This window comes from Triticum urartu, chromosome 7A (assembly GCF_056163025.1).
Source record: "Triticum urartu cultivar PI428250 chromosome 7A, HENAU_Tu73, whole genome shotgun sequence".
In the NCBI taxonomy this organism is placed as follows: Eukaryota; Viridiplantae; Streptophyta; class Magnoliopsida; order Poales; family Poaceae; genus Triticum; species Triticum urartu.
The window spans coordinates 308,755,125-308,899,303 of NC_141879.1; the positions used below are offsets into that span (position 1 = coordinate 308,755,125).

Consider the following 144,179-nt stretch of genomic DNA (forward strand, 5'->3'; position numbering starts at 1 on the left):
CAGAGGCTTGAACGTTTGAGGTCAGGTCGCTACAAGATGGTATCAGAGCCCACGCTTAATATAGGACACGACCACTAAGAAAACCATAGGTCACTCTTCTCTACTCATTTCTGACTCCTCTCCAATTTCCTCTCTTTAGCATGGCGGACACGAGGAACAAGTTTGCACAACCGGATGAAGACACCCCCTTTGGACGACACTTGAAGGAAGTCACTAGATACCTGAACATCGGAATACCAAGCTTCATCGGGACCTACAATGCCACTTTACCAGAAGAGGAGCGCTGGATGATTCAAGTTCAAGTTCCAAGAAGGACATTCACGCCGGTCACTGAGCCAATAGAGTTTTCCTTTGATGTACCCACCTGGAGTCTAGGTAAGAGCATGGAAGCCCACATTGCTATGGGACATATTGGAGAAGTCTACAAACAATATTTGAAGGACACTATATACCAGATATGTGGGCGCCGAGACGAGCAATGGAAGATGATCAACACCACGAGGGATAGATCCATTGCAGCATTCATCCAGGAGTTAAACGAACACATTCGTCGCCAGGAGAACCATATGTGCGCAAGCATGATAGATTTGAAGAAGGCAATGACAAGGATCACCGAGCTAGAAGAGGAACTCAAGGCTACACGCGAAGATTATGAGGAGGAAATCATCATACTGGTGGAGAAGAATGACGACCTGATAAAGAAGCTAGGAGTATTCATGGTAGACCCTGCGCCAGGAGGGGAAGACGACGATTCTACTTGCCCGGAGAACTACATCATCATCGACGACACCGACTCGGACCCCGACGATAGCGATGATAACTATGTTGATGAAGCTGGAGCGGATATTATGGAGTCTTCCACCGATCAATATTTCTAGTAGACCACCATATAGTCCGAGCACTATAACGATAGGTCTAGACCGTTTGTATTCCCTTGCTTGATAGATTGAGTGATATGACTGTGTTTGTCTCATGTGCATATGGGTAGTGTTTTCTCAGTAGACCTAATTTCTATTCTACTCTCTTCCCTGGATTTACCTTTCCACCGGAGCTCATTCAGTTGATCCAGCAACAGAATGCCTTGATGCAGATGTTAGTTCAGAACCAAGGCAACAACAACAACAACCCTCCTCCAGTTGACAACTTAGCCCATTTTCTGAGGTTACAGCCGCCGGTGTTTTCCAGTAGCACCGAGCCAATAGTTGCAGATGATTGGCTCCACAGGATTGGAAGGGAGTTGACCACTGTGGGATGCACAAATGCTAAGAAGGTGTGTTTTGCCGCACACCAATTGGATGGACCAGCAGCCTCATGGTGGGAGAATTACACAACCACTTTTCCTATAGCCAATGTTACATGGGACCAGTTTCAGCAGGCCTTTCGCACTGCCAATGTGTCAGTAGGAGCTATGGCCATGAAGAAGCGTGAGTTTCGCAACTTACGCCAAGGAGGACGCATCATTGGCTAGTATGTGGATGACTTTAGTAAGCTAGCACGTTATGCCCTAGATGACGTTGCTATGGATGCAGCTAAGAAGGAGAAGTTTCTGGAAGGACTGAATGATGAGCTGAGCATGTAGTTGATGGTGGCAACTTTCACTAACTACCAGGAGTTGGTAGATAGAGCTCTCATGATTGAAGGGAAGAAGCAGCAGATTGAGAATCGCAAGAGGAAGTATGGACAGGGGAAGTACAATTCTGGAGCTCAGCAGAAGCCCCGTCTCAACCCGAACTCGGGAGGACTTGTCCATAAGCATGGATGCCACACTCACCATGGAGCAAGTTCGCATAATCATAATGGCCCAAGGAATGGGAATGGGAACGGAGCAAGTAGCAATCAGAACCGCTCTAACCCAACCACACCCGCCAAGAAGGATCAAAGTCACGTTACTTGTTTCAAGTGCGGGAAGACTGGGCACTACACTAACGATTGTCGGGAATTGAAGAACGGCAATGGTAATGGAAGGGCTAGGAAGAAGCCCAACCCTTTCAATAGGGGACAAGTGAACCACGTGAACGTGGAGGAAGTTGAGGAGCAGCCTGATGAAGTTATCGGTAAGTTTTTGGTTAAGTCTTTTACTGCAATTGTTCTTTTTGATACTGGTGCATCGCATTCATACATATCAAGGGGATTAGTGGATAAGTATAAGTTGCCCACTAAGGTACTTAGGACACCCATGTTAGTAAGTTTACCAGGACCTGAGTATATGGCAAGTCAAGGATGTTCTCAGATGCCATTGACCATTGGGAGACATGTTTTCCCCTCAGACCTGATAATTTTGGAGTCACAAGGATTGGATGTTATACTAGGAATGGATTGGCTATCAAAGTATGGGGGAAACATCAATTGCGCAAGTAAGTCAATTTTACTCACCACCCCTGAGGGAAAAAGGATCAAGTATGTATCTAGGCATGTGCCTAGGAGGAGCCAGGTAAATTCTCTCACGGGAGTTGTTCAGGAGGAAGTGCCGGTAGTGCAGGATTACCCGGATGTATTTCCAGAGGAGCTACTAGGCATGCCGCCAGATTGAGACATCAAATTTTTTATAGAGCTGTTGCTAGGCACCGGGCGAATATCAAAGAGGCCATATCGGATGCCCGCAAATGATCTAGAAGAGATCAAGAAGCAGATTAAGGAGTTATTGGAGAAAGATTACATCCAACGGAGCTCATCCCCATGGGGAGCCCCAGTGCTGTTGGTGGAGAAGAAGGATAAGTCCCTAAGAATGGTGGTTGATTATAGGGCATTGAATGATGTGACAATCAAGAACAAGTACCCACTGCCGATGATCAATGATTTATTTGACCAATTGATAGGAGCTAAAGTGTTTTCAAAGATCGATCTGCGATCGGGATATCACCAATTGAAGATCCGGGAGAAGGATATACCTAAAAAAGCTTTCACCACAAGGTACGGCTGTATGAGTATACGGTTATGTCATTTGGATTGACGAATGCCCCTTCCTATTTCATGAGTATGATGAACAAGGTGTTCATGGAGTTCTTGGATAAGTTTGTTGTGGTTTTCATTGATGATATTTTCGTATACTCGAAGAACGAAGAGGAACACAAGGAGCATTTGCGTTTAGTTCTCGAGAAGCTCAAGGAACATTCGTTGTATGCCAAGTTCAGCAAATGGGAGTTTTGGTTGAAGGAAGTTGAATTTCTTGGACATGTTATATCAGGAGAAGGTATAGCAGTGGATCCCAGCAAGGTTCAGTCAGTCACGGAGTGGTTGGCACCCACCTCAGTCGGAGAGATCCGTTGTTTTCTTGGACTCGCATGATACTATCGGAGATTTATTGAGAATTTCTCTAAGATCGCAAAACCTATGACGACATTGTTGAAGAAGGACACTAAGTTCCATTGGACTGATGAATGTGAAGCAAGTTTCCAGGAGTTGAAGAAACGTTTGACTGCAGCCCCAGTGCTGATTCTGCCGGATATATGCAAGGATTTCCAAGTGTATTGCGACGCCTCTCACTTAGGACTTGGAGGAGTACTGATGCAAGACAGGAAAGTTATTTCGTATGCCTCATGACAACTTAAACCGCACAAATTGAATTATGCCACGCATGATTTGGAGTTAGCTACTGTGGTGCACGCGCTCAAGACCTGGAGACACTTTCTCATTGGAAATTGTTGTGATGTATACACTGATCACAAGAGTTTGAAGTACATCTTCACTCAGAAGGAGCTTAACCTCTGGTAGAGGAGATGGTTGGAGCTTATAAAGGATTATGACATGAAGCTGCATTATCACCCAGGAAAGGCCAATGTCGTAGCAGACGCTTTGAGCCGTAAGAGTTATGTTAACACCCTCGTAAGCGGAGGGATGCCAAAAGAGTTAGCCGGGGATCTCAGGGAGCTACGTTTGGAGATTGTTCCTAGAGGTTTTGTTGCAGCAATGGATATTCAGTCTACATTGTTGGGAAAGATTCGAGAAGCTCAGAAGGATGACAAGGAGATTGCCGAGATAAAGGAGAAGATGAGTGAAGGGAAAGCCAAAGGTTTTCGTGAGGATGAGCACGACACCTTGTGGTTTGAAGACCGTATATATGTGCCCAATAATGCAGAGATCAGGAAGTTGATACTACAGGAAGCTCATGAATCGCCATACTCGATACACCCCGGTAACACCGAGATGTATTTGGATGTGAAGGAGCGTTTCTGGTGGACTGGTATGAAGAAGGATATTGCCGAGTATGTAGTCGTATGTGATGTATGTCAGAGAGTAAAAGCAGAAAATCAGAAACCAGCAGGATTACTGCAGCCTATGCCGATACCCGAATGGAAGTGGGATAAGCTTGGGATGGGTTTTATCACCGGATTGCCTAGGACCCGATCAGGATATGATTCTATCTGGGTAGTAGTGTATCGCTTGACCAAAGTAGCCCACTTTATCCCAGTGAAAACCACCTATACAAGTGCGAAGTTGGCCAAGATATATATGAACAGGATCGTATGTCTACATGGAGTTTCGAGGACCATCGTATCGGATAGAGGAACACAGTTTACTTCAAAATTCTGGCACCAGCTGCACCAGACCTTGGGTACCAGGCTGGAGTTCAGTACAGCTTTTCACTCGCAGATAGATGGATAGATAAAGCGAGTCGATCAAATTTTGGAGGACATGTTGAGAGCTTGTGTGCAAGATTATGGATCTAGTTGGGATGACAACCTGCCCTATGTAGAGTTTTCATACAACAACAGCTACCAGGCCAGTTTGAAGATGGCACCTTCCGAAGCCCTGTATGGAAGAAGATGTCGAACACCGTTGCTGTGGGATGAAGTTGGAGATCGTCAGTTGTTTGGACCAGATTTGATTAAGGAGTCCGAAGAGAGGGTTAAGCTGATTCGAGCTAGACTGAAGGTAGCTCAGTCCCGACAGAAGAGTTATGCAGATTCAGAACGTAAGGAGGTGGTCTGTGAAATCGGAGACAGAGCGTATCTGCGAGTATCACCACTTCGAGGAGTTAAGCGTTTCGGAGTTAAAGGAAAGTTAGCCCCGAGATTTGTGGGACCATACCCTGTTTTGGAACGCATGGGAGGGGTTGCCTACAAGTTGGAGTTACCCGAAGAACTGTCAGGAGTACATGATGTGTTTCACGTTTCCTAGTTGAAGAAGTGCCACGCAGAGATGGCCGATATCCCTCTAAGGGATACAGTACCCCTGGAAGTGATTCATTTGGATAGTGATTTGACATATGAGGAGAAACCTTTCAAGATTCTAGAGTTTGCCAGCCGAGTCACACGCAGTAAGGTTATCAATTTCTGCAAAGTTCAGTGGAGCCACCATACCGAGGATGAAGCCACTTGGGAACGAGAGGATGATCTGTGCAAAGACCACCTGCACCTATTTTCTAGCCAACCCGAATCTCGAGGGCGAGATTCATCTTAAGGGGGGTAGGTTTGTAACATCCCAAATTTTCAATTTGGAATGTTATGCAATAGATCATCATTGCATATCATATTTTTATTGCATTTCGTTTCGCGATCCTCGAAATTCTAAGCAACTCAAGGACCCTTGGAGAGAGTTGGGGATTTCACGTTTTCATATTTGAATTATATCAAATAACGAAACGAGGATCATTTGTTTTATCATTTTCTCTCCGAAAATATTTCATATTAAAATATATGAGCGGAGATAATATGAATTCTCCAAAATAAATGAAATATTGGAGGAAAAATATTAAAATCAAATATTTGATTTTATTTGGATTTTATTACTATTTTATTTGAATTAGGAAACATGTGCATTTTTAAAAATTGCATTATAGGCCCAAATAAATGTTCACCTTGTCTGGCATATTTTTAGAGGATGGGGAAAATTTATTTCCAGATTTTTGGAGTCCGTTTAGTATTCTTTTTCTTTGTTTTTCTGTGCGTCGGAATTATTTATTATTTTTTTTTAAAAAGGGGAACCGACCTACGGGCCGTATCCGGCCCGGACTCCTCCCCAGGCCCCTCCTTATAAGCCGGGCCCCCCTTCCCCGCAGCCCACCGACGTCGCCGCCACCGCCCTCGCGCACCGCGCCGGAGGCGCCGCCGCTGCCCGCGCCGCCGCCACCGCCGCCGCTGCCGCCGCCCAGCGGATCTCGTCGCCGTCGACTGCCATTGACCTGTCATTTTCTTCAGTTAAAACCCCATTTTTTTTTATTTTCTGGTTTAATTCGTTAGATCGGTCTTTCTGTCGGTTTATTTATTTTGCGGACGTTCGTCCATTCGTTCGTCTAAACGAATGCCATTCACCTGTTAGTCACAGACAGCGAACGTTCATTCATTAGCCTGTTCGTTAGTTTTTCCTTTTCTCGGGTTTTTCGTGATTATTCTCGATCGCGATTTCTGATTCGATTTTCGTTTTAGTTTATCTTTCGCTCGTTTATCGAAATCAGGCGATTCAAACGCCTAGATCTTCGTCTCGAAACCTGTAACATCCCAAATTTTCAATTTGGAATGTTATACATAGATCATCATGCATATCATATTTTATTTGGCATTTTGGTTGATCTTAGAAATTCTACGCAACTCAATGACCCACGGAGAGAGTTGGGGATTTCGTTATTTTCATTTTTTGAGTTCTCTCAAATTTTGAGAATAGGATCATTTGATTTTACTTATTTTATCATCAATTATTTCTATTACAAAAATATGAGAGAGGGAATAAAATGACTTTCCCAGAATAAAGAAATATTGAGGATTTAATAAAAAAATCAAATAAGTTTTTATTTTGGAGTTTTTCGGTGTTTTATTTGAATTTAGGAAAAAGTGCCTTTTTCAAAATTGCATTTAGGGCCCAAGTAAATGTTCACCTTGTGCGGCTTGATTTTAGAAGCCCGTTAAAATTTATTACGGAATTTTTGGAGTCCGTTTAGTATTTCTTTTTATTTTTTTTCTTTCGAGCGGAATAATTAAAAAAAAACGAACCAACTTCGGGTCGTACCCGAGCGGGACACCGCCCGGGGGCAGCCTTTAAATAGCGCCGCCCCGAGCCTCCCCAGCCCATCAGCCCCGCCTCGATCCGCGCGCGCCGCCGGAGCCGCCGCCGCCGCCAACGATCCCGCCGCCCGAGGTTCGTCGCGCCTCGTTTTCTGTGCCGAAAAAAAGAGAGAAAAAAATCAGCGTTCGTCGTTTTTCTTTTTCTCAGATTAAATCCATGATTTTTCTGATCGCGATTCCTGATCCGATTTTTGTTTTAGTTTAACTTTTCGCTCGTTTACCGGAATTAGGCGATTCAAGCACCTAAAGTTTCGTCTCGAAACCCTCTATCCGTTTAACCAACTTAAACAAGTTTTTGTTACTGTAAAATTTGCCCTAGATCCAGATTAGTAGAACGAAGTTGTTTTCTTTCGCCATTTGACTTCCGTTGCTTCGTTCGATTTGATTCTTTTTGCCAACCGGAGTTCTTAAGTTGAACCTTCTGGTTAGATCTCTTATTTGACTGTGACCTGTGCATTAGATGAGTACTTACTGTATGCTTGTTTGTTTGTCTGCGATAGAATACCCGGAGTGCGCTGCCTGTTACTTCGAATCGTTAGGTTTCGCGGATCATCAGCAAGGCAAGTAACACTTTGATCATACCTTTCCTACTACCCAATTTTATTGCCTTAGATCAATCCTCACACATTGCATGATTAGGATCTAATTAAATTGTGGGATGGGAAGTAGATGAGGTAGTACCTATTACCTGTTTATTTTCAAACCTTTGGGAGTTACTTCTACGTTTGCTTATTATGCCATGCTATGCTAGTAGACGTGGATTGGGTGAGTGAAATCCATGACAGATGTGAGATTGTTAATTAATGGTCTATCTAAGGTGGCAACTTAAACACACATCTGGGTGGATTGAGGCACCTGGGTATTCCAGGACTTGCCTGTTTTCTTTTGGACCGCCACCCAGGCTCAAAGGGATCATGAGACTATTCATACTAGAAACTTCTGTGTGCAGCCACAAGCTATTATGGGCTCTAGCATAGTTGACTAAGTCGTGCGAACTCTTATAGTGGTAGACTAGCAGATGTAGGTGGTACGGTCTACCCGATCATAAGGTGCTAGCGCTTCTGAAAGACTATGTCTCGGTCATCCGTCTTCTCAAACACCCTATAGTGCGAGAAAACAAACGGAGGCGATCGAGTCTTGTGGGGAAAAGTGTGCAAACCTCTTCAAAGTGTAATAAACTAATCATTGTTAGCCGTGTCCCCGGTTATGGACATCTTGAGTATCTAGTACTTAGATTTTCATGTGAATCTCAACATGTTACTCTAAATTAATTTTGTTGGGTTATGTTTACTAATGATGCTTAATTGGGATTGAGAATGCTATCAACCATTCTCAATGTTTAACAACCACCATGATAGTAATTAAATTTTATTCCTTTGAATTAGGGAAAAATTGGCTTTACGCAAAACTGTAACCATAGAGCTTTCCACCAGCCAAATATGCATATAGTATAGCTGTTTCATTCCATTACTCTCTATGCGTTACCTTGCCAGCATATTCCATGTGCTGACCCGTCTTCGGGCTGCAACGTTAATGTTGCAGACTTTTCAGACAACGATTAAGGAGTTTTTAGGTCGTGGTTCTATACTCTGTGATGCCGTTGGAGTTGATGGACTCACTTATCTTCCAAGCCTTCCGCTGTTATCATTATTAGATGGCCTTAAGCCATATTTATTGTAATAAGTTCTCTTTTGAGACATTCGATGTAATAAGTGTGTGATTGCTACTCTGCTATAAATCCTCCGAGTACTGTGTGGTGTCAGCATTACTGATCCAGGGATGACACCGGAGCATAGAGATCAGACTGTTTGAGGTTTGCTCGCTACAGAGATGGTATCAGAGCACACGCTGACTGTAAGACACGACCACTAAGCTGAAGACCTAGATCACTATTCACTCTCTTCTCTTCTGACCTCTCATCTTTTCTACTCTTTAGGATGGCGGATGCAAGGAACAAGTTCATGCAACCGGATGAAGATACACCCTTTGGATGCCACATGAAGGAAGTCACTAGATACCTGAATATAGGAGTACCAAGCTTCACGGGAACCTACAACGCCACTTTACCTGAAGAAGAGCGCTGGATGATTCAAGTTCAAGTTCCAGGAAGGACGTTCATGCAAGTCACTGAGCCCATAGAATTTTCCTTTGATGCACCAACTTGGAGTCTAGGAAAGAGCATGGCAGCTCATATCGCCATGGGACGCATTGGAGAAGTCTACCGCAAGGATCTCAAGGATACTATCTACCAGATTTGTGGGCGCCGAGATGAACACTGGGAGATGATCAGCACCAGGAAGGATAGATCAATCGCAGCTTTTATCCAGGAGCTAAACCAGCACATTCGATGACAGGAGAACCAGATGTGCGCCGACATGATAGACCTGAAGAAGGCAAAGACTAGAATCAAGGAACTGGAGGAAGAACTCAAGGCTACACGTGAAGATTATGAAGAGGAAATTGAAGTATTGGTGGAGAAGAATGACGACCAGATCAAGAAGATTGGAATATTTATGGGAGACCCTACGCTAGTAGATGAAGCTGAAGAACCCAAGGAGATTAGCCCGGAAGACTACATCATCATCGACGGCACCGACTCGGAAGCATATAGTAGTGATGATGACTATATTGATGAAGCTGGGGCAGATATCATGGAGTCTGCAACCGAAGAATATTTCTAGTAGACCACCTCATCAGTAGTAGTAGTCCACCATGTAAATATAGTAGTCCGAGCACTTTTGCGATAGATAGATCGATTGTATGCCCCTGTTTGATTGATTGAAGTGAATTGTTTGTTTTGCCTCATGTGCATATGGGTAGTGTTTTCTCTTTAGACCCCCTCTATTCTTATATCTCATCTTTTCTAAACCCTTAGATGCCTCCGAGACGTGACCCCGGATTTGCCTTTCCACCGGAGCTCACCCAGTTGATCCAGCAGCAGAACACATTGATGCAGTTGCTAGTCCAGAATCAGAATCAGGGGAACAACAACAACAACAACAACAACCCACCACCACCACCACCACCTGTTGACCACTTAGCCCGTTTTCTTAGGCTGAATCCGCCGGTGTTTTCCAGTAGCACCGAGCCGATAGTAGCAGATGATTGGCTTCGCAAGATAGCTAGGGAGTTGACCACAGCAGGATGCACAGATGCGGAGAAGGTGAAGTTTGCCGCACATCAGTTAGAAGGACCTGCAGCATCATGGTGGGAGAATTTCACAGCCACTTTCCCAGTAGACACTGTCACATGGGACCAGTTTCAGCAGGCTTTTCGTACTGCACACATTTCAGCAGGAGCTATGGCCATGAAGAAGCGTGAGTTTCGCAACTTGCACCATGGAGGAAGGACAGTTGGCCAGTATGTGGAGGAATTTAGTAAGCTAGCACGTTATGCCCCAGATGACGTCGCTACGGATGCAGCTAAGCAGGAGAAGTTTCTGGAAGGACTGAATGATGAGTTGAGCATGCAGTTGATGGTAGCAACCTTCAACAACTACCAGGAGTTGGTAGATCGTGCTCTTATGATTGAAGGGAAGCAGCAGCAAATTGAGAATCGCAAGAGGAAGTATGGACAAGGAAAGTACAATTTGGGAGCTCAGCAGAAGCCATGTTTTACCCCTAGACCGGGAGGACATTTTCAGCATACCCATGGAGGAGGTAGCTCGCACAATCACAATGGCACCAAGAATGGTAATAGCAATGGAGGAAGCAACGGCCAGAACCGCACCAACCCATCAACCCCAGCCAAGAAGGACCTAAGCCAAGTCACTTGCTTTAAGTGTTCTAAGACAGGACATTATGCCAATGAATGTCCTAAATTACAAAATGGAAATAGCAATGGAAGTTCTGGGAAGAAGCCAAACCCTTTCAACAGGGTACAGGTGAACCACGTTAGCGTGGAGGAGGTTGAAGCTCAGCCCAATGCAGTAATAGGTAAGTTTTTGGTTAAGTCAGTTACTGCATTCATTATTTTTGATACTGGTGCATCGCATTCGTACATCTCAAGGGGATTTGTGGATAAGTATAACCTACCAACCCAAGCCCTTAGGTCACCCATGTTAGTAACCTCGCCCGGAGCAGAATATGTGGCTAGTCTATGGTGTGATCGGTTACCATTAAGGATTGGTAACTATGTTTTTCCCTCAGACCTAATAGTATTGGAATCGCAAGGATTGGATGTGATATTAGGCATGGATTGGTTATCAAAGTATGAAGGGAATATTGAGTGTGCTAGTAAGTCAATTTTGCTTACCACCTAGAAGGGAGAAGGATCAAGTATGTATCCCGGCATGTGCCAAAGAGGACTCAAGTAAATTGCCTAACAGGAGTTGTGCAGGAGGAAGTACCAGTGGTAAGGGATTTCCCTGATGTATTTCCATAGGAGTTGCGAGGCATGCCACCGGATAGAGATATTGAGTCTTTGATTGAGCTATTGCCAGGCACAGGTCCAATATCAAAGAGACCATATAGGATGCTAGCAAAGGATTTGGTGGAAATTAAGAAGCAGATTAAGGAGTTACTGGATAGGGCATATATTCGCCCCAGTTCTTCGCCTTGGGGATCGCTAGTACTTCTAGTGGAGAAGAAAGATGGATCATTAAGGATGGTTGTTGATTATCGAGGATTGAATGAAGTAACGATCAAGAACAAGTACCCACTACCGATGATTAATGATCTGTTTGATTGATTGCAAGGAGCTAAGGTATTTTCCAAGATCGATCTGTGATCGGGATACCACCAGTTGAAGATTCGAGAACAGGATATTCCGAAGACAGCTTTTACCACCAGGTATGGGCTGTATGAGTATACCGTTATGTCATTTGGTCTGACTAACGCACCTGCCTATTTTATGAACATGATGAACAAAGTGTTTATGGAGTTTTTGGATAAGTTCGTCGTAGTGTTCATTGATGATATCCTGGTTTATTCGAAGAATGAAGAGGAACATAAGGAGCATTTGCGTTTGGTACTTGGAAAGCTCAGAGAACATCAATTATATGCCAAGTTCAGCAAATGTGAGTTTTGGTTGAAGGAAGTAGGATTCCTCGGACATGTTATATCTGGAGAAGGTATAGCAGTAGATCCTGCTAAAGTTGAAACCGTGACCAAGTGGGAAGCCCCAACAACAGTTGGAGAGATCCGGAGTTTTCTTGGACTCGTAGGATACTACCGGAGATTTATTAAGAATTTCTCAAAGATTGCGAAGCCTATGACTGAGTTGTTGAAGAAAGATACCAAGTTCATATGGACAAAGGAGTGTGAGGCTAGTTTCCAGGAGTTGAAGAAACGTTTGGTTACCTCACCAGTGTTGATTTTGCCAGACCAGACCAAGGATTATGAGGTGTATTGCGACGCTTCACGTCGAGGACTTGGAGCAGTGCTTATGTAGGAAGGGAGAGTTGTTTCATATGCCTCAAGACAACTGAAGCCTCATGAGTTGAATTATGCTACTCATGATTTGGAGTTAGCAGCCGTAGTGCATGCTTTGAAAACATGGAGACATTTTCTCATTGGAAACCATTGTGAGGTGTACACGGATCATAAGAGTTTGAAGTACATTTTCACCCAGAAGGAGTTGAATCTCAGACAAAGGAGATGGTTGGAGCTCATCAAGGATTATGATATGAGATTGCATTACCACCCCGGAAAGGCTAATGTAGTAGCTGACGCATTAAGCCGTAAGAGCCATGTCAATGCGTTAATGACGGGAGGAATACCCAAGGAGTGAGCAGAAAATCTTCGTGAACTACGTTTGGAAATAGTTCCGAGAGGCTATGTAGCAGCATTGGAGATTCAGTCAACTTTGATGGATAGAATCAGGGAAGCTCAGAAAGCTGACAAAGAGATTGCCGCTATAAAGGAGAAACTGAGCAAAGGAAAAGCTAAAGGATTTCGTGAGGATGAGCACGACACCATATGGTTTGAAGACCGCGTTTACGTGCCCAATGACCCAGAGATCAGGAAGTTGATTTTGCAAGAGGCACACGACTCACCATATTCAATTCACCCAGGAAATACCAAGATGTATCTGGATTTGAGGGTTATTTTCTGGTGGACCGGAATGAAGAAGGATATTGCGGAGTATGTAGCAGTTTGTGATGTATGTCAGAGTGTAAAGGTAGATCATCAGAAGCCAGCAGGATTGTTACAACCATTGCCGATACCCGAATGGAAGTGGGATAAGCTAGGCATGGATTTTATCATGGGATTGCCCAGGACTCATTCAGGCTATGACTCGATTTGGGTCGTAGTTGATCGATTGATGAAAGTAGCTCATTTCATCCCAGTAAAGACCACTTACACCAGTGCTAAGTTGGCAAAGATATACATGACCAGGATCGTATGTTTGCATGGAGTTCCAAGGAGTATCGTATCTGATAGAGGAACCCACTTTACCTCAAAGTTCTGGAAGCAGTTGCACGAAACTTTGGGAACCAGGCTAGAATTCAGTACAACTTTTCATCCACAGACAGATGGACAGACCGAGAGAGTCAATCAGATTTTGGAGGATATGCTGAGAGCTTGTGCGCTAGATTACGGATCTAGTTGGGACGATAATTTGCCATATGCAGAGTTCTCTTACAACAACAGTTATCAAACCAGTTTAAAGATGGCCCCTTTCGAAGCCTTGTACGGAAGGAGGTGCAGGACACCGTTGTCATGGGACGAAGTTGGAGAGCGCCAGTTGTTTGGACCTGACTTGATTAAAGAGTCTGAACAGAAGGTGAAGTTGATTCACGATAGGCTTAAGGTAGCCCGGTCCAGACAGAAGAGTTATGCGGATTCTAAACGCAAGGAGACAGTTTACGAAGTCGGAGACAGAGCTTATCTTCGAGTATCTCCACTTCGGGGAACAAAGCGTTTTGGAGTTAAAGGGAAGTTAGCACCATGATTTGTAGGACCATATCGAGTTTTGGAGCGTATGGGAGAAGTGGCCTACAAGTTGGAATTGCCCGAAGGATTGTCAGGAGTACATGATGTGTTCCACGTTTCTCAGTGAAAGAAATGTCACGCGGAAATGGCTGACATACCGTTGAGAGACACAATGCCTTTGGAAACTTTTCAGTTGGATAACGATTTGACCTACGAGGAGAAACCAATTAAGATCCTCGAGTTTGCCAGCCGAGTTACTCGCAGCAAGGTTATTAAGTTTTGCAAAGTTCAGTGGAGCCACCACATGGAGGATGAAGCCACCTGGGAGCGAGAGGAAGATTTGCTCAAAGACCACCCTCACCTATTTTCTAGCCAACCCGAATCTCGAGGGCGAGATTCATCTTAAGGGGGGTAGGTTTGTAACATCCCAAATTTTCAATTTGGAATGTTATACATTAGATCATCATGCATATCATATTTTATTTGGCATTTTGGTTGATCCTAGAAATTCTATGCAACTCAATGACCCACGGAGAGAGTTGGGGATTTCGTTATTTTCATTTTTTGAGTTCTCTCAAATTTTGAGAATAGGATCATTTGATTTTATTTATTTTATCATCAATTATTTCTATTACAAAAATATGAGAGAGGGAATAAAATGACTTTCCCAAAATAAAGAAATATTGAGGATTTAATAAAAAATCAAATAAGTTTTTATTTCGGAGTTTTTCGGTGTTTTATTTGAATTTAGGAAAAAGTGTGTTTTTCAAAATTGCATTTAGGGCCCAAGTAAATGTTCACCTTGTGTGGCTTGATTTTAGAAGCCCGTGAAAATTTATTTCGGAATTTTTGGAGTCCGTTTAGTATTTCTTTTTATTTTTTTCTTCCGAGCGGAATAATTAAAAAAAACGAACCAACTTCGGGCCGTACCCGAGCAGGACACCGCCCGGTGCAGCCTTTAAATAGCGCCGCCCCGAGCCGCCCCAGCCCATCAGCCCTGCCTCGATCCGCGCGCGCCGCCGCAGCCGCCGCCGCCACCGACGATCCCGCCGCCCGAGGTCCGTCGCGCCTCGTTTTCCGTGCCGAAAAAAAAGAGAGAAAAAAAATCGGCGTTCGTCGTTTTTCTTTTTCTCGGATTAAATCCGCGATTTTTCTGATCGCGATTCCTGATCCGATTTTCGTTTTAGTTTAACTTTTCGCTCGTTTATCGGAATCAGGCGATTCAAGCGCCTAGGGTTTCGTCTCGAAACCCTCTATCCGTTTAACCAACTTAAACAAGTTTTTGTTACTGTAAAATTTTCCCTAGATCCAGATTAGTAGAACGAAGTTGTTTTCTTTCGCCGTTTGACTTTCGTTGCTTCGTTCGATTTGATGCTTTTTGCCAACCGGAGTTCTTAAGTTGAACCTTCTGGTTAGATCTCTTATTTGAGTTTTACCTGTGCATTAGATGAGTACTTATTGTATGCTTGTTTGTTTGTCTGCGATAGAATACCCGGAGTGCGCTGCCTGTTACTTCGAATCGTTAGGTTTCACGGATCATCAGCAAGGCAACTAACACTTTGATCATACCTTTCCTACTACCCAGTTGTATTGCCTTAGATCAATCCTCACACATTGCATGATTAGGATCTAATTAAATTGTGGGATGGGAAGTAGATGAGGTAGTACCTATTACCTGTTTATTTTCAAACCTTTGGGAGTTACTTCTACGTTTGCTTATTATGCCATGCTATGCTAGTAGACGTGGATTGGGTGAGTGAAATCCATGACAGATGTGAGATTGTTAATTAATGGTTTATCTAAGGTGGCAACTTAAACACACATCTGGGTGGATTGAGGCACCTGGGTATTCCAGGACTTGCCTGTTTTCTTTTGGACCGCCACGCAGGCTCAAAGGGATCATGAGAATATTCATACTAGAAACTTCCGTGTGCAGCCACAAGCTATTATGGGCTCTAGCATAGTTGACTAAGTCGTGCGAACTCTTACAGTGGTAGACTAGCAGATGTAGGGGATGTAGGTGGTATGGTCTACCCGATCGTAAGGTGCTAGCGCTTCTGAAAGACTATGTCTCGGTCATCCATCTTCTCAAACACCCTGTAGTGCGAGAAAACAAACGGAGGCGATCGAGTCTTGCGGGGAAAAGTGTGCAAACCTCTGCAGAGTGTAATAAACTAATCATGGTTAGCCGTGTCCCCGGTTATGGACATCTTGAGTATCTAGTACTTGGATTTTCATGTGAATCTCAACATGTTACTCTAAATTAATTTTGTTGGGTTATGTTTACTGATGATGCTTAATTGGGATTGAGAATGCTGTCAACCATTCTCAATGTTTAACAACCACCATGATAGTAATTAAATTTTATTCCTTTGAAGTAGGGAAAAATTGGCTTTACGCAAAACTATAACCATAGAGCTTTCCACCAGCCAAATATGCATACAGTATAGCTGTTTCATTCCATTACTCTCTATGCGTTACCTTGCCAGCATATTCCATGTGCTGACCCGTTTTCGGGCTACAACGTTAATGTTGCAGACTTTTCAGACGACGATTAAGGAGTTTTTAGGTCGTGGTTCTATACTCAATGATGCCGTTGGAGTTGATGGACTCACTTATCTTCCAAGCCTTCCGCTGTTATCATTATTAGATGGCCTTAAGCCATATTTATTGTAATAAGTTCTCTTTTGAGACACTCGATGTAATAAGTGTGTGATTGCTACTCTGCTATAAATCCTCCGAGTACTATGTGGTGTCAGCATTACTGATCCAGGGATGACACCGGAGCATAGAGATCAGACTGTTTGAGATCTGGTCGCTACAGAGATGGTATCAGAGCACACGCTGACTGTAGGACATGATCACTAAGCTAAAGACCTAGATCACCATTCACTCTCTTCTCTTCTGACCTCTCATCTTTTCTACTCTTTAGGATGGCGGATGCAAGGAACAAGTTCATGCAACCGGATGAAGATACACCCTTTGGACGCCACTTGAAGAAAGTCACTAGATACCTGCATATAGGAGTACCAAGCTTCACGGGAACCTACAACGCCACTTTACCTGAAGAAGAGCGCTGGATGATTCAAGTTCAAGTTCCAGGAAGGATGTTCATGCCAGTCACTGAGCCCATAGAATTTTCCTTTGATGCACCAACTTGGAGTCTAGGAAAGAGCATGGCAGCTCACATCGCCATGGGAAGCATTGGAGAAGTCTACCGCAAGGATCTCAAGGATACTATCTACCAGATTTGTGGGCGCCGAGATGAACACTGGGAGATGATCAGCGCCAGGAAGGATAGATCAATCGCAGCTTTTATCCAGGAGCTAAACCAGCACATTCGATGACAGGAGAACCAGATGGGCGCCGACATGATAGACCTGAAGAAGGCAAAGACTAGAATCAAGGAACTGGAGGAAGAACTCAAGGCTACACGTGAAGATTATGAAGAGGAAATTGAAGTATTGGTGGAGAAGAATGACGACCTGATCAAGAAGATTGGAATATTTATGGGAGACCCTACACCAGTAGATGAAGATGAAGAACCCAAGGAGATTAGCCCGGAAGACTACATCATCATCGACGGCACCGATTCGGAAGCAGATAGTAGTGATGATGACTATGTTGATGAAGCTGGAGCAGATATCATGGAGTCTGCAACCGAAGAATATTTCTAGTAGACCACCTCATCAGTAGTAGTAGTCCACCATGTAAATATAGTAGTCCGAGCACTTTTGCGATAGATAGATCGATTGTATGCCCTTGTTTGATTGATTGAAGTGAATTCTTTGTTTTGCCTCATGTGCATATGGGTAGTGTTTTCTCTTTAGACCCCCTCTATTCTTATATCTCATCTTTTCTAAACCCTTAGATGCCTCCGAGACGTGACCCCAGATTTGCCTTCCCACCGGAGCTCACCTAGTTGATCCAGCAGCAGAACACATTGATGCAGTTGCTAGTCCAGAATAACAATCAGGGGAACAAAAACAACAACCCACCACCACCACCACCTGTTGACCACTTAGCCCATTTTCTTAGGCTAAATCCGCCGGTGTTTTCCAGTAGCACCGAGCCGATAGTAGCAAATGATTGGCTTCGCAAGACAGCTAGGGAGTTGACCACAGCAGGATGCACAGATGCGGAGAAGGTGAAGTTTGCTGCACATCAGTTAGAAGGACCCGCAGCATCATGGTGGGAGAATTTCACAGCCACTTTCCCAGTAGACACTGTCACATGGGACCAGTTTCAGCAGGCTTTTCGTACTGCACACATTTCGGCAGGAGCTATGGCCATGAAGAAGCGTGAGTCTCGCAAGTTGCGCCAAGGAGGAAGGACAGTTGGCCAGTATGTGGAGGAATTTAGTAAGCTAGCACGTTATGCCCCAGATGACGTCGCTACGGATGCAGCTAAGTAGGAGAAGTTTCTGGAAGGACTGAATGATGAGTTGAGCATGCAGTTGATGGTAGCAACCTTCAACAACTACCAGGAGTTGGTAGATCATGCTCTTATGATTGAAGGGAAGCAGCAGCAAATCGAGAATTGCAAGAGGAAGTATGGACAAGGAAAGTACAATTCAGGAGCTCATCAGAAGCCACGTTTTACCCCTAGACCGGGAGGACATTTTCAGCATACCCATGGAGGAGGTAGCTCGCACAATCACAATGGCACCAAGAATGGTAATGGCAATGGAGGAAGCAACGGCCAGAACCGCACCAACCCATCAACCCCAGCCAAGAAGGACCTAAGCCAAGTCACTTGCTTTAAGTGTTCTAAGACAAGACATTATGCCAATGAATGTCCTGAATTAAAAAATGGAAATAGCAATGGAAGTTCTGGGAAGAAGCCGAACCCTTTCAACAGGGGATAGGTGAACCACGTTAGCGTGGAGGAGGTTGAAGCTCAGCCCGATGCAGTAATAGGTAAGTTTTTGGTTAAGTCAGTTACTGCACTCGTTCTTTTTGATACTGGTGCATCGCATTCATACATCTCAAGGGGATTTGTGGATAAGTATAACCTACCAACCCAAGCCCTTAGGTCACCCATGTTAGTAACCTCGCCCGGAGAAGAATATGTGGCTAGTCTATGGTGTGATCGGTTACCATTAAGGATTGGTAACTATGTTTTTCCCTCAGACCTAATAGTATTGGAATCGCAAGGATTGGATGTGATATTAGGCATGGATTGGTTATCAAAGTATGAAGGGAATATTGAGTGTGCTAGTAAGTCAATTTTGCTTACCACCCTAGAAGGGAGAAGGATCAAGTATGTATCTCGGCATGTGCCAAAGAGGACTCAAGTAAATTGCCTAACAGGAGTTGTGCAGGAGGAAGTACCAGTGGTAAAGGATTTCCCTGATGTATTTCCAGAGGAGTTGCCAGGCATGCCACCGGATAGAGATATTGAGTTTTTGATTGAGCTATTGCCAGGCACAGGTCCAATATCAAAGAGACCATATAGGATGCCAGCAAAGGATTTGGTGGAAATTAAGAAGCAGATTAAGGAGTTACTAGATAAGGGATATATTCGCCCCAGTTCTTCGCCTTGGGGATCGCCAGTACTTCTAGTGGAGAAGAAAAATGGATCATTAAGGATGGTTGTTGATTATCGAGGATTGAATGAAGTAACGATCAAGAACAAGTACCCACTACCGATGATCAATGATCTGTTTGATCGATTGCAAGGAGCTAAGGTATTTTCCAAGATCGATCTGCGATCGAGATACCACCAATTGAAGATTCGAGAACAGGATATACCGAAGACAGCTTTTACCACCAGGTATGGGCTGTATGAGTATACCGTTATGTCATTTGGTCTGACTAACGCACCTGCCTATTTTATGAACATGATGAACAAAGTGTTTATGGAGTTTTTGGATAAGTTCGTCGTAGTGTTCATTGATGATATCCTGGTTTATTCGAAGAATGAAGAGGAACATAAGGAGCATTTGCGTTTGGTACTTGGAAAGCTCAGAGAACATCAATTATATGCCAAGTTCAGCAAATGTGAGTTTTGGTTGAAGGAAGTAGGATTCCTCGGACATGTTATATCTAGAGAAGGTATAGCAGTAGATCCCGCTAAAGTTGAAACCGTGACCAAGTGGGAAGCCCCAACAACAGTTGGAGAGATCCGTAGTTTTCTTGGACTCGTAGGATACTACCGGATATTTATTGAGAATTTCTCAAAGATTGCGAAGCCTATGTCTGAGTTGTTGAAGAAAGATACCAAGTTCATATGGACAGAGGAGTGTGAGGCTAGTTTCCAGGAGTTGAAGAAACGTTTGGTTACCTCACCAGTGTTGATTTTGCCAGACCAGACCAAGGATTATGAGGTGTATTGCGACGCTTCACGTCGAGGACTTGGAGCAGTGCTTATGCAGGAAGGGAGAGTTGTTTCATATGCCTCAAGACAACTGAAGCCTCATGAGTTGAATTATGCTACGCATGATTTGGAGTTAGCAGCCGTAGTGCATGCTTTGAAAACATGGAGACATTTTCTCATTGGAAACCATTGTGAGGTGTACACGGATCATAAGAGTTTGAAGTACATTTTCACCCAGAAGGAGTTGAATCTCAGACAAAGGAGATGGTTGGAGCTCATCAAGGATTATGATATGAGATTGCATTACCACCCCGGAAAGGCTAATGTAGTAGCTGACGCATTAAGCCGTAAGAGCCATGTCAATGCGTTAATGACGGGAGGAATACCCAAGGAGTTAGCAGAAAATCTTCGTGAACTATGTTTGGAAATAGTTCCGAGAGGCTACGTAGCAGCATTGGAGATTCAGTCAACTTTGATGGATAGAATCAGGGAAGCTCAGAAAGCTGACAAAGAGATTGCCGCTATAAAGGAGAAACTGAGCAAAGGAAAAGCTAAAGGATTTCGTGAGGATGAGCACGACACCCTATGGTTTGAAGACCGCATTTACGTGCCCAATGACCCGGAGATCAGGAAGTTGATTTTGCAAGAGGCACACGACTCACTGTATTCAATTCACCCAGGAAATACCAAGATGTATCTGGATTTGAGGGATATTTTCTGGTGGACCGGAATGAAGAAGGATATTGCGGAGTATGTAGCATTTTGTGATGTATGTCAGAGAGTAAAGGCAGAGCATCAGAAGCCAGCTGGATTGTTACAACCATTGCCGATACCCGAATGGAAGTGGGATAAGCTAGGCATGGATTTTATCACGGGATTGCCCAGGACTCGTTCAGGCTATGACTCGATTTGGGTTGTAGTTGATCGATTAACGAAAGTAGCTCATTTCATCCCAGTAAAGACCACTTACACCAGTGCTAAGTTGGCAAAGATATACATGACCAGGATCGTATGTTTGCATGGAGTTCCAAGGAGTATCATATCAGATAGAGGAACCCAGTTTACCTCAAAGTTCTGGAAGCAGTTGCACGAAACTTTGGGAACCAGGCTATAATTTAGTACAGCTTTTCATCCACAGACAGATGGACAGACCGAGAGAGTCAATCAGATTTTGGAGGATATGCTGAGAGCTTGTGCGCTAGATTACGGATCTAGTTGGGACGATAATTTGCCATATGCAGAGTTCTCTTACAACAACAGTTACCAAACTAGTTTAAAGATGGCCCCTTTCGAAGCCTTGTACGGAAGGAGGTGCAGGACACCGTTGTCATGGGACGAAGTTGGAGACCGCCAGTTGTTTGGACCTGACTTGATTAAAGAGTCTGAACAGAAGGTGAAGTTGATTCGCGATAGGATCAAGGTAGCCCAGTCCAGACAGAAGAGTTATGCCGATTCTAAACACAAGGAGACAGTTTACAAAGTCGGAGACAGAGCTTATCTTCGAGTATCTCCACTTCGGGGAACAAAGAGTTTTGGAGTTAAAGGGAAGTTAGCACCATCTCCGTCGTATCTACTTTTCCAAACACTTTTACCCTTGTTTTGGACTCTAACTTGCATGATTTGAATGGAACTAACCCGGACTGATGCTGTTTTCAGCAGAATTACCATGGTGTTATTTATGTGCAGAAACAAACGTTCTCGGAATGACCTGAAACTTCACGGAGCAACTTTTCAGAAAATATGAAAAATACCTGCCAAAGATGAAGGCCAGGGGGCCACCACCTCTCCACGAGGGTGGGGGGCGCGCCTGCCCCTCTTGGGCGCGCGCCCCTACCTCATGGGCCCCCTGTTGCCTCTCCGACTCCAACTCCAACTCTATATATTGTGTTTCAGGGAGAAAACAAAGAGAAGAATTCATCATGTTTTACGATATGGAGCCGCCGCCAAGCCCTAAAACCTCTCAGAAGGGCTGATCTGGAGTCCGTTCGGGGCTCCCGAGAGGGGAATCCGTGGCCATCGTCATCATCAACCATCCCCCATCACCAATTTCATGATGCTCACCGCCGTGCGTGAATAATTCCATCGTAGGCTTGCTGGACGGTGATGGGTTGGATGGGATCTATCATGTAATCGAGTTAGTTTTGTTAGGGTTTGATCCCTAGTATCCACTATGTTCAGAGATTGATGTTGCTATGACTTTGCTATGCTTAATGCTTGTCACTAGGGCCCGAGTGCCATGATTTCAGATCTGAACCTATTATGTTTTCATCAATATATGAGTGTTCTTGATCCTATCTTGCAAGTCTATAGTCATCTATTATTTGTTATGATTCATTATCCCCGAAGTGACAATAATCGGGATACTTACCGGTGATGACCGTAGTTTGAGGAGTTCATGTATTCACTATGTGTTAATAGTTTGTTCCGGTTCTCTATTAAAAGGAGGCCTTAATATCCCTTAGTTTCCGTAAGGACCCCGCTACCACGGGAGGGTAGTACAAAATATGTCATGCAAGTTCTTTTCCATAAGCACGTATGACTATGTTCGGAATACATGCCTACATTACATCAATGAACTGGAGCTAGTTCTGTGTCACCCTAGGTTATGACTGTTACATGATGAACCACATCCGACATAATTCTCCATCACTGATCCATTGCCTACGAGCTTTCCATATATTGTTCTCTGCTTATTTACTTTTCCGTTTCTATTGCTTTCATCACTACTATTACCTTTTGCTACCGTTATCACTACTATCATATTACTTTGCTACTAAACACTTTGCTGCAGATATTAAGTTTCCAGGTGTGGTTGAATTGACAACTCAGCTACTAATACTTGAGAGTATTCTTTGGCTCCCCGTGTGTCGAATCAATAAATTTGGGTTGAATACTTTACCCTCAAAAACTATTGCGATCCCCTATACTTGTGGGTTATCAAGACTATTTTCTGGCGCCGTTACCGGGGGCATAGCTCTATTCTTTAAGTCTCTTGGGATATATATCTGCTTATCATTATGAAGAACTTGAGAGATCCAAAAACCAAGATCTATCCCTTAACTACAAGGGGAGGTAAGGAACTGCCATCTAGCTCTGCACTTGATTCACCTTCTGTTTTGAGTAAGCTTGCGACACCTCCACCTGCTTCTGCTATTTGTTCTGATATGTTGCATGTTATTGATGATGCCACTTCTTCTATGCATGATACTTATGATGAAACTACCTCTATGCCTGATACTACTGTGCCACTTAGTGATTTTCTTGATGAACAACTTGCTAGGGATAGAGAAATTGAAATGAACTTGTTATTCCTAAGGGTTATGTTTTTTTATCAAGAAGCTTCTTTAGCTATTTTAGCTTGCAAAAATAGAAATGAACTCAAAAGGTTATTAGCTAAGTGGAGTAAGCAATCTCTAAATGCTAGAATGAAACCTGACCCTGCTTTTGCTACTTCACCTATCTTTGTTACCGATAAGGATTATGAATGCTCTGTTGATCCGGATATAATTACTTTGGTTGAATCTAATCCTTTTCATGGTTATGAATCTGAAACTGTTGTGGCACATCTTACTAAATTGAATGATATAGCCACCATGTTCACTAAACATGAGAGAACTCATTACTTTTACATCCTCAAAATATTTCGTTCTCATTAAAGGGTGATGCTAAGATATGGTTTAATTCTCTTGATCCTGGTTGTGTGCGTAGTCCCCATGATATGATTTATTACTTCTCTGCTAAATATTTCCCTGCTCATAAGAAACAAGCTGCTTTAAGGGATATATAATTTTGTGCAAATTGAAGAAGAGAGTCTCCCACAAGCTTGGGGGAGTCTTCTCCAATTACTTAATGCTTTGCCTGATCACCCTCTTAAGAAAAATGAAATACTTGATATCTTCTATAATGGACTAACCGATGCCTCCAGAGATTACCTGGATAGTTCTGTTGGTTCTGTTTTCAGGGAAAGAACACCGGAAGAAGCTGAAATTCTATTGAATAATATGTTGACAAATGAAAATAATTGGACACCTCCGGAGCCAATCCCTAAACCAACTCCGAAGAAGAGGGGTATTCTATTTCTCAGTCCTGAAGATATGCAAGAGGCAAAGAAATCTATGAAAGAAAAGGGTATTAAAGATGAAGATGTTAAGAATTTACCTCCTATTGAAGAAATACATGGTCTTAATTTACTTCCTGTTGAAGAAACATATAATCCAAATCCTTCTCCTATTGAAGAAACTCATGGTCTTGATAACCCGACATAGGTAGTAAAGGTAAATTCTCTCTATAGATATGATAAAGCTGAAATCCCATTTACTAAGTTTGCTAGCCCATGCTTAGATGAGTTTGATAAAGTTATGGCTAAGCAAGAAGATTTTAATACTTATTTTTTTGGACAATTGAAATACAATTCAAATATGCTTGAACACTTGGGTGATTATATGGCTAATGTCAAAGGTGAACTTAAACTTATTAGTAAACATGCTTCGATGGTTACCACTCAAGTAAAACAAGTACTTAAAGCTCAAAATGATTTGCTCAATGAATTGAATAGTAAAGATATTGATAATGTTGTTAGAGTGGCTACTAGAACTGGTAGAATGACTCAGGAACCTTTGTATCCTCAAGGCCACCCTAAGAGAATTGAGCAAGATTCTCAGAGAAATAATATAGATGCACGTAGTCCTTCTAAAAAGAAGAAAAAGAAAAATGATAGGACTATGCATGCTTCTAGTGATCCTATTGTTGAAACACCTGAGAATCCAAATGATATTTCTAATTCTGATGCTGAAACACAATCTGGTAATGAACCTGAAACTAGTGGTAATGTTAATAATAATGTTCATGATAATGCTCAACCTAGTAATGATAATGATATAGAAATTGAACCTGCTGTTGATCTTGATAACCCACAATCAAAAAATCAACGTTGTGATAAAAAGGACTTTGTTGCTAGGAAACTTGGTAAAGAAAGAGAGCCTTGGGTTCAAAAACCCATGCCTTTTCCTCCCAAGCCATCCAATAAAAAGGATGATGAGGATTTTGAGCGCTTTGCTGAAATGATTAGACCTATCTTTTTGCGTATGCGATTAACTGATATGCTCAAAACCAATCCTTATGCTATGTACATGAAAGATATTATTACTAATAAGAGAAAGATACCGGAAGCTGAAATTTCCACCATGCTTGCTAATTATACTTTTAAGGGTGGAATACCAAAGAAACTTGGAGATCCCGGTGTACCAACTATACCATGCTCTATTAAAAGAAACTATGTTAAAACTGCTTTATGTGATCTTGGAGCCGGTGTTAGTGTTATGCCTCTCTCTCTTTATATCGTAGACTTGATTTGAATAAGTTGACACCTACTGAAATATCTTTGCAAATGGCTGATAAATCAACTGCTATACCTGTCGGTATTTGTGAGGATGTGCCTGTTGTAGTTGCAAATGTTACTATTTTAACAGACTTTGTTATTCTTGATATTCCCGAGGACGATAGTATGTCTATTATTCTTGGAAGACCCTTTTTGAATACTGCAGGGGCTGTTATTGATTGCACTAAAGGCAATTTCACTTTTCATGTTAATGGTAATGTGCATACGGTACACTTTCCGAGGAAACAACCTCAAGTTCATAGTATCAACTCTATTGGAAAAATTCCATCGATTATATTTGGAGGTTTTGAATTTCCTCTTCCTACTATCAAGAAGAAATATGATACTCTTATTATTGGGGATGTGCATATCCCCGTTGAGGTAACATAGTGTTATTCGAAATTTCTCCGCTTCCATGTTATTCGGAATGAGTTCGTTAACAAGACTTGATCAACCATGTTAGATGATTCCTTTTGATGAGCATGAGATGGATGAAACTAGAAGGCACAACCCTCTGTACCCCACTTGTACTTTCTGTTATTTATATAAAATAAAATAAAAATAAATATTTTTCTGTCTATTATCTGATTATCCATGCAATATAAAAATACCTCGAAAATAAAAGTTCTCCAAATACCCTAAAATTTAAATATGATTTTTTCTAGAATATTTGAGAATATTTGGCACTGAGAACACAACAGGGGGGGTCAACCACCTGCCCACGAGGGTGGAGGGCGCGCCCTACCCCCCTGGGGCGCACCCCCTGCTTCGTGGGCCCACGGTGGCCCTCCTCCACTTATTCTTTCACCCATACACTTCTTCTTCCTCCCACAAACACGAATAACCAGCTCAAACCCGAGTCCAAACTCGTTTTGCTGCCATTTTCGATCTCCTTGCTCAAAGCACCTCTCACAAAACTGCTTGGGGAGATTGTTCCTTGGTATGTGACTCCTCCATTGGTCCAATTAGTTTTTGTTCTAGTGCTTTATTCATTGCAAATTTTTGCTGCTTAGGTGACCCTATTCTTGAGCTTGCATGTCAAATTTATATGGTCAAAAGTAGTTTTGATGCATGATATAGGCCCTAGGCACTTGTAGGAGTAGTTGCTATCAATATTATTGAGTTTGGTTTACTTTTACTTTGAAGTTACTAAAAATTTCATAATTTTTCAGAAAATGATGAGGAGACTTTTGAGGGGCTCGTCGAGCCAAAGCTCGAAGGAAAAGGCACCAAAGCCTAAGTATAATCCGCCTCGCACCGCGGAGGTTCGGGCGTGTGAATGGCCTTCCGATGATTTCTTGAGAGCAGCCGGTATTTATGAAGATTTTCATGAATTGGCTAAGAATGCAGGCTTCACTGCTTTCCTCCATGACCAATGTGATCAGTATCTCTTACTCACAAATACCTTTGTGCAAAACTTTCATTTTCATTCTAGGAACTCGCCACCTACGGTGGAGTTTCATTTATATGATGAGCATAAGGAGATGTCACTTTATAATTTTTGTCAGATTTGTTTAGTACCTTTTGAGGGCAAGACAGAAGAACCACATCGCGATGATGTGGAGGGGTTTATTGATACTATCACTGTAGGGGAAACAAGGAAGGTTTCCGATGCACGAATCACTAGCATACATTTTCCTATTTTACGTTACTTTGCATTATTTGCTAATCGTAGTTTAATTGGTCGCGGAAACTGTGGAAACCTTAGTATGCCTGATATTATTATTTTGCTCTACGGTTTATACGGTGATAACTCTGTTAGTATGGGCGGTATTATTGCCAAACGGTTAAGTCTGAACCATAACAAGGGCCCCATCTTTGGAGGCATCTATGCTTCACGCCTAGCTGCACATTTTAACATACCTATTAGGCATTTTGAGAAGGAAGAAAAGGTGATGCCTCGTGTTTATCTAGATTATAAAAGTATGGTGGCACATGATTTTATTGTTAAGAATAGGGAAGGAGAGTTTAAATATCAATTGTTCTTTAATAAACATCATCCTGAGACTATTACCCTGCCTGCTCCTTCTTTGTTTGATTTATCTTCAGGCACGTACCTTGTTCCGTTGAAGGCTACTCACGCCTACCGGAATCCTGCACCAGCCGTGGAGCCAGAGCCGAAACCATAAGTTAATCCTTTACGACAGTCTAATTACCAGTGGGATCCGGAGATGATTGTCAGCCAGTGGCAATCGGAGTCTTCCTCTTCTTCTTCTCAGTACGACCCCAACTACTATTATGGATATCCGCCAGGCCAGCCGTGGCCATAGACCAACTTAGGCCAAAAGCCTAAGCTTGGGGGAGTACGTATTTCCCACCGGCATTACATTTATGTTCACACACTCATTGCTAGATGTCGGTGCTCATACTTTTTCATTGTATCATCCATGCTAGTTTATTTCCTTTTTATGCTTTCTTCTTGTGTGTTTAATAAACCTTAAGAAAAACCAAAAAATTAGTTGTAGCTTTTAATCAGTTTAATTTCCATGCTTGTAGTAGTAATTAAAAAGAAAAACCAAAAAGATTTCATGTTCTTCTTTTGCTTGTTGGGAGCTTTCCCGTGTAAATAGTTTTATTTCTTTTCTTTGGGGGTCGATAGGAGAAGACAATAATTAAATTGTTGAAATGGCTCTTACATGCATTATTGTTTATCTGACAAAAGAGCCCATATTACCTTGTCTTCTCCTATTTATTGAATGCCTGCAGATTCCAGCTTAGTCCAATGCACGTGCACTATTATTATTATTCACATCATTCGATCGTGCAAGTGAAAGGCAATTATGATGATATATGATGGACTGGCTGAGATGAGAAAAGCTGGTATGAACTCAACCTCTTTTGTTTTTGTAAATATGATTAGTTCATCGTTCCTGATTCAGCCTATTATGAATAAACATGTTTGCAATGACAATTAGAGATCATAGTTTCTTGTGCCATGCTTGATTAGCTATGAGTTATAATGGTTTACCTTGCGTGCCAACATTCTATTGAGATAGTTGTGATGTGGTATGATAGGGTGGTAGCCTCCTCTGAATGATTTAAGTGACTTGACTTGGCACATGTTCACGCATGTAGTTGAAACAAAATCAACATATCCTTCATGATATTTATGTTCATGGTGGATTATATCCTACTCATGCTTGCATTCGGTGTTGATTAATTTTAATGCATGTTCATGACTATTGTCGCTCTCTAGCTGGTTGCTTCCCAGTCTTTTGCTAGACTTCACCTGTACTAAGCGGGAATACTGCTTGTGCATCCAAACTCCATAAATCCCAAAGTTATTCCACATGAGTCCACTATACCTACCTATATACGGTATCTACTTGTCGTTCCAAGTAAATTTGTATCTGAAAAACTCTAAACCTTCAAATAAATATCATGTTTTGTATGCTCGAATAGCTCATGTATCAACTAGGGCTGTCTGTATCTTCCATGTTAGGCGGGTTATTCTCAAGAGGAGTGGACTCCGCTCCTTACTCACGAGATAAATGGCTGGTCACCGGGATGCCCAGTCCCATGCTTTATGCAAACTAAGTCAAAATAATTGCAAACAAAACTCCCCCTGGGACTCTTGTTAGTTGGAGGCACTCGTTGTTTCGAGCAAGCCATGGATTGATGCTTGTTGGCGGAAGGGGGAGTATAAACTTTACCATTCTGTTTGGGAACCGCCTATAATGTGTGTAGCATGGAAGATATCGCCATCTCTTGGTTGTTATGTTGACAATGAAAGTATACCGCTCAAAATATTATTCATCACTATTTCAAAACCGAGCTCTGGCACCTCTACAAATCCCTGCTTCCCTCTGCGAAGGGCCTATCTATTTACTTTTATGATGAGTCATCATCCTCTTATTAAAAAGCACCAGTTGGAGAGCACCACTGTCATTTGCATTCATTACTGTTAGTTTACATTGAGTATGACTTGACTGGATCTCTTTTACCATGAATTACAATATCTAGCCAGTCCTTGGTCTTTAAAGGTGCTTTGCATTTATGTTTTGCGGTCTTAGAAAGGGCTAGCGAGATACCACCTTGTTATATCATATTATGATTGTTTTGAGAAAGTGTTGTCATCCGAGATTTATTATTATTGCTCGCTAGTTGATTATGCTATTGATATGAGTGAAATTGAGACCTGAGCGTTATTGTGAATGTGGTTAGTTATAATCTTTGCTGAAAACTTGAATGCTGGCTTTACATATTTACAACAACAAGAGCAAACAGAGTTTGTAAAAGTTTTTCTTTATCACTTTCAGTTTGCCAACTGAATTGCTTGAGGACAAGCAAAGGTTTAAGCTTGGGGGAGTTGATACGTCTCCGTCGTATCTACTTTTCCAAACACTTTTACCCTTGTTTTGGACTCTAACTTGCATGATTTGAATGGAACTAACCCGGACTTACGCTGTTTTCAGCAGAATTACCATGGTGTTATTTATGTGCAGAAACAAACGTTCTCGGAATGACCTGAAACTTCACGGAGAAACTTTTTAGAAAATATGAAAAATACCTGGAAAAGATGAAGGCCAGGGGGCCCACCACCTCTCCACGAGGGTGGGGGGCGCGCCTGCCCCCCTTGGGCGTGCCCCTACCTCGTGGGCCCCTTGTTGCCTCTCTGACTCCAACTCCAACTCTATATATTGTGTTTTGGGAAGAAAAAAATCAGAGAGAAGAATTCATCACGTTTTACGATACGAAGCCGCCGCCAAGCCCTAAAACCTCTCGGGAGGGCTGATCTGGAGTCCGTTCGGGGCTCCAGAGAGGGGAATCCGTCGCCATCGTCATCATCAACCATCCTCCACCAATTTCATGATGCTCATCGCCGTGCATGAGTAATTCCATCATAGGCTTGCTGGACGGTGATGGGTTGGATGGGATCTATCATGTAATCGAGTTAGTTTTGTTAGGGTTTGATCCCTAGTATCCACTATGTTCTGAGATTGATGTTGCTATGACTTTGCTATGCTTAATGCTTGTCACTAGGGCCCGAGTGCCATGATTTCAGATCTTAACCTATTATGTTTTCATCAATATATGAGTGTTCTTGATCCTATCTTGCAAGTCTATAGTCACCTATTATGTGTTATGATCCGTTAACCCCGAAGTGAAAATAATCGGGATACTTACCGATGATGACCGTAGTTTGAGGAGTTCATGTATCCACTATGTGTTAATACTTTGTTCCGGTTCTCTATTAAAAGGAGGCCTTAATATCCCTTAGTTTCCGTAAGGACCCCGCTGCCACGGGAGGGTAGGACAAAAGATGTCATGCAAGTTCTTTTCCATAAGCACATATGACTATGTTCGGAATACATGCCTACATTACATCAATGAACTGGAGCTAGTTCTGTGTCACCCTAGTTTATGACTGTTACATGATGAACCACATCCCGCATAATTCTCCATCACTTATCCATTGCCTATGAGCTTTCCATATATTGTTCTCTGCTTATTTACTTTTTCGTTGCTATTGCTATCATCACTACAAAATACCAAAAACATTACTTTTACTACTGTTACCTTTTGCTACCATTATCACTACTATCATATTACTTTGCTACTAAACACTTTGCTGCAGATATTAAGTTTCCAGGTGTGGTTGAATTGACAACTCAATTGACAACTCAGCTGCTAATACTTGAGAGTATTCTTTGGCTCCCCTTGTGTTGAATCAATAAATTTGGGTTGAATACTTTACCCTCGAAAACTGTTGCGATCCCCTATACTTGTGGGTTATCAGTTCTCCTCGATGTTCTTGGAGATCTATTCGATGTAATAGTCTTTTGCGGTGTGTTTGTCGAGGTCCGATGAATTGTGGATTTATGATCAGCTTATCTATGCATATTATTTGAATCTGCTCTGATTTCTTTTATGCATGATTTGGTATCTTTGTAATTCTCTTCGAACTATCGGTTTGGTTTGGACAACTAGATTGGTTTTTCTTGCAATGGGAGAAGCGCATAGCTTTGGGTTCAATCTTGCGGTGTCCTTTCCTAGTGAAAGTAGGGGCAGCAAAGCACATAATGTATTGTTGCCATCGAGGATAAAAAGATGGGGTTTTCATCATATTGCTTGAGTTAATTCCTCTACATCATGTTATCTTACTTAATGCATTACTCCATTCTTTATGAACTTAATACTCTGGATGCATGCTGGATAGCGGTCGATGTGTGGAGTAATAGTAGTAGATGCAGAATCGTTTCGGTCTACTTGACACGGATGTGATGCCTATATTCATGATCATTTCCTTAGATATCATCATAACTTTGCGCTTTTCTATCAATTGCTTGGCAGTAATTTGTTCACCCACCGTATTATTTTCTATCTTGGGAGAAGCCTCTAGTGAAACCTATGGCCCCCGGGTCTATTTTCCATCATATTAGTTTCCGATTTACTATCTTGCAATATTTTACTTTCTGATCTCTAAACCAAAAATACCAAAAATATTTACTTTACTGTTTATCTATCTCTATCAGATCTCACTTTTGCAAGTAACCGTGAAGGGATTGATAACCCCTTTATCACGTTGGGTGAAAGTTGTTTGATTGTTTGTGTGGGTATTCGGTGACTTGTGCATTGTTTCCTATTGGATTGATATCTTGGTTCTCAAACCGAGGGAAATACTTATCTCTACTTTGCTGCATCACCCTTTCCTCTTCAAGGGAAAAACCAATGCAAGCTCAATAAGTAGGAGGAAGAATTTCTGGCGCCGTTGCCGGGGAGATCTACGCCAAGTAAAGCCATACCAAGTACCCATCATAAACTCTCATCTCTTGCATTATATTATTCACCATTCGCCTGTCGTTTTCCTCGCCCCCACTTCCGAAACGATCTTCAAAAACATTTGCCTTTTCTTTGCCCCTCTTTCGTTCGTCTTCTTCGCTTGATTTTTGTGTGCTCGTGTATTGGATTTCTTGCTTTGTCATGATGGCTCAACCAAAGAATGTTGATCCTCACTTTAGGAGGTTGAAAGAAATTAAAAATAATGTTAGGAGCTTCATGTCTTTACAATGTGAGCATAATAGTTTCTTTAGAAACGAACTTAAGGAGCAGAAAAGTTTTATGGAGTACAGGAATAAAGAGCTCGATGATATGTCTAAAGAATATTATGGTTTGAAATCTCAGTTTTCTCATCTTGAAAATTTAGTAGGCCGAATTTCTGATAAACAAGCTACCTTAGTGAATAAGATGGCCACTAAACTGGAGGCTTTAAATAATGATGAAGATCTTGAAGTGATTGATGTGACTCGTATTGAATCTTTGTTTTCCAATATAATTCTTGATAAATATGGGACTGGATATGAGTTAACTTTAGTTAAAAGGCATCCCAATGATTCGGAGTTTTTAGATCTTGAAGCAAAAATCGATAAAAGTGGGATTGGAGAGGTCAAAACTTTAGGTAGCAATGAACCCACTCTTTTGGATTTCAAGGAATTAATTATGATAATTTTTCTTTAATGGATTGTATTTCCTTGTTGCAATCCATGTTGAATTCTCATCATGCTTATAATCAAAACAAAGCTTTTACCAAACATATCATTGATGCTATAATGCAATCTTTTGAAGAAAAGCTTGAATTGGAAGTTTCTATACCTAGAAAACTTTATGATGAGTGGGAACCTACTATTAAGATTAAGATTAAAGATTATGAGTGCCATGCTTTGTGTGATTTGGGTGCTAGCGTTTCCACAATTCCAAAAACTTTATGTGATGTGTTAGGTTTCCGTGAATTTGTTGATTGTTCTTTAAATTTTCATCTTACGGATTCCACTATTAAGAAACCTATGGGAAGGATTAATGATGTTCTTATTGTTGCAATAGGAATTATGTGCCCGTAGATTTCATTGTTCTTGATATAGATTGCAATCCTACATGTCCTATTATTCTTGGTAGACCTTTCCTTAGAAACGATTGGTGCAATTATTGATATCAAAGAAGGAAACATTAGATTTGAATTTCTATTAAGGAAGGGCATGGAGCACTTTACAAGAAAGGAAATTAAATTGCCTTATGAATTTATTATAAGAGCTACTTATGGATTGCATACCAAAGATGCCAATACCTAGATCTATTCGTGTTTCATGCCTAGCTAAGGGAGATAAACAATAGCGCTTGTTGGGAGGCAACCGGATTTTATTTTTGTTCTTACTTTTTAGGTCCTATTTTGCATTAAATAATTTTCTAGCCTCTGGTTATATGTGGTTTTGTGTTTTAGTTAGTGTTCGTGCCAAGTAAGACCTTTGTGATAGCTTACGGTGATAGCTGATTTGATCTTGCTGAAAAACAGAAACTTTTGCGCCCAAGAAATTAATTTTTGTTTTCAGCAGAACCGCGATAAAATATTGATTCTTGTTGCAGAAGATTAATAAACAAACTTCTTAGGTTGTCCTAATTTTTCAAAATTGTTTGAGTTACATAAGTATTCGAGAGTTACAGATTGCTACAGACTGTTCTGTTTTTGACAGATTCTGTTTTTAATGTGTTGTTTTCTTAGTTTGATGAATCTATGGGTAGTATCGGGGGGTATGAACCATGGAAAAGTAGGAATATAGTATATATTACACCAATACAAATAAAGAATGAGTTCACAACAATACCAAAAGTGGTGATTTATTTTCTTATACTAACGGAGCTTATGCGATTTTTTGTTGAGTTTTGTGTTGTGATGTTTTCAAGTTTTGGGTAAGCATTTGATGGACTATGGAATAAGGAGTGGCAAGAGCCTAATATTGGGGATCCCCAAGGCACCCCAAGGTAATATTTAAGGACAACCAAGAGCCTAAGCTCGGGGATGCCCCGGAAGGCATCCCCTCTTTCGTCTTCATCTATCGGTAACTTTACTTGAGGCTATATTTTTATTCACCACATGATATGTGTTTTGCTTGGAGCGTCGTGCATGATTTTATTATTTTATTTTTAGTTTGCCACAATCATACTTGTTGTACACACCTTTTGAGAGAGACACGCATGAATCGTGATTTATTAGAATACTCTATGTGCTTCACTTATATCTTTTGAGCTAGGCAATTTTGCTCTAATGCTTCACTTATATCTTTTTAGAGCATGGTGGTGGTTTTATTTTATAGAAATTGATGAACTCTCATGCTTCACTTATATTATTTTGAGAGTCTTTAAACAGTATGGTAATTTTCTTTGGTTATAAATTTAGTCCTAATATGTTAGGCATCCAAGAGGGATATAATAAAAACTTTCATGTAAAGTGCATTGAATACTATGAGAAGTTTGATTCTTTATGATTGTTTTGAGATATAATTATGGTGATATTAGAGTCATGCTAGTGAGTAGTTGTGAATTTGAGAAATACTTGTATTAAGGTTTGTGAGTCCCGTAGCGTGCACGTATGGTGAACCGTTATGTAACGAACTTGGAGCATGAGATATTTTTTGATTGTCTTCCTTATGAGTGGCGGTCGGGGACGAGCGGTGGTCTTTTCCTACCAATCTATCACCCTAGGAGCATGCATGTAGTACTTTGTTTAGATGACAAATATATTTTTGCAATAAGTATGTGAGTTCTTTATGACTAATGTTGAGTCCATGGATTACACGCACTCTCACCCTTCCACCTTTGCTAGCCTCTCTAGTGCCGCGCAACTTTCGCCGGTACCATAAACCCACCATATACCTTCCTCAAAACAGCCACCATACCTACATATTATGGCATTTTCATAGCCATTCCGAGATATATTGCCATGCAACTTTCCACTGTCCCGTTTAGTATGACACACATCATCATTGTCATATTGCTTTGAATGATCATGTAGTTGACATCGTATTTGTGGCAAAGCCACGTTTCATCATTTTTATACATGTCCCTCTTGAATCATTGCACATCCCGGTACACTGCCAGAGGCATTCATATAGATTCATATTTTTGTTCTATTATCAAGTTGTAATTCTTGTGTTGTAAGTAAATAAAAGTGTGATGATCTTCATTATTAGAGCATTGTCCCATGTGAGGAAAAAAGAGAGAGAAAGGCCAAATAAAAAAGAGAATGAACAACAAAAAGAATGAGAGAAAAAGAGAGAAGGGTCAATGTTTCTATCCTTTTTCCACACTTGTGCTTCAAAGTAGCACCATGATCTTCATGATAGGGAGTGTCCTATGATATCACTTTCATATACTAGTGGGAATTTTTCATTATAGAACTTGGCTTGTGTATTCCAATGATGGGCTTCCTCAAATTTCCCTAGGTCTTCATGAGCAAGCAAGTTGGATGCACACCCATGCATGTCCCCAACAATAAGAATATCATATTTCTTTTTGACAGTAGGAAGAGGGAATTCAAAACCTCCAATAGTAATAGTTGAAATTTTTCCAATTGAATTGATACTATGAACTTGAGGTTGTTTATTCGGAAAGTATACCGTATACTCATTACCATTAACATGAAAAGTGACATTTCCTTTGTTGCAATCAATAACAGCCCCTGCAGTATTCAAAAAGGGTCTACCAAGGATGATCCATATATTGTCGTCCTCGGGAATATCAAGAATAACAAAGTCCGTTAAGATAGTAACGTTCGCAACCACAACAGGCACATCCTCACAGATACCGATGGGTATAGCAGTTGATTTATCAGTCATTTGCAAAGAAATTTCAGTAGGTGTCAACTTATTCAAATCAAGTCTACGATACAAAGAGAAAAGCATAACACTAACACCGGCTCCAAGATCACATAAAGCAGTTTTAACATAGTTTCTTTTAATGGAACATGGTATAGTTGGTACCCCCGGATCCCTAAGTTTCTTTGGTATTCCACCCTTAAAAGTATAATTAGCAAGCATGGTGGAAATTTCAGCTTCTGGTATCTTTATTTTTATTAGTAACAATATGTTTCATATACTCAGCATAAGGAGGCATTTTAAAAATATCAGTCAAACGCATACGCAAAAAGATAGGTCTAATCATTTCAGCAAAGCGCTCAAAATCCTCATCATCCTTTTTCTTGGATGGCTTAGGAGGAAAGGGCATGGGTTTCTGAACCCATGGTTTCTTTCTTTACCATGTTTCCTAGCAACAAAGTCTCTCTTATCATTATGTTGATTCTTTGATTGTGGGTTATCAAGATCAACAGCAGGTTCAATCTCTACATCATTTTCGTTACTAGGTTGAGCATCAACATGAACATCATCATTAACATTAGCACTAGGTTCATGTTCATTACCAGATTGTGTCTCAGCATCAGAAATAGAAATATCATTGGGATTCTCAGGTGTGTCTATAGCAGGTTCACTAGCATGCAAAGTCCTATCAGAATTATTTTTCTTTTTATTACAAGGACTAGGTATATCAGTATTAATTCTCTGAGAATCCAGCTCAACTCTCTTAGGATGGCCCTCAGGATACAAAGGTTCCTGGGTCATTTTACCACCTCTAGTCATAACCCTAACAACATTATCATTGTTCTTACTATTCAACTCATTAAGTAAATCATCTTGAGCCTTAAGTACTTGTTCTACTTGAGTTGTAACCTTGGAAGCATGTTTACTAATAAGCTTAAGATCATTAACGATACTATTCATATAATTACTCAGGTGATCAAGCATGTAAGCATTACGTTTCAATTATCTACTAACATAAGCTTTGAAGTTTTCTTGTTTAACAATAAAATTGTCAAACTCATCCAAGCATTGTCTAGCAGACTTATTATGAGGAATATCACCTTCATCAAATCTACAGAGAGAGTTTCCCTCTACACCTGTGTTGGGTTATCAAGACCATGTATTTCTTCAATAGGTGGTAGATTTTTAACATCTTCAGCTTTAATACCTTTTCTTTCATAGATTTCTTTACCTCTAGCATATCTTCAGGGCTCAGAAATAAAATACCCCTTTTCTTCGGAGTTGGCTTCGGAGTTGGTTCAGGAAGTGTCCAATCATTTTCATTACTCAATTTATTATTCAATAGCAATTCAGCTTGCTCAACATTTCTTTCCCTGAAAACACAACTAGCACAACTATCCAGGTGGTCTCTTGAAGCATCGGTTAGTCCATTATAAAAGATATCAAGTATTTCATTTTTCTTGAGACGATGATTAGACAAGGCATTAAGTAATTGGAGAAGCCTCCCCCAAGCTTGTGGGAGACTCTCTTCTTCAATTTGCACAAAGTTAAATATTTCCTTTAAAGCAGCTTGTTTCTTATGAGCCGGGAAATATTTTGCAGAGAAGTAATAAACCATATCCTGGGGACTATGCACACAACCAGGAACAAGAGAATTAAACCATATCTTAGCATCACCCTTTAATGAGAAAGTAAATAATTTAATAATATAGTAATAGCAAATTTTTTCCTCATGAGCAAATAGGGTGGCTATATCATTTAGTTTAGTAAGATGTGCCACAATAGTTTCAGATTCATAACCATGAAAAGGATCAGATTCAACAAAAGTAATTAACTTGGGATCGATAGAGAATTCATAATCCTTATTAGTAACAAACATAAGTGAAGTAGCAAAAGAGGGATCATATTTCATTCTAGCATTCAAGGATTTTTCTTTCAGCTTAGCTAACAATTTCTTAAGATCCTCCCTATCATTATAAGCAAAGAAGTCTCTAACAGTTTCTTCATCCATAACATAACCCTCAGGAACAACATGCAATTCATATCTAGGGTAGAATCATAATCATCATTTTCAATAATATCATCAGTTTCAGTAATTTCATTCTCCCTAACCCTAGCAAGTTGTTCATTAAGAAATTCACCTAGTGGCACAATATTATCAAGTAGAGAAGTAGTTTCATCATAAGCATCATGCATAGCAGAAGTGGCATCATCAATAACATGCGACATATCGAAACCAATAGCAGGTGTAGGTGTCGCAAGTTTACTCAAAACAGAAGGAGAATCAAGTGCAGAGCTAGATGGCAGTTCCTTACCTCCCCTCATAGTTGAGGGAAAAATCTTGGTTCTTTGATCTTTCAAATTCCTCATGATGATCAATAGATATAAATCCCAAGTAGCTTAGAGAATAGAGCTATGCTCCCCAGCAACGGCGCTAGAAAAAGGTCTTGATAACCCACAAGTATAGGCAATCACAACAGTTTTCGAGGGCAGGGTATTCAACCCAAATTTATTGATTCGACACAAGGGGAGACAAAGAATATTCTTGAGTATTAGCAGCTGAGTTGTCAATTCAACCACACCTGAAAGACTTAATATCTGTAGCAAAGTATTTAGTAGCAAAGCAGTATGGAAGTAACGGTAACGGTGGCAATAGTAACAATCGCAGTTTTGTAGCAAACATAACAGTGGCAACGAAAAAGTAAATTAGCAAAGATCAATATGAAATGAGCTCGTATGCAATGGATCAATGATGGATAATTATGTCGGATGACATTCATCATGCAAAGGTTATAACATAGGGTGACAGAGAACTAGCTCCAGTTCATCAATGTAATGTAGGCATGTATTTCGAATATAGTCATACGTGCTTATGGAAAAGAACTTGCATGACATATTTTGTCCTACCCTCCCGTGGCAGAGGGGTCCTATTGGAAACTAAGGGATATTAAGGCCTCCTTTTAATAGAGTACCGGACCAAAGCATAAGCACTTAGTGAATACATGAACTCCTCAAACTACGATCATCACCGGGAGTGGTCCCGACTATTGTCACTCCAGGTTTGCCGGATCATAACACGTAGTAGGTGACTATAACTTGCAATATCAGATCAAGAACACAAATATATTCATGAAAACATAATAGGTTCAGATCTGAAATCATGGCACTCGGGCCCTAGTGACAAGCATTAGGCATAGCAAAGTCATAGCAACATCAATCTTAGAACATAGTGGATACTAGGTATCAAACCCTAACAAAACTAACTCGATTACATGGTAAATCTCATCCAACCCATCACGGTCCAGCAAGCCTATGATGGAATTACTCATGAACGATGGTGAGCATCATGGAATTGGTGATGGAGGATGGTTGATGATGACGATGGCGATGGATTCCCCTCTCCGGAGCCCCGTACGGACTCCAGATCTGCCCTCCCGTGGAAGAACAAGGCTTGGCGGTGGCTCCGTATCGTAAAACGCGATGAATCCTTCTCTCTAATTTTTTTCTCCCCGAAAGAGAATATATGGAGTTGGAGTTGAGGTCGGTGGAGGTCCAGGGGGCCCACAAGGTCGGAGGGCGCGCCCCCACCCTTATGGCTAGGTTGTGGCCCCCCTGCTGCTGATTCTTTCGCCAATAGGTTTTATTAATACCAAAAATAATCTCCGTTGATTTTCAGGTCATTTCGAGAACTTTTTATTCTGCACAAAAATAACACCATGGCAATTATGCTAAAAACAACGTCAGTCTGGGTTAGTTCCATTCAAATCTTGCAAGTTAGAGTCCAAAACAAGGTCAAAAGAGTTTGGAAAAGTGGATACGTTGGAGACGTATCACGTGCCCAGGGGGTTGGGCGCGCCCTCCACCCTTGTGGTCTCCTCGTGCGTCTTTCGGACTACTTTTAATTTTCCTATTTTTAAATATTCCAAAATGGGAAAAAATTGCTATTGGAGACATTGTGGAGCCGTTTTACTCACCATACCACATACCTATTCCTTTTTGGAGTCTGAAACATTCTGGAAAGTATCTCTTATGTACTCCTCCAGTGTTATGGTCTTAATTATATTGGTGTCAACATTTATGGGAGTACCTGAGATATAATGTTTGATTCTTTGACCATTTACCACCTTCGGGTTAGTTCCTTCAGCATCGTTGATTTTGATGGCACCAGAACAATAAACCTCCTCGATAATGTAAGGAGCTTCCCATTTGGAGAGAAGCTTTCCTGCAAAAAATCTTAAACGAGAGTTGTATAGCAAAACATGATCGCCTACATTAAACTCACGCTTTTGTATCCTTTTGTCATGCCATCTTTTAACCTTTTCCTTAAACAACTTGGCATTCTCATAGGCTTGGATTCTCCATTCATCAAGTGAGCAAATGTCAAATAACCTTTTCTCACCGGCAAGTTTGAAATCATAGTTGAGCTCTTTAATAGCCCAATAAGCTTTATGTTCTAGTTTGAGAGGTAAGTGACATGTTTTTCCATAAACCATTTTATACGGAGACATACCCATAGGGTTCTTATAAGCAGTTCTATAAGCCCATAATGCATCATCAAGTTTCTTAGACCAATTCTTTCTAGATCTATTAACAGTCTTTTGCAAGATCAATTTAATTTCTCTATTACTCAATTCTACTTGACCACTAGACTGAGGATGATAAGGAGATGCAATTATATGATTAACATCATACTTACCAAGCAATTTACGGAAATCACCATGAATAAAAAATATCTAGGGACTCCAAACCTCGGAAAAATAACTTCTTTAAGCATCTTAATAGAAGTGTTATGATCAGCACTACTAGATGGAATAGCTTCTACCCACTTAGTAATGTAATCAACAACAACTAAAATATGTGTATACCCATTAGAGGAAGGAAAAGGTCCCATATAATTAAAGCCCCAAACATCAAGTGGTTCAATAACAAGTGAATAATTCATAGGCATTTCCTGACGTCTACTAATATTGCCAATTCTCTGGCATTCATCACAAGACAAGACAAACTTACGAGCATCCTTGAAGAGAGTAGGCCGATAAAAACCAGATTGCAATACCTAATGTGTAGTTCTATCTCCAGTGTGGTGTCCTCCGTAGGCCTCGGAGTGACACTTGTGTAGGATCTGTTCCTGTTCATGCTCAGGTACACAATGATACGTCTCCAACGTATCTATAATTTTTGATTGTTCCATGCTATTGTATTATCTGTTTTGGATGTTTTATATGCATTAATATGCTATTTTACATGATTTTTGGGAATAACCTATTAACCTAGAGCCCAGTGCCAGTGCCAGTTTCTGTTTTTCCTTGTTATTGAGTTTTGCAGGAAAGAAATATCAAACGGAGTCCAATTGACCTGAAACTTTATGACGATTGTTTTTGGACCAAAAGAAGCCCACAGAGTATTGGAGATGCACCAGCGGAGTCTCGGGGCCTCCACAAGGGTGGAGGGCGCCCCCACCCCCCTAGGGCGCGCCCTCCGACCATGCGGGCCCCTCGTGGGCTCCCCTGACTTATTCTCAACGCCAACACCTCTTATATATCCCCAAACCTCCAAAACAGAACCTAGCTAGATCGGGAGTTGCACCGCCGCAAGCCTCTGTAGCCACCAAAAACCAATCAAGACCCTATTCTGGCACCCTGCCGAAGGGGGAAATCATCACCGGTGGCCATCTTCATCATCCCGACGCTCTCCATGACGAGGAGGGAGTAGTTCACCCTCGGGGCTGAGGGTATGTACCAGTAGCTATGTGTTTGATCTCTCTCCCTCGTGTTCTTGATTTGGCACGATCTTGATGTACCGCGAGATTTGCTATTATAGTTGGATCTTATGATGTTTCTCCCCCTCTACCTTCTTGTAATGGATTGAGTATTCCCTTTGAAGTTATCTTATCGGATTGAGTCTTTAAGGATTTGAGAACACTTGATGTATGTCTTGCATGCGTTTATCTGTGGTGACAATGGGATATTCACGTGATTTACTTGATGTATGTTTTGGTGATCAACTTGCGGGTTCTGTGACCTTGTGAACTTATGCATAGGGGTTGGCACACATTTTCGTCTTGACTCTCCGATAGAAACTTTGGGGCACTCTTTGAAGTTTTTTGTGTTGGTTCGAATAGATGAATCTGAGATTGTGTGATGCATATCGTATAATCAAACCCGCGGATACTTGTGGTGACTTTGGAGTATCTAGGTGACATTAGGGTTTTAGTTGATGTGTATCTTAAGGTGTTATTTTAGTATGAACTCTAGGGATGTTTGTGACACTTATAGGAATAGCCCACTAGATCGATCAGAAAGAATAACTTTGAGGTGGTTTCGTACCCTACAGTAATCTCTTCGTTTGTTCTCCGCTATTAGTGACTTTGGAGGGACTCTTTGTTGCACGTTGAGGGGTTTTTATATGGTCTAATTATGTTATCATTGTTGAGAGAACTTGCACTAGTGAAATTATGAACCCTAGGCATTGTTTCCAAGCATTGCAATACCGTTTTGCTCACTTTTACCACTTGTTACCTTGCTGTTTTTATATTTGCAGATTACAAAAACCTATATCTACTATCCATATTGAACTTGTATCACCATCTCTTCGCCGAACTAGTGCACCTATACAATTTACCATTGTATTGGGTGTGTTGGGGACACAAAAGACTCTTTGTTATTTGGTTGCAAGGTTGTTTGAGAGAGACCATCTTCATCCTATGCCTCCCACGGATTGATAAACCTTAGGTCATCCACTTGAGGGAAATTTGTTGCTGTCCTACAAAACTTTGCACTTGGAGGCCCAACAACGTCTACAAGAAAAAGGTTGCGTAGTAGACATCAAGCTCTTTTCTGGCGCCGTTGCCGGGGAGGTTAGTGCTTGAAGGTATATCTTTAGATCTTGCAATTGAATCTTTTAGTTTCTTGTTTTACCACTAGTTTAGTTTATAAAATAAATCTACAAAAAATGGAATTGAGGTTGCCTCATATGCTTCATCTTTTTAACGTCTTTCGTGAAAATAAGGATTCTGATAATTGTGCTTGATTGCTATAGGAAGAATGCAATAAAATGTTTGACATACAATCTTTGAATGATGAGCTTGATTGCAATGTTGTTAGTATGAATTCTTTGAATATCCATAGTACTAATGATGATTGCACTAGTCATGATAAAAATGTTTCTTATAAGCATGTCAATTTTGTGGTGTGCATAGATTTTTTCCGTTACATACCAAATAGGGAAGATAGATTTTGCAAGAGGCATAAGCATTTAGAAACTAAATGTTTGCAAGAGAGGCTAGATGTTTGTGCTGAAAAATTTAATATTTTTAGCCATCCTTGTGAACTTTGCAATGAACATGGTCATTTAAATATCCAATGCAAATGGTTTCATGGTTGAATCGTGTCCAAAAATTGTGATGACTTGATTTCCCTTGCGCATCATAATGAACTTAGTTTGCTTCTGGGATATGAAGAAATGAAACGTATAACTAAGGGTATTCCAGAATATAACCCTGAGAAATTTCTTGATTTTGATCTAGAGGAAATTTATATGTATTGTGCGGTAAATTGCATTGATAATCCTTATATTGCCAATTACTTAAAGATAAGAAAACAAATAGAAGATGAATAGAATACTAATGAAGGGAAGAGGTTTCCCAATATCCTCCTATTTTTTCTTATGATGAATCAGGTAACGAGGAGGAGCTTTTTATTCAACCAATCTCATCAATAAGGAGCTCCAAAAGGGTGATTAAACCCACACATGATGTGAAGAAGAAAAAGAAAAGACGGAGAAGCAAAGGTAAAAAGGTAAAAAGGTATCACTCCCAGATGATTTTTCTCCTATTACTGTTATGCCTCATAAGAGTGAATCGAAAATAAATGTGGGTGATGATATACTTCATGATGATATTGATTCCTTACCTTATGATACTATGTCCGAAGAAATTATTGAGGATGATTTCGTTATGCCTATTATTCCTTGTGATGATTATGATTGGGAAAGTAATGATACTTGTTATAATCTTGAAAATCTTTTTGGCACCAACTTAGAACGTTGTGATGATAATAATTGCTATACTATTTGTGCTATCCATACTATTGATGATGAGAGTGATTATGCTTATGATATGCAAAGGCCCAAGCTTGGGGATGCTATGTTTGATGATAATGACATGTTTGAGAATTTATTTGCTGCCATTAATGTTTGTACCAAGCTTTTAGGATGCTATGTTTAATGGAGATGATATTTTTAGTCCCCCAAGTCTTGATGTGCAAATTTATTATGATGATAGCATGCCTCCTATTTATGATGATTGCAATATCTATGAAAGTGGGTTTGGAAGAGTGTCAACCTTATGAAATAGTGATCCCACTATTTTGGAGGGTGTTGAATCTTATTATAATGCTAAAAGTGGATTTGGAGAGGTCATGACTTTATTTAGTAATGATTCCACTATCTTGGAAGAGGTTTCAATTGACTATGATGAAAACAAAGTTTCTACTTATGATGATTATTGTGATGTCACTTATGTTATAAAAAGTAGTGATGATTATATTTATAAAGCTTGTCATAATTATGATTACCCTTTTTCTGAACATTATTCTTTTGTTATGGAAACAATTTATAGTATTCGAGTTTCTTATGATACTCCCACCATTCCAAATGAGAATAAATTTGCTTATGTGGGGAGTAATAAAATTTCTATGCTTGTGCATCATGAAAATAATGCTTTGTGTGATGGTTATATTGTTGAATTCATTCATGATGCTACTGAAAATTATTATGAGGGAGGATTATACGCTAGTAGGAATTGCAACAATATCACGTTCCATCTCTATATGTTGAAAATCTTGAAGTTTTTCTTGTTTTCCCTTCCTATGCTAGTTGATTATTGTTCCCATGAATCGTTTGCTCACAAAATCCCTATGAATAGGAAGAGGGTTAGACTTCAATGTGCTAGTCATGTTCTTCATGATGCTCCCATTATGTTTCAATTCCTATCTTTTATGTGAGCGTCATTGAAATCATCATGCCTAGCTATAAAGGCATTAAAGAAAAGTGTTTGTTGGGAGACAACCCAATATTTATACCTACTGTTTTTGTGTGTTAACATGATTATGTTATGATAGTAATCATGATTTATAACTTTCATTTCAATAAAGTGCCAAGTAAGAACTTTGGGATAGCTTACGGTGATAGTTGCTTTGATCCTGCCGAAAAACAGAAATGTTTGCGCCCAGGATATTAGTTTTCATTTTAATAGAAGAGCGATAAAATACGGATTCTTCTTGTTGAGGATTTATAAAAAAATTCTTAGGACTTCCTAATTTCTAAGGATTTTTGGAGTTACAGAAGTATGCGAAATCTCCAGATTTCTTTAGACTGTTCTGTTTTTGACAGATTCTGTTTTCTATGTGTTGTTTGCTTATTTTGATGAATCTAACCATAAATAAGTTGGAATACAGTAGATATTACACCAATATAAATAAAGAATGAGTCCACAACAGTACAAAAAGTGGCGATTTATTTTCTTATACTAACGGAGCTTATGAGATTTTCTGTTGAGTTTTGTGTTGTGAAGTTTTCAAGTTTTGGGTAAGGATTTGATGGCCTATGGAATAAGGAGTGGCAAGAGCCTAAGATTGGGGATGCCCAAGGCAACCCAAGGTAATATTCAAGAACAACCAAGATCCTAAGCTTGGGGATGCCCCGGATGGCATCCCCTCTTTTGTCTTCGTTCATCGGTAACTTTACTTGGAGCTATATTTTTATTCACCACATGATATGTGTTTTGCTTGGAGCGTCATTTTATTTAATTTTGTTTTGCTTGCTGTTTGAATAAAGTACTTAAGATCTAAAATTTTATTTATGAGAAGGAGTCTTCACATAGTTACATAATTATTTGACTACTCACTGATCTTCACTTATATCTTTCGGAGTAGTTTGTCATTTGCTCTAGTGCTTCACTTATATCTTTTTAGAGCACAACAGTAGTTTTATTTTGAAGAAATTTTTGAACTCTCATGCTTCACTTATATTTTTTTGAGAGTCTCTAAGCAGCATGATAATTTTCTTAGGTTATGAATTTAGTCCTAATATGATAGGCATCCAAGAGGGATATAATAAAAACTTTCATAAAAAGTGCATTGAATACTATGAGAAGTTTGATTCCTTATGATTGTTTTGATATATAAATATGGTGACATTAGAGTCATGATAGTGAGTAATTGTGGATTGTAGAAATACTTGTGTTACAGTTCATGATTCCCGTAGGATGCACGTATGGTGAACCATTATGTGATGAAGTCGAAGCATGATTTATTTATTGATTGTCTTCCTTATGAGTGGTGGTCGGGGACGAGCGATGGTCTTTTCCTACCAATCTATCCGCCTAGTAGCATGCACGTAGTACTTTGTTTTGATAACTAATATATTTTTGCAATAAGTATGTGAGTTCTTTATGACTAATGTTGAGTCCATGGATTATATGCACTCTCACCCTTCAACCATTGCTAGCCTCTCTAGTGCCACGCAACATTCGTCGGTACCATACAAGCACCATATACCTTCTTCAAAACAGCCACCATACCTACCTATTATGGCATTTCCATAGCCGTTCTGAGATATATTGCCATGCAACTTTCCACCGTTCCGTTTATTATGTCACACTTCATTATTGTCTTATTGCTTTGCATGATCATGTAGTTGACATTGTATTTGTGGCAAATCCACCGTTCAAAATTCTTTCATACATGTCACTCTTGATTCATTGCATATCCCGGTACACCACCGGAGGCATTCATATAGACTCAGATTTTGTTCTAAGTATCGAGTTGTAATTCTGGAGTTGTAAAGTACATAAAAGTGTGATGATCATCATGAGCATTGTCCCAACTAAGGAAAGGATGATGGAGACTACGATTCCCCCACAAGTCGGGATGAGACTCCAGATGAAAAATAAATAAATAAATAATAGGCCAAAAAAGAGAAGGCAAAAAAAATGAGTGTAACATCCCAAATTTTCAATTTGGAATGTTATACATAGATCATTCATGCATATCATATTTTACTGCATTTTGTTTCGCAATCCTCGAAATCCTAAGCAACTCAAGGACCCTCGGAGAGAGTTGGGGATTTCTCAGTTTTCATACTTGAGTTTTATCAAATATTGAAATGAGGATTTCTGGTTTTAATTATTTTTCTCTCCGAAAATATTTCATATTGAAATATACGAGAGGAGATAAAATGAATTCTCCAAAGCAAATGAAATACTGGAGGAAAAAATATTAAAATCAAATGTTTGATTTTATTCAGAGTTTATTGCTATTTTATTTGAATTAGAAAAATTGCACGTTTTTCAAAGTTGCATTTTAGGGCCAACAAAATGTTCATCTTGTTCTTAATATTTTATTTAGACGGTGAACATTTGTTTTGAAATTTTTAGATTTTTATTTTATTTTCTATGATTTATTTAAGTTCCGGCGATTTTTTTTAAAAGTCTCAGCGCCCGACTGGGCCGAAGCCCAGCCGAGCCGACCGCTAGCCCCGCGCCGCCGTCTCCTTCCAGGAGACCGGGAGGCCGACGCCGCCCGCGACGCCGAGTTCGGCCAGGACTCTGCCGCGCCCCCCTTGCCCCCTCCCCAAGCAACCACCCCCTCCTTTTATACCCCACCGCCGGAGCCCCCACCACCACCAACCCCGCCGCCTGCCTCGCCCCACCCCGCAGCACCGCACGCTGCCGTCGAGCCGCGCCGCGCCGCCGCCCTTTGCCACGCCGCCGCTCGTCGTTGCCGCCTGTTGCTGCCCCGCGCCGCCCACCTTCCCAGCCCCACCTCACCGGAGCCGCAGCCCCACCTTGTCGGACTTCTCCGGAGGTAAAGTCGTCGTTGCCGCCGCCGGTTTTTTTAGAAAAGACCGATCTGGTTTTTTAGAACAGATCAGTTTATTTTTTCGGTTTAGTTTAATTAGCGGACGTTCGTCCGTACGTTCGTTTTAACGAACGGTGTTCACCCGTTAGCCGCAGACAGCGAATGTTCGTTCGTTAGCCTGTTCGTCAGTTTTCTTTTTCTCGGATTATCCGCGATTATTTTCGATCGCGATTTTTGATCCGATTGTTGTTTTAGTTTATCTTGTCGCTCGTTTATCGGAATCAGGCAATTCAAGCGCCTAGATCTTCGTCTCGAAACCCTCTTCCTTTTTAATCCACTTGAACAAGATTTTTGTACTGTAAATTTGACTTAGGTCCAGATTAGTAATTGGATCTTGTTTATTTCGCAGTTTGAGTTTCGTTGCTCTGTTTGATTTGATTCTTTTTGCAAACCAGAGTTCTTGAGTTGAACTTTCTGGTTAGATCTTCTTATTTGAGTTTTACCCGTGCTTCTTTGCTTGATTGCTTATGTATGCTGTTGTTTGTTTGCGATAGAACACCCGGAGTGTGAAGCGTGCTACTACGAGTCTCTAGCTTTTGCGGATCATCAGCAAGGCAAGTAACACTTTGATCATACCCTTTTCATACCCAGTTTTTATGCATTAGCTCCAATCCTCAAACAATGCATGATTAGGATGTGATTAACATGTGGGTTGGGAAGTAGTTGATGAGGTAGAACCTATTGCCCTGTTATTATCAAACCCTTGGGAGTTACTTCTACGTATTGCTTATATTGCTATGCTATGCTCGTAGACATGGTTTGGGTGAGTGAATCCATGACAGATGTGAGATTATTAATTAATGGTTCAACTTAAGGTGGCAACTTAAATACACATCTGGGTGGATTGTTTGTTGGGTACCTAGGGAATCCAGTGTTGTCCGAGGATATCCCGGAGTACCCGTGTGATAATCCTATGGTCTGCCACCCAGGCTCAAAGGGAACTGAGATATTTCATGCTAGAAACTTCCGTGTGCAGCCACAAGCTATTATGGGCTCTAGCATAGTTGAGTAAGTTACGTGAAGCACCTGAAGAGGTGGATCAGCAGGTAGAGGGATGTAGGTTGGTATGGTCTGCCCGGAGTAAGGAGTTAATGTTTCTGAAAGACTGTGTGTCGGTCATTCATTTCTCAAACACCCTATAGTGCGAGAAATCCAATGGAGGAGATCGGGTCTTGTGGGGAAAAGTGCGCAAACCTCTGCAGTGTGTATAAACTAATCATGGTTAGCCGTGTCCCCGGTTATGGACAAATCTTGAGTATCTAGTACTTGGATTATCATATGTATCTCATCACTCTAAAATTAATATTGTTGGGTTGATAATTACTTTTAATTTGGATTGAGTTGGAGGAACCTTCTCAATGATGTTTCAACTACCATGATAGTGAAATAAAATCTATTCCTTTGTTGTAGGGAAAAAATGGCTTTTTGCAAAACTATAACCGTAGAGCTTTCCACCAGCCAAATATGCATGTAGTGATAGCATTTTTTTCTGTTCTTGCTCTACTGTGTTACTTTGCCAGCGTATTCCATGTCCTGACCAGTTTTCGGGCTGCAACATATTATGTTGCAGACTTTCCAGACGAGGAGTAAGGTTCATTAGGTCATTGTCGTGCAGCTCAGCTATTCCGTTGGAGTTGATGGACTCACTTTATCTTCCAAGCCTTCCGTTGTTATCATATTAGATGGCCTTAAGCCATATTTATTGTAATAAGTTGTCTTTTGAGACATTCGATGTAATAAGTGTGTGATTGCTACTCTTTTATAAATCCTCGAGTACTGTGTGTGTCAGCATTACCGATCCAGGGATGACACTGAAGCACAGAGACTTGACCGTTTGAGGTCAGGTCGCTACAAGATGGTATCAGAGCACACGCTGAGTGTAGCACACGACCACTAAGCAAAAGCCCTAGATCACTATTCTCTTCTCATTTCTGACTCCTCTCCATTTTCTACTCTTTAGGATGGCAGACGCAAGGAACAAGTTTGCACAACCAGATGAAGAAGCACCTTTTGGACGACACTTGAAGGAAGTCACTAGGTACCTGAACATCGGAATACTGAGCTTCACCGGGACTTACAACGCCACTTTACCAAAAGAGGAACGATGGATGATTCAAGTTCAAGTTCTAGGAAGGACATTCACACCAGTCACTAAGCCCATAGAGTTTTCCTTTGATGCAACAACCTGGAGTCTAGGAAAGAGTATGGCAGCTCACATCACCATGGGACACATTGGAGAAGTTTACCATAAGGAGCTTAAGGATACTATCTACCAGATTTGGGGGAGCCGAGACGAGCAATGGGAGATGATCAGCACCAGGAAGGATAGATCAATTGCAGCTTTCATCCAGGAGTTAAACGAACACATTCAAGCCAGGAGGACCAGATGTGCGCATGCATGATAGATCTGAAGAAGGCGATGACTAGGATCACGAAATTGGAGGAAGAACTCAAGGCTACACGCGAAGATTATGAGGAGGAAATCATCGTACTAGTGGAGAAGAATGACGATTTGGAAAGGAAGTTAGGAGTATTCATGGGAGGCTCCGCACCAGGAGGAGAAGACGAAGAACCCAAGGAGATTCGCCCGAAGGGCTACATCATCATCGACGACACCGACTCGGACCCCGACGATAGCGATGATGACTATGAAGATGAAGCTGGAGCAGACATCATGGAATCTTCGACCGATCAATATTTCTAGTAGACCACCACATCAGTAGTAGTATTCCACCATGTATATAGTATAGTCCGAGCACTTTCGTAACGATAGTTAGCTCGATTGTATGCCCTTGCTTGATTGATTGAGTGAAATGATTGTGTTTGTCTCATGTTCATATGGGTAGTGTTTTTCTCATTAGACCTCCTTCTATTCTATTCTCTTCCCTCTAAACCCTCAGATGCCTCCGAGACGTGACCCCGGATTTACTTTCCCACCGGGGCTCACTTAGTTGATCCAGTAGCAGAATACCCTGATGCAGTTGTTAGTTCAGAATCAAGGCAACAACAACAAAAACCCACCACCACCACCACCAGTTGACAATTTAGCCCGTTTCCTGAGGTTGCAGCCGCCGGTGTTTTCCAGTAGCACCGAGCCGATAGTGGCAAATGATTGGCTCCGCATGATTGGAAGGGAGTTAACCACTGCAGGATGTACAAATGCTAAGAAGGTGCGTTTTGCCGCACATCAGTTGAATGGACCAGCAGCCTCATGGTGGGAGAATTACATAGTCACCTATCCTATAGCCACTGTTACATGGGACCAGTTTCAACAAGCTTTCCATACAGCCCATGTCTCAACTGGAGCTATGAGTATGAAGAAGCGTGAGTTTCGCAACTTACGCCAGGGGAACCGTACTGTGGCTCAGTATGCGGATGAGTTTAGCAAGTTATCTCGCTATGCCCCTGACGATGTGACCACAGATGCCGCAAAGTAGGAGAAGTTTATGGAAGGTGTCGTGGGTTAGTCACGGCAGATGTCCTCATGAAAGGACTTAGTCGTGGAGCCATCGCAATGGGTTAGCTAAAAAGGGTTAAACCAGACAAGGGGACACGGGGAGTTTATACTAGTTCGGCCCCTTCGAAGAAGGTAAAAGCCTACGTCTAGTTGTGATTGGTATTGCTAGGGTTTCAAAAACCAGGGAGCAAATCCGCTTTGTCTGGCCCTCGAATTATTGTCTGTCCTCCCTAAACCGCTGCCAGGTCGTCCCTTTATATACATAGGTTAACGCCCGCCGGTTTACAGAGTCCCGAAGCCGGATCATAGATGTGTCCGGTTCGGTCTCTACACTTCCTATCTTACAATGCAAGTTACATAATTAGGTCGGTTTACATCTACAGGCCTTAACTCGCCTCTGGGCCTTGGGCCTTCATAAAGCGCCATCATTCTTACATCTTCATGGGCTTCTAATCTTCATAAAGCTAATCCGGCTACTCCTGGCCGGTTTATGTCCAGTAGTAATATCCCCAACATTAGGCCCCAGATTGGTTTGAACTTGTTCATGTCAATCTTCAATACTTAGCAAAAAAACTCCCCCTTTGCATCTTCACCTTGATTTTGAAAACCGCCGTGACGTCATACTCCCGGATCATGATAAACCGTCCTGACGTCATCTATCCGTTGAAGCTGAGGATTACCTTCATTAATGCATATCCAGTTATCGAGGCGACACCATTATTAACTATCCATTTTTGAGCTCCTCGATTCCCGCACTTGTCACTTTATCGCTTCGCCTTATAAATAGGGCCACGGGTCCTTATCATTTTCGCCCTTCGTCTCCCTCGCTTCTTCTTCCTCCTCACGACACCTCTGCCCCCGAGTGTCGCCGCCATCACCGAGTTTCTCCTCTACTTCGACAAAGGCCGCTGCATCAACCGGACTGTTACCAGAGAGCTGCGGCGTTCCTCCGTTGCTTCAACAGTCATTGTAAGTCCTTTTCTTTCCCCCCTTGTAGATCTGTCTAGGGTTTTCTTGTTCTTCGCAGTTCATTGAAGTTCATCGGAGTTCCGGTGCTGCTCTTTCCTGTTCCTCCTTAGTCTATGGATAGAAAATCTCAATGTTGATATATTCCGCGTAATGGTTTATTTTCCGCTACCACCACAAACTTTTTGCACGCGAAAAACTGATCTGAACTTTTACAACCTGCTTTGGGTCCTACCCTTTTTAGGTCAAAATATTTTTGCCTTTCTGTCTTCGGTAGATCCAAAATTCCCATGTGATCCTATGAAACTTGTTTTTCCTTACTTAGCCCTTTTCGCCTTAGATCTGTATCCTCTGTACCATGTAGGTGGTTTACCTTTGTAAAAACAATCTATCTCATACCACTAGTCCCCTAATAAACCGGCAAACCTTCTTTACGTTGATTGTAATAGTCCGGTTTAACAACACATGTATGCTCTTGATATGACCTTGTCATTCACTATTGTATTAGTCTCCGGTTTACGCAATTTCACATACCTGTATATCTTTATTCCACTGCATCTCGCGTACCACCGTGAATGATTTGTAAACCGGCATTTCTTTTCAAGCTTTTTGTTTCACAATGGCCAAACAGTTTGCCGCTTGCAATTGGGCTCGTTCCCGGGTCACTGAGGAACAGTTGAACGGAATGGTCAGCATCGACACCTTCCATAAGAAAACTGAAATTCGATGGCGAGTTCCAGGAACAGAAAATCCTCCAACCCCGAGGCAGGGTGAGGTTGTGGTTTTTGTCGACCACATAGGCCGTGGTTTCAAACCGCCAGGGTCAAAGTTTTACCGAGATGTGCTTGCCAGTTTCCAACTCCATCCTCAAGATATCGGACCCAACTCTGTATCCAATCTATGCAACTTCCAGGTCTTCTGTGAAGTGTACTTACAAGAAGAACCGACTGCTGAGCTGTTCCGGGACTTCTTTCATCTGAACCGGCGTACAGAATTTGTAAATGGTCCCAACACTGAACTTGGTGGTGTTTCTATTCAAAAGCAGAAGGAAGTTGAATTCCCTCATGCCAAACTGCATAGTCACCCTAAGGAATGGAACTAGACTTGGTTCTATTTCATAGATACCTCCCCTGAAGATGAAAACCCTCTTCCAGGTTATCTTGATCACCGGCTTTCCAACACTCATCCACTCCCACAATGTTTAAGCTCTGGGGACGGGCCAAATATGCCCCTCAACTCGCCAAGCTCCGGGCCTTTATGGCCAACGGTTTAACAGCCGTTGATTTTGTGCATTGCTAGATATCGTGGAGCGTCTTTTTCACTAAGCCGCTGCCCCGGTTTAATGTGTGAGTATACCGGTGAGGTTGTAGACCCCCAACGCCACATCAACATTCTGGTAACCGATGAAGAGGTCACTAAAAGTGTTAAGAAAATTTTGAATGAACCGGAATCAGTCTGTCGCCAAACCGGCTTGAGCCCCTTCTACACTCAGAATAAACCGCCTGCTGTAAGCACAATGCATCCTTTTTATCTTTGATATCTTTTGATTTGTTCAACTTGTGAACCTTCCTCTGTTTGTGTATGAACAGGGTGATGATCCCTTCTGGAAACGGAAATCTGCAGATAAAGCGGCAAAGCCATCCCATCCCAAAACCGAAGCTGTCAAGCGTACCTCAAAGCGGAAAACAGCTGACCGGATCAGCATCGAGCTTGATGAAGATGCAGATGATCCGGAAGTTGAGGTAGAACTTGACTCACTTGGCTCCCTTTTCATGCACCTCATTAACAATGATCTTTATCAGGAGGACATAGAAGGCAGCCAGGCTAATGGTGTAGAGGTAATTATCCTTTCCTCCGGTTCAGACTCTATGCCAACACAAAAAACCCGTCAAGCAGTCCGGAAAGTAAGCTTTTCTCATCCTCTTGCTTACTTGGACCCAACATTTATTTTGAAGACACAACAGCATGAAGCTCGCCGGACAACCTGGCACAGTGGCCAACAGGTCACTTCAGCCGGTTTACCTGACACCCCGGTTCGTAAGCGCCGGTCTGAGGTCTCTCCCACTTCTGACAATTCTTATCCCAAGGCAGGTTATTTTAGACAACCTCTTAATCCGTCCGATTCAAATTATCAGGTGACACCTCCCTCATCCTCTGGCGAGTCGACAGCAACCGAACTCCCTCCTCTAAAAACTGTGGCTGGGTAAGCTTTCAAATCCTTTCTTCCAATGCATTGCAAATCTTGAATAAGATGCTAAACCTCTTTGAATTTTGTTTGCAGAGCCAAAGCCAGACCCAGCAAGAAAGCTCGGGTCAACAATCCGTCAGAAGACCAGGCAGTTTTTGAAGAAGAGAAAATAGGTGAACCGGACCAAAGTCATGAACCGGATGGTCCTCATCCAGAGGCCACCTCTGGTGAACCGCCCCTTCAAGGCCGGAACACTGATGAACCACCAGAAGTTGATCCTACCGTGCCTGATACTGAACCGGCAGTTCCAAACCGGTCTAGTCCGGTGAGAGGTACCGAGACTCCGTCATCACCCGCAAAAACCACTGAAGGCCAAGGAGATGATGTTATCATTACTGGCATGGGCCACAGCTCTCCTGGCCATCCCGTAATCTTGGCCCAACATAGTGCCAAAGAAGAGCGTGCTGCTAGGGAAAAGGGCAAATGGAATACTGACTTATCAAGTTATGCCCATCCCAATGCTGAAGAACTTCACTCTGGTTTCTTAAACCATCCGCACTCAAACCGTCACTATGAAGCCGGTTTGGTAAACTTGATGAAGGAACGCTATGAGGTATTTTCATCTCCCTTTACTTCTTGATTCCAAAGTTGAAGTGCTAGCCCAAGTAGCCCCCAAGGGCCGTTTTATGATGTTAATCGTAAAACGGGTCTTTGTAACACTTTAAGTCTCTCCTACTGGCCCTCAAAATATCAGGTCCTTAGTGAAAACCAAGACCGATACTTTACCAATGTAATTATATAGCTTTCCTCAGCGTAGCCCCCAAAGGCCGGTTTAGCTTTGCAAGGTAATCCGGGTTTTAATCCATATGTCCATTTTGAACAGATGTACATTAGCCCCCAAGTGTCAAGGATAATGCTTGCATTGTTCTGGAGACTTATAAAAGATGTAGTGAATCAGAACAAATAGGCATTAGCCCCCAAGTATGAAGTGCATAACTTGTTATACGCTTTGTACTTAGAAAATATATATCATGTTGTTGACATATCTTCACTGTTGTAGGCCGAACTAAGCAATAGAGATGCCCGAGCCGCTGATTTGCAAGAGAACGTGAAACCCCAACAAGTAGAGTCTGCGAAAGCCAAGGAGGAACTGACCAAAGCCCTGATAGCAATGGAAAAGCTAAAAGAGTCTTTTAACAAATATTGTGCTGACTGGGAAACTGAGAAGGCCGGTTTAACCAAAAGAGATGAGGATGCCGAAGCAGCCCTGAAACCAGTTGTAGATGAACTAGCTAGTTTGAAACGGCAAATCAACGCCATGACTTCCGCTGTCTTTGGTAAGTATCTCCTTATGCAGTTTGTCCAATTCATGAAACCTTATCATTTACCAGAGTGCTGATTTTAAACCGTGATAGGCACTCGTATTGCTCATTTGGGCACATATATGTGGATGAAGCTTAAAGCGGCTTATACCTTGATTGAACAGCTGTACTCTGGGTCCCAGCGGGCTATTTGCACTGCAGCTTACAATAAACCGGTGCCATCACTGATAAAGGAAACTCTTGAGAAGCTGGCCATGTTACCAGCCCGGATTACCAAACTGAGATGCAAGAGCAGGAGCATTAACCGCAATAATCTGAGCCAAGGCATGGATTCAAGATCTTGAAGCAGAGGACATCATTAAAGGATATCCAGGTGTGAAGGAGGACGGTTCAAACTTCGACAATGATGACCTCTGAAGGCTGACCAAAGAAATGCGGCCAATAGCCAGCAAACTGGCAGAGGACACAGACTTGTCTCATTTCCAACCAGCTTATGACGCTGAAGGGAAGAGATAGCCTGTCGAAATCCATGAAGTCGAAGAACTTGTGCCTCCAATCCGTAAGCATACTTATGCTCCTGACATTAACCCCTCTAGCCTTATCCATGACGAATCCGTGTTTCAAGCTTTAACTGGAATCGATTGGTCGACGGTTGATTTCCAGCATCTGGGGAGGGATGAAGAAGAAGTGATCGCACCAACTGACCCTCAACCGTCAAACCGTCCAGACGAAGCGTCTTAAACCGGCAGATAGTTTACCAGTTATTGTGTGCCAATGCTTAAAAACAACTATTCAATTGGAGCCGTTTGGAAGCTTCATGTAATAGGATAGCAAAAACTCCTTTATCTATCATGCCATCGAGCATGTTTTGTGATGCTTTGATAATGTGAAAACTTGCTCCACCTTTTGGGATCTATTTATGCATAACCCATGATGAGTTGTGTTCCTAGATACAAGAACTTGAAAAGTGTCCTAGTGGTTTACCACTGGACGGGTCATGATGCCCAAGAATAGACAATATTTGGATGGATAACCAAAGTTTGTATATAAAAAATAACAGGTGCAACATACCTCATTGGCTGACCAACTGCTTGTATGGTAAAGGTGTAAACACCAATCCAGAGTAGTGATAACTCTGTCCTTAATTTGCCGGATTATGATAATAAACCGTACCGGGATATAATAAACACCGGGTTTTCCTTATAACACTGGCGACTTGTTAGTCAAAACCAGACCGGGGTAATGAACGCCAGTTTATAACTGATCATGTACTGAGAACTTGTAGTTGAAAGCCAAGCCGGGTCAAGGACACCGGTTTATCAGAAGACATTAGGAACCTCAATAAAGGCGAAAAACTTAGCAAATAGGACTCAAAAAAGAAATATGCGAGGCTTTTTACGAGCTGCCAGGCTCCAAATCGAGGCTTTTCATGGGCTGCCAGGCCTCTGAGTTAAACCATTTAACAAACCCTTTTAAGATGGGCCTCCAATTAACCAATCATCATTTTAACTTTGACAAGTTCAGGGTCTGCATAAGATTGACTTGTCAAACGTTCGGCGGGTCATACCAGGATTACCTGGACAGGAGTGGCTTACTTGATGAAGGCAGGTTAACCCGGGGTTTTAGGTGAATACACCAGGCTTCCAAGTCGTGGCTTGATAGCCAATTACAAGGGTCCTTTCAAACTCTTTGTTGCTTTGCACAAAGAGCCCCCAAGTAACTTTGTGAGCTGTGCTCAGTGGGTGCACATGTTTGATTTTGTGCTTTGTGCAACACTCTCTTTGGCCCCACATAATTTCCTTTGTGGCTTAACGCCCATCAAGAGGTGTAGCTATGGTGTGGTAACAACCAAGCCCTCTAGTGAAATCCCTTTGTGGTGTTTAAACCGATCAAGAGGTGTAGCTATGGTGTGAAAACAACCAAGCCCCCTAGTGATATCTCTTTGTATCCGTGCGGCTGCAAAGACCGGTTTAACAAAACTTTGCTTTGTTAGTAGAAACTCTTGTAGGCACACACATGATGTAAAAAGAATAGAGACCCCGCTTTATTCGAGGCTCTGGTTTATTATATAATATATACATTGTCATAAATTTGTACATATGAAGAAGCATGTGGCTTAAGTATAGTAAGGCCGAAGAAGAGCTATATTCCATGGCCGCTTGGTCTCCTCCTTCGATTTACGTGAGCCTTTGTGCTCTCGAACATCAATGAGGTAGTATGACCCGTTGTGTAGATTCTTGCTAACCACAAAAGGTCCTTCCCAAGGTGGGGATAACTTGTGCATATCAGTCTGATCCTGGATGAGCCGGAGCACCAGATCGCCTTCTTGAAAAGTTCTGGTCTTAACCCGGCGGCTGTGATAACGTCAGAGATCTTGTTGGTAAATCACCGAATGTGCTGCTGCAAGATCACGCTCCTCATCTAACAGGTCCAGAGAATCCTGACGTGCCTTCTCATTATCAGCTTCAACATAAGCCGTCACACGGGGCGAGTCGTGACGGATGTCACTAGGAAGAACCGCCTCCGGTCCATAAACCATGAAGAAAGGTGTGTAACCCGTAGATTTGTTAGGTGTGGTGTTGATGCTCCATAACACAGAAGGTAATTCCTCCACCCAACAACCTGGTGTCCGCTTAAAGGAACCATAAGCCGGGGTTTAATACCTCGCAAAATTTCTTGATTTGCCCTCTCCGCTTGTCCATTGGATTGGGGGTGAGCCACCGATGCTATATCAAGCCGGATGTTCTCACATTGGCAAAATTCCTCCATCTCTCCCTTTGACAGATTAGTACCATTATCCATTATAATACTGTGTGGAAAGCCAAACCGGAATATCACCTTTTTGATGAACTGAACCACCATGGCCGCATCACACTTACTGACTGGCTCTGCTTCCACCCATTTGGTGAACTTGTCCACTGCCACTAATAAGTGGGTATTTTTGTCCTTGGAGTGCTTAAAGGGTCCGACCATATCATGCCCCCAAGTCGCAAACGGCCATGTTACTGGAATCATCGTCAACTCCTGAGCCGGAATATGAGCACGGCGTGCAAATTATTGACAACTGTCACATCGTTTGACTAAATCCTCAGCATCAGCATGAGCTATTAACCAATAGAAACCGTGGCGAAAAGCTTTAGCCACCAAGGACTTTGAACCGGCGTGGTGACCACAATCCCCTTTATGGATTTCTCGCAAAATCTCACAACCCTCTTGAGGAGAAACACAACGCTGAATTGCCCCTGAGACGCTGTAACGATGTAATTCTCCGTTGAGTATAGTCATCGATTTGGAACGCCAGATTATCTGCTGGGCCGAGGTTTCATCCTTTGGTAACTCGCCCCAGTTCATGTAAGCCAGGTATGGGATTGTCCAATCCGGTATGACATGCAAAGCGGCCACCAATTGAGCCTCCGGGTCAGGAATAGCCAACTCCTCCTCTGTTGGTACCTTGACCGACGGATTATGCAGCACGTCAAGAAAGACACTTGGTGGGACCGGTTTACGCTGAGAACCAAGGCGGCTTAAAGCGTCCGCCGCTTCATTCTTTCGTCGGTCTATATGTTACACCTGATAACCCTTGAAGTGACCAGCCACTGTGTCCACCTCTCGTCGATATGCAGCCATGAGTGGGTCTTTAGAATCCCAAGTGCGAGACACCTGTTGAGCCACCAGATCTGAATCCCCAAAGCACTTAACCCGGCTTAAGTTCATCTCCTTAGCCATCCGAAGACCGTGGAGTAAGGCCTTGTACTCAGATGTGTTGTTGGTACAGGGGAACATTAAATGGAGGACATAACAAAACTTGTCACCTCGTGGGGAAGTTAGTATGACTCCAGCCCGCGAGCCCTCCAACTGTCTGGATCCATCAAAATGAATAGTCCAATACGTGTTATCTAGCTTTTCCTCTGGTGCCTGCAACTCTGTCCAATCATTCATGAAGTCCACAAGTGCTTGGGATTTAATGGTTGTGCGAGGTGTGTATTTGAGCCCGTGAGGTCCAAGCTCAATAGCCCACTTAGCAATCCGGCCAGTTGCTTCTCTGTTTTGAATAATATCTCCAAGAGGAGCTGAACTGACCATTGTGATAGGATGACCCGGAAAATAATGTTTGAGCTTTCAGCTTGCCATAAACACTCCATACAGCAGCTTCTGCCAATGTGTATACCCCTACTTTGATTCAATGAGTACCTCACTGATATATAAACCGGCCGTTGAACCGGATACTCCTTTTCATCTTCCTTATGCTCCACCACAATAGCCACGCTAACAACTCGGGCATTAGCAGCCACATACAGCAGTAATGGCTCTTTATCGATCGGGGCTGCAAGCATAGGTGGTTCAACTAACTGCCTTTTCAGATCCTCAAACGCTTTATCAGCTACCTCACTCCAGACAAAATCATTTGTTTTCTTTAGCATCTGATATAAAGGAATAGCCTTTTCTCCAAGGCGACTGATAAACTGGCTCAAAGCCGCAATCTAGTCGGCCAAACGTTGAACGTCATTGATACACGCCGGTTTAGCCAAAGATGTAATTGCTGAGATTTTTTTCGGATTAGCCTCAATGCCTATGTTTGACACCAGAAAACCCAAGAGTTTTCCTGCCGGTACACCAAAGACACACTTTTCCGGATTGAGCATCATCTTGTAAACCTAGAGGTTGTCAAAGGTTTCTCTCAAATCATCTATTAATGTTTCCTCCTTCCTGGACTTTATCACAATATCGTCCACATATGCATGAACATTGCGCCCAATTTGCTTATGAAGACAATTCTGAACATAGCATTGATAAGTCGCCTGGGCACTCTTGAGCCCAAAGGGCATGGAGACATAGCATAAGGCTCCAAAGGGAGTGATGAAAGATGTCTTCTCCTGGTCCTTAACTGCCATTTTGATCTGGTGATAACCAGAATAAGCGTCCAGAAAACACAAACGGTCACAACCCGCCGTAGCATCAATGATCTGATCAATACGAGGGAGGGCAAAGGGGTCTGCAGGGCAAGCCTTGTTCAAGTCTGTGTAATCCACACACATATGCCAAGTGCTGTTTTTCTTAAGGACCAGCACCGGATTAGCCAACCACTCCGGGTGAAAGACCTCCACGATAAACCCTGCGGCCAACAACCGAGCTACCTCTTCACCAATAGCCTTGAGCCTTTCTTCATTAAAGCGGTGGAGAAACTGTCGGACCGGTTTAAACTTAGGATCAATGTTAAGTGTGTGCTCAGCGAGTTCCCTCGGTACACCTGGCATGTCAGAAGGTTTCCATGCAAAGATGTCCCGGTTCTCACGGATGAACTCGATGAGTGCGCTTTCCTATTTGGGATCTAGGTTAGCGCTGATGCTGAACTGCCTGGATGGATCACCAGGAACAAAATCAACCATCTTAGTATATGTGGCCGATTTGAACTTCAACGCCGGATCGTGTTCCGTAGTTGGCTTTTTCAAAGAAGTCATATCTGCCGGATCAACTTGGTCCTTATAGAACTTCAGCTCCTCCGTGGCACAAACCGACTCAGCACAAGCCGCATCACCTTCCTCACATTCTAGAGCGATCTTCCTGCTCCCGTGTACTGTGATGGTCCCCTTATGACCTGGCATCTTAAGCTACAAATACACATAACACGGCCTTGCCATGAACTTAGCGTAAGCCGGCCGCCCAAACAAAGCGTGATATGGACTTTTGATTTTCACCACCTCAAAAGTCAATGTTTCTGATCTTGAATCATGATCATCTCCAAAAGCCACCTCTAAGGCTATCTTGCCCACTGGATATGTAGACTTACCAGGCACCACACCATGAAAAACGGTGTTCGACGGTTTAAGATTCTTATCTGTCAACCCCATACGACGGAAGGTATCGTAATATAGAATGTTGATACTACTTCCCCCATCCATGAGTACTTTAGTGAACTTATATCCCCCAACTTGAGGGGCCATCACTAAGGCCAGATGGCCCGGATTGTCAACCCGGGGCGGGTGATCCTCTCTACTCCATAAAATGGGTTGCTCAGACCAGTGCAAATACTGAGGCAGCGGCGGTTCAACAGATTACTGCCCTCTTGTGAAGCTTCTGATCACGCTTACACAAGCTAGTGGTGAAGACATGATATTGCCCACTATTTAACTGCTTAGGATTGCTCTGATAGCCCGACTGCTGCTGATGCTGCTGGTTCCCCTGATGGTTGTACCCTCCCTGGCTGCCTTGGTGCCCTTGATTGATGTGTCCGGCTTGATTTCCCTGAAATCCTGAACCGGAACTGCCGCCTCTGTAACCCGGCCCATGGAAACCACCTCCTGAACCGCCGGGCAAGCCATTATCATGTTGAAACATATTGGAATTCTTGAAATCCCGCATGATGTAACAATTCTTCCAAAGATGTGATGCTGGCTTCTCCTTTGATCCATGCTTCAGACAGGGTTGATTTAACAGGTGCTCCAAATTGGGGCCTGAACCTCCGCCCCTCTGGGGCTGCTTACCCTTACGACGTTGACCATTCTCCTGAGCATTGGTGTTAGCCACAAAGTCTAGACTGTTGTCGGCCTTGCGTTTACCATTCTTCCCATGGCCTGCCGGATTATGTTGCTGACCCTTGGTGTTGCCGTTCTTTTTCCCTTTCCCCGATTTGTCCTCCTCTGAGTCAGGGTCTTTGGTATTATCTGAATCGGGGTACTTAACCAAAGCGGCCATAAGCATTGACATATCATTGCAGTGACGTTTGAGCCTTCCTAACTTCTGTTTGAGCAGCAGAAAATGACAATTGCCCTCCAACGTTAGCACTGCGGTATCTGCATTGATACCATCCGATGAATGCAGAATAGCTGAGACCCGCTTTACCCAATGGGTCGTGGACTCTCCATCCTCTTGGACACAAGCGGCCAGATCCACAATCGACATGGATTGCTTACAAGTATCTTTGAAGTTCTGGATAAACCGGTGCTTCAATTCGGCCCATGACCCGACAGGGTTAGTTGGTAAGCTCTTCAACCAAGTACGAGCTGTTCCTTCCAACATCATGGTGAAGTATTTAGCACATACCGCTTCATCCACATCTAACATCTCCATTGCCATCTCGTAGCTTTCAACCCATGCTTCTAGCTGCGGATCGGCGGTATAATTGGGTACCATACGAGGTCCTTTGAAATCCTTGGGCAGTCTCACATTACGCAAAGTGGGGGTAAGACACAGCACCCCTAAGGAACTTAATACCACACCTGGCTCCACTGAAGCGGTAGGGTGAACCGGAGTAGGTTGACGGGCTCCGTGCAGAGCTGCTAACTCGGCCTCTCGACGCGTGCGATCAGTCTACCACATCCTGTGCATTAGCACCTCCCCCTGCCGGGTTGTGCCCTCGCGGCGGATTACGGTGACGTGCGCTGCTTGATACAACTGGTTCATCCTCAACGTGCCTGCTGTAGCTCCGGCTTGGACGGGGGGTGGAATGAATCTTCTCGCGGCTGTGTGAATATGCCAGCTACTGGTTTAGAGTTGTTTGAAGGAGATCTCTGGCCCGTCGTGCCTCAATTGCAACTGGTGATTTGCCGTCGGTCGGGAGGGCTGCCAATCGTGAAGCGGCGGCCACAATGTTGTCCAACGGGTTGGAGTAATGCCCGGGAGGTGTTGGGACATAATGTGCCACAATGTTGTTCTGACGAGGCGGGTCCATCATGCACGGCTGAACCGGCGCTCCTGCTCCTGGCGCCTCCGTCCGGTTTAATATTGGCTGGTTACTAGTTCCTACTCCTGGCGTATTGAAGAGATTTCGTGGCTCATAACCCGACGGGAGATGCGATCGGTATCTTCTTCTCATGACTTCTTCGGAAGCGTTCTGATCCAGCCTAATCCGGTAGGCCTGAGCTTCCAACTCGGCCCGTTCTGTAGCCATCCTAGCGTTCTCTGCCGCTAGGTCCACTTTAGCCTGAGCTATCTGATCTTTCACCTTTGAAATCTCCGTGTTGTGCTGACCCCAGGCTGCTGCATCCACCTCTGCGGCCATCAATGTTGCCAAAGTGTCGAACAAGTCAGACAGGACTTGAGCCGGAGGCGGCACAGAGCTTCCTACCCCCGCTGGCGTGGCCGTTGTTGAACCGGAGAGTATTGCTACGGTGGCTGATGAATGAGGCGCTGACTGTGTACCGGCCATGAAGATAGCGGCCCGGTTTGGCAGATCAGGAGAATCTGGAATACTGTTTCCCTCGGAACCTCCACCGATCCGGCCATCCTGCAACTGATAGAGCGATTCGGTCTCTCCAGAAGACTCATCGTCGGAGCAGAAAACGGTTTCTCCATCAGATGTCGGTCTGTCCTCATATTCTGCTCCATGGATGACACCTACGAAAACATGCTTCGCCACGGGCTGAACCGGGGAAGGGCTTGCACGCTGAGCCGTCTCAATGATGTCGGTGCAGGTGTCCGGCTCAGGGCCCGGTTCGCCAATCTTGCCGATGAAGACGTGAATCCCACCAAAGGGGACCCGGTACCCGTATTCGATTGAATCGGCCTCGGGGCCCCATCCTGTGTTGTCGATGTAGAGCTTGCCGCGACGACTCTTTGTCATCCGGCCCACAGCGTATCCCTTGAGTCCATCAAAGCTTCCCTTTAAGAACTCGAAACCATCGTGCGATAGCCCCATGGTGGGTGCCAACTGTCGTGGGTTTGTCACGGCAGATGTCCTCATGAAAGGACTTAGTCGTGGAGCCATCACAACGGTTTAGCTTAAAGGGTTAAACCGGACAAGGGGACACGGGGAGTTTATACTAGTTCGGCCCCTTCGATGAAGGTAAAAGCCTACGTCTAGTTGTGATTGGTATTGCTAGGGTTTCGAAGACCAGGGAGCGAATCCGCTTTGTCTGGCCCTTGAATTATTGTCTGTCCTCCCTAAACCGCTGCCAGGTCATCCCTTTATATACATAGGTTAATGCCCGCCGGTTTACAGAGTCCCGAAGACAGATCATAGATGTATCCGGTTCGGTCTCTACACTTCCTATCTTACAATGCAAGTTACATAAGTAGGTCGGTTTACATCTACATGCCTTAACTCGCCTCTGGGACTTGGACCTTCATAAAGCGCCATCATTCCTACATCTTCATGGGCTTCTAATCTTCATAAACCTAATCCGGCTACTCCTGGCCGGTTTACGTCTAGTAGTAATATCCCCAACAGAAGGGCTGAATGATGAGATGAGCATGCAGTTGATGGTGGCAACATTCAACAACTACCAGGAGTTGGTAGATAAGGCTCTTATGATTGAAGGGAAGCAGCAGCAGATTGAGAGCCATAAGAGGAAGTATGGACAAGGAAGGTATAATTCAGGAGCTTAGCAGAAGCCTCGCCTAACCCCGAACTCGGGAGGACTTGTTCATAACCATGGAGGCCACACCCACAATGGAGGAAGTAGCCATAATCATACTGGCCCAAGGAATGGGAATGGGAATGGAGAAAGCAACAATCAGATCCGTTCCAATCCAGCCACACCCGCCAAGAGAGACCTAAGCCACATTACTTGTTTCAAGTGCGGGAAGAATGGACACTATGCCACGGAGTGCCCTGAAGCGAAGAATGGAAACGGTAATGGGAGCGCTGGAAAGAAGCCCAATCCATTCAACAAAGGACAAGTGAACCACGTTAATGTGGAGGAGGTTGAAGAGCAGCCAGACGCGGTTATTGGTAAGTTTTTGGTTAAGTCTTTTATCGCCCTTGTTCTTTTTGATACTGGTGCATCGCATTCATACATATCAAGGGGATTCATGGATAAGTTTAAACTGCCAGCCCAAACCCTTAGGACCCCTCTGTTAGTAAGTTCACCTAGAGCAGAGTATATGGCTAGTCGATGGTGCAACCAGATACCCTTAGCTATTGGTAGCCATGTTTCCCGTCCGACCTAATAATCTTGGAGTCACAAGGATTGGATGTGATATTAGGCATGGACTGGATGTCAAAGTATGGAGGAAGCATTGACTGTGTTAGTTAGTCAATTTGTCTCACCACCCCTGAGGGAAAAAGGATTAAGTACGTATCTAGGCATGCGCCTAGGAGTAGCCAAGTAAATACCCTCACGGGAATTGTTCAGGAGGAAGTGCCTGTAGTGAAGGATTACCCGGATGTTTTTTCCAGAGGAGTTACCAGGCATGCCACCAGATCAAGACATCGAGTTTTTCATAGAACTGTTGCCAGGCACCGGGCCTATATCAAAGAGACCCTACCGGATGCCCACGAATGATCTGGAGGAGATTAAGAAGCAGAGCAAAGAGTTATTTGAGAAAGGTTACATTCGACGGAGTTCATCACCATGGGGAGCCCCAGTGCTTTTGGTTGAGAAGAAGGATGAGTCTTTAAGAATGGTTGTTGATTATCGCATGTTAAATGAGGTGACGATCAAGAACAAATACCCACTGCCGATGATCAATGATTTGTTTGACCAGCTGCAAGGAGTTAAGGTGTTTTCAAAGATCGATCTGTGATCTGGATATCACCAGCTGAAGATTCAAGAGAAGGATGCACCAAAGACAACATTTACCACAAGGTACGGGTTGTATGAGTATATGGTCATGTCATTTGGACTGACTAACGCCCCTGCCTATTTCATGAGCATGATGAACAAGGTGTTCATGGAATATTTGGATAAGTTTGTTGTGGTGTTCATTGATGATATAATGGTATACTCAAAGAATGAGGAGGAGCACGAAGAGCATTTGCGTTTAGTTCTCGAGAAACTCAAGGAACACCAATTGTATACCAAGTTTAGAAAATGTGAGTTTTGGTTGAAGGAAGTCGGATTCCTTGGACATGTTATATCAGGAGAAGGTGTAGCAGTAGATCCCACCAAGGTTCAGTCAGTCATTGAATGGTTGGCACCCACTTCAGTTAGCGAGATCCGCAGTTTTCTTGGACTCGCAGGATACTATCGGAGATTCATTGAATTTTTTTCCAAGATTGCAAAACCAATGACGGGGTTTTTGAAGAAGTATACCAAATTTAAATGGACAGAAGAATGTGAGGCGAGTTTTCAGGAGTTAAAGAAACGTTTGACTACAGCCCCAGTGCTGATTCTGCCGGATATACGTAAGGAGTTTCAAGTGTATTGCGATGCCTCTCACCTAGGACTTGGAAGTGTGCTTATGCAGGACAGAAGAGTTGTTTCGTATACCTCACGACAACTAGAACCGCACGAATTGAATTATGCCACACATGATTTGGAGTTAGTAGTAGTAGTGCATGCGTTGAAGACTTGGAGACATTACCTTATTGGAAACCGCTGTGATGTGTACACGGATCATAGGAGTTTGAAATACATTTTCACACAGAAGGAGTTGAACCTTAGGCAGAGGGGATGGTTGGAGCTTATAAAGGATTATGACATGAAGCTTTACTATCATACAGACAAGGCCAATGTGTAGCAGACGCCTTGAGCCAGAAGAGTTATGCTAATACCCTAGTGAGCACGGGATTGCCAAAGGAGTTAGTAGATGATCTTAGGGAACTTCGATCGGAGATTCTTCCTAGAGGTTTTGTTGAAACAATGGAAGTTCAGTCAACATTGTTAGGAAAGATTCAAGAAGCTCAGAAGGATGACAAAGAGATTGCTGAGGTAAAGGAGAGAATGGGCACAGGAAAGGCCAAAGGTTTTCGTGAGGATGAGCACGACACCTTATGGTTTGAGGACCGTATTTATGTTCCCAATAACAAAGAGATCAGGAAGTTAATACTTCAGGAGGCTCATGACTCACCATACTCGATACACCCTGGAAACACCAAGATGTATTTGGATTTGAAGGAACGTTTCTGGTGGACTGGTATGAAGAAGGATATTGCCGAGTATGTAGCCGTATGTGATGTATGTCAGAGAGTGAAGGCTGAGCATCAAAAGCCAGTAGGATTGTTACAGCCTATGCCGATACCTAAATGGAAGTGGGATAAACTTGGCATGGATTTTATCACTGGATTACCCAGGACCAAATCAGGATATGATTCTATATGGGTAGTAGTTGATCGCTTGACCAAAGTGGCTCACTTTATCCCAGTGAAAACCACCTATACAAGTGCGAAGTTGGCCAAGATATATATGACCAGGATCGTATGTCTGCATGGAGTTCCGAGGACAATTGTATCAGATAGAGGAACACAGTTTACCTCAAAGTTTTGGCATCAGCTGCACCAGACTTTGGGAACGTGATTGGAGTTCAGTACATCATTCCACCCGCAGACGGATGGACAGACCGAGAGAGTCAACCAGATTATGGAGGATATGTTGAGAGCTTGTGCACTAGATTATGGATCTAGTTGGGATGACAATTTGCCCTACGTGGAGTTCTCAAAGTTTTGGCATCAGCTATTAAGTCAGTTTGAAGATGACGCCGTTCGAAGCCCTGTATGGACGGAGGTGCAGCACACCGTTGATGTGGGATGAAGTTGGAGACCGACGGTTGTTTGGACCTGACTTGATCAAGGAGTCTGAAGAAATGGTTAAGTTGATCCAAGATAGATTAAAGGTAGCTCAGTCCAAACAGAAGAATTATGCAGATTCAAAACACAAGGAAATAACCTATGAAATTGGAGACAGAGCATATTTGCGAGTATCAACCCTGCGAGGAGTGAAACATTTTGGAATTAAGGGAAAGTTAGCCCCAAGATTTGTAGGACTGTATTGAATTTTGGAGCGTATGGGAGAAGTTGCCTACAAGTTGGAGTTACCTGAAGGACTGTCAGGAGTTCACGATGTGTTTCATGTTTCACAGCTGAAGAAGTGTCATGCTGAGATGGCCAATATACCGCTAAGAGATACGGTGCCCTTGGAGGCGATTCAGTTGGACAGTGATCTGACCTATGAGGAGAAGCTAGTCAGGATTCTTGAATTTGCCAGTCGAGTCACCCGTAGCAAGGTTATCAAGTTCTGCAAAGTTTAGTGGAGACACCATACCGAGCATGAAGCCACCTGGGAACGAGAGGATGATCTTCGCAAAGACCACCCACACCTATTTTCTAGCCAACCCGAATCTCGAGGGAAAGATTCATCTTAAGGTGGGTAGGTTTGTAACATCCCAAATTTTCAATTTGGAATGTTATACATAGATCATTCATGCATATCATATTTTACTGCATTTCGTTTCGCAATCCTCGAAATCCTAAGCAACTCAAGGACCCTCGGAGAGAGTTGGGGATTTCTCAGTTTTCATATTTGAGTTTTATCAAATATTGAAATGAGGATTTTTGGTTTTAATTATTTTTCTCTCCGAAAATATTTCATATTAAAATATATGAGAGGAGATAATATGACTTCTCCAAAGTAAATGAAATATTGGAGGAAAAATATTAAAATCAAATATTTGATTTTATTCGGAGTTTATTTCTATTTTATTTGAATTAGAAAAATTGCATGTTTTTCAAAGTTGCATTTTAGGGCGAAGAAAATGTTCATCTTGTTCTAAATATTTTATTTAGACGGTGAAAATTTGTTTTGGCATTATTAGATTTTTATTTATTTTCTAGGATTTATTTAAGTTCCGGCGAATTTTTTTCAAAAAATAAACAAAAAAGTCTCAGAGCCCGACTGGGACGAAGCCCAGCCGAGCCGGCCCGCTAGCCCCGCGCCGCCGACTCCTTCTAGGAGACCAGGAGGCCGCCGCCGCCCGTGATGCCGAGTCCGGCCAGGACACTGCCGCGCTCCCCTTGCCCCCTCCCCAAGCAAGCACCCCCCTCCTTATATACCCCGCCCCCGGAGCCCCCACCACCACCAACCCCGCCGCCTGCCTCGCCCGCCCCGCAGTGCCGCATGCCGCCGCCGAGCCACGCCGCGCCGCCGCCCTTTGCCGCGCGCCGCCGCTCGCCGTTGCCGCTTGTCGCCGCCCACCGCCGCAGCCCCACCTCGCCGAAGCCACAGCCCCGCCTCGCCGGACCTCGCTGGAGGTAAAGCTGCCGTTGCCGCCGCCGGTTTTTTTAGAAAAGACCGATCCGGTTTTTTTAGAAAAAACCCTAGGTTCATTTTTTAGAATAGATCGGTTTATTTTTTCGGTTTAGTTTAATTAGCGGACGTTCGTTTGTATGTTTGTTTTAATGAACGGTGTTCACCCGTTAGCCGCAGACAGCGAACGTTCGTTCGTTAGCCTGTTCGTTAGTTTTCTTTTTCTCGGATTATCCGCGATTATTTTCGATCGCGATTTTTGATCCGGTTTTTGTTTTAGTTTAAACTTTTGCTCGTTTATCGGAATCAGGCAATTCAAGCGCCTAGATCTTCGTCTCGAAACCCTCTTCATGTTTAATCCACTTGAACAAGATTTTTGTACTGTAAAATTTGACTTAGGTCCAGATTAGTAATCAGATCTTGTTTCTTTCGCAGTTTGAGTTTCGTTGCTCCGTTTGATTTGATTCTTTTTGCAAACCAGAGTTCTTAAGTTGAAATTTCTGGTTAGATCTTCCTATTTGTGTTTTACCCATGCTTATTTGCTTGATTGCTTATGTATGCTATTGGTTGTTTGCGATAGAACACCCGGAGTGTGAAGCGTGCTACTACGAGTCTCTAGGTTTTGCGGATCATCAGCAAGGCAAGTAACACTTTGATCATACCCTTTTCATACCCTGTTTTTATGCATTAGCTCCAATTCTCAAACATTGCATGATTAGGATGTGATTAACATGTGGGTTGGGAAGTAGTTGATGAGGTAGAACCTATTGCCCTGTTATTATCAACCCCTTGGGAGTTACTTCTACGTATTGCTTATATTGCTATGCTATGCTTATAGACGTGCTTTGGGTGAGTGAACACATGACAGATGTGAGATTGTTAATTAATGGTTCAACTTAAGGTGGCAACTTAAATACACATCTGGGTGGATTGTTTGTTGGGCACCTGGGGAATCTAGTGTTGTCCTAGGATATCCTGGAGTACCTTTGTGATAATCCTATGGTCCGCCACCCAGGCTCTAAGGGAACTGAGATATTTCATGCTAGAAACTTCCGTGTGCAGCCACAAGCTATTATGGGCTCTAGCATAGTTGAGTAAGTTGCGTGAAGCTCCTGAAGAGGTGGATCAACAGGTAGAGGGATGTAGGTCGGTATGGTCTGCCCGGAGTAAGGAGTTAATGTTTCTGAAAGACTGTGTCTCGGTCATTCGTTTCTCAAACACCCGGCAGTGCGAGAAATCCAACGGAGGAGATCGGGTCTTGTGGGGAAAAGTGCGCAAACCTCTACAGAGTGTATAAACTAATCATGGTTAGCCGTGTCCCCGGTTATGGACAAATCTTGAGTATCTAGTACTTGGATTATCATATGTATCTCATCACTCTAAAATTAATATTGTTGGGTTGATAATTACTTTTAATTGGGATTGATTTGGAGGAACCTTCTCAATGATGTTTCAACTACCATGATAGTTAAATAAAATCTATTCCTTTGTTGTAGGAAAAAATTGGCTTTTCGCAAAACTATAACCGTAGAGCTTTCCACCAGCCAAATATGGATGTAGTGATAGCATTTTTTTTCTGTTCTTGCTCTACTATGTTACTTTGCCAGCATATTCCATGTGCTGACCCGTTTTCGGGCTGCAACGTATTATGTTGCAAACTTTTCAGACGAGGAGTAAGGTTTGTTAGGTCGTTGCCATGTAGCTCAGCTGTGCTGTTGGAGTTGATGGACTCACTTTATCTTCCAAGCCTTCCGCTGTTATTGTATTAGATGGCCTTAAGCCATATTTATTGTAATAAGTTCTCTTTTGAGACATTCGATGTAATAAGTGTGTGATTGGTACTCTGTTATAAATCCTCAAGTACTGTGTGTGTCAGCATTACCGATCCAGGGATGACACTAAAGCACAGAGACTTGACCGTTTGAGGTCGGGTCACTACAGAGAGAAAAAAGAGAGAAGGGGCAATGCTACTATCCTTTTACCACACTTGTGCTTCAAAGTAGCACCATGACCTTCATGATAGAGAGTCTCCTATGTTGTCAGTTTCATATAGTAGTGGGAATTGTTCATTATAGAACTTGGCTTGTATATTCCAATGATGGGCTTCCTCCTATTGCCCTAGGTCTTCGTGAGCAAGCGAGTTGGATGCAGACCCACTTAGTTTCTTTTTGAGCTTTCATAAACTTATAGCTCTAGTGCATCAGTTGCATGGCAGTCCCTACTCACTCACATTCATATCTATTGATGGGCATCCCCATAGCCCGTTGATACGCCTAGTTGATGTGAGACTATCTCCTTCTTCTTGTCTTCTCCACAACCACCGTCTATTCCACCTATAGCGCTATGTCCATGGCTCACGCTCATGTATTGCATGAAAGTTGAAAAAGTTTGAGAACATCAAAAGTATTAAACAATTGCTTGGCTTGTCATCGGGGTTGTGCATGATTTGAATATTTTGTGTGATGAAGATGGAGCATATCCAGACTATATGATTTTGTAGGGATAAGCTTTCTTTGGCCATGTTATTTTGAGAAGACATAATTGCCTTGTTAGTATGCTTGAAATATTATTGTTTTTATGTCAATATTAAACTTTTGTTTTGAATCTTATGGATCTGAATATTCTTGCCACAATAAAGAAGATTACATGGATAAATATGTTAGGTAGTATTCCACATCAAAAATTCTGTTTTTATCATTTACCTACTCGAGGGCGAGCAGGAATTAAGCTTGGGGATGCCTGATACGTCTCGAACGTATCTAAATTTTTTGATTGTTCCATGCTATTATATTATCTATTTTAGATGTTTATATGCATTACTATCCTTTTTATATGATTTTTGGTACTAACCTATTAACCTAGAGCCCAGTGTCAGTTTTTTTCTTTGCTTTTGAGTTTCCCTGGAAAGGAATATCAAACGGAGTCCAATTGATCTGAAACTTTACGACGATTGTTTTTGGAACAAAAGAAGCCCATGGAGTACCGGAGATGCACCAGAGGAGTCCCAGGGCCTCCATAAGGGTGGAGGGCGCCCCCACCCCCTAGGACGCGCCCTTTGACCATGTGGGACCCTCGTGGATTCCCGTGACTTGTTCTCGATGCCAACACCTCTTATATATCCCCAAACCTCTAGAACAGAACCTAGATCGGGTGTTCCACCGCCACAAGCCTCTGTAGCCACCAATAACCAATCGGGATCGTGTTCCGGCACCCTGACGGTGGGGGAAATCATCATCGGTGGCCATCTTCATCATCCTAGCTCTCTCCATGACGAGGAGGGAGTAGTTCACCCTCGGGGCTAAGGGTATGTACTAGTAGCTATGTGTTTCATCTCCCTCCCTCGTGTTCTTGATTTGGCACGATCTTGATGTACCGTGAGCTTTGCTATTATAGTTTGATCTTATGATGTTTTTCCTCCTCTACCTTCTTGTAATGGATTGATTTTTCTCTTTGAAGTTATCTTATCGGATTGAGTCCTTAAGTGATTTCAGAGTGACTCTTTGTTGCACGTTGAGGGATTGTTATATGATCTAATTATTTTATCTTTGTTGAGAGAACTTGCACTAGTGGAAGTATGAACCTTAGGCCTTGTTTCCAAGCATTGCAATACCATTTTTGTTCACCTTTTCCACTATTTACCTTGCTGTTTTTATATTTTCAGATTACAAAAACCTATATCTACTATCCATATTGCACATGTATCACCATCTCTTCACCGAACTAGTGCACCTATACAATTTACCATTGTATTGGGTGTGTTGGGGACACAAGAGACTCTTTGTTATTTGGTTGCAGGGTTGTTTGAGAGACCATCTTCATCCTACGCCTCCCACGGATTGATAAGCCTTAGGTCATCCACTTGAGGGAAATTTGCTGTTGTCCTACAAAACTCTGCACTTGGAGGCTCAACAACATCTACAAGAAGAAGGTTGCATAGTAGACATCACACAATGTCTAATAACACCATCTACTCCTTCTTTATATTGGTGTGGGTCATCCCAAAAGTAATGTCTTAAATCATAGAAAAACTTTTTCTTTTGCTGGTATATGAAACTAGGTGGTATAAATTTAGTAACGATGTAATTAGCATAATGAGCATACCATGGAGTATTACGAGAAGCATTTATGACAACTAATTGCTCATCAAGAAAACTATCATCAATACGCAGTGGGTCATCAAGAACATTTTCTAACGTAGACAAGTTGTCTGCAACGGGGTTCTCATCTCCCTTTCTATCAATAATATGCAAATCAAATTCTTGCAGCGAGAACCCATCTAATAAGTGTAGGTTTAGCATCTTTCTTTTCCATAAGATATTTAATAGCACCATGATCAGTGTGAACAGTTACTTTAGAATCAACAATATAAGATCTGAACTTATCACAAGAAAAACCAAATGCTAAAAATTCTTTTTCAGTAGTAGCATAATTTCTCTGGGCACTGCCTAGAGTTTTACTAGCATAATGAATAACATTCAATTTCTTATCAACTCTTTGCCCTAGAGCAGCACCAACAACATAATCACCAGCATCGCACATAATTTCAAAGGGTAAATTCCAATTAGGTGGCTGAACAATAGGTGCAGAAATCAAGGCTTTCTTAAGTATTTCAAATGCTTCTACACAATCATCATCAAAAACAAAAGGAACATCTTTTTGCAAGAGATTAGTGAGAGGCCTAGAAATTTTAGAGAAGTCTTTAATAAACCTCCTATAGAAACCAGCATAACCAAGGAAACTTCTTATACCTTTGATATCTTTAGGACACGACATCTTTTCAATAGCATCTACTTTAGCTTTATCAACCTCAATACCTCTTTCAGAAATTTTATGCCCCAAGACAATACCTTCATTAACCATAAAGTGGCACTTCTCCCAATTCAAGACAAGATTAGTTTCTTCACATCTCTGCACAACTCGATCAAGGTTGCTTAAGCAATCATCAAAAGAAGTTCCGTAAACGGAAAAATCATCCATGGAAACCTCAACAATCTTTTCACACAATCTTTTCACAAAAGTCAGATAATATAGCAGTCATACATCTTTAAAAGGTAGCAGGTGCATTGCATAAACAAAAAGGCATACGTCTATAAGCAAAAGTACCAAAAGGGCAAGTAAGTGTGGTCTTTTCCTGATCATCTTTTGACACGGGTATTTGAGAAAAACCAGAATAACCATCTACAAAGAAAAAATGTGTATGTTTGGATAGTCTTTCTAGCATTTGATCAATAAAAGGTAGAGGGTAATGATCTTTTCTAGTAGCTTTGTTTAATTTGTGAGAATCAGTTACCATTCTATAGCATGTAACAATTCTTTGTGGAATCAATTCATTCTTATCATTAGGAACAACAGTAATACCTCCCTTCTTAGGGACACAATAAACAGGACTTACCCATCTACTATCAGCAATAGGATAAATTATACCTGCCTCCAGAAGCTTTAATATTTCATTTCTTACCACTTCTTTCATCTTAGGATTTAACCGCAGTTGATGATCAAGAACTGGATTAGCACCAGGCTCCAAAATAATTTTGTGCCGACATAGAGTGGGACTAATGCCCTTAAGATCACCAAGAGTATATCCAATAGTGGCACGGTGCTTCTTCAGAGTTTTCAATAATTTCTTTTATTCATGCTCTGAAAGGTTAGCACTAATAATAAGATATATCTTCTTCTCATCAAGATAAGCATATTTCAAAGTATCAGGTAATTTTTTAATCTCAAACACAAGATCACCCTTGGGTGTAGGAGGATCCCCAAGGATTTCAGTAGGAAAAACATGCCCTTTATTAAAGAATATTTCATCTAATTCCTTCTTTCATTCATAAACATATCATTTTCATGGTCTACCAAATATTGTTCTAAAGGATCAGTAGGAGGCAGGGCAATAGAAGCAAGACCAACAATTTCATCTTTACTAGGAAATTATTTATCATGGGGTTGCCTATGAAATTTAGAGAAATTAAAATCATGAGACATATCCCCTAAACCAACAGTAACAATATCTTTCTCGAAGTCTATCTTAACACTGACAGTATCAAGAAAGGTCTACCAAATATAATGGGACAAAAATCATCTTGTGTGGAATCAAGAACAAGATAGTCAATAGGGTATTTTAATTTCCCACACAAGACTTCAACATCTCTAACAATCCCAATTGGTGATATAGTATCTCTATTGGCAAGCTTAATAGTAACATCAATATCTTCTATCTCAGCGAGTGCAATATCATTCATAATTTATTTGTATAGAGTAAAAGGAATTGCACTCACACTAGCATGCACATCACATAAGCCATGATAACAATGATCTACAATTTTAATGGAAACAACAGGCATGCCAACAACGGGTCTATGTTTATCTTTAATATTAGGTTTAGCAATCCTAGCAGCATCATCACAGAAATAAATAACATGCCCATCAATATTATCGACCAAGAGATCTTTAACCATAGCAATACTAGGTTCAACTTTAATTTGTTCAGGGGGTGTAGGTGTTCTAGTATAACTCTTACGAACCACAATTGAAGCTTTAACAGGTTCCTTAATTCTAACAGGGAAAGGTGGTTTCTCAATATAAGCAGTAGGAACAATAGGGTCAACATTATAAGTAATGGTTTCTTCTTCAACTTTAATAGGTTCTACTACTTTCACTTCAATGGGAGGATGATATTTAAACCACTTCACCTTAGGGAGATCAACATGAGTAGCAAAAGGTTCACAAAAAGAAGCTATTATCTCAGAGTCAAGTCCATATTTAGTGTTAAATTCACGAAAAGCATCGGTATCCATAAAAGATTTAACACAATCGAACTTAAGATTTATACCTGACTCCTTACCTTCCTCGAGTTCCCAATCTTTAGAGTTGCATTTAATTCTTTCCAATAAATCCCATTTGAATTCAATATCCTTCTTCATAAAATAACTAGTACAAGAAGTATCTAGCATGGATTGATCATTACGAGAAAGCCAAGCATAAAATTTTGAAAAATAATTTCTCTTCAGAGCTCATGATTGGGGAATGAATATAACATTGACTTAATCCTCCCCCAAGCTTGAGTGATACTTTCTCCTTCACGAGGCCAAAAATTATATATATAATTCTGATCATGATGAACCATATGCATAGGATAAAACTTCTGATGAAATTACAATTTCAATCGGTTGGATTTCCAAGATCCAATATCATCAGATAGCGTATACCATGTCAATGCCTTTCCCTTCAAAGATAAAGGGAAGACCTTCTTCTTGACAACATCCTCGGGCAAACATGCAAGCTTAAATAATCCACAAACTTCATCCACATAGATTAGGTGCATATCAGGATGTAATGTTCCATCTCCTGCATAAGGATTAGCTAGAAGTTTCGCTATGATACCTGAAGGGATTCCATAATAAATATTTTCAGTAGGTGGAGTAGGTTGAGGAGCAACTCTTTGCTCTTCCGGCTGGGGTGAACATACTCCGAACAAGGCCCTCAAAGGATTATTTTCCATAGTAACAAGTGACAGTAAATTTCAGCACAGTATATAAATGTTTCCTTACCAAATTCCACTTACCAAAGGCGCTTCACTCCCCGGCAATGGTGCCAGAAAAGATTATTGATGACCCAAAACTATAGGGGATCTATCGTAGTCCTTTTGATAAGTAAGAGTGTCGAACCCAACGAGAAGCAGAAGGAAATGACAAGCGGTTTCCAGCAAGGTATTCTCTGCAAGTACTGAAATTATTGGTAATAGATAGTTGTGTGATAAGATAATTCATAACGGGTAACAAGTAACAAAAGTAACTAAGGTGCAGCAAGGTGTCCCAATCCTCTTTGTAGCATAGGACAAGCCTGGATGAACTCTTATATAAAGCAAAGCGCTCCTGAGGACACATGGGAATTACTGTCAAGCTAGTTTTCATCATGCTCATATGATTCGCGTTCATTACTTTGATAATTTGATATGTGGGTGGACCGATGCTTGGGTGCTGCCCTTTCTTGGACAAGCCTCCCACTTATGATTAACCCCTCTCGCAAGCATTCGCATTACGGAAGAAGAATTAAGTTAATCTAACCATAGCATGAAACATATGGATCCAAATAATCCCCTTACAAAGCAACACATAAACTAGGGTTTAAGCCTATGTCAATCTAGCAAACAATCATCTACTTATTACTTTCCAATGCCTTCACCTATACCCAAATCATGGTGAAGTGTCATGTAGTCGACGTTCACATGACATCACTAGAGGAGAGACAACATACATCTCATCAAAATATCGAACGGATACCAAATTCACATGATTACTTATAACAAGACTTCTCCCATGTCCTCAGGAACAAACATATCTACTCACAAAAGCATATTCATGTTCATAATTAGAGGAGTATTAATTATCATTAAGGATCTAAACATATGATCTTCCACCAAATAAACCAACTAGCATCAACTACAAGGAGTAATCAACACTACTAGCAACCCATAGGTAACAATCTGAAGTTTTGAGACAAAGATCAGATACAAGAGATGAACTAGGATTTGAGAGGAGATGGTGCTAGTGAAGATGTTGATGGAGATTGACCCCTCTTGATGAGAGGATCGTCGGTGATGACGATGGCGATGATTTCCCCCTCCCAGAGGGATGTTTCCCCGACAGAACAGCTCCGTCAGAGCCCTAGATTGGTTCTGCCCAAGTTCCACCTCAAGATGGCGACACTTTATCCCGAGATCTTCTTCCTAATTTTTTCCAGGTCAAAACACACCTTATAGCAGAAGATGGGCATCAGGGGCCTTCCAGGTGGCCCACAAGGCAGGGGGCACGCCTAGGGGGTAGGGCGCGACCCCACCCTTGTGGATGGCAGTTGGCCCCCCTCTGGTGCTTTCTTCACCCAATAATTTTTATATATTCCAAAATAATTCTCCGTGAAGTTTCAAGACTGTTGGAGTTGTGCAGAATAGGTCTCTAATATTTGCTCCTTTTCCAGTCCAGAATTCTAGCTGCCGGCATTCTCCCTCTTCATGTAAACCTTATAAAATAAGAGAGAAAAGGCATAAGTATTGTGATATAATGTGTAATAAAAACCCATAATGCAATAAATATCAATATAAAAGCATGATATAAAATGGACGTATCAAGCATCCCCAAACTTATGGCTTTGCATATAATTAGCATCATGGATATTCAAAGAATTCATAATAACAACATTGCAATCATGCTCATCATTTATGACAAACATTTTATTGAATTCTTCTTCTATCAATTGAGCACAATTTTTCGATCCATCATTTTCAAGAAAGACATTATAAAGATAATCAATATGAGACCACCTCAATTTCATTTTTTCTAATTTTATTTTTATAAACCAAACAAGTGATAAGCAAGAAATTAAAATATTCGATTGCAACATCTAAAGATATACCTTCAAGCACTCACATCCCCGACAACGGTGCCAGAAAAGAGCTTGATGTCTACTACACAACTTGTTCTTGTAGACTTGTGTTGGGCCTCCAAGCGTAGAATTTTGTAGGACAGTAGCAATTTTCCCTCAAGTGGATGACCTAAGGTTTATCAATCTGTGGGAGGCGTAGGATGAAGATGGTCTCTCTCAAACAACCATGCAACCAAATAATAAAAAGTCTCTTGTGTCCCCAACACACCAAATACAATGGTAAATTGTATAGGTGGACTAGTTCGGCGAAGAGATGGTGATACAAGTGTAGTAATGATAGTAGATATTCATTTTTGTAATAGGAACAATAAAAAACAGCAAGGTAGCAAGTAACAGAAGTGAGCACAAACAGTATTGCAATGCTTGAAAATGAGGCCTAGAGTCCGTACTTTCGCTAGTGCAATCTTATAACCATCCCTCAATGTGCGATGAAGAATAACTCCAAATTTCTTATCTAGCGGAGAACATAAGAAGAAATTGTTTGTTGGGTACGAAAGCACCTCAAAGCTATTCTTTCCGATCAATCTATCCGAGAGTTCGTACTAAAAGAACACCAAGCTATTCTTTCCGATCGATCTATCCAAGAGTTCGTACTAAAATAACACCATATGATACATATCAACCAACTCTAATGTCACCTAGATACTCCAATGTCACCGCGAGTATCCGTGAGTTGATTATATGATATGCATCAAACAATTTTAGATTCATAATACTAAATCCAACACAAAGAACCTCAAAGAGTGCCCCGAGATTTCTGCCGGAGGAACAAAGACGAGAATGTGCACCAACCCCTATGCATAGATTACCTCAATGTCACCTCGGGAATCCGCGAGTTGAGTGCCAAAACATATATCAAGTGAATCAATATGATACCCCATTGTCACCATGGGAATTCATAGCAAGACATACATCAAGTGTTCTCAAATCCATAAATTATTCAATCCGATAAAATGAAGTCTCAAAGGGAAAACTCAATTGACAACAAGATAGAGAGGGGAAAACACCATATGATCCAACTATATTAACAAAGCTCGTGATACATCAAGATCATGACATCTCAAGAACACGAGAGATAGAGATTAAACACATAGCTACTGGCACAAACCCTCAGCCTCGAGGGGGCCACTCCCTCCTCATCATGGTGGCCATCGGGATGATGAAGATGGCCGCCGGTGATGATTTCCCCCTCCGGCAGGGTGCCAGAACGGGGTCTAGATTGGTTTTTCATGGCTAAAGAGCCTTGTGGCAGTGGGACTTCTGATCTATGGTTATTTCTGATGGTTTCTATATTTATAGGATTTTTTCAGTGTTGGAATCATGCAAAGATGGACCTCAAGGTGAACACAACCCACCGCAGCGCGCCTAGGTCTCCTGGCATGCCCAAGTGTCTTGTGCTCACCTCCTTCACCTTCTAGTTCTCCCATGAAGCTTCTAGTGCCTCTTCTGTTCCAAAAAAATCGTCAAAAAGTTTCGTTGCATTTGGAGAACTTTTATTTCTGCACAAAAAACAACACCATGGTAGTTCTCCTGAAAACAGTGTTAGTCTGGGTTAGTTCCATGCAAATCATACCAAAACCATATGAAATTGCTGTAAACATGGCATGAATACTTCATAAATTTTAGATACGCTGGAGACGTATCACTTTACATATAAGAAGTATGTCACATAAAATTTGTCGAGAGTTGACAAACATATTTTTGGTCAATGTTGCAATTAATAGGAAGTAATAGAGAAAGAGAGGTTTCACATATAAATATACTATCTTGGACATCTTTTGTGATTGTGAGCACTCACTAAAATACTACACGCTAAAAAGTTGATGTTGGACAAGGAAGACATAATGGGTTATGTTTTCTTATTTTTGAATAGAAGTTATATTGTCATGGATCCTCCAACATGTTGAGCTTGCTTCTCATCCCATGCTAGCCAAATCTTTTGCACGAAGTAGAGATACTACTTCTACATCCAACATCCATTAACCCAGTTTTGCCATGAGAGTCCACTATATCTACCTATGGATTGACTAAGATCTTCAAGTAAGTTGTCATCGGTGCAAGCAATAAAAAATGCTCTCTAAATATATATGATCTTTTAGTGTGAGGAAAATAAACTTTATATGAACTTGTGATATGGAAGAAATAAAAGAGACGGGCTACATAATAAACTTCTTTATCACAAGCGGCAATATAAAGTGACGTTCTTTTGCATTAAGATTTGGTGAATCCAACCATGAAGGCGCATGACAACCTCTGCTTCCCTCTGTGAAGGGTGTTTCTTTTATTTTTTATCTCTTACCTTTATACAAGAGTCATGGTGATCTCCACCCTTCCTTTTTACACTTTTTCTTTTTGGCAAGTGATAACCCACAAGTATAGGGGATCGCAATAGTTTTTGAGGGTAGAGGTATTCAACCCAAATTTATTGATTCGGCACAAGGGGAGCCAAAGAATATTCTCAAGTATTAGCAGTTGAGTTGTCAATTCAACCACACCTGGATAACTTAGTATCTACAACAAAGTATTTAGTAGAGAAGTAGTATGGAAGTAACGGTAACGGTGACAAAAGTAACGGTGATAGTATTGTAGTGATTGTAACAGTGGCAACGGTAAAGTAAATAAACGAAGAACAATATGTGAAAAGCTCATTGGCATTGGATTGGTGATGGAGAATTATGCCGGATGCCATTATTCATGCAACAGTTATAACATAGGGTGACACAGAACTAGCTCCAATTCATCAATGTAATGTAGGCATGTATTCCGAATATAGTGATACGTGCTTATGGAAAAGAACTTGCATGACATCTTTTGTCCTACCCTCCCGTGGCAGCGGAGTCCTATTGGAAACTAAGGGATATTAAGGCCTCATTTTAATAGAGTACCAGACCAAAGCGTTAACACATAGTGAATACATGAACTCCTCAAACTATAGTCATCACCGGGAGTGGTCCCGATTATTGTCACTTCGGAGTTGCCGGATCATAACACATAGTAGGTGACTATAGACTTGCAAGATAGGATCAAGAACTCACATATATTCATGAAAACATAATAGGTTCAGATCTGAAATCATGGCACTCGGGCCCTAGTGATAAGCATTAAGCATAGCAAAGTCATAGCAACATCAATCTCAGAACATAGTGGATACTAGGGATCAAACCCTAAAAAAACTAACTCGATTACATGATAAATCTCATCCAACCCATCACCGTCCAGCAAGCCTACGATGGAATTACTCACGCACGGCGGTGAGCATCATGGAATTGGTGATGGAGGAAGGTTGATGATGACGATGGCGACGGATTCCCCTCTCCGGAGCCCTGAACGGACTCTAGATCAGCCCTCCCGAGAGAGATTAGGGCTTGGCGGCGGCTCCATATCGTAAAACGCGATGAATCCTTCTCTCTAATTTTTTCTCTCCCCGAACACGAATATATGGAGTTGGAGTTGAGGTCGGTGGAGCGTCAGGGGGCCCACGAGGCAGGGGCGCGCGCCCAGGGGGTAGGCGCAAAAATAACACCATGGAAATTATGCTGAAAATAGCGTCAGTCCGAGTTAGTTCCATTCAAATCATGCAATTTAGAGTCCAAAACAAGGGCAAAAGTGTTTGGAAAAGTAGATACGTTCGAGACGTATCAGCAAACACTATATGTTGCTGAAAGATCCAGACATACATATCCACTCGGATGTAGGTGATCATAAATTATTATTGTTGACATTACCCTTGAGGTAAAAGGTTGGGATGCGAAATTATAAGCCCCTATCTATCTCTGTTCTGATTGAGGTTTTGATCTCATAAATATCGCGTGAGTGTTAGCAATTATGAAAGAGTAAAAGATGTTTGAGTATGTGGACTTGCTACATAAAAGCTCTCGCATTGACTCTTTCCGATATTATGATAAATTGCAATTGCTTCAATGACTGAGATACTAGTGTGTTAGTTTTCAATGAAGTTTTTGGTTCATACTTTACCTTATTAATGAATTATCACTTTAGCATAAGAAGTTATATGATAATATGTTGCTATTCTAAAGATGATCATAATGCCCACATATCAATATTTTATTTTTAACGACACATCTATCTCTAAACATGTGGACATGATTATCGATTTCGGCTTTCGCTTGAGGACAAGCGAGGTCTAAGCTTGGGGGAGTTGATACGTCCATTTTGCATCATGCTTTTATGTTGATATTTATTGCATTATGGGTTGTTATTTCACATTATGGTACAATACTTATGCCTTTTCTCTCTTATTTTACAAGATTTACATGAAGAGGGAGAGTGCCAGCAGCTGGAATTCTGGACCGGAAAGGAGCAAATCTGAGATGACTATCCCGCACAACTCCTAATGTCCTGAAAATTTATGGAGGATTATTTTGGAATATATATAAAATATTGGGCGAAGAAGTTACAAAAGGGGACCCACCAGGTGGCCACAAGCCTGGGGGCGCGCCCCCCGGGGCTTGTGTCCCCCTGGCCATCGTTTGGTGCCCATGTTTTGCTATATGAAAGGTTTTGACCTAGAAGAATCAGAAGGAAGCTATCGGGAGGAAGTGTCGCCGTCTCGAGGTGGAACCTGGGCAGAAGCAATCTAGGGTTCCGGCGCAGCTGTTCTGCCTGGGAAACTTCTCTTCGTGAGGGGGAAATCGAAGCCATCATCATCACCAACGACCCTCTCATCGAGGGAGGGTCAATATTCATCAACATCTTCACCAGCACCATCTCCTCTCAAACCCTAGTTCATCTCTTGTATTCAATCTTTGTCCCAAAACCTCAGATTGGTACCTGTGGGTTGCTAGTAGTGTTGATTACTCCTTGTAGTTGATGCTAGTTGGTTTATTTAGTGGAAGATCATATGTTCATATCCTTAATGATATTTAGTACCCCTCTGATCTTGAACATGAAAATGCTTTGTGAGTAGTTACGTTTGTTCCTGAGGACATGGGAGAAGTCTTGTTATGAGTAATCATGTGAATTTGGTATTTGTTCGATATTTTGATGAGATGTGTGTTTATCTTTCCTCTAGTGGTGTTATTTGAACGTCGACTACATGACACTTCACCATGATTTGGGCCTAGGGGAAGGCATTGGGAAGTAATAAGTAGATGATGGTTTGATGGAGTGATAGAAGCTTAAACCCTAGTTTATGCGTTGCTTCGTAAGGGGCTGATTTGGATCCACATGTCTCATGCTATGGTTAGATTTATCTTAATTCTCCTTTCGTAGTTGCGGATGCTTGCGAGAGGGGTTAATCATAAGTGGGGGGCTTTTCCAAGTAAGGACAACACTCAAGCACCGGTCCACCCACTTATCAGATTATCAAAGTAAGGAACGCGAATCATATGATCATGATGAAAACTAACTTGACAGTAATTCCCATGTGTCCTCGGGAGCACTTTGCTTTATATAAGAGTTCATCCAGGGTTATCCTTTGCTATAAAAAGGATTGGACCACCTTGCTGCACCTTTTTTACACTTGTTACTTGTTACCTGTTACAAATTATCTTATCACAAAACTATCTATTATCGATAATTTCAGTGCGTGCAGACCATACCTTGTTGAAAACTGCTTGTAATTTCCTTCTGCTCCTCGTTGGGTTCGACACTCTTACTTATTAAAAGGACTACGATTGATCGCCTATACTTGTGGGTCATCAGAGCATCATTTTCTTTTGTTAGGAATTGCTTGTTGTTATTGATAATAATGTTTTGCATCTTTTATTTCAATAAAAATGTCAAGTATAGCCTTTACCATGCTTATTTTGCAAGTCTATATGTGGCTGTTTGAAAACAGAAAGTTGCACGCTATTGCGTGAATTCTCGAGAAAATTCAGAATGTGATAAAATGTTGAATTGTTTTGCAAAATAAGCTATGATAAATTTTCTATAGTATGGCAACTTTTCAGAATTTTTGGAGTTAGAGAAGTATGATTCTTCTTGCATTCTTTACATAATGTCCTGTTTAGACAAATTGTTGTTATGTTTGCATTGTTTGTATATGTTTGCTTGTTTGATGGTTCTACTTGAGGATAGGACTATTAAATATGAAAAGGCATTTAGTATGCAATGTTCAATAATATTTTTTGTGGTTTTCTACAGCAGAGAATGATAAGGTTTTGCATTGATTTATACTAACTTATCTCACAAGTTCTTGTTGAGTTTTGTGTGAATGAAGTTTTTAAGATTTAGGGAAACCGTGATATAGAAAGAGTAAAGGAGGCACAAAAGCTCAAGCTTGGGGATTCCCAAGGCATCCCAAGATAATATTTCAAGAAGTCTCAAGCATCTAAGCTTGGGGATGCCCCGGTAGGCATCCCACCTTTCTTCACCAACAATTATCGGTTAGTATCGGTTGAGCATAACTTTTTGCTTATTCACATGATCTGTGCTATTCTTGGAATGTCATTTTATTTTGTATTGCTTGATGTTTTAATAAAATACTTAGATCTGAAAGTTTTTAAATAAGAGAGTCCTCAAATGGCTACCCATTTACTTAACTACTCACTTGATATTCACTTATATATTTTTGGAGTAGTTTGTTATTTACTCTTGTGCTTCACTTATATTATTTTGAGAGTTGATACTAGTGATGACAATTTGCACAAGCTTTGAAATTGGTCCTAATATGATGAATATTCAAGAAGGATACAATAAAACTTTATGTAGAATATTGGATATGATAAGTTTGATTCCTTGCAATAGTTTTGCGATACAGAGATAATAATATGTGAGTCATGTTGGTGAGTAATTGTGCTTTAGTAGGAATATCGGTGTTAAGGTTTGTGATTCCCTATGCAAGCAAAAAAGTCAATAGTTATGCAATGAAGTTATATCCTACTTGTGGTGCATTATTCGGTGTTAGTTATGTTTAATGTTCGTTTATGATCATTTTCGTTTCTTGGTTGGTTGCTTCTCAATCTATTTGCTAGCATTTCCTTGTACTAAGCGGGAATACTGCTTGTGCATCCAAAATCCCAAACCAAGTTGTGCCAAATGAGTCCACCATATCTACCTATATGGAGTATTTCCATGCCGTTCCAAGTAAATTTGTATGTGCGAACTCTAATTTTCAAAATGAATTTCCTTTTTGTGTGCCCGTACCGCTCATGAAGCGGTAGGGGGTGGCCAATATTTTCCATGCTAGGTATGTTATTCTCAAGATGAGTGTTTATTGACTTGTCATTGCACGAGAGTGTGGAAGGTAATAGGGATGCCCAGTCCCGAAATGAAAAGGAATTTTATTTATGTTGTCAAATAATAAATTCTTGGAAAGTGTTGGTATGGAAGGCACCCATGGATACGGCTAGCCATGGAATGTTAAAGAATGGTGGAAAAAGGAATAAACTTTATTTTATGTTTGGGAACTGCCTATGATGTATCTAGCATGGAAAGTATTGGGAATTCTCGGTTGTTTTTGTTGACAGGAAAAGCATGCCTCTCTAAACAATTTTATCTCCCAATTTAAGCTTTGAGCTCTGGCACCTCTACAAATCTCTGCTTCCCTCTGCGAAGGGCCTACCTATTTACTTTATGCAATTTTTTATTTTTATTGAGTCTCCATCTTCTCTTATAAAGCACCAACTAGGGAACACTATTGTCATACTTATGCATTGGGCATAGTTAATATTCAAGTGTGTTTCATGAATGAATCAATGATTGAGCATAATGGGCTAGGGATAGCTTTCTTTATTGTTTATATTTTGAAAGACATGGTTGCTTGTTGATATGCTTGAGTATTGATGTCCCCATGTCAAATTATAGACTATTGTTTGAATCATGCAAGTCCAAATGTCCATGCTATAAAAGAAAAGAGTATATGATGAATATGGTAGGTAGCATTCCACAAAAAAACTCCATTTTCAATTGCTACTTTATCATGATAAGTTTTATGAGAAAGTGTTGCTGTTATGATGCTAGGAAAAGTGATTGAAATTATCATTGATCAAACTTATGCACTATGCTAGCATTCACACTTCATAAATTATTTCTTTTATCATTTACCTACTCGAGGACAAGTAGGAATTAAGCTTGGGGATAAAGATACGTCTCCAACATATCTATAATTTTTGAAGTATTCATGCCATGTTTACAATAATTTTATATGGTTTTGGTATGATTTGGATGGAACTAACCCGGACTGACGTTGTTTTCAGCAGAACTGATGTGGTGTTGTTTTTTGTGCAGAAATCAAAGTTCTCCAAATGTAGCAAAACTGTTTTATGATTTTTTGGAAGAAAAGAGGCAGTAGATGCTTCGTGGGAGGGCCAGAAGAACCACGATGGCCCCACAAGACACCAGGGAGCGCCAGGGGGGTCTGGCTCGCCTTGGTGGGTTGTGTTCACCTCAAGGCCCATCTTAGTGTGAGACCAATGCCAAAAAATCCTATAAATACAGAAACCCCTAGAAATAACCCTAGATCAGAAGTTCCACCGCCGTAAGCCTCTGTAGCCATGAAAAACCAATCTAGAAGATTTTTTGGCACCCTGCCAGAGGGGTAAATCGTCACCGGTGGCCATCTTCATCATCCCGGTGGTCACCATGATGAGAAGGGAGTAGTCCACCCTTGGGGCTGAGGGTTTTTACCAGTACCTATGTGTTTAATATCTCTCTCTCTCTCGTGTTCTTGATTTGGCATGATCTTGATGTATCGCGAGCTTTATTAATATAGTCGGATCATATGGTGTTCCCCCCCTCTCTATCTTGTTGTGATGAGTTGAGTTTTCTCGTTGAGATTTTGTTGTTATCGGATTGAATACTTTTATGGATTTGAGAGCACTTGATGTATGTCTTGCTATGAATACCCGTGGTGACAATGAGGTGTCATATTGATTCACTTGATATATGTTTTGGCACTCAACTCACGGATTCCCAAGGTGACATTGGGGTAATCTATGCATAGGGGTTGATGCACGTTCTCGTCCTTGTTTCTCCGCTAGAAATCTTGGGGCACTTTTTGAGGTTCTTTGTGTTGGATCGAGAATTATGAATCTGAAATTGTTTGATGCATATCGTATAATCAATTCACGGATACTCGCGGTGACATTAGAGTATCTAGGTGGCATTAGAGTTGTTTGATGTGTATCATATGGTGTTATTGTAGTACGAACTCCTGAGCTATTTGTGAAACTTATAGGAATAGTTCAATAGATCAATCGGAAAGGATAACTTTGAGGTGGTTTCGTACCCTACAAACAATTTCTTCTTATGTTCTCCGCTAGATAAGAACTTTGGAGTGTTTCTTCATCGCACGTTGAAGGATGGTTATATGAACCAGTTGTATTAGCATTGTTGAGAGATTGCACTGGTGAAAGTATGGACCCTAGGCCTCTTTTTCAAGCATTGCAATACCATTTGTGCTCACTTTTGTTACTTGCCACCTTGATTTTTTTAATTATTACTATTACAAAAATCAATATCCGCTATCATTACTACACTTGTATCACCATCTCTTCGCTGAACTAGTGCACCTATCACTACAAAAAAAGACACACCCATGACCTTTTGGGCCGAACGAATTTTTTTCATGTCATGCTTATGGCACTTCTATGACGATAATTGTGACAAAACCTGGTATCATCCTAGATGTGGTGGGCCCCTACTTCTATGTCAAAAATCATGGCAGAAAATGGGCTTTTCATCCTGGGCGGGCAGGAGACGCAGCTGCATGACATTCTTTGGGCCATCCATGACGGAAAAAACCATGGTAGAAACAAGTGCGAGGAAAATATCAGGGAGTTCCCGGTTACGGTGGGTGGTCAGGGCCGAGCGATGCACAGAGGGATTGCGCGCTTCTCTCGTACTCGTACGCGCGTGGGTGTGAGGTGTTGGGCTCTAACGGAACCCGAGCCAGGCATTTGCCTACTGAATCCGAGCCATTGTACTGTCTACACGTTACTGAACCTAAGTGATCGATCGATCCCTGGCTGTTAACTGAACACGATCGAGCGATTCCTTCGCTACTGCGCTAACTAAAGTTGATCCAACCTGCTGCCTCTTGATAGACAGTGAGCATTGTTGGGGGTTGGATGAACAGTTCCCGGTGGGGCTTGGATGAACAGGACCCCGTGGTAGTAGAGGTCGTTGTCGCTGGATGAAGAGAACCCCGATCGAGCCAGTTGGGGGTGGATGAACAGGACCCCGTGGAGGGATGGTTGAATTGTAGCCGGTGGAGGTCTGGATGAAAAGTAGCCCGTGGAGGGCTGGTTGAACAGTAGCCGGTGGAGGCTGGATGAACAGGAGCTCGTGGATGAACAATAGTTGGTGGAGACAGGAGGGAGATGCCGTGGATGAACAGTCGCAGGTGGAGGCTAGAGGAGGTCGACGGTGGATGAATAGTATCTCATGGAGGATGGAGCGAGGCAGTAGACGGTGGATGGACAGTAGCCCGAGGAGTCCCATTTTACGGTATGCCACACCCCTCCTGATAAACAGGACCCCCGTCTCGACCGTAGGAGGTCGAAGAGAAGTCCGTTTCCTCTGTTTTGCGGTACGCCACACCCCTCCCAATCAATAGGACCCCATTTCGACTGTAGGAGGTCGAAGAGAAGTCTGTTTCCTCTGTTTTGCGGTACGCCAGACCCCTCCTGGTGAACAGAATCCCGTTTCGATCGTAGGCGGTCGAGCAGAAGGCCGTTTCCTCCGTTCTGCGGTATGCCAGGCCTCATTTCGGCTGTTCCGTCCAAGCTGGTTGGCTCCTGATGAACATGACGCATTCTGATGCCTCCCGATGAACACGATGCAGTTTCTCCATTCCGACCCAGCCGGTTGGCTACGGATGAACAGGACGCCGTCGCTGCTCTCTGCTGTCTCTCCATGTACATGATCCCTGGCCGTACGTATGCGCTAGTAGGTGTTCAACACCCCGCCCGTATGTACGTACGTGGGCGTATTTACTTTCTTGCACCCTGGCTATACGTACGTGTACACGATATAGATGGGACTGCGTGACATGCTACATCCGCGCCTCTACTACGACATGTGCCTTTCCTTACTTGGCCAGGGTTCATCTCTACAGCCCGCAGGCAGACCGATCGACCAATATGTACGTACACATTAGCGACCAGTCAAACAACCCTACATACGGTTCGACCGGGTGGGTCCCGGCTGTCAGGGAGGTAAGGAGGCACTTCCTTGTGTGCGAAGATATAGCTGGTGGTCCCAGCTGTCAAGGGGAGAATCATATTTTTTGCCTGTAATATGGACGCACTTCCTTGCGTGCGAAGATGTAGCTAGTGGGTCCCAGCTGTCAGGGGTAGAATCATATTTTTTGCCTGTAATATGGACGCACTTCCTTGCGTGCGAAGATGTAGCTGGTGGGTCCCAGCTATTAGGGGGAGAATCATATTTTTTGCCTATAATATGGATGCACTTCCTTGCGTGCGAAGATGTAGTTGGAGGGTCGCAGCTGTCAGGGCGGAACTTTTTTTTGTGAAATACGGTGGCCCATCCGGTGGGTCCCTACTGTCAGGTGGAGGAATCATTATTTTGCGCGTAATAAGGAGGCACTTCCTTGCTGCGGCCTTGGACCCAGCTGTCAGCCTCTCCACATACAGTACTCTTCCAATGGAAGTCATTCCTTGACCACATTGACCACGCCGCGTCGAGAGCACTGACGGTGTCCTGGACTAGGGGGTACTCACCACGTCGTCTCCTAATCAGTTGGATTGGGCCGAGGACCCCCATGGCCGTATGCTCATGGGCCACTTTGGACAGCCGATGTATACATGAGGAAGATTCCACAAGACTTGGTGATCAAGACAAGGACTCCTCTCCACCGACGTATTCGACTAGGACTCTTGTTATCCTAGGCCTCGGGTATGTTATATAAGCCGAGGCCAGGCTAGTCAATAGATTATTATGACATTACTCATCATACGTGTAGGGTTTAGACCACAATATATAATCTCGAGGTAGATCAACTTTGTACTTGATACTCCATCAATATAAACAAGAGCAGGACATAGGGTTTTACCTCCATCAAGAGGGCTCGAACCTGGGTATACATCGTGTCCCCTGTCTCCTGTTACCATCAATCCTTAGACGCACAGTTCGGGACCCCCTACCCGAGATCTGTCAGTTTTGACACCGACAATGATGATTTCATTGAGAGTTCTGCTATGTGATCGGCAAAGGATCAATGGCTCGCCCGCAGATCAACTGCGACGCCGGGATCTTCGTCGTCGGCTCGACTGGTCACCTTGGCTCGACCGAGGACCGCGCTCCATCTCTGATCGTCATGTTCGGACGGGGGTCTTCATCAACATCAACTCTGATCTCTTTCAAGATCATGGAGGAATCATCCATGGAGCTCGGGGGCTCAACGTCAACATTGCCCTCGGGCGACCGTGCTGTTTTTCCGAACAGCGAACTTGTATCCGCTGCCACCATCTCCTCAAGCCTCTCTTTGACTATTCCTTCGGTGGAATTGTGCGGAATTGAGTCTACAACTACCATGCAAAATTTCGTCGAGTTCCGATGGAGGAATCTCCAGCAAACTATGATATACCAGAACCCTGTCAAATCTGGACGGGAATCTGGACGAGTTTAGGACGTGGTCTGCAGCACCTAGCTCGGACGTTCTTTGGCAGATCCAACCGTTGATCGGCTGCGGAATTCCTATATCTACCACCCCTCCAAATTTCAAATCGATCCGACCGTCCAAACTCCGTAAACCTTCCGATTAGTGCATCACTTTTCGGATCTATTTTCTGCACGGATACGGATCCGACCAGAATTCATGTTTTCATGAACGTGATATTGGACAACCTTTTTAAAGGAATTTTCTTGTATGGTATTGTGCATGTTTTTAACACATGCTCATAAAATTTTAAGCCTTCTTTGAGGCACTCTTCACCATCGCGCTGGTGTCACACCAGCCCGGTAATATTGCTCCACGTCTGCCGACCTACATTAGACAGATCATCGCTTTATCGAGCCGAGCCTAACCTTATTGGATCATCAGCTCGGCAAGCCGAACAATAGTTTGGCATCGCGAAGGATAAATCATCACCAACACCATCGCCCCACGGATTGCACGGGTCAGGTGCACCAACATCACCGCTCGATCACTTCATCAATCCGGCATTGACCGTGTCACAAGTTATGACCACCGTCGGCATGGCCGCACTGTTGCTTTTTCAAGCCAATGTCCATCACGCCGAACGGCTTCGACACCTCGGCTGACATGGCAGCTGCAATGTCTCCTTACTGACCCGCTCCGTCATCTCGTCTAGACCGGGGACTTTGCTATTTCTTCATCAACATACTCCGGTGACTTGGGCGTCACCAGCCGACCAGCTTCGTCACGTTAGCTGGACTGGGGGCTTTGCCTTGGCGAGCCCACCTTTTCCAGCATTGCCATGCCGTTGCTTTATCGCCCATCAGGCAATGGATGTGCGGATCGAGTCCCAATTTTGGGAGTAACCTTTCTTCAGATTACTACAACAGATAAACCAGGTGCTATTAATCCAAGTATTTTTTCTTGCTTGGGTTCATTTTTCCCAAGGAATTATTACTCTGGTTTGTTTCATCATTTGTACGTAGGTCTATCAAATGGTGGCCGCATTAACAACGGTCGCGTGGTTGTTCGGTCAGTTTCCGTATACAGTTCGGCGAATGCCGCATCCGAAAATCAGACCGGCCTGCGAATTCAAGCTTGGCCACGCCTTCATCGCGTCACACCGACGCCCTGTATCGACATGACTTCGGCGCTAGGCCACATCTCTTTCAATAAATTATTTTTGTGAAAAGCAATTATCCTTTTTGGACCGCACTATTTTATGTGTGTAGGTGATCGACTTTGACTACGTCATGCGATCAATTTGGCAAGCCAATGTCGTTGTTCCAATCGGCTCGCGGGATCACTGTCGGTATCAAAACCGGCGGATCTCAGGTAGGGGGGTCCCGAACTGTGCGTCTAAGGCTGATGGTAATAGGAGGCGAGTGTCGATGTCAAAACCGGCGGATCTCGGGTAGGGGGTCCCGAACTGTGCGTCTAAGGCGGATGGTAACAGGAGGCAGGGGACACGATGTTTACCCAGGTTCGGGCCCTCTTGATGGAGGTAATACCCTACGTCCTGCTTGATTGTTCTTGATGATATGAGTATTACAAGAGTTGATCTACCACGAGATCAAAGAGGCTAAACCCTAGAAGCTAGCCTATGGTATAATTGTCTGTCTGTCTATGGACTAAAACCCTCCGGTTTATATAGGCACCGTAGGGGGCTAGGGTTACACAAGGTCGGTTACAAAGGAGAAGATATACATATCTGTATTGCCTAGCTTGCCTTCCACACGAAGTAGAGTCCCATCTGCACACGGGACGAAGTCTTCAATCTCGTATCTTCATAGTCCAACAGTCCGGCCAAAGGATATAGTCCGGCTGTCCGGAGACCCCCTAATCTAGGACTCCCTCAGTAGCCCCTGAACCAGGCTTCAATGACGACGAGTCTGGCATGCAACATTGTGTTCGGCATTGCAAGGCGGGTTCCTCCTCCGAATACACCATGGAAGAGTTTGAAATACAAGGATAGTGCCCGACCCTGCAAAATAAGTTCCACATACCACCGTAGAGAGAATAATATTTCCACAAATCTAATCTGCTGACACGCTTTGACAGCATGACATCACGCCATGGCCCGGCTATTATTCGAACCATTTTTCTTAACCAGCTCCGCACATAACGCGAGGCGGTTTCCTTGACACGTCTTGTCAAAGCAGAGATCGTGTCCCCCTTATCACGGGATTCTCATAAATACAAACGTGGGTAACCCAACCGTGCCTGTTGGTATGACTCCTAGATATTAGGTAAGTCCAAAACGGCCACGAGGAGGACGCCTGATATTCACCCTCTTTATAAAGGGGACAAGGATTTTTCTTTTTTCCCTCCCACGCTCAATCGAATCTTTCCCCCGCCTCGAGTTCTAACACCCAAAGCTCAGGTCAGGTGCTTCGGACCTTCAACTATGTCCGGATCCAACCTTCAAGGTCAGTTGATGCCTTCCTCCGTCACAGAGGAGGACATCAAGAAGTTGAGAGAGGCCAGATATCTAACCGCCAAAATTTCGCATAGGCTGCCCGCCCGAGGGCAGGTCGTCCCTATTCCCAAACCCAACGAGAGCATTGTGTTCATCTCCCACTTCCTCCGAGGACTAGGCCTCGCTCTGGATCCCTTTGTTAGGGGTCTTATGTTCTATTACGGGCTGGATTTTCACGATCTGGCCCCGGATTCCCTTCTTCACCTCTCGTCATTTATTGTCGTATGTGAGGCCTTCCTCCACATTACCCCTCACTTCGGCTTGTGGCTCAAGACCTTCGATATGGAGCCGAAGATGATCGAGGGGCAGCACGAAGCGTGCGGAGGTGCTTTAATAAGCAAAATCGCTGATGCTCCATGGCCAGAGGGTTCCTTCCCAGAGGTGTCCGGATTGTGGCAGCGGGAGTGGTTTTACATCACAGCTCCCCGAAGTGCCAAGTGGGTAGCTGCCCCCACCTTTCGCTCCCCCCCCCCCGCCGCAACTAATGTCATGGATCAGCAGGGGCTGAGCTGGGGTCCAGCCAAGGACATGCCAATACTGCAAAGCCGTATCCGATATCTCTTCGAGAGAGATTTCAGTCTGGTTATGGTAATGCAAGTTATGCTAGTTCGTCGAGTCTAGCCTTGCAAACGCCGGCCCCTCCGCTTGTGGGAATTCAATCCAGAAGGACCGCGTGCTATTCAGCATTTCCTCGGCATGACGCACGAAGAGATGTACAAATCGTTCTTCGGACCCCAAATAGTGTCCGGACACCACCGAGGACGTGGGCCTGAGCTGCAACCGCCCCGCTGCCCAAGTAAGTAATCCCATGCCAAACCTGTTGTCCTTTTATTTATCATGGCATCATTCTAAAGAGCCGGCTTTTGACCAGGACTAGATAACAAAGGCGATGATGATCAAGTGTTCGGCCCCCCTTCCTGAGGGTTTGGACAATCCAGTACTGGACAAGATGCTCGAGACGGCGCCTTATCCAGTGTCCTGAAAGGAAGATGATGGGGGAATAAAGAGGGCGAAAGCGAGCCTCACTCGCTACTTATTCCAGCCGGGGGAATGAGCACCTCCACGAGGGAGGACAATCAAAGCGAAGAATATGACATTCTCTCTCCCTGGGGAAGGAAGAGGACTACCTCTGAAGATCCGGAAACTAAGGTTTCCAAACGGGAGAAGAAATCTTCATCAGAGGGTCCTGCCTCGGAGGGTATTCTTGCCGCACAATGTCCACACGGGGATCAGCCCTCTACCGAGCTGTAAGTAATCGGAAAGTACTTAATAGTGAAAACATCCTACCTTACTTCCGAAGACAAGAACCGATGCTTGTAAATTTTAGTCCGGATTGTAGCCCTTCTCGACAGAGTTCCTCTTCGGGGGATCTTCTTCCGGAGATGATGGAGAGCAAAACACCTCCCCAGGACACTCCGCCTTAAGAAGCGGGTGACCTTGAAGTGTTGTCGCGAAGGGTATCTCCGGATCCACTAGGGCTAGAGGATAACCCTTTGGCTACCCGGAATCCCCAGTATTCGGCTCCTAAGGAGAGCGACAGCAAGGGTCCGTACAGTGTGCGGTCGGACGCGCTGAAGGATCTTCTGGGGCAAGCGGCTGTCTTGGAAGCGCATCGTAAGCTAATGGGTACGGTAATTGAAAGGATTTTATCCGCTGAAAGCGGTTTGCATGAAGCCTTTATGAGTCTGCTGAAAGGCTTCGAGCTACGTGAAATAATGTATGTTTTTAACAGTACCGCATATGTTAGGTGTGCCCTATGCAGATAGTAGCCCCTGAGACTCTGGTTGTCATCGAAAACAGCGACAAACAGAGGATCATAGTCCCAGGTAATAACCAGACCGCCTTTATGTGTAGGTGGCTGAAGCTCTGGTGGCTAGTCGGACTGATGGGTTTGCCGAGCTAAAGCGGCAACTTGATGCGGCAGATGCCGACATCATGCTTGTCAACAAGCGGCTTGACGAGGCACAGGGCGAGTGATTTCTCTGGTGATCGTCACATAATAAGAGTAGCATGATGCCGGTGTCTTTAATATGCTGTGACTGCAGATGGAGCTGCCACCGTGGAGACCCTTCGGGCGGAGCTTGCCCGAGCCAAGGAGCAAGCAAGGAGTAGCAATGCGGCCGCTCTAAAGGCGGCCAAAGAGTTAAGGGCCGAACAGGCCGCGCATTGCGAGAGCAAGTAAAAAATAGCCAAGATGGTTGTAGAGTTAAAAGATGCTGCTGATCGTTACCAGCTTCTTGAAGAAGAAAACCGGGCGAAGGCGACGGACCTGGAGAAGGCCCTGGTGGCTGCCAAGGAAGCCCGCTCCAAAATTAGAGCGACGAAGGAGGAGCTGAATCAAGCTACAGATATCGTGTCTGGGAAGCCCTTCTTGCTGCGGACTAAGTTCGGACATCCGAAGTATGCTCCTCTGGACCGGCTATGGAGTTCTGCGGACGCGTACATGGATTTGGCTACAAGTGCTGCTGATGCGGCCGAGTACTTCAAGGATCAGAAAGGTCCTAAAGTGTAAAAGCTGTTCTGGTCACAGTTTCACGCTCCAGTCCATCCGCGCTGTTGAATGAGCAATTGGCCAAGTGGGCCGAGCTCCATAGGTTTTCCGGACTTGCCATGAGGTCAGTTATGGATCACCTGTGGCCGGGAGGGCCAAGCCGAATAGCTACTTTAGCTTAGTGCAACAATTCCTTGGTGCTATGCCACGCATTGATGCTGTAAAGAGATCGGCGTGCATAGAGGGTGCGCGGATGGGCCTTGCCCGTGTCAAGACATACTGGGCGGAGATGGAGGCAACCACTGTTGCGACACAGGATTCGACCGTAGGCCGAGTGGCTGCCGAGCACTACTTTGAAGAAGTTCTTGAAGGCGCTCGTTTGATAGAGGCTCAGTGCTCGAAGAATATTATGTTCCAGTGACATGTATTCCCATTGTGCAAACAATGTTTTACTGAATTATCAAGGCTGTATTTATACTTTTGCCCGAAAGTACTATGATGCCTCCTGTGCGGCCGTTTATGTATATATGTATATAACCTGAAAGTTTGCAGTCGTCGGCTTCCGCCCCCACGCATATAATGTGGGGGTGTTTGCAAAAAATGCATATCCACACTTGATCCAACGTCTTGGTCCATTAAGGAGGTGATAGCGCAGCGAACGAGGCAATCAGACTATATTGCTTTAACACTTTCACTTAGCCATAGGAGTTTGACAGTGGGGCTACTATATAGCCCCTAGTACTTCTGCGCTCGTCTGAATACGGGGCGCATACGTACATGACCGGGAAACGGCCCTTCATTAATGCGGAGGAATCCCGAAGATTTCGATGAGTCATCAAGTGGTGGAACGCCCGATTCATTTGACCATGTCCGTGGTCTTGACGACCTGCTATTTTTCTGGTTGGTGAGGCTGTCTAGTTTGCGGCTGCTAGAGCCGCCGCATCCTCTTCCGGACGCGGGAAACGTTCGGTATTTCCACTGACTGAGATGATGCCACGTGGACCGGTCATCTTAAGCTTGAGAAAAGCATAATGCGTTATTTTGTTAAAACGAGTGAAAGCCGTTCTTCCAAGTAGTGCTTGATATCCACTTCGGAATGGGGCAATGTGAAAAGTTAACCTTTCGCTTCGGAAGTTATCGGGGGAACCGAATACCACCTCTAGCAGTAGAGAGCCCGTACAACGGGCCTCTTGGCCTGGTATTACTCCCTTGAAGGTAGTATTATTGTGGCTTATTTATGTCGGGTCTATCCCCATTTTGGGGACTGTGTCCTGATATATCAGATTTAGATCATTGCCGCCGTCCATGAGGACTCGTGTGAAATGGTACCCATTTATTATTGGGTCTAACACCAAGGCCGTCAGTCCTTCATGCCGGATATTTGTCTCGTGATCCCTACGATCAAAAGTGATCGGGCAGGCCAACCAGGGGTTGAACCTAGGGGTGACGGGCTCTATGGCGCGTGTGCCTCGGAGTGCATGCTTGCTTCTCCTCTTTGTCACATGGATCACGTTTACTGTTTTAACCTCTGGTGGGAACTTTTTTTGTCCTCCGGCGCTTTGCTGGCGAAGCTCATCCTCGTCTTCGCCTGGTGTCTCTTCCCCTTTGTGTTCGGCGTTTAGCTTACCGGCCTGCTTGAAGACCCAACATTCTCTGTGGGTATGATTTCCATGTTTGTCTGGGGTGCCATGAATCTGACAGAGTTTGTCAAGAATTTTGTTTAGGCCAGATTGTCCTTCTCTGCTGCCTTTGAAAGGTTTTTCCCGCTGACCTGGTCGGGAGCCCCTGAATCCGGCGTTTTACCGCCGTGTAATTTGGGCTACCTTCTTTAATTCGACGCTTGTTTTTGTTGCGTCGTGGTTTACCATTGCTATCCCTGACTTCGGATGTGCTTGGGTCACTGGTGCTGCTACGGGCCAACCAGTTGTCCTCGCCCGCACAAAAGTGGATCATGAGGCTTGTTAGGGCTGCCATTGTTCTTAGTTTTTCTTGACCGAGGTGTCTGGTAAGCCATTCATCTCGGACGCTGTGTTTAAAAGCTGCTAAGGCTTCGGCGTCCGGACAGTCGATGATTTGGTTCTTCTTGGTGAGGAACCTATTCCAAAGCTTTCGGGCGGACTCTCCGGACGGTTGGATTATATGACTTAAATCGTCTGCATCCAGAGGGCGGACATAAGTCCCCTGAAAATTGGCCCGAAAAGCGTCCTCGAGCTCCTCCCAACTTCCAATTGAGTTTTCAGGGAGGCTTTTCAGCCAGTGCCGAGCTGGCCCTTTAAGCTTGAGGGGCAAGTATTTAATGGCATGGAGATCGTCTCCACGAGCCATATGAATATGGAGGATGAAGTCCTCTATCCAGACTCCAGGTCTGTGGTTCCATCGTACGCCTCTATGTTCACCGGTTTGAACCCCATCGTGATCCAGCACCTCATCAGTGAAACATAAGGGGTGTGTGGCACCCCTGTATTGGGATGCGCCATGGTGTTCGGACGGTTGTAGTGTTCGGTGTTGGTTTTGTACCGTAGCGCGCTTCCTAGATCCATAGATAGATCTGGTCGCGCTGGATTTTTGACGCAAGTTCTCACGTAGATCGTGTGTTGACTGATGCGCGACTTTGTTAGCCGCTCTATCGTGTTCACAAGGTGGTGGATCCGGCCGGTCGGCCGTATCACTCTTCGGCTGTCTGGGCTCTAAAGCCTCATCGTCGAATTCCGGTAATAGCTTGCGCTTTGGATAGCTATTTTTATGGTAACTTCCACCATACTTTGTTACTTTGTTCGACTTGCTGTTGAGCGTATCTTGTGCGACCTTGAGACTTTGCTTCTGTTTCTTCAGGCTCCTCACTGTGTCGATAAGCCTTCTGTGGAGGTTTTCCTGCTCCGAGTGCGTTTCCGGGATGATGTGAGCCTCTTCGTCCGGACTGTTTTCTTCCCCAGACGGGGTTTGATGAGGCTTATCCTTGGCATCGTCGTGGTCGGACGTCGGATCCGTACTATGTTTGCGGTTTGCATCTTGATCGTGCTCTGCACCAGTGTGGTGCAGTCGTCGTTTCTTCTAGAGTCGACTGGACTGTTATTTCCTCTTGCGCTGTTATCGCTATTTTTGCTATGGCGGGAGTTAGAGCGGCGCCGCTGATGTCGGCGCCGGGGTTGCTTGGAGGGGGCATCCTCCGCTGTCTCTTTGCCATTGTCCTCTCTGGGTGTATCCACCATGTATACGTCATGTGATGAAGTGGCGGTCCGGCGCCCTATGGGAGGTGGTTCCTGTTCGTCTCCTGCATCGTCGTCCATACCGTCGATGTCTTCGGAGTAAAAGTCGAGCATGTTTGTTAAGTCGTCGACAGTGGCTACTAAGTGGGTGGTGGGTGGGCAGCGAATTTCTTCGTCCTCCGCATCCCATTCTAGCCGGACATAGTTCGGCCAAGGTTCTCCTGACAGGGAGAGAGACCTTAATGAATTTAGCACATCTCCGAGAGGTGAGTGCTGAAAGATATCCGCGGAGGTGAATTCCATGATCAGCGCCCCTATCGGATTCAACATGCACGGATGTAGGCGGCTCGGAGTCCGTGGCTGGGGATAAATCCAGTGGTTCGGCGACGCGGCTCTCGAAAGGGGTGAAGTCAGTATCTGGCTCTATCGCCACTGAGAGTGCGGCCTCCATGGCGGGGTCTATCCCTCCGCTCTCGGATGGCACGATTTGCTCCGAATTAACGGCCGGAGTAGCTGCGGATGCGATCTCCCAAACATTGTCCGACGGCAGAGTTACGTCTTGCTCGTCGCGATTGTGCGGCGCTTCTGGCATGGGCTCGAATCCTTCGAAGATCAAGTCTCCACTGATGTCGGCCATGTAGTTCAAGTTTCCAAATCTGACCTAATGGCCAAGGGCGTAGCTCTCGATCTGCTCCAGACGTCCAAGCGAATTGGCCCGCAGTGCGAAGCCGCCGAATATGAAGATCTGTCCGAGGAGGAAAGCCTCACCCTGGACCGCATCGCTAGCGATGATCGAAGGAGCCATCAAGCCTTATGGTGACGACACAGTGGAACTGAAGGAAATATGCCCTAGAGGCAATAATAAAGTTATTATTTATTTCCTTATATCATGATAAATGTTTATTATTCATGCTAGAATTGTATTAACCGGAAACATAATACATGTGTGAATACATCGACAAACAGAGTGTCACTAGTATGCCTCTACTTGACTAGCTCGTTGATCAAAGATGGTTATGTTTCCTAACCATAGACATGAGTTGTCATTTGATTAACGAGATCACATCATTAGGAGAATGATGTGATTGACTTGACCCATTCCGTTAGCCTAGCACTTGATCGTTTAGTTTGTTGCTATTGTTTTCTTCATGACTTATACATGTTCCTATTACTATGAGATTATGCAACTCCCGTTTACCGAAGGAACACTTTGTGTGCTACCAAACGTCACAACGTAACTGGGTGATTATAAAGGTGCTCTACAGGTGTCTCCGAAGGTACTTGTTGGGTTGGCATATTTCGAGATTAGGATTTGTCACTCCGATTGTCGGAGAGGTATCTCTGGGCCCTCTCGGTAATGCACATCACTTAAGCCTTGCAAGCATTGTAACTAATGAGTTAGTTGTGGGATGATGTATTACAGAACGAGTAAAGAGACTTGCCAGTAACGAGATTGAACTAGGTATTGAGATACCGACAATCGAATCTCGGGCAAGTAACATACCGATGACAAAGGGAACAACGTATGTTGTTATGCGGTCTGACCGATAAAGATCTTCGTAGAATATGTGGGAGCCAATATGAGCATCCATGTTCCGCTATTGGTTATTGACCGGAGACGTGTCTCGGTCATGTCTACATAGTTCTCTAACCCGTAGGGTCCGCACGCTTAACGCTACGATGATAGTTATATTATGAGTTTTATGTTTTCATGTACCGAAGGTTGTTTGGAGTCCCGGATGTGATCACGGACATAACGAGGAGTCTCGAAATGACGGAGACATGAACATTGATATATTGGAAGCCTATGTTTGGATATCGAAAGTGTTCCGGGTGAAATCGGGATTTTACTAGAGTACCGGGAGGTTACCGGAACCCCCCGGGGGCTTAATGGGCCTACATGGGCCTTAGTGGAAAAGGAGGGAAGCTAAGGAAGTGTGGGGCGCCCCCCCAAGTCCCAAACCGAATTGGTTTAGGGCAAGGGGGCCGGCCCCACTCTTTCCTTCTCCCCCCTCCCAAGTCCTATTCCAACTAGGAAAGGGGGGGGAGTCCTACTCCCGGTGGGAGTAGGACTCCTCCTGGCGCGCATATGCCCTGGCCGGCTGCACCCCCCTTTGCTCCTTTGCACCCTAGAGACACAACATTAGATCATTGATCTCTTAGCCATGTGCGGTGCCCCCCTCCACCATAGTCCACCTCGATAATACTGTAGCGGTGCTTAGGCGAAGCCCTACGTCGGTAGAACATCAACATCGTCACCACGCCATCGTGCTGACGAAACTCTCCCTCAACACTCGGCTGGATCGGAGTTCGAGGGACGTCATCGAGCTGAACGTGTGCTGAACTCGGAGGTGCCGTACGTTCGGTACTTGATCGGTCAGATCATGAAGACGTACGACTACATCAACCGCGTTGTGCTAACGCTTTCGCTTTCGGTCTACGAGTGTACGTGGATAACACTCTCCCCTCTCATTGCTATGCATCACCATGATCTTGCGTGTGCATAGGAAATTTTTTGAAATTACTACGTTCGCCAACAGGAACTCTCAATGAAAGCACCAATGTCGGTGTCAAAACTGGCGGATCTCGGGTAGGGGGTCCCGAACTATGCGTCTAAGGCTGATGGTAACAGGAGGCGGGTGTCGGTGTCAAAACCGGCGGATCTCGGGTAGGTCCCGAACTGTGCGTCTAAGGCGGATGGTAACAGGAGGCAGGGGACACGATGTTTACCCAGGTTCGGGCCCTCTTGATGGAGGTAATACCCTACGTCCTGCTTGATTGTTCTTGATTATATGAGTATTACAAGAGTTGATCTACCACGAGATCAAAGAGGCTAAACCCTAGAAGCTAGCCTATGGTATAATTGTCTGTCTGTCTATGGACTAAAACCCTCCGGTATATATAGACACCGGAGGGGGCTAGGGTTACACAAGGTCGGTTACAAAGGAGGAGATATACATATCCGTATTGCCTAGCTTGCCTTCCACGCTAAGTAGAGTCCCATCCGGACACGGGACAAAGTCTTCAATCTCATATCTTCATAGTCCAACAATCCGGCCAAAGGATATAGTCCGGCTGTCCGGAGACCCCCTAATCCAGGACTCCCTCAATCACCTTGTTGGTCGAATTGCCATACCGACATGTTCGGTTGCCTCGAGGACTTCGGCATCGCTGAGAGAGCTCTACCTTATCGAGTGTTCGGCACACGGGCCATATTTCTTTTATTACTCACTTTGCATAAATTATTAATTATGCAACAATTTTTTTATTATTCCTATTATCTCTGACTTGCACTATTTTCTGTGCACAGGTAAAGGATCCGGGTCGGACAGCGCTGTCACCTTGGCGTACCGACGTACCACGTCACCTCGGCTGGACCGAGGGCTTCGTCATTACTTCATTAAGCCATGCCGGGGACTTTGGCGTCACACTGCTGGCCTGCATTGGCCGTGCTATGTCGCCACTTCGGAGTGCCGAGCTCTTCACTCCGCCACCTTGGGACAGGCTTGGGGGCTGGGACCTTGTCCCGCCGTAAGCTCGGGTCGTGCATCGATAGCGAGCACATTAACCAGCTAAGTCACTTCCATGCTTAAAAACCTTTAGTTTTAAATTCCGTCCAGTTCGACCAAGCATTATGCTTTTTTGACAAAAAGTCATTTGCAAAAAACTTTCTTTGTCAAAACCTTGTTTGTTGCAAGCAAATTCAAATACCCCGTTTGCTTGGGGGCTTCCTTTATGAAGCCTTTCCTCTTGCATATGATTATACTTGTATGGCTTCATTCATTGTTCGTGTATTACGCCACAATATGCACCATGTTGACTTAAGTGTTTCGCAAGCTGGGTTGCCTGGCTCCTGTGCTTACCCCTACATTCCCGATTGTTCGGCTAGGCGGTAAAGGGAGCACCTCTGCGATTGTTACTACCGGGTCATCCGAGTTAGTACCTCAGAATGGGTGAAGCCGAAAGCTAGCGCTCTTATTGTTTTCAATAATGGTCGGCACACAACGGAACTCATGAGTACAAAAACTCTATTGCACAAGTCTCATAGTAACAATGAGCAACCGAAGAAAGGTATAAGTGGAGGTACTATTTTCTTCGAAGATGCTTCTTACACTTCGTCAGTAATATAGCATAGGTTCCCTAAGCGTGCTTTGTCTATTACAGCCTTATGGCCTGATTGCCTGGTTATCGGAAACACCGTCGATGCTTTTGACAGGTGGAGTACATGACACTTTTCGGTCCTTGACCTAAGAGGGAGAAGGCGACGGTCGATTAAGACGCGTTTAAAGTTCGGGTGAACATAGATATGATATAAGTACATCGGTACATACAATCATTATACATAAAATTCTTTTACCCAAGTCACTTGGGGGCTCTTAAAATTTATATGAGTTGTTTTATAGTAAATGTGTTTTCTTGTTGGTCGTTGCAAAGTCTTTTTCCACCGCTCCTTTTTCGACTCGAGTGTATGGTCAATAGCCAGATAGCATGTCTTCTCTCTAAAAAGCCGCTCGAGTTTAGTTCACTAAGCTGGCCTTGAAGAAGTACTCCCCCTTTGGGATAAGGAGCTCGAAGCCGTAGGCTGGCCCGGTTGAAGTGTTGAGATCGGGTGTGTCATGTTAAAGCACGGCAGCAGCATAATTTTTTATTTTTCCAATTTTTGGATTGGCACCGAACACTTGATCTTGTTCGGACGTCATGTTTTTACTGACGTTTTTTTGGTTTTCCAAGATTATGGCACTTTTAAACTATTTGTGTGTTTTCAGCAAAAGTCTCGCAGTGCAACGCTGGACACCTTTAGAGATTCAGCAAAAACATTATCGGATATTGCTAAATATGCATCAGTTTCGAATTGTGTCTTCGGTCAATAGTTGGGTTGTCCGGCTGCTGCGCTTGCCTCCTACGTTCTGCTTTGTTCGGCTAGGTGTGCAAAGGGAGAACCACTGCAATTGTGCCTCCAGCTCACATGGTCAAGCACCTCAGTGGAGAAAGCTAAAAACTGACTATCACAATACGCGTAAACTGGTTAGTGATGTCCACTACACAACCTTCTTCTTGTAGACGTTGTTGGGCCTCCAAGTGCAGAGGTTTGTAGGACAGTAGCAAATTTCCCTCAAGTGGATGACCTAAGGTTTATCAATCCGTAGGGGGTGTAGGATGAAGATGGTCTCTCTCGAGCAACCCTGCAACCAAATAACAAAGAGTCTCTTGTGTCCCCAACACACCCAATACAATGGTAAATTGTATAGGTGCACTAGTTCGGCGAAGAGATGGTGATACAAGTGCAATATGGATGGTAGATAAAGGTTTTTGTAATCTGAAATTATAAAAACAGCAAGGTAATTAATGGTAAAAGTGAGCGTAAACGGTATTGCAATGCTAGGAAACAAGGCCTAGGGTTCATACTTTCACTAGTGTAAGTTCCCTCAACAATAATAACATAATTGGATCATATAACTATCCCTCAACATGCAACAAAGAGTCACTCCAAAGTCACTAATAGCGGAGAACAAACGAAGAGATTATGGTAGGGTACGAAACCACCTCAAAGTTATTCTTTCCAATCAATCAGTTGTGCTATTCCTATAAGTGTCACAAACAGCCCTAGAGTTTGTACTAGAATAACACCTTAAGACACACATCAACCAAAACCCTAATGTCACTTAGATACTCCAATGTCACCTCAAGTATTCGTGGGTATGATTATACGATATGCATCACACAATCTCAGATTCATCTATTCAACCAACACATAGGACCTCAAAGAGTGCCCCAAAGTTCTACCGGAGAATCACGACGAAAACGTGTGCCAACCCCTATGCATAGGTTCATGGGTGGAACCCGCAAGTTGACCACCAAAACATACATCAAGTGAATCACGTGGCATCCTATTGTCACCACAGATACGCACAGCAAGACATACATCAAGTGTTCTCAAATCTTTAAAGACTCAATCCGATAAGATTACTTCAAAGGGGAAACTCAATTCATTACAAGAGAGAAGAGGGGGAGGAGAAACATAGGATCCAACTATAATAGCAAAGCTCGTGACACATCAAGATCGTGCCAAATCAAGAACACGAGAGAGAGAGAGATCAAACACATAGCTACTGGTACATACCCTCAGCCCTAAGGGTGAACTACTCCCTCCTCGTCATGGAGAGCGCCGGGATGATGATGATGGCCACCGGAGAGGGATTCCCCCTCCAGCAGGGTGCCGGAACGGGTCTAGATTGGTTTTCAGTGGCTACGGAGGCTTCTGGTGGCGGAACTCATGATCTATTCTCCTTTTTGGAAGTTTTAGGATACGTGGGTATATATGGGTGAAAGGAGTACATCGGTGGACCGAAGGGGGGGCCATGAGGCAGGGGGCGCACCCCCTACACTTGTGAGCTCCTCCTTCATCTTCCGATGTAGGGTCCAAGTCTATCCGGTAGGTTTCCTTCCAAAAATAACTTCTCCAGTTGATTTCATTCCGTTTCGACTCCGTTTGATATTCCTTTTCTTCGAAACACTGAAATAGGCATAAAACAGCAAATCTGGGCCGGGCCTCCGGTTAATAGGTTAGTCCCAAAAAATGATATAAAAGTGTATAATAAAGACCATAACATTCAAAACAATAGATGATATAGCATGGATCAATCAAAAATTATATATACGTTGGAGACGTATCAGCATCCCCAAGCTTAATTCCTACTCGTCCTCGAGTAGGTAAATGATAAAAAGATAATTTTTGATGTGGAATGCTAGTTGGTATAATTTCAATGTAATTCTTCTAAATTGTGGCATGAATATTCAGATCCGAAAGATTCAAGATAAAAGTTCATATTGACATAAAAATAATAATACTTCAAGCATACTAACAAAGCAATTATGTCTTCTCAAAATAACATGGCCAAAGAAAGCTATCCCTACAAAATCATATAGTTTGGCTATCTCCATCTTCACCACACAAAGTATTTAAATCATGCACAACCCCGATGACAAGCCAAGCAATTGTTTCATACTTTTGTTGTTCTCAAACTTTTTCAATCTTCACACAATACATGACCGTGAGCCATGGACATAGCACTATAGGTGGAATAGAATGGTGGTTGTGGAGAAAAAAAAGGAGAAGATAGTATCACATCACTAGGCGTATCAACGGGCTATGGAGATGTCTATCAATAGATATCAATGTGAGTGAGTAGGGATTGCCATGCAACGGATGCACTAGAGCTATAAATGTATGAAAGCTCAAAAAGAAACTAAGTGGGTGTGCATCCAACTTGCTTTCTCATGAAGACCTAGGGCATTTTGAGGAAGCCCATCATTGGAATATACAAGCCAAATTCTATAATGAAAGATTCCCACTAGTATATGAAAGTGACAACATAGGAGACTCTCTATCATGAAGATCATTGTGCTACTTTGAAGCACAAGTGTGGTAAAAGGATAGTAGCATTGCCCCTTCTCTCTTTTTCTCTCATTTTTATTTTTTTATTTGGGCCTTTCTCTTTTTTTATGGCCTCTTTTCTCTTTTTTTATTTGGGCTTGTTTGGCCTCTTTTATTTATTTATTTTCGTCCGGAGTCTCATCCCAACTTGTGGGGGAATCATAGTCTCCATCATCCTTTCCTCACCGGGACAATGCTCTAATAATGATGTTCATCACACTTTTATTTACTTACAACTCAAGAATTACAACTCGATACTTAGAACAAGATATGACCCTATATGAATGCCTCCAGCGGTGTACCGGGATGTGCAATGACTCATGAGTGACATGTATGAAAGAATTATCAATGGTGACTTTGCCACAAATACGATGTCAACTACTTGATCATGCTAAGTAATATGACAATGATGAAGCGTGTCATAATAAATGGAACGGTGGAAAGTTGCATGGCAATATATCTCGCAATGGCTATGGAAATGCCATAATAGGTAGGTATGGTGGCTGTTTTGAGGAAGGTAAATGGTGGGTTTATGGTACCGGTGAAAGGTGCGCAGTACTAGAGAGGCTAGCAAGGGTGGAAGGGTGAGAGTGCATATAATCCATGGACTCAACATTAGTCATAAAGAACTCATATACTTATTGCAAAAATCTACAAGTTATCAAAGCAAAGTATTACGCGCATGCTCCTAGGGGGATAGTTTGGTAGGAAAAGACCATCGCTCGTCCCCGACCGCCACTCATAAGGAAAACAATCAATAAATAAATCATGCTCCGACTTCATCACATAACGGTTCACCATACGTGCATGCTACGGGAATCACAAACTTCAACACAAGTATTTCTCAAATTCACAACTACTCAACTAGCATGACTTTGATATTATTACCTCCATATCTCAAAACAATCATCAAGTATCAAACTTCTTTTAGTATTCAACACACTCATAAGAAAGTTTTTACTAATCTTGAATACCTAGCATATTAGGATTTTAAGCAAATTACCATGCTATTTAAGACTCTCAAAATAATCTAAGTGAAGCATGAGAGTTCATCTATTTCTTCAAAATAGAACTACCACCATGCTCTAAAAAGATATAAGTGAAGCACTAGAGCAAACGACAAACTACTCCGAAAGATATAAGTGAAGATCAATGAGTAGTCGAATAATTATGCATCTATGTGAAGACTCTAACATTTAAGAATTTAAGATATTGGTATTTTATTAAAACAGCAAGCAAAGCAAAATAAAATGACATTCTAAGAATAGCAAACATCATGTGAAGAAGCAAAAACTTAGGATCAATCGAAACTAACCGATAATTGATTAAGAAGAAAGGTGGGATGCCAACCGGGGCATCCCCAAGCTTAGATGCTTGAGACTTCTTGAAATATTATCTTGGGGTGCCTTGGGCATCCCCAAGCTTGAGCTTTTGTGTCTCCTTAATTCCTCTCATATCACGGTCTCCCTAAATCTCAAAAGCATCATCCACACAAAACTCAACAAGGACTCGTGAGATAAGTTAGTATAAACCATTGCAAAAACCTTATCTCTACTGTAGAAAATCACTAAAATTATTATTCAACATTTAATACTAAATTACTCTGCATATTTAATAGTCCTATCCTCAAATAGAATCATTAAAAAAGCAAACATATGCAAACAATGCAAACATAACAGCAATCTGCCTAAACAGGATAGTCTGTAAAGAATGCTGAAACATCCATACTTCCCTAACTCCAAAAATTATGAAAGAAAATTCCCACTGTTGTAAATTTATCGGAGCTTAATATGAAAAATGTTTCAACATTTTATCACATTATGAATTTTCTAGGAAATTATTGCAACAGCAGTAAACTTTCTGTTTTCAAACAGCAACATGTATACTTGTAACATAGGCATAGTAAAGGCTATCAATGCCACTTTTATTGAAATAAAAGATGAAAAATATTTTTCTAAATAACAGCAAGCAAATCCTAACAAAATAAATTGACGCTCCAAGCAAAACACATATCATGTGGTGAATAAAAATATAGCTCCAAGTAAAGTTACCGATGAACGAAGACGAAAGAGGGGATGCCTTCCGGGGCATCCCCAAGCTTAGGCTCTTGGCTATCCTTGAATATTACCTTGGGGTGCCTCGGGCATCCCCAAGATTAGGCTCTTTCCACTCCTTATTCCATAGTCCATCGAATCCGTACCCAAAACTTGAAAACTTCACAACACAAAACTTAAAAGAAAACTCGTAAGCTCTGTTAGCGAAAGAAAACAAAACACCACTTCAAGGTACTGTAATGAACTCATTCTTTATTTATATTGGTGTTAAACCTACTGTATTCTAACTTCTCTATGGTTTATAAACTATTTTACTAGCCATAGATTCATCAAAATAAGTAAACAACACATGAAAAAAACAGAATCTGTCAAAAACAGAACAGTCTGTAGTAATCTGGATCAAACGTATACTTTTGGACTCATAAAATTCTCAAATAAATTTCTTGACCTGAGGAATTTGTCTATTAATCATCTTCAAAAAGAATTAACTAAATAGCACTCTCAAAATAAAAATGGCAGCAATTCTCGTGAGCGCTAAAGTTTCTGTTTTTGACAGCATGATCAACAAGACTTTCCCCAAGTCTTCCCAAAGGTTGTACTTGGCACAAAAATTAATTAAAAGCATAAAACCACATATAAACAGAGGCTAGATGAATTATTTATTACTAAACAGGAACAAAAATCAAGGAACTAAAAATAAAATTGGGTTGCCTCCCAACAAGCGCTATCGTTCAATGCCCCTAGCTAGGCATGATGATTTCAATGATGCTCACATAAAGGGTAAGAATTGGAACATAAAGAGAGCATCATGAAGAATATGACTAGCACATTTAATCCTAACCCACTTCCTATGAATAGGGATTTTGTGAACAAACAACTTATGGGAACAATAAACAACTTGCATAGGAAGGTAAAGCAAGCAAAACTTCAAGATTTTAAGCACATAGAGAGGAAACTTGATATTATTGCAATTCCTACAAGCATATATTCCTGCCTCATAATAATTTTAAGTAGTATCATGAATGAATTCAACAATATAACCAGCACCTAAAGCATTCTTTTCATGATCTACAAGCATAGAAAATTTACTACTCCCCACATAGGCAAATTTCTTCTCATGAATAATAGTGGGAGCAAACTCAACAAAATAACTATCATGTGATTGAAAATTAAGATCAAGATGACAAGTTTCATGGTTATAATTATTCTTTAAAGCATACGTGTCATCACAATAATCATCATAGATAGGAGGCATGCTTTCATCATAGCAAATTTGCTCATCAAAGCTTGGGGGATAAAAAATATCATCTTCATCAAACATAGCTTCCCCAAGCTTGTCGCTTTGCATATTATTAGCATCATGGATATTCAAGGAATTCATACTAACAACATTGCAATAATGCTCATCATTCGAATATTTAGTGCCAAACATTTTATAGATTTCTTCTTCAAGCACTTGAGCACAATTTTCCTTTCCATCATACTCATGAAAGATATTAAAAAGATGAAGCATATGAGACAAACTTAATTCCATTTTTTTATAGTTATCTTTTATAAACTAAACTAGTGATAAAACAAGAAACTAAAAGACTCGATTGCAAGATCTAAAGATATACCTTCAAGCACCCACCTCCCCGGCAACGGCGCCAGAAAAGAGCTTGATGTCTACTACACAACCTTCTTCTTGTAGACGTTGTTGGGCCTCTAAGTGCAGAGGTTTGTAGGACAGTAGCAAATTTCCCTCAAGTGGATGACCTAAGGTATATCAATCCGTAGGAGGTGTAGGATGAAGATGGTCTCTCTTGAGCAACCCTGCAACCAAATAACAAAGAGTCTCTTGTGTCCCCAACACACCCAATACAATGTTAAATTGTATAGGTGCACTAGTTCGGCGAAGAGATGGTGATACAAGAGGTATCTGGATGGTAGATAAAGGTTTTTGTAATCTGAAAATATAAAAACAGCAAGGTAACTAATGGTTAAAGTGAGTGTAAACGGTATTGCAATGCTAGGAAACAAGGCCTAGGGTTCATACTTCCACTAGTGTAAGTTCCCTCAACAATAATAACATAATTGGATCATATAACTATCCCTCAACATGCAACAAAGAGTCACTCCAAAGTCACTAATAGAGGAGAACAAACGAAGATATTATGGTAGGGTACGAAACCACCTCAAAGTTATTCTTTCCAATCAATCAGTTGGGCTATTCCTATAAGTGTCACAAACAGCCCTAGAGTTTGTACTAGAATAACTCCTTAAGACACACATCAACCAAAACCCTAATGTCACCTAGATACTCCAATGTCACCTCAAGTATTCATGGGTATGATCATACGATATGCATCACACAATCTCAGATTCATCTATTCAACCAACACATAGGACCTCAAAGAGTGCCCGAAAATTCTACCGGAGAATCACGATGAAAACGTGTGGCAACCCCTATGCATAGGTTCATGGGAGGAACCCGCAAGTTGATCACCAAAACATACATCAAGTGAATCACGTGGCATCCCATTGTCACCACAGATACGCATGGCAAGACATACATCAAGTGTTCTCAAATCTTTAAACACTCAATCTGATAAGATTACTTCAAAGGGGAAACTCAATTCATTACAAGAGAGAAGAGGGGGGAGGAGAAACATAGGATCCAACTATAATAGCAAAGCTCGTGATACATCAAGATCGTGCCAAATCAAGAACACGAGAGAGAGAGAGAGAGACCAAACACATAGCTATTGGTACATACCCTCAGCCCCGAGGGTTAACTACTCCCTCCTTGTCATGGAGAGCGTCGGGATGATGATGATGGCCACCGGAGAGGGATTCCCACTCCGGCAGGTTGCCGAAATGGGTCTGGATTGGTTTTCGGTGGCTACGGAGGCTTTTGGGGGCGGAACTCCCGATCTATTCTTCTTTTTGGAAGTTTTAGGATACGTGGGTATATATGGGTGAAAGGAGTACGTCGGTGGACCGAAGGGGGGGCCACGAGGCAGAGGGGCGTGCCCCAGGGGGGTGGGCGCGCCCCCTACCCTCATGAGCTCCTCCTTCATCTTCTGATGTAGGGTCCAAGTCTATCCGGTAGGTTTCCTTCCAAAAATAACTTCTCCAGTTGATTTCGTTCCGTTTCGACTCCGTTTGATATTCCTTTTCTTCGAAACACTGAAATATGCATAAAACAGCAAATCTTGGCTGGGCCTCCGGTTAATAGGTTAGTCCCAAAAAATGATATAAAAGTATATAATAAAGCCCATAAACATTCAAAACAGTAGATGATATAGCATGGAGCAATCAAAAATTATAGATACGTTGGAGACGTATCAGTTAGCTATCCGATGACTGTGTTAAATGACGGGTCGTTCATAACATTGGCCGAAGTGTTTACGACTTGACCTCGGATGTCGCCGAACAATAACCGGGGGCTCACAGCTAGCTTCCCCAATTTAAAGATCCTATGACTAAGTAAAAGTTATAAAGCCCGCATATCTGATTGCCTCATTTCCGCTAACACAACCGCCTTCGGGCACCGAGACGTCAGCTAAGGGTTATCTTGTTATTGCGGAGACACCCTGCGTAATATCTACAAAGGGGTAGAAGCCGATGATGGGCCACTTTCGACTGATAAACGGTCGCAATAGAGTCAAAATAAACATATCATCGTCATTTGTATTTAATATAGTCATCGTTATAAAGCCATAAATATGCATCAATTTGACTTAAGATTTTTCCCAAGCTGGGTTTCCTGGCTCCTGTGCTTACCCCTACGTTCCTGATTGTTCGGCTAGGCGGTAAAGGGAGCACCTCTGTGATTGTTACTACCGGGTCATCCGAGTTAGTACCTCAGACTGGGTGACGCCGAAAGCTAGCGATCTTAAAGGATCACATTGGTCGGCAATGACGGAAGTAAAATTTTTGGTTCACTAATACCACAAGGTTTGGGAACTTTACCCGAACTAAATCCTCAATATTTTCTTCCCACATTGATCGGAGGTGAGGTTTCATGATCATGATACGCATGACGACCCAAAGAAAGGAACCGATAGCGGGACTATTTTCCTTGGAAGATGTTTCTTACATTAAATAATATAACATATCTATCCATGTACCTTTGTTTATAAAACTGTATGGCCGGATTGCCTTGTTTTTCATAAATCTTTGCCCTTCTAATGACATTATAAAGTAGGACAAACACTCATCGGCTACTGGCCGAGGAGGTGGAAGCCGATGGTCGGTCAACAAAGTTTTGTGCAATGCGGATCCGAGCATTAATGATGTAAAGTACTTGGATACATAGAACCATTACACATGATTTGTGATTTTACTCTGGATATCGATCCTTAATTTGGCCACCCGTGCCCGCATTAAGGCTCGGGGGCAACTGGGATTCTGGCTTATCATTTACTAATATTAAAGGGGCACATCGATCCCTTGATCTGGTGTTGCCACCCGACCAGTGTCTCGGGGGCTACTACATTGGCAATCCAGTGCAGAAAATTTAAGTGCAATATCGTTTTTGAGGAGATTATGATCCTCAGGTTGGTCGGCCGCACCCAATCTGAGTCTCGAGGACTTTGCACACTGCTTTTTGTGTCCCGAAGTATTCTGCCGAGCTAGGAGTTGATCCTTAGGCCGATTTTGCAAATCAACCTGAGTCTCAGCGGCTACTGGGATCAGCAGTCTTATGTCATCCTTCAGGTGCATCTTGGGTTTTAGACCGATACACACCTTGAGGGCTACTGGCTATATACCTCGATAGAGAATAAATTGCACCAATCAAAAATATTGACAAAAATAGGCCCATAGTCAGGGTGGTGCACCACCTCAGAAGCATTCCGGCATAAAGCTCGGGCGCCATTGGCTGGCTCCATAGAGGGCATTTCCGGCATTAAGCTCAGCTAAACTCCTTCAAATTTTTTAAACCAAGGTGATTTATGACACTTTGGATATAGTCCGGCGTTGGAGCTCGGATACATTCTGGCGTTGGAGCTCGGAAGCGGTCCGGCGTTGGTGCTCGGTTGCAAAAGATACCTCGAATGCAGTCCGGCGTTGGAGCTCGGACGCAAGAAGACATTGCCGCCCGGGAACAACTTCAAACCCGAGGTGTGGCATAAAAATAACAAGGCATTGATAAAGGCTGAGAACTTAAAGGGGCTCCTCGGATACCCGAAGTGTAAACTCTTCGGATTTACTTCGGCGATCCTCAAGATCAAAGATGGGAAGATTTGTTGAACCAGTTTTCAAGACCACCGACCGAAGATGAAGAACAATTCGGAAGAATCGAGGAGCGTCCCCAACTTGAAGACCGGTTCAGGGGGCTACTGATGGTGTCCTGGACTAGGGGGTACTCACCACGTCGTGTCCTAATCAGTTGGATTGGGCCGAGGACCCCCATGGCCGTATGCTCATGGGCCAGTTCGGACAGCCGATGTATACATGAGGAAGATTCCACAAGACTTGGTGATCAAGACAAGGACTCCTCTCCACCGACGTATTCGACTATGACTCTTGTTATCCTAGGCCTCGGGTATGTTATATAAGCCGAGGCCAGGCTAGTCAATAGATGATTATGACATTACTCATCATACCTGTAGGGTTTAGACCACAACATACGATCTCGAGGTAGATCAACTCTTGTAACCCCTATACTCATCAAAGTCAATCAAGCAGGAAGTAGGGTATTACCTCCATCAAGAGGGTCCGAACCTGGGTAAACATCGTGTCCCTTGTCTCCTGTTACCATCAATCCTTAGACGCACAGTTTGGGACCCCTACCCGAGATCTGCCGGTTTTGACACCGACAAGCACCAAGGCACTGGACGATGGCGAGGCCTAGGAAGGGGAAGACGCGGAGCCGGGGAATACGCGGCAGTGGATGCCCACGCGGAGACGAGTAGGAGGGTTGACTCGTTCGGCTGTGTGCTACCTCTTGAGCACTACGTTGGTTTTCCCTTGAAGAGGAAAGGGTGATGCAGCAAAGTAGCGTAAGTATTTCCTCAGTTTTTGAGAACAAAGGTATCAATCCAGTAGGAGGCCACATGCAAGTCCCTCGTACCTACACAAACAAATAAGAACCTCGCAACCAACACGATAAAGGGGTTGTTAATCCCTTCACGGTCACTTACGAGAGTGAGACCTGATAGAGATAATAGTGATAAGATGAATATTTTTGGTATTTTTATGATATAGATTGAAAGTAAAGATTGCAAAGTAAAAATAGATTGGAAACTTATATGATGGAGAATAGACCTGGGGCCATAGGTTTCACTAGTGGCTTCTCTCAAGATAGCATAAGTATTACGGTGGGTGAACGAATTACTGTCGAGAAATTGATAGAAAAGCGAATAATTATGAGAATATCTAGGCATGATCATCTATATAGGCATCACGTCCGCGACAAGTAGACCGACTCCTGCCTGCATCTACTACTATTACTCCACACATCGACCGCTATCCAGCATGCATCTAGAGTATTAAGTTCATAAGAACAGAGTAACGCCTTAGGTAAGATGACATGATGTAGAGGGATTAACTCAAGCAATATGATATAAACCCCATCTTTTTATCCTCGATGGCAAAAATACAGTATGTGTCGTTTCCCTTTCTGTCACTAGATCGAGCACCACAAGATTGAACCCCAAGCTAAGCACTTCTCCCATTACAGGAAAGATCAATCTAGTAGGCCAAACCAAACTGATAATTCGAAGAGACTTGCAAAGATAACCAATCATGCATAAAACATTTCAGAGAAGAATCAAATATTGTTCATAGATAGACTTGATCATAAACCCACAATTCATCGCATCTCGACAAACACACCGAAAAAGAGTTACATCGAATAGATCTCAAAGAAGATCGAGGAGAACTTTGTATTGAGATCCAAAGAGAGAGAAGAAGCCATCTAGCTACTAGCTATGGACCCGAAGCTCTGAAGTAAACTACTCACACATCATCGGAGGGGCCATGGAGTTGATGTAGAGGCCCTCCGTGATCAATTCCCCCTCCGACGGAGCTCCGGAGAAGGCCCCAAGATGGGATCTCTTGGGTACAGAATGTTGCGGAGGTGGAAATAGGGTTTCGTGGTGCTCCTGGATGTTTTCGGGGTATGTGAACATATATAGGAGGAAGAAGTAGGTCGGTTGAGCCACGAGGGGCCCATGAGGGGGGTAGGCGCGCCCCCTGCCTCGTGGACTCCTCGTACGTTTCTTGACGTCCACTCCAAGTCCTCTGGATCACATTTGTTCCAAAAATCACGCTCCCGAAGGTTTCATTCCGTTTGGACTCCGTTTGGTATTCCTTTTCTGTGAAACACTAAAATAGCCAAAAAACAGCAATTTGCACTGGGCCTTGGGTTAATAGGTTAGTCCCAAAAATAATATAAAAGTGTAAAATAAAGCCCATTAACATCCAAAATAGATAATATAATAGTATAGAACAATCAAAAATTATAGATACGTTGGAGACGTATCAGCATCCCCAAGCTTAATTCCTGCTCGTCCTCGAGTAGGTAAATGATAAAAACAGAATTTTTGATGTGGAATACTTTCTAGCATGTTCTTCAATGTATTTTTCTCTATTGTGGCATGAATGTTTAGATCCGAAAGATTCTAGATAAAAGTTTATTGTTGACATAAAAATAGTAATACTCAAGTATGCTAATCAAGCTATTATGTCTTATCAAAATACAATAGCCAAAGAAAACTTATCCCTACAAAATCATATAGTTTGGCTATGCTTCATTTTCGTCACACAAAATGCTCCCATCATGCACAACCCCGATGACAAGCCAAGCAATTGTTTCATACTTAGCCGTTTCAAACTCTTTCGACTTTTACGCAATATATAAGCGCGAGCCATGGACATAGAACTATGGGTGGAATAGAATATGATGATTCAGGTTGTGTCAGAAGACAAAAAGGGAGAAAGTCTCACATTGACGCGGCTAATATATGGGCTATGGAGATGCCCACCGATTGATGTCAATGCAAGGAGTAGGGATTGCTATGCAACAGATGCACTAGAGCTATAAATATATGAAAGCTCATCAAAGAAACTAAGTGGGTGTGCATCCAATTTGCTTGCTCACGAAGACCTAGGGCATTTGAGGAAGCCCATCATTGGAATATACAAGCCAAGTTCTATAATGAAAAATTCCCACTAGTATATGAAAGTGACAAAATAAGAGACTCTCTATCTTGAAGATCATGGTGCTACTTTGAAGCACAAGTGTGGAAAATGGATAGTAACATTGTCCTTTCTCTCTTTTCTCTCATTTTTTTGGCCTTCTTTTCCCCTTTTTGGCCTCTTTTTTCCGTCCAGAGTCTCATCCCGACTTGTGGGGGAATCATAGTATCCATCATCCTTTCCTCACATGGGACAATGCTCTAATGATGATCATCACACTTTTATTTACTTACAACTCAAGAATTACAACTCGATACTTAGAACAAAGTATGACTCTATGTGAATGCCTACGGCGGTGTATTGGGATTGCGATGAGTCAAGAGTGACATGTATGAAAATTTTGAGCATGGTGGCTTTGCCACAAATACGATGTCAACTACATGATCATGCAAAGCAATATGACAATGATGATGCGTGTCATAATAAATTGAACGGTGGAAAGTTGCATGGCAATATATCTCGGGATGGCTATGGAAATGCCATAATAGGTAGGTATGGTGGCTGTTTTGTGGAAGATATAAGGAGGCTTATGTGTGATAGAGCATATCATATCACGGGATTTGGATGCACCGGCGAAGTTTGCACCAACTCTCAAGGTGAGAAAGGGCAATACACGGTACCGAAGAGGCTAGCAATGATGGAAGGGTGAGAGTGTGTATAATCCATGGACACAACATTAGTCATAAAGAACTCACATACTTATTGCAAAAATCTACAAGTCATTAAAACCAAGCACTACGCACATGTTCCTAGGGGGATAGATTGGTAGGAAAAGACCATCGCTCGTCCCCGACCGCCACTCATAAGGTAAGCAATCAAAGAACACCCCATGCTTCAAATTTGTCACATAACGCTTACCATACATGCATGCTACGGAACTTGCCAACTTCAACACAAGTATTCATCAATTTCACAATTATTCAACTAGCACACCTCTAATATTACCGCCTTTATATCTCAAAACCATCTAGCAAGCATCCAACTTCTCTTGGCATTTAAAATTTATAACCAAAGTGAATTACCATGCTGTTCTAAAGGACTCTCAAAATGATATAAGTGAAGCATGAGAGATCAATTATTTCTATAAAATAGAACCACTGCCATGCTCTAAAAGATATAAGCGAAGTACTAGAGCAAAAATAAATAAATTATCCAACTCAAAAGATATAAGTGAAGCACATAGAGTATTCTAATAAATTCCAATTCATGTGTGTCTCTCCCAAAACGTGTGTACATCAAGGATGATTGTGGTAAAATAAAAATCAAAGACTCAAATCATACAAGACGCTCCAATCAAAATACATATTATGTGGCGAATAAAAATATAGCTCCAAGTAAAGTTACCGATGGACGAAGACGAAAGAGGGGATGCCTTACGGGGCATCCCCAAGCTTAGGCTTTTGGTTGTCCTTGAATTTTACCTTGGGGTTCCTTGGTCATCCCCAAGCTTAGGATCTTGCCACTCCTTGTTCCATAATCCATCAAATCTTTACCCAAAACTTGAAAACTTCACAACACAAAACTTAAAAGAAAATCTCGTGAGCTCTGTTAGTAAAAGAAAAGAAACCACCACTTCAAGGTACTGTAATGATGTAATGAACTCATTCTTTATTTATATTGGTGTCAAACCTACTGTATTCCAACTTTTCTATGGTTCATAAACTCTATTACTAGCCATAGATTCATCAAAATAAGAAAACATCACACGAAAAACAGAATCTGTCAAAAACAGAACAGTCTGTAGTAGTCTGTAGGTTTCGAATACTTCTGGAACCCCAAAAATTCTAAAATAAATTGATGGACGTGAGTAATTTATGTATTAATCATCTGCAAACAGAATTAACTAAATATCACTCTCCAATAAAAAATGGCAGCAATACTCGTGAGCGCTAAAGTTTCTGTTTTTTTACAGCAAGATCGCAAAGACTTTCCCCAAGTGTTCCCAAAGGTTCTACTTGGCACAAACACTTATTAAAAGCATAAAAACACATCTGAACAGAGTCTAGATGGATTAATTATTAGGAAACATAATCAAAAAGCAAGAAACAAAAATAAAATTGGGTTGCCTCCCAACAAGCGTTATCGTTTAATGCCCCTAGCTAGGCATAAAAGCAAGGATAGATCTAGGTATTCCCATCTTTGGTATTTATCTTTTGAATGGAGGTATGCTCGGATCCAAGAGGTTCCTTACGTTTCCCTTCATACTCGGAGATTTTTAGATCTAGAGCATCCAACCGCTTATTGCAAAGTGTAACCAATGTATTCATGCGGTGAAGGTTTCCCCCAACATTTTTAAGAGGTTCAGTAGACTTTTGCAATTTGCATAATTTTTCTCTAAGATTTGGGTTCCCTCAGGAGATGGTCCCTTTTGTGGGGGAAGTATTCCTACTATCCCTTCTATAATTTCATAAGCAACACTGGGATCAATATCAATAAAATTCCCTTTGGCGGCAAAATCAAGGAGTTAACTATGGGGTATGGTGAGCCCAATATAAAAATTACGAAGTAAAATCTTAGAGTCTCTCTATATAGTGCAATCATGATAAGATTTTAGCATCCTATACCAAGCATCTTTTAATTTTTCTCCTTGTCTTTGTTTGAAGTGGAGGACTTCAAAATTGGGAGACAGAGGAGTAGATAAAGGACTAGCCATAACGACGAAGCAAGCGAAAGAAAAGGCGAAAGGAGAAGAGGGCGAATAAAACGGCAAGGGTGAAGTGGGGGAGAGGAAAACGAGAGGCAAATGGCAAATAATGTAATGTGAGGTATAAGAGTTTGTGATGGTACTTGGTATGGCTTGAATTGTGCGTAGACTCCACGGCAACGGCGCCAGAAATCCTTCTTGCTACCTCTTGAGCCCTGCTTTGGTTTTCCCTTGAAGAGGAAAGGGTGATGCAGCAAAGTAGCATAAGTATTTCCCTCGGTTTTTGAGAACCAAGGTATCAATCCAGTAGGAGGCCACACGCAAGTCCCTTGTACCTACACAAACAAATAAGAACCTCGCAACCAACACGATAAAGGGGTTGTCAATCCCTTCACGGTCACTTACGAGAGTGAGATCTGATAGAGATAATAATGATAAGATAAATATTTTTGGTATTTTTATGCTATAGATTGAAAGTAAGGATTGCAAAGTAAAAATAGATTGGAAACTTATATGATGGAGAATAGACCAGGGGGCCATAGGTTTCACTAGTGGCTTCTCTCAAGATAGCATAAGTATTACGGTGGGTGAACAAATTACAGTCGAGCAATTGATAGAAAAACGAATAATTATGAGAATATCTAGGCATGATCATGTATATAGGCATCATGTCCACGACAAGTAGACCGACTCCTCCCTGCATCTACTACTATTACTCCGCACATCGACCACTATCCAGCATGCATCTAGAGTATTAAGTTCATAAGAACAGAGTACCGCCTTAGGTAAGATGACATGATTTAGAGGGATAAACTTAAGCAATATGATGTAAACCCCATCTTTTTATCCTCGATGGCAACAATACAATACGTGTCGTTTCCCTTTCTGTCACTGGGATCGAGCACCGCAAGATTGAACCCAAAGCTAAGCACTTCTCCCGTTGCAAGAAAGATCAATCTAGTAGGCCAAACCAAACTGATAATTTGAAAAGACTTGCAAAGATACCAATCATGCATAAAAGATTTCAGAGAAGAATCAAATATTGTTCATAGGTAGACTTGATCATAAACCCACAATTCATCGGATCTCGACAAACACACCGCAAAAAGATTTACATCGAATAGATCTCCAAGAAGATCGAGGAGAACTTTGTATTGAGATCCAAAGAGAGAGAAGATGCCATCTAGCTACTAGCTATGGACCCGAAGGTCTGAAGTAAACTACTCACACATCATCGGAGGGCCCATGGAGTTGATGTAGAGGCCCTCCGTGATCAATGCCCCCTCCGATGGAGCTCCGGAAAAGGCCCCAAGATGGGATCTCTTGGGTATAGAAGGTTGCGGCGGTGGAAATATGGTTTCGTGGTGCTCCTGGATGTTTTCGGGGTATGTGGACATATATAGGAGGAATAAGTAGGTCGGTTGAGCCATGAGGGGGGAGGGCGCGCCCAGGGGGTAGGCGCGCCCCCTGCCTCATGGACTCCTCGGTCGTTTCTTGACGTCCACTCCAAGTCCTCTGGATCATGTTTGTTCCAAAAATCACGCTCCCGAAGGTTTCATTCCGTCTGGACTCCGTTTGATATTCCTTTTCTGTGAAACACTGAAATAGGCAAAAAAACAACAATTTGCACTGGACCTTGGGTTAATAGGTTAGTCCCAAAAACAATATAAAAGTGTAAAATAAAGCCCGTTAACATCCAAAACAGATAATATAATAGCATGGAACAATCAAAAATTATAGATACGTTGGAGACGTATCACTGCGGTGTGAGGCTATAATCGCTGGAGAATAACATGGGTTGTGGGTGAGTAGAGGTATGGCCTACCAAAGTTGGAGTAGGGTGGGGCGGTCAGGCCTGCACTGGTTTGGGCGGCTAGAGCAACAAGACCAGAGGTTGAAGAAGCACTACAGACGTTGGATGGACATCGTATGATCACTGGAGCTAGAATTGTTCATATTGACTAAGTTGACAAAGCCCTCCGTCCGCGTCAGTAGGACCACAAGTCAGCCTCCATGTAGCGACCAGAATCCAAACGGTCCAATCTCTGTGCTCAGGTGTCATCCCTGGATCAGTAATGCTGACACCACACAGTACTTGAAGGATTTATAACAGAGTAGCAATCACACACTTATTACATCGAGTGTCTCAAAAGAGAACTTATTACAATAAATATGGCTTAAGGCCATCTAATAACGATAACAGCGGAAGGCTTGGAAGATAAGTGAGTCCATCAACTCCAACGGCATCACTGAGTATAGAACCATGACCTAAAAGCACCTTACTCGGCGTCTGAAAAGTCCGCAACATGAACGTTGCAGCCCGAAAACGGGTCAGCACATGGAATATGCTGGCAATGTAACAAATAGAGAGCAATAATGGAATAAGTCTATACTACATGCATATTTGGCTAGTGGAAAGCTCTATGGTTACAGTTTTGCGTAAAGCCAACTTTTCCCTACTATAAAGGAATACATTTTATTTAACTATCATGGTGGTTGTTAAACATTGAGAGTGTAGACACCCTCTCAATCCCAATTAAACATCATCATTAAGAACCCAACAAATTAATTAGAGTAACATGATGAGATTCACAAGATGTCCATAACTGGGGACACGGCTAACCGATTCACAAGACGCTTGAATCGCCTGATTCCGATAAACGAGCGAAAAGTTATACTAGAACGAAAATAGGATCCGGAATCGCGATGAGAAAATCATGGATTTAATCCGAGAAAAAGAAAACAACGAACAGGTTAACGAATGAACGTTCGTTATCTGGATTTAAATGACGAACGCGTTCGTTAAAATGAACGAACAAGCGAACGCTTGCTAAAAAAATAAACTGGAAAAACCGATCTATTTAAAAAACGAAACTAGGTTTTTAAAAAAAACGGATCGGTGTTTCTCAGAAAACCGGGCGGCGGCTACCTCGGCTCGGGCTCCGGCGAGGTCCAGTGGGGTTCCAGGCGGCATGGGGTGGCGGGGCGGCGGCTCCTGGCGGCGGCAGGTGGCGGCAGCGTGCGGTGGCGGCGCGGGCGGCGTGGGGTGCGGCGGCGGTGGCTATTCAACCCAAATTTATTGATTCGACACAAGGGGAGCCAAAGAATATTCTCAAGTATTAGTAGCTGAGTTGTCAATTCAACCACACCTGGAAAGTTAGTATCTGCAGCAAAGTGTTTAGTAGCAAAGTAATATGATAGTGGTGGTAGCGGCAACAGAAGTGAAGACAGCATAAGTAATGTTTTTGGTATTTTGTAGGGATTGTAACAGTAGCAGCGGGAAAGTAAGTAAGCGTAAACCAGTATATGGAAAACTCTTAGGCACCGGATCAATGATGGATAATTATGCCGGATGCGGTTCATCATGTAACAGTCATAACATAGGGTGACACAGAACTCGCTCCAGTTCGTCAATGTAATGTAGGCATGTATTCCGTATATAGTCATACGTGCTTATGGAAAAGAACTTGCATGACATCTTTTGTCCTACCCTCCGGTGGCAGCAGGGTGCTATTGGAAACTAAGGGATATTAAGGCCTCCTTTTAATAGAGAACCGGAACAAAGCATTAGCACATAGTGAATACATGAACTCCTCAAACTATGGTCATCACCGAGAGTGGTCCCTAACCGGGGACACGGCTAACCATGATTAGTTTATACACTCTACAGAGGTTTGCGCACTTTTCCCCACAAGACTCGATCTCCTCCGTTGGAATTCTCGCACTACATGATGTTTGAGAAACAGATGACCGAGACACAACGGAGGAGATCGAGTCTTGTGGGGAAAAGTGCGCAAACCTCTGCAGAGTGTATAAACTAATCATGGTTAGTCGTGTCCCCGGTTATGGACATCTTGAGTATCTAGTACTTGGATTATCATGTGAATCTCATCATGTTACTCTAATTAATTTGTTGGGTTCTTAATGATGATGTTTAATTGGGATTGAGAGGGTGTCTACACTCTCAATGTTTAACAACCACCATGATAGTTAAATAAAATTTATTCCTTTGTAGTAGGGAAAAATTGGCTTTACGCAAAACTGTAACCATAGAGCTTTCCACCAGCCAAATATGCATGTAGTATAGCCTTATTCCATTATTGCTCTCTATGTGTTACATTGCCAGCATATTCCATGTGCTGACCCGTTTTCGGGCTGCAACGTTCATGTTGCAGACTTTTCAGATGACAAGTAAGGTGCTTTTAGGTCGTGGTTCTATACTCAGTGATGCCGTTGGAGTTGATGGACTCACTTATCTTCCAAGCCTTCCGCTGTTATCGTTATTAGATGGCCTTAAGCCATATTTATTGTAATAAGTTCTCTTTTGAGACACTCAATGTAATAAGTGTGTGATTGCTACTTTATTATAAATCCTTCAAGTACTGTGTGGTGTCAGCATTACTGATCCAGGGATGACACCTGAGCACAGAGATTGGACCGTTTGGGGTCTGGTCGCTACAAGATGGTATCAGAGCACACGCTGACTGTAGGACACAACCACTAAGCTAAAGCCCTAAATCACTACCTCACTCTTCTCATTCTGACTCCTCATCTTTTCTACTCTTTTTAGGATGGCGGATGCAAGGAACAAGTTCATGCAACCAGATGAAGATACACCCTTTGGACGTCACTTGAAGGAAGTCACTAGATATCTGAACATAGGAGTACCAAGCTTCATCGGAACCTACAACGCCACTTTACCTGAAGAAGAGCGTTGGATGATTCAAGTTCAAGTTCCAGGAAGGACGTTCATTCCAGTCACTGAGCCCATAGAGTTTTCTTTTGATGCACCAATCTGGAGTCTAGGAAAGAGCATGGCAGCTCACATCCCCATGGGACACATTTGAGAGGTTTACCGCAATGATATCAAGGATACTATCTACCAGATTTGTGGGCACCGAGATGAGCACTGGGAGATGATCAGCACCAGGAAGGATAGATCAATTGCAGCTTTTATCCAGGAGTTAAACCAGCACATTCGACGTCAGGAGAACCAGATGTGCGCTGACATGATAGATCTGAAGAAGGCAAGGACTAGAATCAAGGAACTGGAGGAAGAACTCAAGGCTACACGTGAAGATTATGAAGAAGAAATCGAAGTATTAGTGGAGAAGAATGACGATCTGATCAAGAAGATTGGAATATTTATGGGAGACCCTACACTAGTAGAGGAAGACGAAGAACCCAAGGAGATTCGCCCGGAAGACTACATCATCATCGACGACACCGACTTGGATCCAGATGATAGTGATGATGACTATGTTGATGAAGCTGGAGCAGATATCATGGAGTCTGCAACCGAAGAATATTTCTAGTAGACCACCCCATCAGTAGTAGTAGTCCACCATGTAAAATAGTAGTCTAAACACTTTTGCGATAGTTAGATTGATTGTATGCCCTTGTTTGATTGAATGAAATGAATTGTTTTCTTTTGCCTCATGTGCATATGGGTAGTGTTTTCTCCCTAGACCCCTCTCTATTCTTAAATCTCATCTTTTCTGAACCCTCAGATGCCACCGAGACGTGACCCCGGATTTACCTTCCCACCGGAGCTCACCCAGTTGATCCAGCAACAAAACACATTGATGCAGTTGCTAGTCCAGAATCAGAATCAGGGGAACAACAACAACCCACCACCACCACCACCTGTTGATCACTTAGCCTATTTTCTTAGGCTGAATCCGACGTTGTTTTCCAGTAGCACCGAGCCGATAGTAGCAGATGATTGGCTCGGTAAGACAGCAAGGGAGTTGACCATGGCCGGATGCACAGATGCGGAAAAGGTGAATTTTGCCGCACATCAGCTTGAAGGACCCGCAGCATCATGGTGGGAGAATTTCACAGCCACTTTCCCTATCGACACTGTCACATGGGACCAGTTTCAGCAGGCTTTCCATACTGCCCATGTTTCAACAGGAGCTATGGCCATGAAGAAGCATGAGTTTCACAACTTGCGCCAAGGAGGACGGGCAGTTGGCCAGTATGTGGAGGACTTTAGTAAGCTAGCACGTTATGCTCCATATGACGTTGCTAGGGATGCAGCTAAGCAGGAGAAGTTTTTGGAAGGACTGAATGATGAGTTGAACATGCAGTTGATGGTAGCAACCTTCAACAACTACCAGGAGTTGGTAGATCGTGCTCTCATGATTGAAGGGAAGCAGGAGCAAATTGAGAACCCTAAGAGGAAGTATGGACAAGGGAAGTACAATTCTGGAGCTCAGCAGAAGCCATGTTTTACCCCTAGACCGGGAGGACATTTTCAGCATACCCATGGAGGAGGTAGCTCGCACAATTATAATGGCACCAAGAATGGTAATGGGAATGGAGGAAGCAACGGCCAGAACCGTACCAACCCATCAACCCCAGCCAAGAGAGACCTGAGCCAAGTCACTTTCTTTAAGTGGCAGAAGACCAGACATTATGCCAATGAATGTCCTGAATCCATGAATGGAAATGGCAATGGAAGCTCTGGGAAGAAGCCGAACCCTTTCAACAGGGGACAGGTGAACCACGTAAATGTGGAGGCGGTTGAAGCCCAGCCCGATGCAGTAATAGGTAAGTTTTTGGTTAAGTCTTTTACTGCAATCGTTCTTTTTGATACTGGTGCATCACATTCATACATATCAAGAGGATTTGTGGATAAGTATAAACTGCCAACCCAAGCCCTTAGGTCACCCATGTTAGTAACCTCGCCTGGAGCAGAGTATATGGCTAGTCTATGGTGTGATCGGTTACCATTAAGGATTGGTAACTATGTATTTCCCTCGGACCTAATAGTATTGGAATCTCAAGGATTGGATTTGATATTAGGCATGGATTGGTTATCGAAGTATGAAGGGAACATTGAATGTGCCAGCAAGTCAATTTTGCTTACCACCCCAGAAGGGAGAAGGATCAAGTATGTATCCCGACATGTGCCAAAAAGGACTCAAGTAAATTCGTTAATAGGAGTTGTGCAGGAGGAAGTACCAGTAGTAAAGGATTTCCCGGATGTATTTCCACAGGAGTTACCAGGCATGCCACTGGATAGAGACATTGAGTTTTTGATTGAGCTTTTGCCAGGCACAGGGCCAATATCTAAAAGACCATACAGGATGCCCGCAAAGGATTTGGAGGAGATCAAGAAGCGGATTAAGGAGTTACTGGATAAAGGTTATATTCGCCCAAGTTCTTCGCCTTGGGGATCGCCAGTACTTCTAGTGGAGAAGAAGGATGCATCGTTAAGGATGGTTGTTGATTATCGAGGATTGAATGAAGTAACCATCAAGAACAAGTACCCACTACCAATGATCAATGATCTGTTTGATCAATTGCAAGGAGCTAAGGTATTTTCCAAGATCGACCTGCGATCAGGATACCATCAGTTGAAGATTTGAAAATAGGATATACCTAAGACGGCTTTTACCACCAGGTATGGGCTGTACGAGTATACCGTTATGGCATTTGGTCTGACTAATGCACCTGCATATTTTATGAACATGATGAACAAAGTGTTTATGGAGTTTTTGGATAAGTTCGTCGTAGTGTTCATTGATGATATCCTGGTTTACTCGAAGAACGAAGAGGACCATAAGGAGCATTTGCGTTTGGCACTTGGTAAGCTCAGAGAACATCAGTTATATGCCAAGTTTAGCCCATGTGAGTTCTGGTTGAAGGAAGTTGGATTTCTTGGACACGTTATATCCGGAGAAGGTATAGCAGTAGATCCCACCAAGGTTGACACTGTGACAAATTGGGAAGCCCCAACCATAGTTGGAGAGATCGGAGTTTTCTGGGACTAGCAGGATACTACCGGAGATTCATTGAAAATTTCTCGAAGATTGCTAAGCCTATGACGGAGTTGTTGAAGAAGGATACCAAGTTCATATGGACCGAGGAATGTGAAGCCAGTTTCCAGGAGTTGAAGAAATGTTTGTTTACATCACCATGATTAGTTTATACCATAACCGGGGACACGGCTAACCATGATTAGTTTATACACTCTACAGAGGTTTGCGCACTTTTCCCCACAAGACTCGATCTCCTCCGTTGGAATTCTCGCACTACATGATGTTTGAGAAACGGATGACCGAGACACAGTCTTTCAGAACCGCTAGCACCTTACGAACGGGTAGACCATACCAACCTACATCCCCTACATCTGCTAGTCTACCACTTTAAGAGTTCGCACGACTTAGTCAACTATGCTTGAGCCCATAGTAGCTTGGGGCTGCACACAGAATTTTCTAGTATGAATAATCTCATGATCCCTTTGAGCCTGGGTGGCGGTCCAAAAGAAAAACAGGCAATCGCTGGAATACCTAGGTGCCTCAATCCACCCAGATGTGTATTTAAGTTGCCACCTTAGATAAACCATTGATTTAACAAACTCACATCTGTCATGGATTTCACTCACCCAATCCACGTCTACTAGCATAGCATGGCATAATAAGCAAACGTAGAAGTAACTCCCAAAGGTTTGATAATAACAGGTAATAGGTACTACCTCATCTACTTCCCAAACCCACAATTTAATTAGATCCTAATCATGCAATATGTGAGGGTTGATCTAATGCAATAAAAACTGGGTAAAAGGGAAGTATGATCAAAGTGTTACTTGCCTTGCTGATGATCCGCAAAACCTAGCGATTCGAAGTAGCAAGCGGCGCACTCCGGGTAATCTATCGCAAACAAACGAGCATACAATAAGTACTCAACTAATGCACAGGTAAAACTCAAATAAGAGAACTAACCAGAAAGTTCAACTTAAGAACTCCGGTTGGTAAAAAGAATCAAATCGAACGAAGCAACGAAAAATAAACGACAAAAGAAACAAGCTTCATTTTCTAATCTGGATCTAGGTCAAATTTTACAGAGGCAAAAACTTGTTTGAATTGGTTAAACGGAAAGAGGGTTTCGAGACGAAACTCCAGGCGCTTGAATCGCCTGATCCCGATAAACGAGTGAAAAGTTATACTAGAACGAAAATCGGATCCGGAATTATGATCAGAAAATCGCGGATTTAATCCGAGAAAAAGAAAAACGACAAATAGGTTAACAAACGAATGTTCGTTATCTGGATCTAAACGATGAATGCGTTCGTTAAAACGAACGAACGAGCGAACGCTCGCTAAAAAAATAAACCGGAAAAATCGATCTATTTTAAAAAAAAATGAAACTAGGATTTTTTTATAAAAAAACCGGATCGGTTTTTCTCAGAAAATCGGGCGGTGGTGGATACCTCGGCTCGGGCTCCGGCGAGGTCCGGCGGGGTTCCGGGCGGCGTGGGGTGGCGTGCGGCGGCTCCTGGCGGCGGCGGCGGCAGCGTGCGGGGGCGGCGCAAGGCGGCGGGCCGTGCTGCGGCTTGCGGTGGCGCAGGCGGTGTATGGTGCGGTGGCGGTGGCTCGGGGCTCCAAGGGGGGCCCCTGGGTGGTATTTAAGGAGGGGGGCTGACTTGGGGAGGGGGTCGGGCGGCAGCGAGGCGGCTCCGGCTTGGTCTCCCTCCCGAGTCCGGTGGTTGCACGGCGAGGAGGCGGCGGCTTGGGCTGGCCTGGCTCGGCTGCGCCCTTGGCCCAGTCGGGCGCGGAGTTTTTTTAAATAATTTCTCTAAAACTAAGAAAAATTCTAGAAAAATAAATAAAAATCTAAAATTGCCAAAACAAATTTTCACCGTCTAAATAAAATATTTAGCACAGGATGAACATTTTCTTGGCCCTAAATGCAATTTTTGAAAACGTGCAATTTTCCCTAAATTCAAATAAAAAAGCACATAAAACCAAAATAAAATCTTATTTGATTTTTTATTACATCCTCAATATTTCTTTATTTTGGGAAAGTCATTTTATTCCCTCTCTCATATTTGGAAGATAGAAATAATTGAAGATAAAATAAATAAAATCAAATGATCCTATTTTCAAAATTTGAGAAAACTCAAATATGAAAATAACGAAATCCCCAACTCTCTCCGAGGTCCTTGAGTTGCGTAGAATTTCTAGGATCAACCAAAATGAAAATAAATGTGATATTAAATGATGATCTAGTGTATAACATTCCAAATTGAAAATTTGGGATGTTACACTCCAACTATGGTTGGTCCCAGATAGCAGGGGAGCATTCATTTTTTTGTGAGTAATAAGGAGGCACTTCCTTCCGTGCGAAGATATAGCTAGTGGGTCCGAGCTGTCAGCGGGAGGAACTTTTGTGTGAAATACAGAGGCTCTTCTGGTGGGTCCCTACTGTCAGGTGGAGGAATCGTTATTTTGCATCTAAGAAGGAGGCACTTCCTTGCGTGCGGCTGTGGACCCACCTGTCAGCCTCTCCACATACAGTCCTCTTCCGATGGATGTCGTTTGTTGACCACGTTGACCACACCGCGCCGAGAGCACCAAGGCGGTGGACAACGGCGAGGCCTAGGAAGGTAACGACCCAGAGCCGGGGAAGACTCGACAGTAGTTTCCCACGCGGTGGGGAGTACGAGGGTTTACTGGTTCGACTGTCATCGCCGAAAAATAACAGGAGGTGTGGGTGAGTAGAGGAATGGCCTGGCCAGCAATGGAGTAGGGTGGGGCGGTGCGGCCTGTGTGGCAGCACAACCGACCATGGGAGGCGGGACCAGGCAGTCCCACCGGCGCTGGTTTGGGCGGCTGGAGCAAGAAGATCAGATATTGAAGAAGCAGCATGACCCTTGGGTTAACATCCCATGGTCACTGCTGCTAGAATCGTTTGTGGACTAAGTTGACAAAGCCTTTCGTACACGTCAACCTATTAGACCCACAAGTCAGTCTCCAAATCTGTCCCAAACAGCATACGGCCTGAAATTTCTAGCCAGATTCAAATTAATTTAAAAACTAATCATACCTTAATTTAAATCCAATGAAATTTTACCCGCGCAAAAACAATGAAATTTAAAATATCCAAATCGAAAGGAAAAAGTATTTTGGAACTAATTGCCTGTTTACTGTATTTTTTTATTTTACAGCCCATTTATTATTACTTATAGCCCATTTCTTATTACTTATAGCCCATTTCTGGGCAAGAATGCATCCCTCCTCGTCTTGAAAGACTTCCGGCCCAGCAGGCTGTAGAAAAGCAAGTAGGCCTATGTTGGTTATTCTGCAAAAAATAAAATAGCTGGGCTAGCCATTTTCAGAAAGGAAAAAAACTGGGCTGGTCATGTGGTAAACATATCAAATAAAAGCCTGGGCTAGACGGGCCATAGCTCCCGCACAACCTAGTTGATATCCTTTTCCGTCCCGAAAAAATATTGCGTGCGCTACTGGGTCCCGGGTGTTTGCCGCTCCTTGTGTAGTTATCTCGCTTATTGACTACGTTGACAGTGGTGTGCGAACCAGATGTCAGGAAACCATCAAGAGGAACCCTTTTTCTTGTAATAAAGGAGGCACTTGCTTGCCTACTGCCGTGATCCTGGTGGGTCCCTACTGTCATCCTCACCATGTACAGTCATCTCCTTATTCCTCTCGGTTGTTGACCATGTTGACAACACTGGAGGGCGGCGCCGCGGCGAGCAAACCAAGGCGGAGGACGATGGTGAGGCCTCGGACGGGAACGAACAGGAGTCGGGGAAGATGCGCAGAGTTTTAGGGTGCGATGTGGCCACGATGTGTGCGCGGCGGCATAGCCAGCCGTGGGAGGCGGGAGCAGGCGGTCCCCGCCGGCGTTGGTTTGGCTTTTGCGGCTGGAGGAAGAAGAGACTGAAGAAACACGAAAGACGTTGAATGTCAATCCAATGGTCAAGGTTGGCACAATCATTTGTTGACTAAGCTGACACCAAGTAGCATACTTTTTTATATATAGGAAGAAAAGAAAAACTGGGCTCATTCGCCTGATAACATTCCCGAAACTACGACCGTTCGATCTTGCGTCGCAACTAAAACTGTGAGGAAAATGCGTTTGTCTGCCGTCCTCCTCCCAGGGAATGTTCGCCACATAAGTGACTAGCACCCTTGGTTTTCAACCAAGAGGTCTTGGGTTCGAGTCCCAGGAACAATCAATTTTGTCCTCCTTCCTTCCTCGCAAAAAAGAGAAAGAAAATCAAAGACTTCAGAAGGCGTACAGAACAAGCTAGTGTACCAGTAAAGAGACATTGCTGAGTTTTAGAAAAAAGAGGGACGTGCTCCTATAGCTGGTTCGGATCCAAACCTAGACTATGACTATATATGGTGCTATGCTACTCTGCAAGTAATGAAACTAACATATCCAACGTTCGCTTCTCCTCTTCTCTACTTACTCTGCCTAGCATCAAAAGCTCTGGCCGTAGCAACCATTTTTTGTCTGCTGGCTGCTCGTCCACCTGCTCTTCAGCAGGCAACAACCAGATATGCGCCAAGTCGCCACCCGTACCATCGCCTGTGGGTCTGATCACACCCCCGTTGGCACATGCACCACAGCCGGTTGCTCATCGCAACCCGCTGCCGTTGGTGTGGTGCCACTGCTGCAAATCACGCAGAGTCATCCATCGTGTCTCAACAACAATCCTCAACCCTGGTCGAGTCTTATACAAATGCCTGAATCATGGGGTAATAATATGTTTAAGTGTTGTTCTGCTGCTTTCAGTTGTCGATTTTTTAATAGTTTGGTTGATGATCTTCCAATTTGATTCATGCAGAAAAGGGAAGATTCGTGTGATTTGTATTTCTAGGAAGTTGCTGATGTGGGGGAATGCAACTACGCTGATTATTTGGTTAGCCGAGGAATCCCAATACCAGCAGGTTGAGGTGTTGGACAAGTAACTGAAGGAACGGCAGAAGAGGAAGATGCAGAGCAGAAGGTTAAAGATGTAGTTCCTCTGATCATGGCCAAGCAATAGCTGCTGAATGGCCTTGAAAGCAATGAGGAGATGAAAGAGCTTGTGAAGATAATGGGCAAAATCGATGTGCTCTGTAGGATGATTGTCTCTTTATTTGCAGTGTATGTAGCACTCGTGATGTATTCAGTGGCTATGACATGAGCACTTTGCTGAAACTAGTAATGAATGAAACCTATTTAGCAGGATAGGTGTAGTGTTGTGAACATCCAATGATTTCTATTAACGGAAATTGGGGGGGTATCCCCTTTTGCTCATAAATAAATAAATAACAGAGACCCTTTTGCTAATAAATAAATAAATTAGCAGTGGCCCTGTCGGGTCAGCTTTGTTCCCATTTGAAGACATCGAGCAAATTGCAGTCCAACAACAAACTATGTCATGAAATACAAGATTCACAGCCAAATATGAGTACAACTCAACAACAATGTCATCATGTTTTAGTCTTCATACAATCACTAAACACAAATCAACATACATAATAAGTGATGTTCTCACAGCAGAATACTAAACAACAAGTTCATCAGGTCTCAGTTGTCATAGCAAACACAATTTCACATAGGAGATAAAAAAAACTTCTTTTGACAGGTAAATATGACAAAAGCAATCTAATCATCATCCGCAGCAGCAACGTCAACATCTTCGCCATGTGTATCAGTCTGAATCGTAATCCCCCCAGTGTCATCTTCTTCTTCATCCTCAATGTCCTCGAACGTTGGCGTCTTATTGATCAACTCTCGTATGTCCACAGCCCGACAGGCAATCTTTTCGCCACCGTCATTGACATGATGGTTCTCAAAGATATTAGAAACATCTGTGGAATCTTCTACATCCGGAGCAGTGTAAGCATCATCTTGTTGTGCAACTTCATTAAGCGAATTCCTCTGCTCAAACCTTTGCAATACTCTCCAGTCATCGCTATGTGCAAATGTGTCTTCCAAGAAAATACTTGTGTTGCTTGATTTTCCACAATAAAAGGCTCGTAGGTCTGGTATGCTGCCTTGACATTGATGGATTTGAAATAATCATCAGCTTTGGGTTTTGCTATTTTGATTTATTCATGGAGTCTCTTGTGGAGGAACTTCAACAACTATGGAGGGGTGTTCTCACTCGAGACCTATATATCAGCCCACCAGCTGATTTCTTTCTGCGTGATGTTATAATTTGGTGCATCCATGATTATTTGACTTTGGGCACTATGTCAGGGTGAACGACGCATGGTTACAATGCATGTGTTCGTTGTGACAGGAATCATCTGTCATACACAATACTTAGCAAGATCTGTTACGTTGGACACCGCCATTTCCTTGCCAATGACAAGTCGTGTCCTACAAAATACCGAAGATATGCGTTCAATGCAAAGCATGAAAACCATGATGCGCCAAAAAGGCTCACCGCCGATGAGTTGCAAGTGGAATTAGAGAAGGTCAGGCATATTACACCAGGAAACCACCCTGATAATGGTACTGGGAAAAGTAAGCGTGGCAGGGCAGAAGAGAGATTATTGTTTACCCGCAGGTCCACTTTGTGGGACTTGGAGTATTGGAAAAATTTGGATATGCGGCATAATCTTGATGCGATGCACATCGAGAAAAATATATGTGACAACATTATCGGTACACTTCTTAATATTGAAGGCAAGATGAAAGATACCTTAAAATCTAGGATTGATTTGACACACCTAGGTATTAGAAAGGATTTGCAGGTGGAAGATGAAGGTAACCATGGGATATGGCACCAGTTGTGTACGTCCTGGATAAGGTAAAAACAAAAAGAATTCTGCAAGGTCCTGTCATGTGTGAGATTCCCACATGGATTTGCTTCCAACCATAAAAAGAGAGTCAGTGCAGATGGAAACAAGGTACAAGGGTTGAAAACTCATAACTGCCATATCCTACTTCGAAGGGTTTTACCTGTTATCCTTAGAGGATTGGGCCGCCCTGACTTATACAGAGCAATTGTAGAGTTGGGACAATTCTTCAGGGAACTCTGCAGTAGAAATATCAGGATAGATGCTTTGCAGCGTCTTAGAGACAAGATACCAACTATCCTATGCGACCTTGAGAAGATATATCCTCTAGCCTTCTTTGATGTGATGGTGCATTTGGCTGTTCATCTACCTGATGAGGCACTACTTAGAAGTTCAGTACAGTATGGCTGGATGTACCCTATTGAAAGGCGGCTAGGCACTTTCAAGAGCTATGTTAGGAACAGAGCTAGACCTGAGGGTTCCATTGAAGAGGCCTACATTGCTACAGAAGCGTTGACATTCTGCTCAAAATACATTGAAACAACTGATCAGCTTAGCAAAGAGGTGGGTGAAGACAATCCCGGGCTCAATGTTTTCGATTGTTCTGTTCGAGTTACAGGGAAGAGTCGACAAGATGACAAACCTAAAGATTTGGACAAAATGGTTTGGTATGTGTTGAATAACTATCCTAAGATTCTACCTTATATTGAGTAAGTGCTAAGTACTGCAGCTTATACATCGTAATATACTAAACTTGCAGCACATTCTTATATATTTAGATGTTTGACGCGATCACTATGTTGTGCAGCATCTACAAAAAGGAGTTACTACCGCAAAATCCAAGAAACATTGACAAACTGGTTATGGCAGGATTTGCGAAATGGTTCAAGAGCCAAGTAAGCCTTTGAATTGCACTGTTAGTTTTTTAATATATTAAGTACATAAGATGATCAGCTTGTATATTTTCTAACCATAGGTTAAGAAGATGTGGGAGGATGGGCAGGCAGCTAATGATGCCCTTTACGCACTAGCAATGGGTCTTGATACTCGGGTAAGACATTATGGATCTTGTGTTGTTGGAGATGTGCGCTACAACACCTTGCACGCGATGAAGGCAGGAAGACACAACACAGTGCCATCATGAGCACAGATAAGTACAACGAATAGACAACTGAAACGTTTTGCTTTTGAACGTACAATATACTCCTCCGATCCTTTCTAGTTTACATATAAGTTTTATGTGTAGTCAAAGTATCTCTACTTTGATCAAACTTACAAAAAAAGTATCAACATTCAACAACGCCCAATCAATATTGTTAGATTGGTACATACTCCTAGATTTGTATTCAAACAGAGATTGTTCAAAGATGTGAATGTGATTGTTCTCGCGCAAGCTCTTCCTACTAGGATTTCTCCACGTATAGTCAGTCCAATAGTAACTTTTTTAAGCTCCCTGTCCAATAGTAGTAGTGGAGTACTGACAACAGCTGTAGTAGAGTATGTAGTGCTCATAGTACTAGTAGTATACTCCCTCTGTTTTTATGTACTCCGCATAAAACAGAGGGAGTACTAGTAACACTCGACCGGCCTCTCTCTCTTCTAGTTGTAGTATAAATGACGCAGACGGGGGAGGGGGAGGGACGTCGGTTTTCTCTCAACTGCGGTCCAACAAGCAAGCGAAAATGCAAGACGAATCGTGTTCCATTCAGTGAGCGATGTGGAGGGTCTAGCGTGCCGGGGTGCAACGCGAATGTAACATGAGCGATGTATAGTCAAAACCGATTGACCGGTCGTCATCGGAACAATTATTCCACCAGAATCTTCGCTGGTCAGCCTATGCCAACCACTGCCCCAAAACCACACCTCCTCTCCAACCCATTCCCCCACCTTTCGATCCCCTAGCCTGCATCAAGCGTCCCCTAGTTAGTCGGAAAGGCATGGTGCGCCGCAAGGTCATGTACTACAAGATGCTGACACCAGAGAGCTGCGTAGAAATCGCGATGGCGGTCGGCACCACAGACCTCTGTTCCCAAGCTTGCTTTGTGGCGGGCCAATCCCTGAGTTCTCCGGAGCTAAGCTCCGAGGAGGAGGAAGCCGATCCAATGTTCATGGCCGAGATCACGGCGCAGAAGGCCCCCGATGCGTATGAGACGATGGACGTTGACTTCATGCCGGCGTCTGGGTCCCCCATGGTGCAGGCGGACCAGCGGTTCAACCCAGTGATACTAAAGGAGGACCGGGAGGCGGGGGCTCAACTCTACGCGAAGCGTGCGGATGCTGCTGCCATCGAGGCCCTCCTGCAGGCGGAACCGGATGTCGTGGATGTGAACCGGGCAACAGAGTGATGTCTACTACGCAACTTTATCCTTGTAGACATTGTTGGGCCTCCAAGTGTAGTGTTTTGTAGGACAGTAGCAAATTTCCCTCAAGTGGATGACCTAAGGTTTATCAATCCGTGGGAGGCGTAGGTTGAAGATGGTCTCTCTCAAACAACCCTGCAACGAAATAACAAAGAGTCTCTTGTGTCCCCAACACACCCAATACAATGGTAAATTGTATAGGTGCACTAGTTCGGCGAAGAAATGGTGATACAAGTGCAATATGGATGGTAGATATAGGTTTTTGTAATCTGAAAATATAAAAACAGGACGGTAGCAAGTGGAAAAAGTGAGCAAAAACAGTATTGCAATGCTTGGAAACAAGGCCTAGGGTTCATACTTTCACTAGTGCAAGTTCTCTCAACAATGATAGCATAATTAGATCATATAACAATCCCTCAACGTGCAACAAAGAGTCACTCCAAAGTCACTAATAGCGGAGAACAAACGAAGAGATTATTGTAGGGTACGAAACCACCTCAAAGTTATTCTTTCTGATCGATCTATTGGGATATTCCTATAAGTGTCACAAACAGCCCTAGAGTTCATACTAAAATAACACCTTAAGATACACATCAACCAAAACCCTAATGTCACCTAGATACTCCAATGTCACCACAAGTATCTGCGGGTTTGATTATATGATATGCATCACACAATCTCAGATTCATCTATTTGAACCAACACAAAGAACTTCAAAGAGTGCCCGAAAGTTTCTACCGAAGAGTCAAGACAAAAATGTGTGCCAACCCCTATGCATAAGTTCACAAGGTCACAAAACCCGCAAGTTGATCACCAAAACATACATCAAGTAGATCACGTGAATATTCCATTGTCACCATAGATAAGCACATGCAGGACATACATCAAGTGTTCTCAAATCCTTAAAGACTCAATCCGATAAGATAACTTCAAAGGGAAAACTCAATCCATTACAAGAAGGTAGACGGGGAGAAACATCATAAGATCCAACTATAATAGCAAAGCTCGCGGTACATCAAGATCGTGACAAATCAAGAACACGAGAGAGAGAGAGATCAAACACATACCTACTGGTACATACCCTCAGCCCCGAGGGTGAACTACTCCCTCCTTATCATGGAGAGCGCCGGGATGATGAAGATGGCCACCAGTAATGGTTTCCCCCTTCAGCAGGGTTCCAGAACAGGCTCTTGATTGGTTTTTCTTGGCTACAGAGGCTTGCGGCGGCGGAACTCCCGATCTATGTTCTGTTCTAGAGTTTGGGGGATATATAAGAGGTGTTCGTGTCGAGGACAAGTCAGGGGGGGTCCACGAGTCAACCACAAGGTCGGAGGGCGAGCCCGGGGGGTGGGAGCGCCCTCCACTCTTATGGATGACTCGGGACTCTTCTGTCCCAACTCTTTTGCTTCGAGGGCTAACCATCTCACTCCTCATCGCTTGATTAATGCAGTGCCAAGCCTTCTCACTTCCGCATGCATGCAGGGGTATACTAATGTCCTTGGTTGCTAGTATGAGGCAAACCCCATCAATTTTGCCTCGATTAGTGTTAGTGGCCTTCTGCAAATTGTAATTTTGATATACTGCCCTTGTGTACAAAAAATGGAGGTAGTAACTATTTGACTTCCTTCCCCATTCTGACGATGTCAACGATATCTCGAACGTTGTGGTATGGCGAAGTGCGTTCGATGGAGAACACCATTGAGGGAGACCATAGTAAGTCATTCACAAGTGTCGCGTGCAAGCCGAGACAACCGCCTTATTTGCATCCAGGAAGTCCGTTGAACCAAAGGATGCGTAAATGTAATTGTACTACACAATAGCGTCATCCGTCCAGCTTAGTGCGGTAAGGTCGTTTCTCGAAGAAGACGATGGAGAAGCGGAGTCAGTGAAGAGTGAAATGATGGTTTCCTCGTCCGTGCTTTGTGATTTGACACCTCACTAATTGCGATTTGTGATAGAAGGGACAGGGGAGTAGACTATGTGCTCTATATTGTACATGCGTCCAAGCACGGGAGAAAGAGGAGAGAGGTTGCATTTTTCTATTCCATCAATCAATCAATCAATTAAATAGAGAGCATCGGTTCCATCTTTTTGGCTTTGGCAGCACCATCCACAATGGTTCCCATCGATGCCAAAACCAATTTCCACATTTGGCTACACATTGTGGATTCCCTTAACCGTACCACTTGGTTTTGCTCCTGTGTGCTATCTATACAAATCTCAATTATATTGATCTAAAAAATTATAGTATCAAGATTAGTAAAAGGGGTGATTTTGCCACGCAGATGGCGGGAGAGGTTTCTTATTTTTAGAGTACGTTCGCCTGGTGGTTTGCTAACATGCGGTCCCACGTGTAAGTGCTTTCCCAAGCCGGTCCGCGTCCCACATGAGGCAGAACAACGACAGAAGCAACACATGGTTAACTTGAGGAAGATGAGGGAGAAGCAGATTCAACAACAAGTGAAATGATGGTTGCATCGTCCCTCCAACTTCTTTTTTTAGCATTATTACTTCATCCCTCCAACTTAACTGCGGGAAAGGTGCAACTTTGTGATTTGACTCCTCATTGCTCATTACTACACCGGCGCCATGACTGGGGTGCTTCACCCTTGCTGCTCTGCACTGTTATTTCGGTATGGCATGTGGACCCGGTTGCTTGATGTCCCACATGTCGGCGAAAGGGACTAGAACATTTATGAAAGCGAGTGCTCCACTCTTATGACGGAGGAGTACACGACACGACGACCCAGTGAACTATTACTTGTACTGTAGTACTACTATACTTTTGTTTTTTCGCACGATCCATCGTTACAAACCCGATTAAACAGGCAAGGGCGGGTTTTTTCCTGCGCGGTAGATGATACTAGCCATACATTTCAAAAGCAATTTTAATGTATGCAAACAGAATAATTTAAGTAACAATATGAGATCTAGTAAAACTAAAAATAGATATGATTTATTGTGTTAGAGTGTAGTTGTAGTGCTGTATTGCATAGTTGTTAGATGTAACATGCGAGAACGTGTAGAGATGTACTTTTGGAGGGCCTATAGAGAGAAATTGGGCATAAAGTGGATTCAAATATTTGTATTCGTCTTCATAGCATTTGTAACTCATATCCACAGTTTGTAAAGTAGACGTGAATACAACAAAAATGGGGTGGCACGCGCTAATATACGCACTGGCACGTTGGCCTACTTGGCTCCAAAGAGAGTGCGAGAGAAGAGATAAATACACGGGTGGTCAGTGTATTTCAAGCGAAAAGCGTAATACGGTCACCGAACTTTAGAATACGCTCATTACGGCCACTATATACATTTTGCAGTGATTATATGGTCACTTGCTCACTGCTCAGCATCGGATTGCACTATGTTGACCGCCCAAAAGTCTGCGTGGCACTATGTTGACTAGTTAAATTGACCGTGTTCCTTGTGGGTCCCTCCTTTCAGTTCGCATAGGAAAAAGGTCAGATAAACACAAATTTACGCAGGCGCGACAAGACTCCAACCCGTGCGTGGGAACCACCTGGTTGTGTATGTGTCTGTCCAGGGCCTGATGTGTGCTCATGCACGTGTAGGTTGAGCACTTGAGTGTGAGTGTGTGTTGGTCGTGTTGTGTGTGCATGCAAGCGTGTGTGTGTGCGCATGTGCTACTTCTTGAGCTTGCGTTAGTTTTTCCCTTGAAAAGGAAAGGGTGATGTAGCAAATGTATATATCCCACCATGACCGGGGTCTTCTTTAACCGAAGCTTATTATTATTCCGAGCCTGGAGCTCACAATATAAGTATCTTTTGCTGATATATATCCTTTTTGCCATTATGTGCACCTCTATGACTTAAGATTTTGCCAAGCTGGGTTGCCTGGCTCCTGTGTTTATGCCCTACGTTCCCCGATTGTTCGGCTATGGCGTAAAGGGAGCACCTCTGTGATTGTTACAACCGGGTCACTGGACATGTACCTCAGACGGGTGAAGCCGAAAGCTAGCGTTCTTAAGAGAATACATGGTCAGCAATCAAATGACAGATTGTTACATTATTGTAACTACTCCAACACCGCGGCACGCGTAATTGCAGTATGCCAACCCAAGGAAAGGAATCCTTAATAGAACTATTTTCCTTGGAAGATGTTTCTTACATACGTAATATAACATACAACCCGAACTAAAGCTTCTTGTCTATTTGAGCACAATGACTGGGTTGCCTAGTTTCCGGACATGATAAATGCTTCCTTTCAAAAAGTATCCGGAAACACCCCACCATTTTTTGGGTTCGGTGGTTAAAGCCAAAAGTCCGTGATGACAAACTCTTTGCATGTTAGGATAAAGGTACAGGTTCATTAATACACTCAATCATAAACCTATTCCTTATATGTTCCATCTATAAGACTGTCTAATTTACAGTCTTCCTGCGAATACTTTGCAGCTACCATTACATGGTCATACACCAAATTAACGGGAATTTCTTTCCTGTCTAATCCTTGTGGTCCCACTCAGGCCATATGACTTGGATTCATTTTGGTGAAATGTGTCTTCACCATGGCCCAGGCTTCTCGTGCGCCTTCGCGGCAGGGGGATGTCTTCCATAGCTCGAACCGGCACCGGGCACCTTTGAACAGGTCTGCCAGGCTCTCCATACTTTCTGGAGGGGTGTCGGATGGCCATAAGGCCTTCACCATACTTTTCATGGCTTTTCAGGCCCGAGCATGTACCATGGACAGTTCATTCAACACGTCGCCTTGAAATCTGAATACTTCTTCCTCCGGTCGTCCAGTCAATAGGCATGCGGCAACAGATTCATGACATTCGAATTAAGGGATTACACATGAGCACCTAGGATGGTTCTAAATGAGAGAGGAAGACAAACGAACATTTCGCCTTTTAGCCTCTCGTTTTCCTTTTGAGTTGCTGACAACTGAGCCTTTAAGCTCTCTATCTCTGCGGATAGTTTGTCTTTTTCCTCGTCATGTTTACTCTTCCCGGATGCACTCATTGTGACATTTTTCATTTCCGCCAACTCGGCAGTGACAGCATTTAACTGTGTCTGATTCACTTCTAGCTCCTGGGATAGCGCGGTATTTTTATCTTTCAGAACCTGCGGGTCGTGGCAATCCTTAAATCGGTTTACTTCACCACTTCAAGTCTCGGGGGCTACTGGCACATAACTATCAAAAATTGCGTAAACCTTTACCTGTATATCCTTCAAGAACAGCTGAATGACTCCGGCAAGTCCGCCTTGAGCGGCCCAGAGATATGCTGTCACACCCCGGCCGTTAAGCTACAGTAACCACACACTAATGGTGCCAGGTCATCATGATTATTGTTTTCTAAACCTCACTTTTATCCAAACCGAATTCAAATTCAAATTAAAATAAAGTCAAATTATTATCTCTTCAAACGGTAAAACAAAAATGTTCGATGGTTTGCAAATATTCACTAACTAATTATCAGGGAGAAACCAACATTAATAAAATGTTTAATTGCCCTAAAAGAATTAAAATGGGGGCCAAATCTTTACTAAAATGACCTTTCAAAATTATAGGAATTCTAAAATAATTTATTTAAAATCCCAAGACTTATTTTGGTAGTACTAAATAACGCCTAGTATTTGATTTGACAAATTGTATATTTTACCAAAGCCTTTTGTTGGTTAAACTAATAGAAACAATAGCTAAAATAAAACAAAAAATGTAACAAACAAAAGGCCTACCTAACTATTGTGCATCTGGGCCCTAGTGGCCGCAGAGCACAAAAGGCCCAGCCCAGCCGTGCCTTCTCCTTCCTTCCTGTTCACAGGAGACCATGGCGCGCATCTGGCCACCATGGCTGCGGTTGGACGCATGCTGACCATCCCACGGCTCCTTTGTCGGTTAAGGTCGAGCTAGACCCCCCTACAAAACCCTAGCGCCACTCCCTCTCGCACTTCTCCCCCTCTTCCCCTAAATTCCCTGTGATGCTCGTCCGAGCGTAGTCGCCGCCGCACTACCGCCATGCACATGACCACCGTTCGCCACTCGCCACACCGACGAGTCCAGGGGGGCTCCAACGCCACCGCTTTCATCTTTTACACTGCTAGGTGCCTCCCATAGATGTTGGGAGCCTCTACACCAAGCCCTGTGAGGTCGCCTTCAACCTCTGCCTTGCCGGACCACGCCGCTCGACTCGTCGCCGATGAAGCCTCCCCGAGCCCGCTGCCCTTCCCTGCCGAATCTCCGTGAGGCCGCGCTCCCCTAGACCCCCTTTCCCCCTCCGTTCCCGTGCACATAACAGTAGTCTCCTCCAACACCGTAGCTCGTCGCCGCGGTTGACCTCACCGCCGTGGCCATAGCCCGCGAAGCTCGCATTTGAGCTCGCACTCGTGCTCACCGCCCCGTGCTGCGCTGCTCCCTGCCCCGCACTGCAGCAGCTACCGGCGCCGCTGCTGCAGCTCCGCGTTGGCCCGCGCACCGCCGCTCGTCATCGCATCGCGCCCGCTGTCCGCACCTGCTGCTCCTGCCATCACCTGCGCGTGGCCCAGCTGACCCTTGGCAGCACCCACGCCCATAGACTCGTGCAACTTCCCTGTGCGCGCCCACCATCGCCGCCGCTCCCCCCGCTCCCATGCCGCCCAGCCACGTTTCCTGCCCCGTGCCGCCCCTATCTATAGCGTGCGCTCGCCGCCGCCTCCGCCCACCAACGCTCCTCTGTGAGCGGCCGTGCGTACGCCCCAGCCATGACCTTTGGCCTCTCCTGATGGGGCCCATCACCAGTTATTGGTGGCTAAACCCCCTTAATTAAGCATAATTAATTTGTTAACTAAAATCTGTTAGCCCTGTGTCACTGACAAGCTTGCGCCACCTCACTAATTAATCTAATTAGATTAACTAGAACATTGTT

The 144,179-nt window shown here is 43.0% G+C and overlaps 1 protein-coding gene across 1 annotated transcript; it reads left to right on the forward strand.

The window, feature by feature from the left end:
• The first annotated feature begins 140 nt into the window (after positions 1–140).
• Positions 141–878, forward strand: LOC147959421 (uncharacterized). The gene has a single exon (XM_087536310.1). The coding sequence runs from the start codon at positions 141–143 to the stop codon at positions 876–878; it is 738 nt and encodes a 245-aa protein (XP_087392436.1).
• The last annotated feature ends 143,301 nt before the right edge of the window (positions 879–144,179 follow it).

Coding starts and splice junctions, on each gene's coding strand:
- LOC147959421 (XM_087536310.1), top strand. CDS start 141: ATGGCGGACACGAGGAACAAGTTTGCACAACCGGATGAAGACACCCCC.